This window comes from Lissotriton vulgaris, chromosome 2_1, assembly GCF_964263255.1.
Source record: "Lissotriton vulgaris chromosome 2_1, aLisVul1.2, whole genome shotgun sequence".
Taxonomy (NCBI): domain Eukaryota; kingdom Metazoa; phylum Chordata; class Amphibia; order Caudata; family Salamandridae; genus Lissotriton; species Lissotriton vulgaris.
The window spans coordinates 1,659,626,535-1,659,770,713 of NC_141687.1; the positions used below are offsets into that span (position 1 = coordinate 1,659,626,535).

The 144,179-nt window shown below is 47.1% G+C and overlaps 1 protein-coding gene across 3 annotated transcripts; it reads right to left on the minus strand.

Moving 5' to 3' along the window:
- Positions 1-25,513: 25,513 nt before the first annotated feature.
- RCC1 (regulator of chromosome condensation 1) lies at positions 25,514-114,828 on the minus strand. Of its 3 annotated transcripts, none has more exons than XM_086957575.1 (11): positions 114,662-114,828; positions 95,128-95,217; positions 94,942-95,034; positions 91,751-91,938; positions 79,091-79,270; positions 77,327-77,423; positions 76,943-77,065; positions 74,896-75,048; positions 74,367-74,486; positions 65,153-65,305; positions 25,514-26,932 (listed from the first exon to the last, which is right to left on the minus strand). In XM_086957575.1, the coding sequence occupies exons 2-11, from the start codon at positions 95,135-95,137 to the stop codon at positions 26,754-26,756; spliced, it is 1,296 nt and encodes a 431-aa protein (XP_086813701.1). In that variant the 5' UTR covers positions 95,138-95,217; positions 114,662-114,828; the 3' UTR covers positions 25,514-26,753. The 3 variants fall into 3 exon arrangements, with proteins under 3 accessions (XP_086813701.1, XP_086813700.1, XP_086813702.1); XM_086957574.1 differs by having other exon boundaries at positions 95,132-95,217; positions 114,662-114,771; XM_086957576.1 differs by lacking the exon at positions 95,128-95,217.
- Between the last annotated feature and the right edge of the window lie 29,351 nt (positions 114,829-144,179).

The window sequence follows — 144,179 nt, forward strand, 5'->3', positions numbered from 1 at the left end:
CTTAGAAACAGAGACGGAAAACTACACACAACATTACATTAAAAAAAAAAAGACAGCCACAAACGCTGTTTTACATGCACAAAGCTTCCATCAAACCTCATTATCCAGAATATCCCATATGGAGAATTTTTCGGTATAAAGAGAATATGCTCAGAACAAGAGGAGTGGATAAAACAGAGACCAAACAGTCAAGAGATTCAGAAACAGGGGATACAAAGAGGAAATAATCACAGGATGTTGCAAAAGAGCGGAATTGAAAACAAGGGATGAAATAATCAAATAAAAACAGAAATTGCAAGAAAAAAATGAAATTAGACTTATTACCACACTGTCAAGAAACAAAACAGTTAAAAACTATTTTGAAAAAACATTGGGAAATTCTAAAGTTGGATCCAACGGTAGCTTCTATCATTGGGGATCATCCAAGTGTGACATTCCGTAGAGCTCCGAATTTAAAAGACACTTTGGAAAAAGAAAAAGAAATCATCTCAATGGTTACAAACAAAGGGCTTCAATAAATGCCATAACTGTAAATTATGCCAGATTGCATGTAATACCAAAGTAGTAGTCTGGGCAAACAAGAAAGTTTGGAAAATACAGTATGTGGTATATGTACTAGAGTGCCCGTGTCATCTCAAATACGTTGGGAGTACAATTTGTGAGCTCAAAAAACGGATTTTGGAACATGTTAGAGCCACCATTGCCAAGGACAGAAGCAATGCTATGTCAAAGCATATGAAACAGGCACACGACAGTGATTGGAAGAAATTGAGATTTTATGGTATAGAATCAGTGGAGCCACATGTGAGGTGGTAACCGGGAGAAGTATTTGCAACAAAAAGAATCAAGGCAAATACTTGAACTTCGAACATACATGACACACGGTCTTAACCAGGAAGAGGGACTTTAGGTACATTTGTAAACAACATCTAAACAATAAGTTTTCGCTGACTGTATATTTGAGGCATCGCCCTTAATTTTAACCTATTTCATTTTCTCTCTTTATTTTTTTTATTTACTGGTCAAATACAAAACTGGAATGTATTTTTCATAAATATTACATACAGTCATAAGAATAATCACACCAGAGGGTTAAAAGGATAGAACAATACCATTCTGTAAGAATATAGGTTTTGTAAAAATGTAAAACAATAATTGTTTAAATCCCGCGCTAATAATCCCACTGAAGTGTTCTAATATATGCACAAACGTAGTCGTGTAACAACGCAGAGTTTTGAAATTTCATAAACATGAAAAAGTTCAATATTATCAGATGTGGTATAACCCCACTAGAGGGGAGAAGTATCGCTTAAAAGTATGGGGTAATTAGGACTGATGCGATTAGTGAAATACTAGTTATTTTTGTAACTTATGTTGTGCACTACATTTACCAGAATGCCAAGCACCTATTTTGAGATTGTCAGTTTTACTAAAAAAGTTTGTGTCTGGGACAGAAAATCATAAACGGCCCAGTAATGCGCTGCCAGTTACCGTGACCAAGGTCTCAAGGAGACCGAAACACATTGGTAGAGACTGGATTAAAGCAGTGTAAACTGATTTGGGCACAATAAACACCCTTAGAGAAACCTTTTGAGAGTGCGCTCCGTGTGTCCTTTCGACAAGGAAGGATTCTTTTTTGGATTAATAACGGCTGGGCTCTGCCGAGAAGATTGCACCGCAAAATTAGCGCAGCGAAAATCTAGCCTTTTCTTGGAGGATATATATATATATATATATATATATATACACACATACATACATACACACACACACACACACACACACACACACACACACACACACACACACACAGTTTCCCAGTAGCAGTCACCACTTTGCAGTTATGGTTCAGGTTCACTTTTCATTGGAAAGTAATTTTTTTGATTTGCCTCGACTTTCAGATTGTGGAGGCACTCAACACTAAATCACTGTTTTTCAAATTTCCGCTCCCAGTGGAAATTTTGCTTAGGCCTACAGCTCAAACCTCTGAATGCATTCATCCCAAACTTTCCAAGAAAGAAGTACTTTACTTAGGAAGCATCCTTTCAATGTTAAGATGAAGATTCATTAAGTGTTTTAGAAATCTGTAAACAAAACAAAAAATTGAGTGGGCTTGAAAGTTATTATGTATATATCTGCCATATCGTGAGTCATGACTGGAGCCCCTGGCCAATACTCTTTGGTGTTTTAGTTTAACAAATGCAATTGGCTAAAGAGGGGCTCATTTGTTTCCTGCCATATTGAAACTCACAAGTTTCATGTTAGAGAAATAAAAAAAATCCACAGCAATTAGGAGGGGCGGGTCACCATCATGACAGATGCCCGAGCCCAGGTGGGTGTTGATAGGAACCAGTATTGGCAAAGCCAATAGGTATTGCCTATGCAAGAGTTATTGGCTTTGGCAATGTGTTTTAGCAATTACGTACGCCAGTGTGGCTGTTGTGCAGCATGGCTAAAAGGGAGTGTAGTGTGAGGAGTAGATTGGAAAATTGGGGGACACGTGGTGGGGGGTGTAGCGTGGTGTGTGAGTGTATAGTGGAGTGTGGGGGTTAGAGTGGAACTGGGAATAGATTGGAGCAGGAGTAGACTGAAATGGAGGTGGACAAAGTTCTCAGTAAGAAATCTCTAAAGCTCCATAGTTCTTAGGGGTCCAACGTGCTTCAAGTTTCCAGTCTTCCATCTCGCAGCTGCAGCCTGCTCAAGAAGGATTCCCTCCACCTCAAAAACATCGACAGTCCATTTCTGCATTGGACCTCCTTCTAGGTAGGCACTTACTGTGCTTCAGGGATCTGGCTGGTTTAAACATACATAAAACCTAATAAAATTCAGACCAAAAAGATAATACCTACAAACTATAGTTACAGTGAGCTAACTGCAGGAAACTGGTTATGGCATGTTTTGTGTCCAACTTCATTCATAACTACCAATTTTCAGGGGTTCTGCAAGTTTGAGTCAATCAGGGATTTGTAAAGCGCTCTACTTACCCGTGAGGGTATCAAGGCGCTGGGGAGGGGGCTGGTTGGGGGGGGGGGGGGGGAGGGGGGGGGGGAGCTGCTACTGTTCGAAGAGCCAGGTCTGGAGGAGCCTTCTGAAGGTGAACAGGTCTTGGGTCTGCCACAGGTGGGTGGGGAGGATGTTGCAGGTCTTGGCATCGAGGTAGGAGAAGGATCTGCTGCCGGAGGTAGTTCGTTGGATGCGCGGGATGGCGGCGAGGCTGGCGGAGTGGAGCTGGCGGGGGTGTAGAAGTTGAGTCTGTTGTTCAGGTAGGCTGGTCCGGCGTTGTAGTGTGCTTTGTGTGCGTGGGTGAGGAGTTTGAAGGTGATACTTTTGTTGACGGGAAGCCAGTGCAGGTCTCTTAGGTGGGAGGAGATGTGGCTGCGGCGGGGGACATTGAGGATCAATCAGGCTGAGGCGTTCTGGATGCGTTTTAGGTGTCTGGCTGGTATTCCTGCGTAGAGTGCGTTGCCGTTGTCCAGCCTGCTGCTGACGAGGGCCTGGGTAACTGTTCTCCTTGTTTCGGTCAGGACCCACTTGTAGATCCTGCGGAGCATGCGGAGGGTGTTGTAGCAGGAGGAGGAGGAGGAGATGGCGTTGACCTGCTTTGACATGGAGAGGGAGGAGTAGAGGATGAATACCAGGTTGCGTGCGTGGTCCGTTGGTGTCTGAGCTGCTCCCAGTGCGGTTGGCCACCAGGAGTCGTCCCAGGCCGAGGGGGTGGGACCTAGGATGAGGGCCTCAGTTTTGTCAGAGTTCAGTTTCAGACAGCTGCTTCTCATCCATTCGGCGACAGCTTTCATTCCCTCGTGGAGGTTGGTTTTGGCGGTGTGCGGGTCCTTGGTGACGGAGAGGATGAGCAGGGTGGCTTCAGCGTAGGAGATAATGTTCAGGTTGTGCTGGCGGACCACTTGTGCGAGGGGGGCCATGTAGACATTGAACAAGGTCGCGCTGAGGGATGAGCCTTGGGGTACGCCGCAGATGATGCCGGTGGCTTCGGAGCGGTAGGGCGGGAGCCGGACTCTCTGGGTTCTGCTGTAGAGGAAGGACGTGGTCCAGTCGAGGGCCTTCTTCTGGATTCCGCCTTCTTGGAGGCGTGTTCTGAGTGTGCAGTGGCAGACCGTGTCGAAGGCGGCTGATAGGTCCAGGAGGATGAGGGCTGAGGTTTCGCAGTTGTCCAGCTGACGCCTGATGTCATCTGTGGCGGCGATAAGGGCAGTCTCGGTGAGATGGTTGCTTCTGAATCCGGACTGGGATGGGTCTAGGATGCGGTTGTCCTCAAGGTGCTGCGTCAGCTGCATGTTGGCGATTTTCTCAATGACCTTTGCAGGGATGGGGAGCAGGGAGATGGGCCAGAAGTTCTTGAGGTCTTTGGGGTCCGCTTTGGGTTTTTTGAGGAGTGTGTTGATTTCGGCGTGCTTCCAGCTTTCCGGGAATGTTGCGGTGTCGAATGAGATGATGATTTTTCGTAGTTGGGGTGTGATGGTTGCGTCAGCTTTGCTGACGATGTAGTGTGGGCAGGAGTCTGATGGCGATCGAGTGGATTGAGTTCATGATCCTGCGTGTCTTAGTCATTGACGGGAGTCCAGGAGGTCAGATTGTTGGTGCAGGCGGCGTTTGGGGGGTGGTAAGTTGCGGTCTGGGGTGAATAGGAGTTGAGGCTGTTGTGGATGTCGGCGATCTTGCGATGGAAAAAGGTGGCCCAAAAAAAAAAAAAAAAAAAAAAAAAAAAAAAAAAAATCGCACAGTTCCTGGGAGGGCGGGATGTTGACGCTGGGGTTGGAGTTCCTTCACTATGTTGAAAAGTTCTTTGCTGTCATGTGCGTTGTTCTCCAGTCGGGATTTGAAGGACGATCTCCTGGCTGTTCTGATGAGGTGGTGGTGTCTGCGGATGGCTTCCTTGTGGGCTGCGTGGCTGCCTGGTGTGCGGTCGTGCAGCCATTTCTTCTCCAGCTTCCGGGATGTCCGTTTGGAGGTCTGGAGTTCTTCGGTGAACCAGGCAGTTTTTCTTGAGCGAGGCAAAAGTGTTGGTGCAGTAGTTGATACACTGTCTGAAGTTACGAGCGGCGGCGTCTGGGTCGGTGCGGTCGTTGGGTTGGTTCTGGGCGAGGGTAGAGATCAGCTGGTCCTCAGTGACATTGCTCCAGCGGCGGCAGGCCAGCTGTTGGGTGCAGTGATGCATTGTGGTTTCATGAAGGTGAAGTGGATGCAGCGGTGGTCGGTCAAGTGGAGTTCGGTGGGGTTGCTGAAAGCGACTTGGGTGCTTGTGGAGAAGACTGCGTCGAGTGTGGCCAGCGGCGTGGGTGGGTTCGGTAACAAGCTTGAGGCCAAGGTTGGCAAGGTTGTCGATCAGGGTGGTGGAGTTGGCGTTGTTGTTGTTTGAGGTGGAAGTTCAGATCCCCAAGGATGTAGTCCGTGGAGGCGAGAGCGTGGGTGTGGCGAGGTCGGCGATTGAGTCACTGAATGGGGCCCGTGGTACAGGGGGTCTGTAGACAAGTATTCCTCTGAGGGTGGTGTTGGGAGTCAGAAACAGAATGCTCTCCGAAGTCACAAAGAACTCAAGTAAAGTGTCCCTTACGGGGAACTTCAGAGACTACGAAGGAACTGCAGCACAAATGAAGACTTTGTAAAAGAACAGGAATGCTTGTTATACAGGTTCAGTGAGAGGGGTCATCCAAAACTGGTACTGGAAAAAGCAGTATGCAGAAGGTAAGAACAAGAGATGGACAACTTACTTACTTTCGGTAACGATATATCTGTAAGAAACATTAGTAGTGATAGATTCCTTACCTTAGAATTATCCCCAGGCGTCAGACTGGATCCAGAAAGTTTGTCAGCAGTAGCCCAGTGCGTCGGTAGGTGTCGTCGTGCGGCTCCGCGTGCGTCGTTGTCACCGAAGTGATGACATTACTGGAGCTACTTAGGACACGCCCACGAGCGCTGACGTCAGTTCTGTACAGGACTTTCCGCACCAGGAACGCTGAGCCATGCAAGAAACTGACCACTGGTGCCTTGGACAGAGGGCCCTGAAAGGGATGACCTTAACCCTAGAAATCAGTTCGCAGAAAGGGGAGGATGGGTGGGTCGGTAAGGAATCTATCACTACTAATGATTTACAGATATATCTTAACCGAAGGTGAGTAACTTGTGCTCTGAAAGAAATGCGCAGTGATCGATTCCTTACCTTAGAATAGATACCCCAGCAATACCAACCCTGGTGGTGGGTCTGCGAACCAAGATCACACCAGAAAGTCCTGGAGAACAGAAGGGCCAAGGAAGCAGTCTCTCCGGACTTTGCTGTCCAGGTAGTAGTGCTTGGTAAACGTGGGCAGCGCGACCCACGTAGCTGCCTGACACAGAGGTCCTGCAAGGGAACTCCCCGTCCCAAAGCAGTAGTGACTGCCGTCGCCCTGGTAGAATGGGCATGCAGCCCCACCGGAGGCTCCTTTTTAGCCAAAGAATAACCAGCCTTAATTCACAGAACGACCCACAGAGAAAAGGTCCGCTTGTGCACGGCACAACCTTTCTTTGAGCCCGCGTAGCGAACAAAGAGCTGGTCATCCACCTGGAACTGTCGTGTGCAGTTCAGATAGAGTGAGAGCGCACATTTTGGGTCCAGACGGTGGAGCCTCTCTTCCTCTTTCGAAGGATACGGAAAGAAGGTGGGCAAAGGGAAGGTCTGGCCGATGTGAAAGGCAGAGAACCTTTGGCAGAAAAGATGGACGAGTCCATAGAAACACTTTGTACAGATTGACAGAGAAAAGGAGGTTTAGAAGAAAAAGCCTGGAGCTCACTCACTCGTCTGGCAGAGGTGATGGCCACCAGGAAAGCAGTCTTTAAAGTGAGAAGACGAAGAGGACAGTTGTGAAGTGGCTCAAAGGGAGCACACATCAGATATGTCAGAACCAGGTTCAAGTCACACTGACGCATTATGAAAGGAACAGGAGGGAAAAGATGACTAATGCCTTTTAAGAATCTATTTACAACAGAGGACTTGAAAAGGGAAGGCTAATCTCTAAGCCGTAAAAAGTCTGAAATGGCCGAGAGGTAGCCCTTGATAGTGCTCAGAGCAGAGCCCTGCTGTGCCAAAGAAAGGAATAGAAGGACCTCTGAAAGAGGGGCAGAAAGGGGGTGCTGTGCACCATGCCACAAACGTATTCCACCTGTAGGCATATACTGTCTTAGTGGAGGGACGCCTGGCTGCCAAGATTACATCACAAACTTCGGGAGGCAGGTCAAAAGACGTTAACTGCCGCCGCTCAATCTCCACGCAAGGAGGTGGAGGCTGGACAGATTCGGGGGGAGGACCGTCCTCTGGTGCTGCGACAGAAGATCCTCCCGAAGAGGCAGTCGGATCGGTGGGGGGGGCAGGGGGGGGGGGGGCAGGGGGGAAATCAATGGCCGTGCTGAGTAGCTCTGGATACCATACTCTTCAAAGCCCAGTCCGGAGCCACAAGAATTTCTTGGGCCCGGTCGCATTTGATCTTATTCAGCACGCTGGGTAGAAGTGGTAAAGGCGGAAAGGTGGAAAGGCGTATGGTAGATCACAACTCACCTTGCAATGAACAGCGTCGCCTAGTGAGCGCCGCCTTGGAAATTCCAACGGACAAAACTGGGGACATTGCAACTTTTCTTCGGTTGCAAATAGATATAACCAAGGCTCTCTCCACTGCTGAAAGAGTCCTTGCGCCATGTCAGAGTTCAGACGCCATTCGTGATCCAGCATGCATCGGTGGCTGAGTTTGTCTGCCCTGGTGTTTAGAGAACATGCCAGGTGTTGAACTACCAGGGAAATGCCCTGATGTTCCAGTCACGTCTAGAGGCGCAGAGCCTCCCGACATCCCGCCCTGTTTGTTGCAGTACCACATGGCGGTGGTGGTGTCCGTGAACACCTGCACTACTCTTCCCCGGACAGAGGGAAGAAATGCCTTCAGTGCAAGCCGGATCGCCCGAAGCTCCAAAAGGTTGATGTGGAGCACAGACTCCGCCAGAGACCAGAGTCTCTTAATCTCGCCCTCTCCCATGTGGCCACCAAATCCCAGAAGGGACGCGCAAGTCACAACTGTGTTCCGGTTGGGCGAGGGATCTGCCATCGACCCAATCGCGATTCGTGAGCCACCACTGCAATTGTCGTGCAGTGCCCTCCGAGATCTGGACGTGATTGGACAGGTTGCTCCGATGCGAGGCCCACTGGAACGTCAGGTCTCACTGCAGAGCCCACATATGCAGTCTGGCATGATCTACTAGCAGGATGCAGGAGGCCATCAGGCAAAGGAGCCGGAGAGTCATCCTGACCGAAACCTGCGATAGAGGCTAAAAGATCGAAATCATAGCATGAATATCCCGGACTCGCTGTTCGTGAAGATAAACCCGAAACTGTGCAGAGTCCACAACCGCTCCGATGAAGAGGAGCTTCTAAGAGGGAATCAGGTGCAACTTCGGCACATTGATGGAGAACCCCAGCAAACGCAGGAGGTCGGCCGAAGTCTGGAGGTGGGAGATGACTGCCTGGGACGAGCCTGCCTTCAACAACCACTCGTGGAGATCGGGGGAAGACTGGAACCCCCTAATCCGCGGAGATAAGCTGCGACCACCGCCATCACTTTCGTGAACACCCGAGGGGCACTGGTAAGACCGTAGTGGAGCACAGTGAACTGAAAGCGCTCGTGGCCTACATTGAACCGCAGGTAACGCCGGTAGGACTGGGATGTGAAAATATGCATCCTGCAAGTCCAACGCTACCATCCATTCTCCAGGGTCGAGGGCAGACAAGACCTGAGATAGCTTCATCATGAACTTCTCGTTTTGGAGGAAGTGGTTGACATTCCTAAGGTCCAAGATAGGAAGCAGGCCCTTATCCTTCTTGGGGGACCAGAAAGTTAGTGAGAATAGCAAAAACCACCCACTTCTGGCCCAGGAACGCGCTCGATGGCCCCCTTGGCTAAGAGGGCCGTGACTTCCTACTGAAGAAGCTCAAGATGGTCCCCAGACATGCAGTGGTACTGAGGTGGCATGGCTGGAGGGGTAGTCTCGAAGGGGAGGGAGTAGCCCCTTCTGACTGTTTGCAGCAGCCACCTGTCCGAGGGGATGTTGCGCCAGTGGGGGAGATTATGGCGGATTCTGCCGCCCACTGGCGTTTGATGGGTCTGAAAGTTCGGACTACGAAGGCTTTGAAGTGAATGCTGCAGGGTTGGAGGTGGACTGACCCGCACGCTGGCCTGCAGAACCTCCACGGAGGTTCCCACGACGGCAGCTGCGCATGCCTGTGGCTCTTGAATAAACATGGTGGGGCACCCCTTCTGTGGCCACGAAAGGAGAGAAAAGCAGAAGGCGGAGGAGGCAGAGTGGCAGACAGGCCCAAGGACTTGGTCATAGCCCGTGAGTCCTTAAAGCGCTCCAGGGCACTATCTGCTTTATTGCCAAAAAGGCAAAAACCATCAAAGGGCATGTCCATTAAAGTGTTGGACATCCTCCAAGAAGCCAGTTGTTCTAAGCCAGGCGTGGCGCCGAAGCACCACACTCATGGAAATCGCCCTGCCCAGCAAGTCGGCGGTATAGAGACCACAACAAATGATGAACTTAGCTGAGTCTCTCCCAGCTGCTATAGCATGGGAGAGTACTGTTTGGGCCTCCTCCGGACAGTTGGGCAGCACCTGCGCAACCGTGTCCCACACAGAGTGGGAACAACAGCCCAAGAGGCATGCAGTGTTCACCAACCGCAGCCCTAAGCTTGCAGATGAACAGCTTCTTGACAAACTGCTCCAGCTTCTTGAATTCCTTCTTGAATTCCCCACCCAGAGGGGAGGAAGAGAACGCGCTCTGGGAAGCAGAGGCTTGGACAACCAAGCTCTCAGGAGTGGGGTGTTGGGAGAGAAAAAGTGATTCGCCCAGAGCCAGGCGATGGCATCTGGCCACGTTCCTGTCCACAGACCCCGTGCTGGGCCTGGACCAAGTGCCCAAAAGAACGTCCGACAGTGCATCATTAAAAGGCAGCAAGGGCTCCGAAGAGGTTGCTGCCAGCTGAAGCACTTCTGTCAGGAAGTTAGTTCTGACAGCCACTGTAGGGAGTTCGAGGTGAAGGGCCTTGGCCACCCTACGCAACAACACTGCGTAACTCGCTCCCTCCTCCGTAGCGACAGATGGAGACAGCATGCCAAGGTCAGGCGAGGGGTTAAGACTATTAGCATCCCCCAAATCCTCTACCCAGTCAGGATCATAAGCACACTTGTGTGAGAGGGTCCTCAGACACCTCCCCAGTTCTCCCCTCCCTCCGAAGTCTGTGAAACAGGATGAAAGTAAGGAAGACGGACATTAGGATAAAATAACCCCATCAGTGTCTGGCAGTGTCTGGTTTAGGGCAGAAACTGGGACAGATTTCTGCAGTAGTATCAGATGACGTCGGAGGTGGTGCCAGAGGTGGGGTTGACACCAGTGGCGGTGTTATGAGGTCAACCGCCATCGTCCTGGATCCGAGCCGGGATCCAAGGGGATCCTGCGGCAGTGGGGCAGAAGCCGCCGGCTATAAAAGGGCAGGACCCCCAGTCTGGCCTCCTGCGCAGGTGTCGCAGACGGACCCGGGAAGGGCGGGTGGGCTGGCGGCGACGTTGCAAGCTCCGCCGGCACCACGGGGGTGGCACTACCCACACCCTCAGCTGCAAGGGGAAGTCGTGGAGCGACGACTCTTCAACTTCTTTTTAGAATGCTTCGACTTACCAGACCCATAGTGCGAAGACTTACATAGACATATGTTTTTGATGGTTCAGCGACTGGTCCCTCAACCTCCCAAGGGACCGGGAGCGGCGCAGAGCCAACTGCCGGACTTCCAGCAACTTTTGGGACCGCTCCCGAAAAGTCTTCGGCGCCATGGCCCGGCAGTCAGGGCACAGCTTGGAGTCGTAGTCACGCTCCAGGCAGTAGAGACACGCAGTGCCGGTGAGTCACAGACATCATGCAGTGACAGTCTTGAAGCTGGGCATCCCTATGACACCAGGAGTCGAGCGACTAACAGAATGGAGACAAAAGGCTTCGAAAAAAATCAGTCAAAAAGTGACTGGGGGTACTTGCTCTTCCCAGATCTGCGCTTGCTGGCATGGAAAAAGAAAAGAGTAGTTTCTTACCTGTAACTCCAGTTCTGTAGTAGGGGTATCTCTGTTCTAGTCACAATCTAGTGAATAGTCCAGCCCATGTGCGTGGACCCCGGAGCAATCAAAAATAATCTCTTAAACTGTCTTCAGTGCAGTCCTGCATAGACACTTGAGAGAAAATTAAAGACAATAATGCAGCCTATATTCACAAGGCTACACTGTCCAGTACTTCAACTAGAAATGCAAAGGATATTCCACCAATATCACATTGAACACAGTCTGCTAAGTTTCACCAATAGAGAAACTTCCCCTTCACAAAATCCTTGGAATGATAGAGAGGAAGGGATAGACAGACAAGCCCCATAGGCTGCCATGTGTCTGTAAAAAGGATACAGTGCCTTTAAGGAACTCTCCAGAGACCCTCGGTATCCCAGGATGCACAGCAATAGTCCTTTGACTTTCAGTTCTTTTTGAAGGTGTATAAAACAAGGCCTGTAGCATACATTACAGTACCATTTTCTCCACCGGGGAGGAGGGTGGGCGCTTATGACTATAACAGAGATACCCCTACTACAGAACTGGAGTTACAGGTAAGAAACTACTCCTTCTGTAGTAGGGGATCTCTGTGTATATATAACACACAACACACAATGTTTTGAGGAGGGCCCGAGGGCTAGTTTAACGACCACTGAGGTACATGCCCCACACAGTAATACCTAAACAACCAAAGGTACCCAGTAGTCAAGGGAGTCTGTCACCCAGAACCACACCGTAGATGCAGTGCAGATAACACCCAGAGGAACAAAACATACCAAATAATGAGTGCAGACAATGCCAAGCTAGGACTCAAGGGCAAATGGAAAAAATTCCCATCAGAGGCCACACTGTACCGCCCTCGTTGTAAATCATTTGGGATCTCCCAGCCCAGGAGACCTAACACGGCGGCTGGCAGACATTACCAGTGCCGAGGTTAAAATGTGGGAGGGTGGTAACACATGAAAATACGTGGCAACTGAAAAAGCAGTGTAGGGTGAAAAAGAGTGGAAAGTGAGTATTAAAATTAGGTGAGCTGGGTAGGTCAGAGTTTATTAGTTTCTCCCAGTCCCTAAGGCTAAAAAGAAATGTGCAAAAGGCGGTATTGGAATTTATGCATCTACGGTGTGGTTCTGGGTGACAGACTCCCTTGACTACTGGGTACCTTTGGTTGTTTAGATCTCTGTGTATAGTCATAATCTAGTTAATAGAATGGCAAGCCCATCCCCACAAACAACCTGGCAGTGAAGAAAAAAAAAAAACACTACTGTGCAAACAGATTCCTTAACGAAGCCTGCCCCACCTGAGCATATGCTCTGGCATCAGAGTCCAGACAGTAATGCTTAGCAGAGGTATGGACCGACTTCCAAGTGGCATCCCTGCAGATCTCTGCAATGGGAAAATTTCGAAGCAAATCCCTTGTAGCTGCTTTGCCCCTGGTAGAATGAGCCTCAGGCTTAACCCCCCCCCCCCCCCCCCAAGGTCTTGTTCGCTTTCTGATGACATAGCTGGATACATGACACAATCCACCTAGAGATGGACTGTTTAGAAGTAGCCAGACCAGTCCTGACCGACCCATAGTTAACACAATTGGTGGGACCTACGAATATCCTTGGTCTTATCCAGGTAGAATTTCAACACCCTTCTGACATTCAGGGAATGAAGAGAGCGTTCCGCTGGAGTGAAAGGGTTCTGAAAAAACGTTGGCAAAGTTATAGTCTGATTAACATGAAAATCAGAGATCACCTTAGGAAGAAACTTAGGGTGAGTACGCATGACAACCTTAGCAGCATGAAATACAGTATAAGGTTCCTGGCAACACAATGTCGGAATTTCACTCACCCTGCGGGCCGATGTAATGGCCACGAGGAACGCCGCCCTACACGACAGGTGCTGCAGTGAAGCCTTTTGAATAGGCTCGAAACATTCCTTCATCAAACTGGACAGCACCATATTCAGCTCCCACGAATAAAGCTGAACAGGAGGGAACACCTTCAATCCTTCCAAAAAAATCATTTATCACAGGAATCTGGCTGGAAGAAGGATGTTTGCGAAGGGCATTGCCTGTATGCAGTCAATGCAGAGAGGTGAACCTTAATAGAATGGAAATTAAGGCCAGACTGAGCTAGATGCAGAAGGTATGGAAGGATGACATCCTCCTTGCAGATCGTCGGATCATAGTTCTTAGACGTGCACCAGATGCAGAATCTCTTCCTCTTGTAAGTGTAAGAAATCCTAGTGGAAGGCCTCTTAGCCTCCTTCAATAGGTCCATGCAATCCTCAGGGAGATTCAAGAGGTCATATTGCACTATCTCAGGAGCCATGCCGCCAAACTCTACGATGAGAGGTTGGCGTGTACCATCTGCCCCCCGAACTTCGTGAGAAGGTCCGGCCGACACAGCAGCTGCCAGTGAGGTAGGAGCGACCGGTGAAGTAGGTCCGTGAACCACCACTGTCTGGGCCATTCCGGAGCAATGAGGATCATCTGCGCGCTGGACTGGGACAGCTGGATGAGCTCCGCCGGAATCAGGGGAATGGGTGGAAAAGCGTACAGAAAGCTGTTCCATAACGTGTTCCCCAGAGTCCCCGGTTGGTAATACCTTGAGGCGAAGTCGCTGCATTTTCTGTGCTCGGCGGTGGCGAACAGATCTACGTCTGGAGTGCCCCACATGGCGAAGATGTCGTCGAGCACCTAGTCGTTTATGACAGACTAGTGGTTTTCTTGGATCAACCTGCTGAGGGCGTCCGCCTGAACATTCTGCACACCTGGCAGATGAGTCACCGTTATAGTCAATCCTCTGGCTAGCAGCCAGTGCCAGATCGCCTGTGCTTCTTGTGACAGGGTGCGCAATCTTGAGCCCCCCTGCTTGTTGAGGTAATACATACAGTCATATTGTCCGTCTGCACAAGCAAGGAGTCGGTCTGGAAGGACGGATGAAAGCCCTTCAGCGCCAAGTGAACAGCTTGGAGTTCCAAGAAATTGATGTGATACATGGACTCCGCCGGAGACCACGTCCCCTGGATCTGTAGATGGTCTGAATGCGCTCCCCATCCCTGGAGAGACGCAGCCGTCACGATAGTCTGAGTGGGAATGTCCTTGTGGAAAGGAACCCCTCTCATGAGATTCTCCGCTGAGCACCACCATCTCAGGGACTGTCGGGCATGATGCGACAACCAAACCCTGTCGTCCCAGCACCCTCTCTTCTGGTACCACTGATCCTCCAAACATTCCTGCAGCGGCCTCATGTGTAGGCGTGCATGTGGAGTGAGGAAGACGCAAGAGGCCATCGGCCCCAGTAGAGAAGACACCGTCCTCACTGTTGTAGATTGAGCAGCTACGAGAGCCTGAGCCTGCCGAAGGATCGATAAGCGTCTCTACTCCGAAGGATACACGCTTGCTGACAGCGTATTGATGGAGGCTCCCAGGTACTGGAGGCACTGGACAGGAATAGGGACAGACTTGGACATATTTATGTGCAACCCCAGCTGGTTCAGCAGGACAGCCGTCCTGTTGCAGTGCAATTGTGCTTCCTGGAAAATGGAGGACTTGATCAACCAGTCGTCCAGGTAAGGGTAGACAAACACCTTGGTCTTGCACAGGTGAGCTGCCACCACAGCCATGCATTTAAAAAAAGTCCTGGGTGCAGACTTCAGTCCAAACTGTAGTACGGTGTACTGATAGCGATTGGTGCAGACGAGGAAGCGAAGGAACTTCAGGTGTTTCTGTGCAATGGGCACATGGAAGTACACATCTTGCAGATCTATCGCGCAAAGCCAGTCTCCCCCCTCACCCCCCCCCCGTAGCCGAGGATAGATCTGGTGCAAAGGAACAAGTTACTTACCTTCGGTAATGCTTTTTCTGGTAGATACAATATCTGCCTGTGGATTCCTCACCTTGTGAATACCCCCCTTGCGTCAGCAACATTCGGAAATTCTTTTGTAGCCTCGCGCCGACGTGGACTCGGACGTCATAGAGACACGACATCGCTCGCGACTCCGCTGACGTCACCGACGCCTACAATAGGCCCACGCCGGCGTGAGGACATCAGTTCCGCCCTTTTTTCCGTGCCATCGAGGCACACGGACGGACCAATGACAGTAGATATATACAAAGTATACACAGTACACAATAGTCAAGGCAAAACACACAGTGCAAAGCAAATTCAGGAAAGCAATTGAAACATTTCCTTGACATCAAAATAATTATACATTACAGCACAATAACTCTGGCATAGAAGAGTGGACAACGGAGAGACTGGTGGGTCTGGGAGGAATCCACAGGCAGATATTGTATCTACCAGAAAAAGCGTTACCGAAGGTAAGTAACTTGTTCTTCTGATAGATACATCTGCCGTGTGGATTCCTCACCTTGTGAATAGAGTCCCACAGCAGTCCCCACTGCCGGAGGAGGGAGTCCACTCTTCTAAACCAGAAAATCCTGAAGGACAGAGCGAGCAAAGTGACCGTCCCTCCTCACCTCGGAATCCAAGCAGTAATGCTTCGCGAAAGTGGGGAGGGAAGACCAAGTTGCCGCTCTACAAATATCCTCAACAGGTACACCTCTAGCCAACGCTGAGGTCGAAGACTTAGCTCTTGTAGAATGAGCCCTTATACCCTCTTACCGGCCAAAGAGTAGCAGATCTTAATGCAGAGAACGATCCATCTTGATAGGGTTCTTTTATGGACCGCCTTTCCCTTCTTGCAACCAGCAAACCCAACGAAGAGCTGGTCCTCCAAACGAAAATCCTTGGATCTGTCCAAGTAAAAGGAAACCGCCCTCTTAGGGTCCAGACGGTGCAGTCTCTCTTCCTCCTTAGAAGGGTGAGGGGGGAGGATAAAAGGAAGGTAGGGTAATGGACTGACCCAAATGGAAAGGAGTCACCACCTTAGGCAGAAAAGCAGCCCTGGTCCTGAGAACCATTCGATCAGCATGAATGGTCAGGAATGGGGGCTTAGAACTCAGAGCTTGAAGCTCACTTACCCTCCTTGCCGAGGTTATCGCAACGAGGAAGACTGTTTTAAAGGTAAGAAGCCTCATGGGACATTTGTGAAGAGGCTCAAATGGAGCACCCATCAAAAAGGACGAAACAAGATTTAAGTCCCACTGAGGCACAATAAAAGGTGAAGGAGGGAACTTATTCGTGAGGCCCTTCAAAAATCTCAAAACCACGGGAGATTTAAAAAGAGACGGCTGGTCAGGCAAGCAGAGAAATGCCGACAGCGCAGAAAGGTAGCCCTTCCCAGTAGCAACAGCAAGCCCCTGTTGCGCCAGAGAAAGGGCAAACTGGAGAACTTCAGACAAATGGGCTCTCACAGGGTCAATAGACTTCTCCCTACACCACTCGACAAATTTCGACCATCTATAAAAATAGATGGACTTAGTGGAGTCACGCCTGGCGCATAAGATGACATCCACAACGTCAGGCGGGAGGGAAAAGGAATTCAGGTTGCCCCGCTCAATCTCCAGGCATGAAGGTGTAATGTCTGGAGGTGGGGGTGTAGAACCTGCCCCTCCATCTGAGAGAGGAGGTCTGCCCTGAGAGGGAGACGGAGCAGCCGGTGAGAGGAGAGGTGGAGAAGATCCGAGTACCACACCCTTCTTGGCCAATCCGGGGCGACCAATATAACTTGGGCCCGGTCTTGGCGAATCTTCCTCAGAACCCGAGGAATCAAGGGTATGGGAGGAAACGCGTAAAGGAGTTGATTTCCCCAACTCAACTGAAACGCGTCCCCCAAGGCTGCTCGCATTGGATACTGGAGACTGCAGAATGACGGGCAGTGAGCATTCTCGCAAGTGGCAAACAGGTCCACACGAGGAGTCCCCCACATCTGAAAGATGTTGTGAACCACCTCCGGGTGAAGCCTCCACTCGTGATCGGCAGAGAACTGCTGACTGAGACCGTCTGCTCGAACATTCAGAACCCCGGCCAGATGATTTGCCATCAGACCAATCTGATGGTCCTGAACCCAGGACCAGAGACGCAGAGCCTCTCTGCAGAGACACTGCAATCCCACTCCTCCCTGTTTGTTGATGTACCACATCGCGGTCGTGTTGTCCGTCAGGACTTGAAACGACTGACCGCGAAGGGAAGGGAGGAAGGCCTTGAGCGCTAGACGAATCGCCCGCAATTCTAGAAGGTTGATGTGAAACAACCTTTCCTCTGGAGACCAAAGACCCTTGACCTCCAGATCCCCCAGATGAGCACCCCACCCTAGAGTGGACGCATCCGTAATCACCGTGGCCACCGGAGGCAGATGAAAAGGCTTCCCCTGAGACAGGTTGCCTTCCACGCCCCACCAAGACAGATCCGCTGCAGTTTCTCTGGAGATCTTCACTGACTCCCTGAGATCTCCGTTGTGCTGAAACCACTGCCTGCAGAGGCACCATTGGAGTGCCCTCATGTGCCAGCGTGCATGGTTGACCAGGAGAATGCAAGAAGCCATCAGACCGAGCAGGCGAAGGACCTTCAGGACCGGAACAACCGCTCCATTGCAAAATAAAGGGATCATTTCCTGTATGTCGCGAATCCTTTGAGGTGGAGGGAATGCACGACATACAGTTGTGTCCAGTACAGCACCAATGAACAGGTTGCGCTGGGAAGGGCACCAGGTGAGATTTGGGTACATTTATCGAAAAACCCAACCTGTACAACAACTGGGTTGTCTCCTGCAGATTATGAAGCACAATCTCCGACGACTCCGCTTTGATCAGCCAGTCGTCCAGATAGGGGAATACAGGAATCCCCGATCTTCTGAGATGCGCCGCCACCACTGCCATCACCTTGGTGAAGACTCGAGGCGCAGTAGTAAGTCCAAACGGAAGGACCGCAAACTGATAGTGCTGCGATCCCACCGTAAAACGGAGATACTTCCTGTGCGACTTCAGGATGGGGATGTGGAAATACGCATCCTGCAAGTCGAGCGACACCATCCAGTCTTCTTCCAGCAGAGCCTGAAGAACCTGAGCAAGGGTGAGCATCTTGAATTTCTCCTGCTTCAGATAAAAATTCAAGATCCTGAGATCCAGGATTGGACGAAGCCTGCCATCCTTCTTGGGAATCAGGAAATACCGGGAGTAGCATCCCTGACCCCTTTCCTGCTCTGGGACCACCTCTATCGCACCTTTCCTCAATAGAGACTTCCTCCTGAAGGAGAAACAGATGTTCCTCTAAGCAATACCCTTGGCAAGGAGGGTAATTGGGAGGGAATTCCCAAAAGGGAAGGGCATACCCATTTTCTACGAGATTGAGAACCCAAAGATCTGATTTAACCGATTCCCAATCTCGTAGAAAGTGGGTAAACCGCCCCCCCACTGGGCCTACATGATCCTGAATGGCGGATCTAGGGCTGCTTTTCTGTGGCTGGGGGGTTGGAGGAGGTGGAGGAGGAATTGGGCTGACGCCCTAGAGGACGTGCTCTCTGCTTTCCCCTGTATGATCTATACAAGTTATTCTGCTGCTGCTGCTGCTGTTGCTGCTGCTGACCTTGTCTATATGAACGAAAGGAAGAGCGGCCAAACCCTCTAAATTTCCTGGTCGTAGAACCTCTGATCTGAAGGCCAAGAGATCTAGCCGTTGCCCTGCTGTCCTTGAATCTCTCCAAGGCCGCATCTGCTTTCCTTCCAAAGAGCCCCTCACCATCGAAAGGCAAATCCAATAAAGCAGACTGCACATCAGCTGAAAAATCAGATTACTTCAACCAGGCTGAACGCCTCGTGGCAACCGCTGTGCCCATGATCCTTGCCACTGAATCCGAAGTATCAAGCCCGCTTTGGATGACTTGACGGGCAGCCGCTTGAGAGTCAGACAAGGCTTCCTCAAAGTCTTTTCTGCTATCCTCAGGAACCTTAGGGATTAATGAACGCATAGAGTCCATAAGAGCATGAATATATCTTCCCATAAGGCAAGTGGCATTAGAAGATTTCAGTGCCATACTAGCCGAAGAAAATGTCATTTTTTGAAATTTGGTCCTGTTTCTTGGCCTCTTTGTCGCCAGGCACCTGCGGAAAAGCCCCAACCGACTTTTTAGAACATGCGGCCTGAATCACCAAACTCTCAGGAGACGGGTGTGATGACAAGAATGCAGGGTCCTCAGGAGCCACCCTATATCTCCTAGCCACACTTTTGGAAACTGCAGGAGAAGAAAAAGGCTTTTTCCATACCTCCATAATGGGTTCCTTTAAGGCATCATTAAATGGCAGTAATGGCTCCACTGCCGAACTTGGAGAATGAAGTACCTCAGTCAGTAAATTAGACTTAAATTCGACAGTAGGCAAAGACAAACCCAAAAGTCCAGCTGCCTTCTTCATGACTACATGATAAGGTTGAACATCCCTGGAGGGTGCATCAGATCCCGAAGGCAAAGACCATTCCGGGGAAAATTCGAGACCACTTGCCTCTGCCAGGTCGTCAAAACTACCCCCATCCAGCTCACCTTCCTCCATGTCAGAAGAAGAGTCATCAATCCTCTGTTCATCAAGCAGTCGTTGAGCTTCTCTTCGAGACCTGAATTTAACTCTAAGTGCAGCCGAATCCAACGCCGAATCCGACAGCACCAGAGCCGACTTCGGAACCGAATCCGAGGGCTTGGAAGGAGGTTCCATAGACTTGCTTGGAGCCGGAGACGTCCGACTTCGGGCGGGCCGGCGTCGATCCTGGTGGAGCTTGGTACTGCCACAGCGGAGTCGGGGTTGGCATATACGGCATGAATGGTGCCGGAGCATATGAGTGAGGAACACCCAAATTAAAGGCCATAGGACTCATGGGACACGAAGGCGCACCAGAGGGGAACCATGATCGAGAAAACACCATACATCGCGTTTAAAAACGCAGAAGGGTCCTGACCTGGTGTCGGGAATGGTGGCTGCTCAGGATGACCTCGAGGTAGGTTTGAATCTGTTTCCTCAACAGGATTCAAATACTCTCCCTCAACAGGAACACCATCGGCGTCAACCGGAGCCGGAGATCGAGCCGGAGACTGAGCCGGAGTCGGATCTGGAACTGGAGTCGGAGAATGGACCACTGACTCCGAAGGCGAAGCCTCACCTTCTTGATCCGACACTTGCGGAGGAATCACTTTCAACTTCATCCTCCTGGGAGATTTCGATCTTGAACCAGACTTATCCCCTGAATGATGACGGGATTCATGCCTCCTTTTCTTATGCTTTTTTCGAGAACCGGAAGCGTGATCAGATGAAGACTTCGAGGCCAACGCCTCACGAGACCTCGACTTCGATCTCCTCGAGTGCTTCGAAGATTTTCTAACCTTACTCGCCTTAAGCTTGGCCACAAGAAGCTTTGATTCCCTCTCTCAAAGAGCCTTCGGATTCATCTTCTGGCACGATGAACACCCTTCAACGTCGTGATCCGAACTTAAACACCATATGCAGTCTTGGTGAGGGTCCGTAACGGACATCATCTTCCCACATTCTCTACAAGACTTAAACCCTGTCTTCTTTGTCGACATGACAACCGAGCAAAAAGGTCAGAGAATGGAGAATCGAGGAAACAAAGTATTAAAGATACTAGAAGCTACAGAGTAACCAGAACCGTTAGCGTCGACGACGCGGAAAAAAGGGAACTGATATCACGCCGGCGTGGGCCTATTGTAGGCGTCGGTGACGTCAGCGGAGTCGCGAGCGATGTGTCTCTATGACGTCCGAGTCCACGTCGGCGCGAGGCTACAAAAGAATTTCCGAATGTTGCTGACGCAAGGGGGATATTCACAAGGTGAGGAATCCACACAGCAGATGTATCGATCAGAAACAGCATGCAAAACTTTTCCCTGCGAATCTATTGGTTTGCTTGTTGCAAATCCAGAATGGGCCTGAACTGCACTAGGAAGAAACGTGAGTAAAGACACTTTCCCCTTTGAGACAGAGAAACGTTTATCGCCCTTTTTCTTAACAGGGTATCGACCTCCGCCTGGAGCTCGCGCAGTGAGTAATTTTTCTCCACTCTGCCAGGTAATGTTGGATGCTCCCCCCCCCACCGGAGCGGGTAACGGACAAGGAGGAAGTAGCACCTCAGGGCCTAGACCCAGCCGGGCCTTTGGGCGTCGAGGAAAACTCCTGGCCGCCTCTGCCCCTCTGTCGCTTCTGGAAAGGATCCCTTTGGTACTGCTGCTGGCCAGTTTGACGTCCCCATGCACTAAAAAAAGCCTCTGGAAGGGGCGGAAAGTCTTCTGCTCCTTCGGCTTCTCTAACCCGACAGCTGTCAGGGTTTCAGCCTTCGCCTTCAGGCGGGCCATCTCCTCATCAGCGTGTTTTCCAAACAATGTCGCCCCAGAGAATGGCAGGTTGGCTACCCTCTGCTGGGCCTCTGGTTTCAGAGACCTCAGGCGCAACCAGGCATGACCTCAAATTTATTCCATGGCAGTAGCCATGGGCAGCCAAGAGCGAGGAATCCGCCGCAGCACTAATCACTTAATTGAACACCAACATGTCCTCATTGATGATCTCCTGAAAATCCTCCCTCTTGTGTCTAGGGAGATGCTCCAGATACTGCTCTAGGTAATCCCACAACGACCGGTCGTATCGCCCTAGGAGAGCCATGGCACTAGCGGCTTTCATGGATGTAGCAGCAAAACTGCAGACCTTACGACCCACATAATCCATCTGCCTACTCTCTTTATCGGGGGGTACCGTGGATGATGGAATAGTAGCGTGTTGTTTCCTGGCTGCCGTGCCGATCACCGAATCTGGGACCGGGTCCGATCTGAGAAAAGCTGCGTCTGAGTCAGGGGGTCTGTATTTCTTCTGCAGCCGTGAGGGGGCGGATCTTGTTGATGCCGGCGTCCGAAACAATTCCATCGCCGGTTCTTCCAGCCCTGGCACCAAGGGCAACGGGGGGGGGGGGGTCGAGACAGCTGCCGCTTATGTAGGGTCTCGAAGATCACTGATGTAGAAGGCGTGTGCACCATAAGAGTAATACCCAGCTTCGCCGCTCCCCGCAATAACACTTCCGGAAACGACACAATGTTGTCCACTGGTGACACTCTCGTGTGTGTGTGTGTGTGTGTGTGTGTTTGGGGTGTGGGGGGGGGGGGGGGGGGGGGGGGTGGGGGAGGATGCTGGGTGGAAGTCAGACAGAGTGGGTGAATACTCCCGAGCACTGGACGAATCCGTATGACAGGATCTCAACCTGCCTCTTCTGTGACGACGCCGGGACCGTGTAGATGAACGGCAGCCACTCCTAGAGCGGTGTCTCCGCCCGGATCGTGATCTGGACCTCCGAGCCCTTGGACGCTCCACGGCCTGGTCGGGAGTGGCAGCTGCGGAGGCAGAGCCGGAGTCTTTGGCTGTGGCGTCCCCTTAGGTGGTGAAGGGAAGAGCGGCATAGAGACAGACCTCAGAGGAGGCCGTGGTGAAAGAGCCGGAGTGGCGGAGGAGTAGTCTTCGGAAGAGGATGACGAGGAGTCCTTGGAAGTGGAGGAAGAGTGGTCTTCTCCTGCGGCAACGGAGGCGTAGGCGACCATGGAAGAGGCGGTGAGCAAATTTGAGAGTACTCTGAGTCGGAAGATCTAACCACTCTTTTCTTCTATGCAGATCTTCGCGATGAAGTCCTAGAGGCAGACCTACTAGACGAGCGCCGGCGCGACCGGGGGCTCGTAGAAGCAGAGGACAGGCTGACCACCGGGGACACTGTCCTTGCCCTGGATCGCCACCTGGAGGTAGACTTTCTGGACGTAGACTTCTTCCTCGACGTCTAAGGCCTAGACGCAGACTCATCCCTAGACACCGACCTCCTTCTCCTAGATGTCGTGCTTGCTCCGACGTCGAACGCAGAGTCTACCTCAAGAGCGAACAGCGGTGTCGCCTCGACGGCGAGCGCCGGGACCCTTCACGATGTCGATGACTCAGACGTTGATTTAGTTCTCGACATCAGCACCCTCGACGCAGCTTCGACCCAGAGACTGGGTCGACTGGGAGCACACGGTGGTCAGTCCTCTCGACGCAGACGTCAAGCCATAGACGTCGATCTGTGCAGTTTTCTGGCCTTCTCCTGACTGGGGAGCCCCCCAGAAGCCACAGCACGGGCAGATGACTCCGATCCAGTCCTCCCATGCCCAAGACCCACTTTGATCCTGAAGTTTCCTCAGCTCCAGGCCTTGGAGCCGGATCCTCTCTGTCCCTCAGGGTCCTGTTGGAAAAGGACTGACAGATCTCGCACTCTTCAGGGACATGGGATGAAGGAAGACAGAGGATACACACTCTGTGCCAAGAAGAAGGCCAAATCGGACGTCCACATTCAGGGCACCTGTCGAACAATGCAGGCATTGGACAGAAAAATGGCACAAAACTGGCAAAAAAAAACGCCAGCATATGGAAAGAGTAGGCAGACGTCGAGTGAAACACTCTAAGCACTTGAAGTGTCAAAAAATTCGAATTAAACCCAAAAAGGGAGAGCTCAATGCTCCAGGGTCCTGCTAGCAGGAGCCGGAAAAAAGAACTGAAAGTAAAACTACTATTGCTGTGCATCCTGGGATACAGAGGGTCTCTGGAGAGTTCCTTAAAAGGCATGGTATACCTTTTCCAGACACATTGTCAACCTATGGGGCTTGTCTGTCCATCCCTTCCTCTCTATCATTCCAAGGATTTTGGGAAGGGGATGTTTCTCTATTGGTGAAACTTAGCAGGCTGCGTTTAATGTGATATTGGTGGATTGTCCTTTGCATTTCTGGTTGAAGTGCTGGACAGCGTAGCCTTGTGAATATAGGCTGCATTATTGTCTTTAATTTTCTCTTCAGTGTCTATGCAGGACTGCACTGAAGACAGCTTAAGAGATTATTTTTGATTGCTCCGGGGTCCATGCACATGGGCAGGACTATTCACTAGATTATGCCTATAACAGAGATACCCCTACTACAGAAGTGAACTTTAGGTGCATGCCGGGGCTCTTTGTAATTTTGGAACCATCAACCCCTTGCTAGAAGATGACTAAGCGATACCGACGGATCCCATGCTGTGGATTTTCTACAACTTGGCTGTCCATATTTTACTAGTCCTGAGGAAGACCCGCCGTGATGTGTAAAAGCGAACACATACACAAAGGGTCAAAACATCAATAATTTAACCGTTCCATGTCCCTGGTCAACCATCCTCTAAAATGAAAGTAAAATTGTGAAACAGTGGATGTTTAACTAGTCAATACACAAAGGAAAGACATTTTGTGTTATGTACATTTTTATACTGTTTCAATAAGCACTATGTCACTAAATCGCTTTAGTCAGGTTGTCGGCTTTAGGTTAGTGTTTACAGCCCTACACGAAAAAAACGGTATAATATTAGGCTATATGATTGTATGTTATAAGTTGGATACAGGATTGCTTTGTTGTGTGGTTTATTTCTTTCCATATTGATTTGCATTATGGAGTGTTAAACATTGGTTAAGTATAGGATCACACTACCTATTTTGTAGACCTGGTCTACTCAATGTTTCAGTCAATTGACTGGTCTGCATACATAGGTGTTATAGTTTTAATTACACAAAGCAATAGAAGTACCTAACAGAACTCATTATACACCCAGGTTCTTAGGGACACAGGGTAACACTTATTTTTGATGATAACATTGGAAATATGACAGGAGTACATTTGGATAATAGCTTAATAGAGGAGTCAGTTTTTTTCTTGCAAAGTGACCCCCCCATTCTAAGACTGCGACATTGTGTCCTGTTTCTATGTTTAATTCACTACACACACACATAGACATTACCTTTGTATGGCGCTATGAGGAACAGCAAGACCAGTTTCGGATCAAAATGCATTGGGAGCAGTTCAAAATAAACATTGAAGCATTGAGACCAGCCCGATATAGTGTGCCTTTGTTACTCCAGTAGGATGTACATATGCCAGTGTCCATATCTAGACAATAGAATTATCCCCACCCAGTACATTGCCACTGACAACATAGTAAACCCCCTCCCCTTGCATCTACTCAGAAATCAACACTAGAAAGTCTGGGACTTGCACGGAGAGTACTAGTACAGATGGGTAACGATTGTCTGAGAAGGTGGTCAAACAAAGTCAGTAGGAATTTTATAAGGCATTTAATCTGCATAAACACTTTCTGGAATTGCAACAGGAAGCGACAAAGCCATCCTCTCAGCTTAAAAGCAGACCATTCGGGCAAGGTTTCATAATAACCCCATGAATCCGAAATCCTTGAAGGTCAGGACCGCCTCGGGTTCAGAAATGCTCTTCCAAGCAGAGGGCAATTTCCTCTAAATATTTAAACTCAGCCATAGATTATTCACCCTCAGAAAGTACTAAATCCACATTGTTACCCTGTCAAATGAAAGCAAACCAACACTTGGTGAAAAAAAATAAACTGAGGTTATGGATAGGTAATCAAGAGGCATGTAACACAGAACACAATGTTTTACACAACATAAAAAACCTGGTGCTTAAAAAAAGCGTATTTATTAAAAAGCCAAGATTTCCCAGGTTCCCCCACCCCCTCCAAATCCCCGTTCAAAATAGTTTACTTGTTCGTTAAAAAAATAACTTTTGATTGTTTTGTACAGAATGTGTTAATACGTATTGCTGTTGGTAAACCCTAAGGAAATAGACAGGAAGGGAGGGTGCTCCTGTGGGACAGTGGGTATGGAGAACAAGGTGTATAACATGAAGGCAACACATACATCCCACTGTAAACGTGATCAGTCCAGAGGCTCAGTCCCTCACAACTATTAGTTAAATGCAGGAGGATCCTTCCTATTTGGGATTCGGGGAGACAGTGTGAAACTAAACTTTGCTTTTAGTTCTGATAAGAGGAAGGAGCCCCTGTGATGCAGCTTTAGAGACTTCAGCTAAACTAATGGGATGTGCAAAGTATCAGAGATGGTAAGGCTGATTTCAATGAATAGTGGTCACTTTCCTTAACTTGATTGGCATATTTGGCCTCTCGCTCTAGCTTTTCCAATGGTATGACTTTACCGGCAAGCAAAATGTACAATTAAACAGACATGGTGAGTCTAAGAAAGTGAGAAAGAGGATGGAGGCAAATATGTGAAAATGTCTCTGCAGAGCCTGGGAGAAACAGCAGGAAGGGCTATGGAGGCAGGAGATGAAGCAGGATTGACTAGCATAACCACTATGAAAGCCAGTTTTTAAAACCAGGTAGGTTTACACCAGTTTTGAAGGAAGAACAATTGTCACAGGCCCATTCCCACTTCGCATGAAAAATAAAATACACCTAACAATGAGGTAACACTGGTGTAGTGTTCAGTGTGTCCACAAGGAAGAACAAGCTTTTGAACAAAGCTTAGTGAACGGTACAGAAGCCCTCTGGCGAACTCTTAAAAAGTACTTTGACAGGGTGTCACCATGTAGCTATTGCCTGCCAACTAGCTAGTATAAATTTGCATTGCAATAAACACGAAAGGAGTCTTGTTGTGCGAGCGTAAAATCAGTAATACAGAGCCTCACAAGAGCAGAGACTAACGTATAGAGAGGAGTCTAGCCTTGATAAAGTTCCACCCAGGCATGCAGATATGTTAAGTTATTATTAGATTTTCTTTTTTTAGAAGGAGCGAGCACATTTGTGATTTGTAGTCCACTGATCCAAAAGGAAAGCTACATTTGTTCAAATCTGTTGATAACGGGATTTCGTTCCAGAGTCCTTTGAATAGCAGGCAATCATCAACTGTGTTCCTCCTGGTCTTGAACTAGCAAGACTGTATGCTGTCCACCACTGGATACTGACAGAACTGCACGGTTTTCAAGCTGCTTCCCCACCATCTCAAATGGACTCCAGGCATCATCCTCCTCCCCATTACCCAGCTGGTAGTTGGTGCCCATGCCCCAAGAGAAGACTCGCCCTAAAAGAGAAAACAAAAGGGTCGTAAACATAAAGGGAACACCATCTAGGAGGTCCTTTTTTAGAGAAAAGAGGATATAACTTTTGGACCAAGTGTCACTTTAGAGGTCTCGATTGAAGAGACTAGCTTAGTTTTCCTAACAAAATCATAAAAATCTACACATAGTATTCAGAGGCGCTTTTGGTCAGTCCACTTCCTTCATTTGTCTGTTCATGGGTCATTCATATTCTGTTTTTGCGCACAATGGTACAGCTGAACCACTCATATAGGTTTGCCAACTTCTTTTACATACTGCATGAGCAAATAAAGTTCATGCTTTCCAAGCCATACACTTTGGCATTGTCAATGTTTGTGGTTTTTAAAGTACTAAGATCATGAAAAAAAGACCAGAACTAAAAAGAAAGAACAAAAGTTACTTACCTGTAAACTGTGCTTCTCCAGTATTGGTGTCTTTCATAGATTCACATGCTTGAATAATTCCCCTTCGTCGAAGTGGAAGTCCCACGGTACATAAAATAGTATATATCCCCCCAGTAGCTGGGACCGTTGCTTCAAGCCGTACTTGCCCAGTTGTGGAGGGGTCTCGCTGTGTCCAGGGAAGCAGTCCCGGAGATATTTTCGGTACATAGTCGTCCAAACACAGCCGAGCAGAAGGATGAAGCGAGACCTAATTATTCAGTGTGAATTATTTTATTGCCCAACACCAGTCAGCCATGACGCGTTTCGGCTACCAATCAAGGCTTTTGGTAGCCGAAACGTGTCATGGCTGACTGGTGTTGGGCAATAAAATAATTCACACCGAATAATTGGGTCTCGCTTCATCCTTCATATATACACACACACACACAAAGAAGAAATGTAAAAGTACCCTAGAACATAGGCCCATAGAAGGCTAAAGGAAGAATTCACTTTAGTAACATATCCATGTCATTATAAAGGTCCACATTCCAGCCAATCAGGCTGCAGCACCCTCTATAACCTTCTCCTCAGAAGCTCAAGCCCTCAGATTTTCGGAGCACCAAAGTGACCAAGAGTGCATGAGGAGAAGAGAGCCTCTGAGGGGAGGAAGGGTGGGTCGCATGTGACTATGAAAGACACCAATACTGGAGAACCACAGTTTACAGGTAAGTAACTTTTGTACTTCTCCAGTATTAGGGTGTCTTTCATAGATTCACATGCTTGAATAAGTACGCCAACACATGAGTCATAAAAGGCAATAAGAACAAATGCAAGCAAATAAATGCACATCTGAACTAAATATATATATATATATATATATATATATATATATATATATATATATATATATATATATATATATATATATATATATATATATATATATATACACACACACATACACATTCAATCGCGCTTGCTCCTGCTGTAACTTCCTGCCGGATTCACAAAGAAGACAAGGCAGACCCAATTTGGGGCTTTGATTTTATTTTTCAGACACCACCAAAGCCCTCACGAGATATATATATATATATCTCTCTCAATGAAAAAACCTTTTATGACAGGAGGCGGGAAGCAACAGAGGCTCACCTTCATCTGAAGAGATTTCGTAGCACCGCTTGACCCACAGCAGTGTCTGCAGCGTCAGCTGTCTCCAGACAGTTGTGCCTCGTGAACGTGTGCCTGCTGGACCACGTTGCCGCCCTGCAGATCTGATGTAGAGGCACTCCAGCAAATAGGGCGGTAGAGGATGCAACTGCCCTCGTCGAGTGTGCTCGCACCGGAGCAGAAAGAGGCTTGCCAGAAGGAGATGGCAGAGAAAATCCATTGAGTATTGGATTGTTTAGTGACCAGATGTCCCTTGCGCATCCGTCCATATGCCACAAAGAGCTGGTCTGATTTATGAAAAGCAGCAGTGCGTTGAATATAGAATTTGAGGCAGCGCTTCAAGTCCAAAGAATGAAGAGAGTGCTCAGCGGGAGACTGAGGGTCTGGGAAAAAAAGTCTTGAGAATGACAGGTTCATTAAAGTGGAAGTCTGAAGGAACCTTAGGAATAAATGTAGGATTTGTACGAAGTGTAACAGCGTCCCTGGAGAATTGAAGAAAAGGAGGCTGGATGGTGAAAGCTTGGATGTCGCTCACTCGCCTGGAGGATGTAAGTGCGAGGAGGAGGGCAACTTTCAAAGTAAGGATTTTCAATTCAGCTGAATGAATAGGCGCGAAAGGAGGTCGGAGGAGCTGTGATAAGACCAGATTTAAAAGCCAAGCAGGTGGTGGACGCCGGATAGTTGTAAACATCCGGAACAGACCCTTAAAAAACTGACGAATGATACGATAGGAGTACAGTGACGTGGAAACAGTGGCGAAAGCGGGAAATCTCGGCCAGGATGACTTTAAGAGTGGAATGCGAGAGTCCCGACTTTGCCAAAAGGAGGGAAAAAAAGCAAGATTTGCTCAGGAGTGGCAAGCAGAGGATGAACCTTCTCCTTGTGGCACCAGACAAAACAGTTTCCATTTCAGTTTATAGGTATTGACTGTGGAAGGAGCGCATGCATGAGCAAGCACCTCTCTGCACTCAGGAGCAATATTCAGATGTGCAAACTCATTGTGCTCAGGTTCCAAGCGTGAAGCTGAAGAGGCTGGATCCGGATGGCAAATCTGGCCCTGGCGAGAAGATGTGACAGGGGACACAGAAGAATCTGATCGCACTGGGGGGAAAAAAATAAATAAATAAATAAAAAATGATCCGTGAACCACGGGCGACGAGGCCACCTGGGAGCAATCAACAGGATGTGACACGGCTGAAGTCTCGTCTTGTGCAATAGGCGTGGATTCAGAGGGATCGGCGGAAAAGCGTAAGCGAATTCTCTCGACCAGTTGATCGAAAACGCATTCCCGCTCGATCCGCTGTGGGGATGCAGACTTGCGAAGCGTAGGCATTTGCGGTTGAGTGGAGTCGGAAACAGATCCAGCTCCGGCTGGCCCCACAAGCGAAACACATACTCCAGAGTCGGTTGATGGAGTTCCCACTCGGGATTGTCCAGATCTGCTGAGAGAGTCGGCAAAAGCGTTGGAGGCACCCGGTACGTGAACTGCTGTTAGCTGGACTCGATTAATCGCCCATTGCCAGATATGTTGTGCCTGTCTAGATAGCAGAAGAGACCTCGTACCCCCTTGCTTGTTGTGGTAGTGCATACTGGTGGTGTTGTCTGTACGCACCAGCAGTGACTTCCCTTCCACCACCAGCCGGAAAGATTTTAGGGCGAGGAAGATAGCCAAGAGTTCCAGGCGATTTATGTGCCATGTGCATTGATCTGCCGTCCATTTGCCCTTGACTGACAACCCTTCGAGGTGAGCACCCCAACCCTCTAAGGAAGCGTCCGTCGTAAGGGTAAGCGTGGGGTCTGTGTCCTGGAACGGCCACCCGATGGCGATGTTTGGAAAGTGAGCCCACCATTCCAATGCGCCCTGAATGTGGGGTGGGGGGGGGGGGTCCTGAGACTTGCCGCCATTGTTTGTCCAACTCCTCTTGGAGGACTCGCATGTGTAGCCTGCAATTGGGGATCAGCTGTATGCAGGATGATGCCATGCCCAGAAAAGATTTTAACATCCGGATAGAAGCGGACCTTCGAGCGTAGAAGAGCCACCATCTTGACGATGCGATCTTGTCGCTCCTGCGAAACAAACACCTTCGCCAGACGAGAGTCGATTAATGCCCCTAGAAAGATTCTTTGTTGTGCTGGACGGACATGTGATTTGTCGTGGTTGATGGACAGACCCAAGGCGTGAAAGACGGATAGGAAAGTCTGGGTGAGTTGCCTTGCTGCATGAAAGGTTTGAGCCTTTATCAGGCAGTCGTCTAAATAAGGGTAGAACTGTATGCCCTGTAGGCGCAGAAAAGCCGCAACCGGAGCCATGATCTTTATGAAGACTCTCGGAACGGAATGAAGGCAGTAAGGTAAAACTTTGAATTGGAAGTGTTTCGATCCCACTGTGAAGCAAAGGTACTTCCTGTGTCAGATGGATTGGCACATGAAAGTATGCATCTTGGAGGTCGATTGTGGAGAGGAATTCTCCGGGATTCAGGAACTTTAACATTTCCAGCAAGGTCAGCATCCGAAATGTTTGGGATTTGATGAACTTGTTGAGGGCGCCACTACTGATTTTTTCCTGATAAGGAAAAAGCAGGAATAAAAGCCCTTGCCTTGTTGTAATCGAGGAACCACTTAGACAGCCCCTTTCTCTATCATAATTGCGACCTGTGCAAACAGTTCCTTCAAATGTAGGGGGCCAGAGGGTGGGTGGAAATTTTAGAAATTCGAGAGCGTGGCCCTTTAAGATGACATCCAATACCAACGATCTGAAGTTATTTTTGACCAATTGCAGAAGTGTTGGGAGATTCGACCTCCAATTTTCAGAGCAGGAGAACACTTGACCCATGGAAAGTCACTTTTTTAGAGGTAGCACCTCCTCTGTAGATACTTTTCCTTCGATAAGTCCTGGAATCGGATTGCCTATTCTGAGTTTGATAGGAGTAGCGCTGCTTGTTTTACCCCTAGGAGCAGTACTGGGAGGAGCCACGAAAATTGGAGAAAGTATCCCTGCCACGTGCTCCACGAAAGGGCCGCTTCTGGCACTGGAGAGATTCCAGGGCACGAGTAGTGTCAGTGTCTTTCTTGATGGACTCTAAAGCGTTGTCCACATGCTTGCCGAAGAGGGACTCCCCATCAAAAGGCAAGTCGAGCACTCTTGCCTGCACTTCAGGCCAAAAAGCCGTAGCCTTAAGCCAGCCCTGCCTCCTTAAGACTGCAGCACCTGCGAGCTGTCTGAAACCCGTAGAGGAAATATCAATTGCACAGTCTATAATTTCAGAGTAATTTTCTCTCCCTCTTGCACGATCTTATGGGCTTCTGCCCTGGAGGATTCCGGAAGTAGGTCAACCAAAGCCGCGATCTCTGACCACATCTGACGGTCATATAACCGAGAATGGCCAAGGAGTTTGCCGCCCTGACCGTTGTAGCAGCCATAGTGATTAATTTCTTTCCAATTGTATCCAGGCCGCGACCCTCCTGATCCGGTGCCGGGTTACGCAACCTCTTTTGGGCGGCTTGCGTTATGACAGTCAGCCTTCGGTTGTGACACAAGGCATGCAGGTGAAGCCGCAGGCACCTTGTACTTCTTGTCAAGGCGCGGAAGCACGGCCGGGATGGAGTTAGGCCGTTCCATAAGTTTAAGTCCCTCCTGCATATAAAGTCAATTATTGGGATGGTATGCACTTGCTTCAAAGGTTGATCCTTGAAGTTATAAAGGAAACTGTTTTGCGGTTTGACGTCCATGGGGAGATGAACGCTTCGCGGCTCTCCCCATTAAGTTGTGGAAACCCCTAATGTCCACTGGGAAAGAAGCCAGGGGAGAAGCAGGAGGAGACGGGGTCTGGGCCCAATAGTTGTCCCAATCTGTAAGGACAGCGTAGTCGTCCTGGTCCGTATCATTGCGGACGTCCTTATCAGCACCAGGAAGAACTGGCGATTTTGGCTGAACAACAGGAAGTGGATCTCGTGGTGGAGGAGGCGGAGTAGGCGGATTATGCGCAGAAGGTGGGAATCTACAATTATAATCATCTAACATGTGCTGAAGGTTCGATATCAAAGACACCGGTATTTGTGTCATAGGACCCTCGTGGTCAACATCCAGCTGGTCATCGTGAACTGGGAAGAGTGAACCACTGTCATCATTGATCTCATCCTCTTAGTCCGGATATTTTATATTGAGCTCCGAAGGACTTGCTGCAGGACAAAAGGTGTCATCAACATAAGACCCATCCGAAGATTACTCCTCTGCAGACGCAAAGAGTTGAGCAAGGGGGCCAGAACCACCTTGAAGAGGACTCAAAACCAGCGGAGCGGGACGTTTTACAATAGAAGCCGTCACCACAGTAAAGGTGGTTGCAGTTGCCAGAGAATAGTGTCCCATCGACGGGCTCGTGGTCGAAACATTCGTGGATGGATTCGCCAATGTAGAACAAGGCGTCGACGAAGAAGCGGAAGCCGCCGACGGAGCCTGGACTTTTCCAGTCAATGGTGCGGCTGTTGTCGACGAGGTCTTCGCCGTCGACTGAGCGGTTGACGAGGAGGTGGTCGAAGGTGGTACCGGCGACGAAGGTGGTACCGTCGACGAAGGTGGTACAGTCGACGAAGGTGGTACAGTCAACGAAGGTGGTACCGTCGACGAAGGTGGTACCGTCGACGAAGGTGGTACCGTCGACGAGCGACGCGTCTACGAAGCCATAGTCGACGAATGCTTCTTTGGCAAGGTAGTCGACGAGATCTTCACAATGGAGGTTATGGGCCTAACCTCTTGATTCGTCGTCGACGATGCGGACGTTGTCGTCTTCGTCGACACAGAGCATGTCAGTCATCGTAGGCACAATGTCGACTGATCTGGTAGTTGTCGACGGGCACATCAACGAGCTGGCACTTGCTTTGGATGACGAGGGCACAGCTTGGGACTGAGATGCCAGAGAACCAGGTCCCGTAGGCGTAGAGGCCGGCAGATCCCGTGGGGAGACAGACTTTGGAGCGTTCACAAACTTCTTCCTTTTTAGAAAAGGAGAAGGCATCTCAGTCTCCGACCCACGTTTAAGAGAAGACACACTCTCCACATCAGACAGAGGATTGTCTGTAGTCTTCAACCTCTGTAGCCACAGAAGGAGACGGCCTCTCTATCTTTTAGGGTCTTAGAAGAAAAAGTCCTGTAAAACTTGCAGTTCCTCACCTCATGGTCCGGGTACAGGCAATAGATGCACTTGTTACGAGGGTCCTCATGAAACAGGTGAAGTTTTACACAAGCAGAACAAGGCCTCATTAAATCCTCTAAAAAGGATCAGGGTTCGGCATTGAGCCTCACACTCTTTAATGTCTGTCTGGCCCCTCTGGTTGAGGAATGGGATGTTAAGGCTGTCTCCTACACTGAGGACACCCAGCTGGTGTTCTCCTTTAAGGAGCACACGGAGGCAGCCTTCTCCAACTTCAGGCAGAGTCTGCTCAATATTTCATCTTGGATGACAGACAACTGCCTGAAGTTAAAAACCAGATAAAACAGAGGTGCTATTTTCAACCAGATGCAGCCGCTTCAAATTCGACTCTGCACTCACAGGCAAAGCACTGGTCAATCATCTCTTCTTAATGTTTCTGGAAACTAAAAACTCTACGTAGGTTTCTTAATTTCCTCCCTATGGATAGCAGGAAGACTGTGGTTCATGCTCTGATCACCTCACAATTAGACTATGCCAACAGTCTGTATTTGGGCCTTCCTGCATATTTAATTAGGAAACTTCAGATCATTCAAAATTCAGCCGCAACGTGGATTAGGAACGTCCCACTCAGTCATCACATCTCCCCCCACCTGCGAAGCTTCCACTGGCTTCCAGTAAAGAAAATAGATTTTAAAGCACTAACCATAGCATATAGGGCTCTGAGGGAGAGAGGCCCTAACTATCCTAAAGCAAGAATACAGAAATATACCCAGACTAGGGCCCTTAGATCCAACCTCCAGGAACTATGAATAGCTCCTTGTTACAAAAAAGCGAGAATCGGTGGGTGCTCGTTCTCTGTAAAAAAAAAGCTGCACGCTGGAACACCATGCAGATACACATCAGGAAAGCAAAGACATATTGTTCAGGAAAACATTGAAAACTTGGCTGTTCAGCCTTCCCTAAATCCCTTAGCTACCGCTATCCTGCTTTTACTAGCGCCGGGACACCCCCGTTGGGGGTAACCGTGCGCTATCCTGCTGTTGCTAGCGCCGGGACACCCATGTTGGGGGTAGCCGTGCGCTTTATAAGTGGTGGTAATAATAATAATAATAATAATAATAATAAAGTGACTGGCTTTTTGGGTGAGTAACTGGTATGCGTATCTGTACTATCTCAGATTCAGGAAACGGTTAAAAATTCACCTGTTCCCTTGAGCCCTCCCCTCCTCCTTCCTGTCACTTCCCCCGTTACCCTCTTGTCTGTGAGGATCTTAGCGCTGGGATACTTACGGGTGACTACGCGCTCTACAAAACCCAATAATAATAATAAGTGAGTGGTTGTGTTGAGTATTTGTATGAGTCTGTGAGTGGGTGTATGAAAAGTTGTATAGGAGTGTGAATGGTTCTGTGGATGATGTCAGTGATGTCATTTCAGGTCATCAGTGACCACACTGATCACGTTTTGAGTGATGCAATGTGTGACTCATGTGCATTGCGGGGGCGTAAGTTATAGTTCGCTCAGGTAAATTCTGGCTGAATTTCTATGGTTTAGTATGCGTGAGATCTGAGTCCAACTAGAACGTCCCAGTTAACTTTGGTTTAGTTGGTGAATTTCTGCGGTCTTAAAAAAAAAAAAAAATTCCCTTGTTTTTTTAAAGTGAATATCAAAAGGTTTAAACAAAATGAATTTTATTTCCTATTTGTAGCCAGTAACCTTTGACAGTGAGCGAGTGAATGGGTCTGGTAGGGGCTGCATAAGTGTCTCGCTGGTGCGAACAGGTGCAAGAGTCTGAGTAGGCCTGTGAGTGCGCGAGTCCAGGATGTAAGTGGGTCTGTGTGTGACTCAGTGGCTGTGTGGTTAAGCGTAAATTTTTAGTGAGTCGCGGGTGTACAAGTCTGAGTGGAAGCGTGACTGTGGGTCTGCAAGTGGGTGCGAGACTCAGTGGGTACACGAGTGGATGTGTGAGTCAGAGTGGGTTTGTGTGGATCTGTGGGTGCATGACTGAGTGGGTCTGTGAGTGTGTGCTTGAGTCTAAGTGGGTGTGAGTGCGCAAGTCTGAGTGGGTGCATGACTTAGTGTGTGAGTGGATGCGTGGGTCTGAGTGGATGCGCGAGTCCCTGCGGGTGAGAGTTTAAGCGGGTCAGAATGAGTATGAATCTGAGTGGGTGCGAGTCTGCAAGCAGGTGAGCGGTTCTGAACTGAGCATCACAACAGGTCTGTGACTCCCCGCTTATGGGAAGGAAAAAACTGATTTACAGCATTTGTAGACTCATAAGGGGTCTCAAAAGACCCCTACAATGCACCCATGGGGTCAGGGTACCTCCAATCTGACCGCTTCTATTGTATTTGTGAGAAAATACAATGTGACATGGTTAGCCTCCCACTTTTTGCCTGGAAAATTATGTGGTTTCGATTATAGTGCACAGGGTCCCTGTCAACCAGGTCACCCGTGCAAATGCTTCTTCCAGAAAACTGTTCCTCAGTTAGCCTTAGTAAATGGTACCTAGGGCATTGGGACTAAAGAGGGTTCCCTAGGAACCACTCACCTAGGCCATGCAGACAGCCACTGAAGCATGCATGCCCTGGTGCAGACAAACGAGAAAGTCCACATGACACTGCCTGTGTGCCATGCCAACTAGCACTATCTAAGGTACAGGTATGTCACCCCTCTTGCAGGTCTTACAGCCAGAAGGCAGAGTGCACTATATAACGTGTGGGCAGATCTGCATGAGCAGATATGCGCATGAGCAGATATGCCCCTGCAATATTTAAGTCTATTCTTAAATATGGTAAGTGCCAGGCGACCATAGAGAGTTCATGGCTGGAAACGCGACAACTCAAGTTCAACAGCACCAGGATAGCTTCTCTGAACACAGAAGTGTTTCGCACCAAACTACTCCTCTCAAAACCACACTGAGGTCAGTGTGGTATTTGTTGACAGATGCTCCGAGAACACCTCAGAAGTGCCCCCTGAAAACCTACCAACCCAGTTGTGATCAGAGTAGCTTTAGGCAGCCTGACAACACCAAACATGTTTCAGGACCTCTGTGGTGAGAGCCTCCACTCTAGGACCAGAAACAAAGCAATCCTGGCAGAAGTGCCACACCTGCTATCATGGGATGGGCACAGTGTTCAAGAGGGAAGCTTCAAAAGGTCTGTCACTTTTGTAATGCAACACCACTCCTCCCCCCGCCAAAGCCTCTGCTGCTAGCAGCTCCCAGTTTAGACCGCCACTCTGGACAGAAAAAAAGAGGAAGAATAGAGTAGGTGTGTCCACCTCTGCCAACTCCACCCCGAAGGTGTAGGAGGAGAGGTGAAGCACATTGAATATGCTACTTACCAGTATGCATCTGTTCTTGGCATGTAGGGCTGCTAACATTCATATCTTTGCATTAGATCGCCACCTAGTGTTGGGTCCGGATGATCGCACATTGTTGTCCTGGAAGAGTCTTCGAAGTATCCTGAGATGGGTGGCTCCTCCCCTGGACTACAGTGCGCATGGGCATCGGCTCCATCCCCAGATTGTTTTTCGCCATTGTGGCAAAGGATGGAGTGAAAAGTGTAAAGGATGTCCATGCTAATGATTGAATACAATAGTATATCTGCAGCTGCGACAGGCACCGGGGAGGAGGGTGGGCGATATGAATGTTAGCAGCCCTACATGCCAAGAACAGATGCATACTGGTAAGTAGCATATTCAGTTCGAGGCATGTGGGCTGCTAAATTCATATCTTTGCATAGAATACATAGCAGTCCCTCCATCAGCGGCGGTTGCCCGTGCCAGCTGCAGAAACCTGAAAAAGTGTCTTGAGAACAGCCTGCCCTACAGCCGCTTGCTGTTTGGAATGTACATCAACACAGTAGTGTTTTGTAAAGGTATGTGGTGTAACCCACGTGGCTGCTCTGCAAATGTCCTCTAGAGGAATGTTTCCAAGGAAAGCCATGGATGCCCCCAACTTGCGTGTGGAGTGTGCCTTTGGGGGTATTGTTAAAGTACGCTTGGCTTTATGATAACAGATTTGAATGCACTTAACAATCCATCTGGCTATTCCTGCTTTGGAAATTGGGTTGCCTTTGTGTTGTGGTGAGAAGGCAACAAAGAGTTGTTTTGTCTTCCTAAAGTGTTGTGTCCTGTCTATGTAGTACATCGATGCCCTCCGCACGTCTAACGTATGGAGCATCCTTTCCGCCACCGTCTGTGGGTTCTGGAAGAATGCGGGCAAATCGATAGTTTGGTTGAGATGAAAATGTGACACCACCTTTGGAAGGAATTTGGGGTTGGTACGTAGTACTACCCTATTTGGATGAATCTGGATGAATGGCTCTTGTATCGTGAGTGCTTGCAACTCACTTACGCGTCTTAGTGACGTAATGGCAATTAGGAAAGCAACTTTCCACGTTAGGAATTGCAGTTCGCACGAGTGCATTGGCTCAAACGGTGGTCCCATCAGTCTGGTGAGGACCACATTGAGGTTCCACACGGGAGCTGGCGGTGTTCTTGGGGGAATGACTCGTTTCAGGCCTTCAAGAAACGCTTTAATGGCAGGCACCCTGAAGACTGAGAGATGCTGCCTATTTTGAAGGTAAGCTGCGATGGCGGATAGATGTATCCGAATAGAAGTGAACGCTAGTTTGCACTTATAAAGGTGCAACAGATAGCAAATGATGTTAGGGATAGATGCATCTAGCGGGTTTATGTCATTGTCTGCACAGTAAATGACAAAACGCTTCCATTTTGCGGCATAGCATGCTCTGGTTGACGGCTTCCTCGCCTCCTTGATGATGTTCATGCATTCAGGAGGTAGGTTTAGGTACCCAAACTCTAAGACTTCAGGAGCCAGATCGCCAGGTTGAGCTGTTGCGGATCTGGATGCTGAATTTCTCCATGGTTCTGCGTCAGAAGTCTGGGCGTGAGGCGCAGTCTTTGATGCGGGACCACTGAGAGTTCGAGGAACGTGGTGTACCATGCTTGGCGCGCCCACGTTGGAGCAACTAGGATGAGTGTCATGGAGTGTTGCCGTAGTTTCCTCGCCACCAGTGGTATCAGGGGTGTCGGGGGAAAAGCGTAAGCAAATTTGCCTGACCAGTTCATCCATATCGCATTGCCCTGCGATTGGGGGTGTGGGAACCTGGCGGCGAAGCTTTGGCATTTTGCGTTCTCCCTTGTGGCGAACAGGTCTATGTCCGGACGCCCCCACCTTTGGAAGTACGGCTGGAGTACCGATGGATGTATCTCCCACTCGTGCATTTGATGACTGTATCTGCTGAGCAGATCCGCCATCTGATTGTCCTTCCCCGGGAGGTGTTCTGCCATGAGGAAGATGTTCCTCTGAATGGCCCACTTCCACATGCTCTGAGCCAGGTGAGACAGCTGTGGTGAGTGGGTGCCCCCCTGTTTTTGGATGTAGTACATCGCGGTCATGTTGTCCGTCCGGACTAACACCACCTTGTTGCACAGATGTACAATGAAGGACTTGAGTGCCATGAAGATCGCCATCAGTTCTAGATAGTTGATGTGCATCTTCTGTTGCTGCGTCGTCCATAGTCCCTGCACTGTGTAAGTGAGCAGGTGTGCTCCCCATCCCTGGAGAGATGCGTCCGTTGTCAGGATAACCTGAGGCACTGGCTCCTGGAACAGTCGGCCCTTGCAAAGGTTGTGTGGAGTCCACCAATGCAGAGAGTTGTATGCCCGACTGGTAACCAACACTAGGTCTGTTAATTGTCCCTGAGCCTGTGTCCACTGATTTGCTAAGCACTCCTGGAGCGGGCGCATATGCAACCGTGCGTGAGGGACTATGAAGATGCAGGAGGCCATCATGCCTATCAACTGCATGAACACTCTTGCTGGAAGTGAGTGTCCCGGTCTGAACTTCTGGATTAAAGACTGTATGCAGTCTATCCTGACCTGGTTTGGTTGTGCCGAGGCCGTCAGGGTATTGATTGTCGCCCCCAGAAACTGCCGGACGTGTGCCGGCTGAAGGTGTGACTTCGGGTAATTCAACGAGAAACCCAGGTCGTGAAGGAGGTGAATGGTAGTCGACATGTCCGCGGCGCACTGCTGTTCCGACCTGGCTTGAACGAGCCAGTCGTCGAGGTAGGGGTAGACATGGATGTTCTGCCTCCTGAGGTGCGCTGCTACAGTCGCCAGACACTTGGTAAAGACCCATGGGGCAGTTGTGACTCCGAAGGGTAGGACTTTGAACTGATAATGCGTGCCCTGTATAGTGAACCTGAGGTACTTTCTGTGGGACGGATGTAGCGGAATGTGGAAATAAGCATCCTTGAGATCCAAGGTTGCTAAGAAGTCTCCTTTGTTTAACATAGGAAGAATCTGTTGCAGTGTAAGCATGTGGAAATGCTCTGACAGTATGTACAGATTGAGGGGACGGAGATCCAGAATCGGTCTGAGAGATCCGTCCTTCTTTGGAATGAGGAAGTACAGGGAATAAACCCCTGTGCCTTCCTCCCCCATTGGCACGAGCTCGATTGCCCCTTTTTGCAGCATCACCAACACTTCCTGCTGCAATAAGTGCAAGTGCTCTGCGGACATAGGTCTTTGCCTTGGTGGAATGTTGGGTGGAGTGGACTTTAACTCTAGACAATAACCGTACTGGATAAGCTGTCGCACCCACCTGTCTGTGGTGATGTTGATCCAGACGGGCAGGAACTGCTGTATTCTCCCCCCGACAGGTGTTAAATGGTCGGGGGGCAGTGACAGAGAGTCACTGGTTGCTCGGGGCAGAGGAGCGTGAATTGTTGCCTCCTTTGCCACGTCCTTTGTTGCTGTTTCCCCTGTAGCCCCTCTTGTTTTGTTTGGGGTACGAGGACTGTGCTCCACCTCTAGGGAACTGTGATTGTTGACCCATCTGTCCTCTGGTGACTCCACGGGCACCTGAGCGACGAAAATTATTGCCACGAAACTGCTGAGATTGTAGGGCCCCCATCGATTTAGCGGTTTCAGTGTCCTTTTTAATCTTTTCCAGGGTGGTGTCAACATCTGGACCAAACAGTCTATCCGGATTGACTGGTTGATTAAGTATGGTTGTTTGAATGTCAGGTTTGAACCCCGATATGCGGAGCCAAGCCTGTCTTCTGAGCATGACACTGGTGTTAATGGCCCTAGCGGCTGTGTCCGCGACATCAAGTGCGCACTTTATGGCCGCGTTGGAGATCAGTTGTCCTTCTTGTATAATCATCTTGGTGCCCTCTTGAAACTGCGGAGGCAGGTGTTCTACAATCTGCTCTAGTGTGTCGTAATGTGATCTATCATAACGTGCCAGTAGTGCCTGTGTATTTGCAATACGCCAGAAATGGGCAGCCTGCGCAGCCACTCTTTTGCCTCCTGCCTCTAGCACTTTGGACTCCTTATCCGGGGAGGAGCTTCACCCGTTGTTTGGGAGTTGGCCCTCTTGCGTGCGTTTGCTACCACCAAGGAGTCAAGCGGCAACTGTCCTCGAATGTATGCAGGGTCTGCAGGCGCTGGTCTGTACTTTTTTTCAATACGTGGGTTGACCACCCTCGCCCTGGTAGGCTCTTTAAAAATGTCCGCAGCATGCTTGAGGACCCCTTTGAGCATAGGCAGGGTCTTTACATTTCTTTCCGAAACTGAAAATGTGTCGAATAGAAAGTCCTCCTCAACTGGGTCAGCATGCATGTCCACATCATGATTAGCAGCTGCCCTCTCAATGAGTGCATGAAAACCTGCAGAATCCTCCGTAGGGGATGCACGTGTACTGAAAGTCTGTGGGTCTTGCCCCACATCTTGGGTGCCTTGGTCCCCAATGCCATAATAAGAATCTGGCTGTGCATCAGGTTCATTTACTGGGAACGTGTATTGTTCATCTACACCATAGCCCTCACTTTCAGAGTGGTCTGGAGACGGTGTTGGGCTCCTTCCCAGAGGAGGCTGGATAGGTTCCATGAGGCCTGAGGCGTCCTGTGGAAACTTCTTCTTCTTTAGGGGAATGACGTAGGATTCCACCGGCTGCGAAGTGATCTTCCTTTTATAAAGGGTTAACTTCCCCGTGTCCGCGTCTATGAAACACTCCGAATCCTCTTCAGGGTCGAGCACTTGACCCGAAGATGTCTCTGCCGTAGAAGATTCCGACTTCTTTGGCGTCGATTTCGAGGAAAAGGCCTTCGGCACCACTTTTGGCGGTAGCAGGAAGAGGAGCTTACTTGCCGGCTTGACCGGGACGTCTGCCGCCTTCTGCGTCGATGGCGTTAGCGTCGACGAAGAAAAAGCCTTGTCTTTAATTCTTTGTAGTGAAGCAGCCACGAGAGATGCGTCGGTGACCGATGTATTTGGCACCGACGAGGTGGCCTTGCCTTCGGATGCGACGTTCCGTTGGTCTTTTGGAGGGATGGACGGCGCCGACCCCGAGTCCCTGGAGCGATGCACAGATGTCCCCGTTGGAGCCGGGGCTGTGCCGGTTGCCTTGGCAGGCTTCGCCGGCGCCGGCGCGCTTGTCTTGTGCGTGCCCCCCTTTTTAGAGGATCTCTCCTCCGGCGCCGATTTCGACCCAGTGGAATCGGCGTGTTTCTTCGACTTCTGCGGACCGGAGGTCGACGGAGTCGATGAGGCCGCCTGTTTATTTGTTTTTGCTGTGGCGACCGCCATCTTAGGGACGATTGAGTCCTTAACTTTCGGTTTCGGTTTCGGGTCGGCCATTTTAGGTGCAGTCGAGACCGTTGCTTTCAGTTTCGGTTTCGAAACCCTCGGCGCAGCAAGTATGTCCGTGGCCGGGCCGGCAGGCGGGGCCGTGGCTTGCGCTACAGGGTCTTGGGTAAGGCCGACAGGCGATCCCGCGACCCTCTCCTGATGTTCGTCAACTTCGGGGCATAGCTCGTCCCCTGAGCTATCTTCCTCGGCCCCATAAACCATAACGTCGTCCCCTACCTCGTCGACGTATTCAAGGCCTTGACCCACGACTCCGTCGTCGTCATATTCCGGATCAGCCTCGACCTCCGTCTCAGGCGGGGAGATTTGAAGATGATGGCTCTGGTCCTCCTCTTCTTGGTCGCCGAAGATGTTATCTGGATCCGGGGCCGCCTGTTTGGCCACAAGGCGCACTGCGCGCCGAATCGTGAGAGTTTTCTTCGACCTGAACTTCGCACAGGCCCGGCAACTTCCTTCGTCATGGTCTGGCGAAAGGCACTTATTACAGACCGGGTGTACGTCTATATGTGGGTATTTGGACCCACAGAGCGGACAGAGTTTAAACGGACTCCGCTCCATGTTGGGAACTTAGCGTCGAGTCGCGATGAGAAGGCCTCGATGTCCGAAGAGTAGTAAAAAACTCCGGTGATTCCGGCTCCGAGAGACGGAAGAACTCGAGACCGTACGCAAACAATACCGACGTAAAGAAACCCAAAGCCTTTTGGCCGTAAAAAGTGATGTTTATTCGGTTCCGACGGAGAGACGTCGAGACCGCATCCGAACCCAATGGCGGAAAAAAACAATCTGGGGATGGAGCCGATGCCCATGCGCACTGTAGTCCAGGGGAGGAGCCACCCATCTCAGGATACTTCGAAGACTCTTCCAGGACAACAATGTGCGATCATCCGGACCCAACACTAGGTGGCGATCTAATGCAAAGATATGAATTTAGCAGCCCACATGCCTCGAACCTTTCAGTCCCCGCCATGGGAAGACTCATGTAATCAGGGCTGGGATTATTCCCCTCCACACAGGAAATTGGCATAATGGAGTGTGTATACACCCCAGGTCAAGTGCCCATTGGCCCCGTCACTCCCTTAAACGTCCCTAAATCTAGTATTTAAGTGGCTCCCCAGACCATATAACTAGTTCCTGCCGACTAGGGAGAACAAAGAAACCATGCAAAGAAGACTGTCGATGCCCACTGACTTGACTTCAGCCTTTCCGGTAAATCTGAAGCCCTCAAAAGCCCTACGAAGAAATTACACGTGTCCTGCAGTCAGGACCTCTCTAACTCCTGTGATGACTGCTTGCCTTTGAAGAAGACCGGAACACAGAGTACAGCAGCTCAGGCCACAAGACAGCAAATGAAAGCACTCTGCTGCCCTCCAGATGTGCGATCTCCGACCACTCTGAAGCAGATGCCTCCAGGCTGTGTGTCCAGGTCGCCCACCGATCCAGAAAAGGTTCCCAAGTGATCTTGGGTCTAAGTTGAGCATTGACTGATTCCTCCTGAACTCCACGACAACGCCTGCAGTGTGAATCCGAAGGCACCCGCGGCCGGGACCAGCTCTAGCAAAAGAAACCAGACACCCCTGCACCCGAAGCCCTTGGGCCTTGAAGAGCTCGATTTAGTGTCCCTACGACCTACAGCACCCCAACTTACCTCTGCTGTAGCTGGTTCCCTTCGTGCAGCCTCCAGTTAGTCACCCGCAGCCTGTTTCCCCCAACAGTTTCTCAACTGAATTGCATTGGACACCGACACGGTGTTTGTACCCTGGGCCGCTGGTGGTGTATGTTTGGTGTTGCCTTGAGGCCCCCTGTGCTTGTTTTAACATCCCAAAAATGCGCCCTGCAACTAATCTACTTACCTGCAAGCAGTTTATCTTCAAGCACCCCTAGTCACCATTGGGTAATCTTGAGCCTGATCTTCAACTTTGACCTCTGCGGCACTGGTTGTAGAGTGTTTGTGATTACTTGAACCTTGCCCTCTGCTGATAATTGAACTCAGTGTCCACTTTCGAAACTGAATAGAATTTCTATTCAAAAGTGTACTTACCGGTTAGCAAATAAATCTTGAACAAAGCTTTAAAAAAATGTTTTTTTAATTGGTGCGGATCTTTTTTGAGTTGTGTCTCAATCATTGGTCATTTTGTGCCCAACAAATATCTTACCCTCCTCTGTGGTAGTGTGGGCGAGCAGCCTTCAGCCGAACACAAACTGAGAACTTTGGGTTTACATTGAGACCTGTACACTTCCGATGGAATCGCTGGACTCTGAATATGGTATACCACTAGGTGATTATACCATGCACAAAGCCAGCTTCCTACAATATTACATTTAAAAGATCTCCACGGACAGCTTCAAATAATGGCCCCTGCTACTTTCCACACAGCTTGTGGCAGCCAATCACAGCACTGGTCCTGGCTCGAGGTGGTCGCAAATCTGTGTAGCCGTTATGAAGAATCCACGCCCCTCTGAATGCAATTTTTCTCTTTTCTAATTTCTCAAAAACTACTGAACGGATTTACACAAATTCAGAAAAAGGTTGCCTTCTGAACCAACAGCAACATTTTCTGCCACATTTGGTGTAATTCTGTTCAGCAGTTCGGGCTGTAATCTGGTCTAAAATCCCTATGGGTATTTGCATGGGCAAAACACATTTTGGGACAACCTCCCTCCTTTTTCTTGGCTCTCGCTTAACGGATCACCCAAAAACTTTCAAGACGGCAGCTGAAGTGAGCATCACAAATTTAAGATTTTGTGCAGATTTGTCAAACAGCACCAAAGCTATTGGCAAAACAAAACACACTTTCCCTATGGAAACAATGAGCTAACTAGAACTACTTACTGGCGATAGTTAGTAGGCTGGTTAGTCATGCCATGCTGCCACTTTTACATACATTGCCCAAGAGTTGTGGTATTCAATGTATTAATTACCTGGATTAAAAATCAGCAGAGGCACTTTAAACCAAAACATTCAGGCGTTAGGCACAAAGCTCAGATTTGAAATGAAATGAAAAAGCAACTTCTAATGCGCAACTATAACACGAAGGCATCAATGCGCCTAACAGACCAGAGTCCTCAAAAAAGGCAGAGACAAAAACTACGGGTAGGCTTTGGCAAAAAGACGAGTCTTCAATGCCTTTCTAAAGGCGTGAAGAGTAGGCAGAGACTTAATTTCATTCGGTAGGGTGTTCCACCATTTCGGTGCTAGAGTCGAGAAAGCTCTGCCCCCCCACTTAGCTCTCCTAATGCGGGGCGGATTTGCTACACAATCAAAAAAATCTCAGTCTATTTCTTAGTGTAACTCAATATTGTGTCAGATTATGTATGAACCATGGGACTACACCTCATTTACTCTATTTCAAGAAAGGCTTGGTACTATTCTAGTGGCCATATTTAGAACTCTAGCACAAAAATGATCTTCTAAATCTAGAAATCCAAGTGCTCTTGCACTCAAATTATCATATGGTCCTCTCATCTTACTGAATGTCTATTAAACGCTCTCCAATACCCATTTAATCATTGCAGCCACTAAACCATAACAACCCTTATCACCATGAACACAGTCATTTCAAACCAGATAAATAGCAAAAAACATAACAAAAAAATCTGCAGAATTTTAAACCCTTTACCACAGCGTAGAATCCGCCGCATTGCAGAGGTTTCCGTGCGCGGGCAGGGCTGCGTCGGCCAGCGAATGTGCGCAGCACTCCGAAGGTAGTGCTCTCGACAGCCGTTGGCCGACGCCAGCACGCAACGGGTTAAAGGACACTTTTTGGTTGGGTAATCAGGTTTTATTGCGCTTAGTAAATGAGCAGTAATTCCTATCTATATCTGGTCATTTAGACTATGGTACAGAAGCTTTTCCTACAAATCTGTCTTCTCACAACTTTGGGGACATGTAAGGCAGCGTGTCATTCTTGAACCATTCTCTACATACTATTCCTGGGGTCAGTCACGTGTAACAAGTCATGCAATAGCTTCAATGGTGATATGTCTCCTCAAAATCACATACATTTATCTTAGTCATTCATCGTGTAGATCTCCTTCTAAAAATCTGCATTTTGATATATTTCATAGCCAAGTTTCTATCTTGGGGATTTGTTAAGCATCCAGAGGCAAAGTATGCAGATTTTAGCTGCTGCAGTTGGCAACCACCTGCTTTTTCGCTCTAATTTCTGGGCATTATGTACATCATGTAAGAAAGAATATGGCCTTCGTATTCAGCGGGGTTGATAACCCTATGTTTGCGTGGTTTGGACCAGACTTCTGCTCAGTAGTCCTGTAGGAGCATCACTGTTTTTTGGCTCAAGCATTTCAAACACCAGAAATCTCTAGCGAGGCCTGCCTTTTAAAGCCTAGTGGGGGTTTACTGCCATCTATCTAGTACCTTACAGTACCTAAACTTTAGGCAGGCCGTTGACACGAAGTGCTACCTAACCATGACACAAACATCACTCATCTGTAAACTCTAGGATGAGTCTTCCCTCCCACCATGCTTTCAAGTCTCTGGCGACAGATTTTTGCTCCATGTGGTTAGCTTATATATTCCAGACGAACTGTTTTTTTTATACATGCCCCACACCTGAAAATATCATAGGGGAAACACGCCAAAAGATGCCTAATCTAACAATGGTGATCCCTGATCCTGTCTTGCCTTTCTGATCTCCTGGTGTGGACAGTTTTTGCTGGTTTAGGGTCTCTGACACTAAACAGCAGTGAGAAAGTGCGCAAAGTGCAAGTGCTCCTGTTGTACATTGTTATTATGGATTGGCGTTTCCACAATTGGCATATTTGATTTACTAGTCAGTCCCTAGTAAAGTGCATGGAGTGTGCCAGGGCATGTTAAGCAAATGCTACTAGTGGGCCTGCAGCACTGATTGTGCCACCCAAATGAGTAGCCCTGAAAAGGTAACTTGGGCTTAACACTACACTATCTGTGCGGTTTAGTACTACCATGTCGACTTGGCAAGTGCACCCACTTGCCAGGAGCTACCCTTCCTTTCTTACAGATTAGTCACCCCTTAAGGTAGGCCGAAGGTACCCCTGTGGGTAGGGTGCAGTGTATGTGAAAGGTAGGACATGTCCTGGTGTGTAGCATGTCCTAGTGAACTACTGCCAATTTCGTCTTTCACTATTGCAAGGCTACCTGTTCCCATAGGACCGAATGGGCAGATCACTTATTAAATTTTATAAACATAACGACCACTGGGAACAAGGTAGGAAAAAAAAAAGTTTAGTATGCCTGAACTCCGAATGTTAAAAATGCTTCTTTTAGGTAGGGTGATTTTTACACTCAGTTTGAAACCACCACTTAAATTAGGCATTTTCTTGCCAAGCCATCCAGTGTGCCATGCTAGGTTGGTGTATTGCATGTCTGACTTTTGGATGAAATGGGCTGGGGAGCAGCAGTGGCTCCAGAGAGCATGACAAGTCAGGGCTGGGCTGAACAGACATGGGCTGCATTTAGAGGAGGGGGAGGAGATTTCCTTTCTCCTGAATGGGCCTGGTCTGCCCCCAACAATGCAGCCTCCCATCTCCTGCCAGGGAGTACAGAACGTGTTCTGGCTGGGCAAAAAACTCCGCCTCCAGAGAACAAAGGATTTTGTGGTATAAATATTGGGGCCAGACCCCAGAACTTTAGAAATCTATTGGACCAAGAAGACTGCCAAAAAGAAGAGCTGAAGAAGCTATCACTTTGCTGTGTTGGCCTGCAGAGGCTGCTTCTGTCTTGGGCAGTAAAAGGACTGGACTGCACTTTCTGCAACTTCTTTATGCAGTATCTCCAAGGGCCTGAATTAGAGCTTGCCTCCTGTCCTGAAGTCTAAGGGACTGCAAAGACTTCACCAACCTCTGGGTACAGCTTCTGGAAACACTTTCAGCTGCCACAGACTAGGGAAATGCAACAGACTCAGTCACTATCACTGGCTCTGACCTGACGGCACCGCAACCCTGGTGTCAAACATGACTACTACAGTTGCAGAGCTGCTTCTTGGCCGTGACCTGTGGGCTTTACATCTCCATCCTGGTATGACCAACGCCGTCACCGACTTCGACACTCTTGACCGCATCGTGGTAGGGGGCACTGCTCATAAGTTTCAAGATACACCGCATTGCCCCGAACAGCAGTCTGGGCCGACCGACACTAGTTCCCACTAACCATCTGTCGCTTGCACCACAACCTGCCAGCACGGCATCGAGCATAGTCTCACCTTGCACCGTAAGCCCTGGTCTCAGCAACGCCGTCTGGACGATCGTCACTGAGCTGCTGCCTGCACCGCATCGAGAGGACAACACACCCTGCACCGCTTCCATTTCGCAACACAACCTCGGTTGCCACAAACGGCACGCACCAACATATCAGCCGCAACAAGAAAGGTACTGTTACAAACTGTTTACGCTATTGCTGGCCCATATCGATGCAGTCGGCTGGAACTTTAAGACTCGGATTGCAGCATCGCAGTAGCCCAGGACGGAACAACCAACCGTACGAACTGTGTTTTTCAAGTATTCATGAAAAGTATACCTTATGGGGGATTTTTATTGTTTTGGTCTTTTAGAAAAATATCGGCTATTTTATATACTTTAAAAAACTGGTGTGGTGTCTCTTTGTAGTGTTTTCACTATTACTGTTAGTTATGTGCAAGTGCTTTACACACCGCCTCTAGGATAAGCCGGATTGCTCGTGCCAAGTTACCAAGGGGGTGAGCAGGGGTCATTTTAGGAATGCAATTCCCTTATCCGGACTAGAAGGAAGGGTCCCTACTTAGACAAAGGTGCAAACCCTTGCCAACTAGAGACAGTAGAGAAAGGTAAAAGAGTAGGCTTCAATGACCCAGTTGTTCATAGTCTCAGAACAGTTTGGGGAGTTTAGTATTGTGTTGAGCTTATATTCAGACATTTGGCTTTAGTGTAAACTAGTCCCAAGCCATTTATGGGACTCATAACTACATTCTTTATTTTTACAGTAAAATGCGTTTAAGGTAGCGTGCATATGAAATCAAGAGTTGGGACAGATGAAAGGGAAGCCAATACGACTCAGCATGTGGCAGTTGAAGTTTCCCACATTCTGTTAACATGTGCAAGTTGGCTAATTTGAGTCTAGCCTTCTTGTTCTGCCCCAGCTATGCTTTCCATAGTGCAGAAAGTGTGTTGCAAATTCACCTAGATCATCAGCAGTAGCATGACATACACACAGTTAAGGCAGGCCATTATGTTCATACGGATGGTTTGAACACATCCCCCAAGGGATGCTGGGTTAATCGGCCAAGGTGTCTCTGGATAGACTCAATGAGAGGGTTAAGATTGCCTTGGACCATATAATGGAGTTCTTTGCTGACTTGGATTTCCAGGTAGTTGAGACTGTGTGTAGTCCATCCAAATGGTTAGGCTACTAATGTCACTTAGTGTGAGGCTCTCCAGTTGATTGAGATGACCTAACTCCAGTTAATTTCATACCCTGAAAGGGGCGAAAAAGGCCGTTATTAGGTCCAACAGAGGATCAATTGCCAAGGATTAGAAAGCATGGCGAAAATATCTACCTATAAGAGTGTCCTTTGTTTGCCCTCTCCTGGAGTCTGTATCCCTGTGATCCTAAAGTCTGCTCTTATTGCTATGGCTTGTGGGGATCATAAAGTCTGCTCTTATTGCTATGGCTTGTGGTTTAAGTGCCAAGGCGAAGAGGAAGGGCAATAAGGAGCATCCCTTCTAGTTCCTCTTCATAAGTCAATCTCTCTCTCAAATAAAGTTATTTCGATTCCACAAAGAAATCATAAAAGTATACATCATTATAAAAACACAAGCTACAATAAAACCACGGTACATATTTACATAATGCTGATTTTCATAAACATTCACTATCGGTTTCTAATAGCAAGAGCTGATCCAATAGGGGTAGGATAATTGATGGTACCCCTACCTAACAAATGATTGTGTTGGGCTGTTGGTCTTGGTGCGGGAATAGCAGGGGTACTCGGATAAAAATCATGTAGATCCCAAACGGAGATGAAACCATCATTATCGTGGGGCTGGGAGGATCGTAAGTAGGGGACTGTGTGCCTGTCCCTAAATTTGACTCTAACTAGGTCCCCGGGAATTTCTTTAGGTGATGACCCTAACCAACCCACCCTTCTAACACTCAGGATGCCACCGTCTTTGTTGGATGGGGGGGGTCTATTTTTTGATAACCAAAACAGGACCTTGTACAATAGGTCCTGATGCCTTTCAGGTCTCCCGTGGATGGGTGCAGGTACTCCTGCAAGAACAAGCACAAAGGGGGCGGCTTCTGGAGGCAAATCTATACAAGCTACTCTGTTAGGTTCTGCTCTAATAGCAGAGTATTTAGGTAACGCAGGTTTACGGGCATTTTTGGTGGCAGTTGAAGGTAATCTCTTGGGAGGTTGTCTATCGGTTAGGACATTTTTTGTGGTATTGATCGCAGATGTATGGGCGATTTTGGTAGCGGTGTGAGGTAGGCAGTTGGGGGATTGACTAACAGTTGGGACAGTATTAGTAGTGTGAGGCACTTTGGGAGCAATAGGGAGAGTGGAACAATTAGATCTAACAATCATTGCGGGAGAGAAAGAATTGGCTTTAATAATAGTCTCTAGGCTTGTCAACCTGTCCCCTAAGATGTTGATTTGGTCAAGCAGGGATTCTATTACAGATCTTAACATCAATTCAAACTGGGGCAATAGTTGTAGATGGGAGGATGCTACTTTGTCAGCCAGAGTTTCAGTGTGCATCTTGGATAAGGTAGGATTTATGGCAGGCGATGAGGAGTCAGTACAGAGTCTTTGTATTTTGGCTTCTGATTCGTGGTCATTAACCCCGTCATGCTTCCTTTTCGCATTTTGGCCTTGTGACAGTCCACTAGCTTGGCTGTTATCCTCCTTAGGTGATAGGGGTGGGTGGCAAGGTCTATCTACGCGGGGGTCGGTAGTAGAACCTTTTACGGGGGAAGGGGCTGTAACAGGAAGAAAGTTAGTCCCGTACAAAGCATTTAATTCCTCCCAATAAGTCAATTTTTTCGGACTGACAGAGGTTTGTAGGAGGGTCGGAGTTGGGTTAGTCCTGCAAAAAGTATTACATTCCTCCCAATAAGATTTTTTTCCGAACTGACAGGGGTTTGTGGAAGGGTTTGAGTTGGATCTAGGGGTTGACGGCAATCAACGGTATCCGTTTCGCTGATAGTGGTAAGGGTCCTATGGCTCTGAATGTGAGTGTCCATTTCCTGGCCCGGGCATCGTTTTTGAATGAAAATTGGATAGGCCCCCTTGGATGTCATGATTTGTGTATTATGACTATGTTGGTGAATCAGAAGTCCATAGGTCGTAATAGGCACAATACCTTCTCTTATGGGGAAGCCAAGGGGAGTGGCCCGTCCCCGTCCTCCTCGTGCCGCTGAGGGCCGTAGAGGGCCCGCCCTTTGCCCGGGCTTAGCCCCGGGCGCTGACCCGCGACGCGGGATGGGTGAACGAGTGAAATAGGCTGAGGGTGGGGGCGCGGCTTACTCCCAGTCCAGGTGTGAGCAGAAAGGATCCTGGGACTTGGAGTCCACCTTGATGTTCCGGCGTGACTGCGACAAGCCCAGGTACACAAAATAATGCCCCAAAACAACCCTCCTAAGTCCGCTGGTCTCCGTATGTCAGGGTAGGGCTTGGTTCCGGCAGACAGCTTCTGATTTTTCCCCCCGGACCTCCACGCTGCGGCACCATAAGTCAATCATATGGGAAACCTTTCCCAATTCCTATTTCTCAGGCAGTGGCGTAACGAAGTTTGAAGAAGGAGGCCCCCCCCCCCCATACTCCAGACCCAGTGAGAACCAGTCAGGTGCACTGTGCATAGTGCCGAGGAGGTCCCTGGAGCTCGGGGGACCCCATGCACTGCAAGGGCTATTGTTATGCACTATTCTCACTCGGAACAGTCCCTTTCAACTCTGTAAAAAGTTCTCCGCATCCAACAATACAGCCACCTTCCTCTCGATCATTTTATACTTGCCATAAGAGATAGCAGAGCAACCATAGGAGTGATGCAGAAGATTGCATAGGATGTAGTATTGGAACTGGCAAGAGGTTAAGTAAGTCAGTGACTAATATTTTGGCACAACGGTTCTAGTTGACTTTTATTAGCGAGATTGATCTGCAATTTCTGCACTGGTTCTTTACCCGGCTTTAGGATAGGGTAGACAATGCCTCTACTGTACTCTGGTAAGGGTTGTGTACATGAGGTTATTTCTGCAAACAATTTCTGCAGTAATGGGATTATTTTTTATTTGTCATCTTAGAATATTCAGGTAGGTACCCATCACGATCAGGGGCTTTGATCATAAATAGGAATCTATTGGAACTGGTTTCTTTGGTAGTAATGTCCACCTATATGGTCTGAGCTAACCCAGGGGACAATGTCTGTAGTTGAATATTCAAGAAGAAAGTATCTTCCTCTTGTACAATACTGCATTACTCTTACACTGTAAAGTAAAAGTCATCTCAGATCATTAAAACCTTTATTGGATGTCTTTAGTATGCCCGGCACTGAGTGCATTGCCGTTATTAGATGCTGCTTCTCCTGGTCGTAGCTGAAGGGCCAATAGCTGCCCGCTTTTCCCCCTCCTTCATAAAAACTGCCGGCAACGGTGAATTAACTCCTTTCCCGCTGCAAGGCGTTTAGCTTATAGAAGGATTGCAATGTCGCTAGGTTGTAGCATTTTTTGTATGAATGTGCAAGGCCTTTATTGTTTGAATGTGTAAGGCCTTTGGCTTTACTTCCTATAAGTGTTGCTGAATAAACTATAATTTATGCCTAGCATCTCATCGAATCCCTTTAAAAGTCGCCCTCCCCGCAATACTAGTCTTCCTAGCTACCCATGTTTGTACAGTCAATCACGTTTCATTTAAGATCAGACAGGATGTTAAAGTAGGACTGTAAACGTCTTTTTAGTCTCTGGTAGCCCTAAGGAAGATTTTATAAACCTAAGTCCAAAGAGAGCAACAATGCATTGTGGTCTGATCTGCTACATGGTGCTGTGTTTGTAGTATGAACATGTGGGAGAAAAGTGCTTGGGGTTAGGAGTTAATCTATTCCGGATCACGTGCTGTGTGCACATGAGGTAAAATGTGTATCCCAGGTCAGTAGGGTGTTGCAGTGGTCACGGGTCAACCAGTGCAAACTCACCCTATACCCTGCAGTATATGGATGTGGGAAAATGGGGGACATTATACGATGTGGCTGTGCAACCTCAATGAGTACTAGACTTACTACCCCCTTTAGTAACAGAAGGTTTAGTCTGTCAAACAGTCAGGTCAACACTGGCTAGCTGTGGATTGAGCAGCAAGGCGTACACAAAGGAACAAGTGTAAGCCCTTCGCTGCGATGCAGGCGGGGCTAGGGGCAGCTGTGGTGCTGCGGTGCTCATGGCGGCACCCGGCCGTCATAAATCACAGTCGGCGTGTGCTCATGACGGCCAGGAGCCACCAGAACTGCTCCCACTGATTACTTCTCACAGGCGGGGAATTAGTAGTGAGTGGACGGAACGGCAACGTTCTGAAGGCTCCCGGCCATCATGAGCATACTGTGACTCATGACGACCGGGAACAGTCATGAGCATCAAAGTGGTTAAAGCATTCGAACAGCACCAAAACAATTGGAGGGCGGGGTTGAGTAGGACAACACAAGGCTAATGAAAATGGACAAAGTTATAAAGACTGTTTTTACATATTACTAGACACCACAACAAAAGAGGGTTTCCGAGATCTAACATTAACAAGGCAACAAATCAGTGATGTTCGCTCAACCATGTACATGCACTAGCAAATTAAAAAATTTGACACAAAAAGAGACGGGCTGGTTGTATTACAGTTACTGAGAGTCACTTCAGGCGAACAACTCCAGTAGGGAGCCAGTCGGGGGACTGGCAAGGTCCTTAGATTAAATTACCTTTAAAGCTGAAGCAGTCTAATAGTTCCATATGCATTCATTGCAAATGGGATAAAGTACCTGGAAGGGGCCATGTGCTGTGAACGCAACAGTGTCCCACACAGAATGGGAATAATGACGCAAGAGGCATGCAGTGTTCACAGACCCGCAGCCCTGAACTGGCGGAAGTAAACTTTTTCATCCCAAACTGTTCCAGTTTCTTGGATTTCCTGTCCGGTGGTGCGGAAGGGAATTCGCTTGAAGACGCATAGGCCTGGACAACCAAGCTCTCAGGGGTAGGGTGTTGGGAGAGGAAAATGGGGTAGCCTGGGGCTGGGCGATGGCACTGTGCCACGTTCTTATCCACAGGAGCCCCTACGTTTGACCTGGACCAGGTGCCCAAAAGTACGTCAGAAAATGCGTCATTAAAGGGCAGTATCGGCTCTGAAGAGGAAGACGCAGGCCGAAGCACTCCTGTCAGAAGGTTAGTCCCGACGGCCACCATAGGGAGCTCAAGGTGGAGCACCTCGCCTGCTCTACGCAACACCACAGAATATGTACCACCTTACTCCATAGCCAAGGTAGAAGGAGACCGTGTGCCAGGTTCGGGAGTAAAATCCAAGTCACCTGCATCCTCCAAATCCTCTTCCCATTCCAGCTCTAACTCGCACTGGGCTGCGAGAGGGTCCTCAGACCTTTCCCAGTCCTCCCCAACCTGCCGTGCAGGCAGAAAGAGGGATGCGTATGGAGAAAGGAATAAAAATTCCTTATTGGCGTCTATCGACAATGGTGTTGCGCTGTCTCCACGTCGGGCTGGAAGCCGGGGACGGCATCGACCAGGGACGCCAGTTGCGGAGCCGTAGAAGTCTAGTTCGGTGGAGGTCTTATGAGGCCACCCAACATCGGCTGGGATCCATGCTTAGATCCGTGCATGGCGACGATGGAGCAAGGATCCCCAGTCGGACCTGTGGGGCCCGAAGGCGTGCAGCTAGATTAAAAAGGCCAAAAAGGCGGGTCATGGCTGCCAAAGTCCTGTAGCTGGGCCCGAGTCGCCAACGGGCCCTGTAAGGGCGGGTAGGCCGTCAGCAACAGCGGAGGCTCCACCAGTGTACTGGGGGTGGCACCAACCGCACCTTCTGCCGTGTCGCACGACGACCCTTCATCAACTGCTTCATCTTACCTGACTTAGAGTAGAGTGCGAAGACTTTGTCCAACAATGGTGGTGGCTCCGCGACCGGTCCCTCTACCTCCCACTGGACCGGGACCTTTAACGGCGCAGAGCCGACTTCCGGGCCTCTAGCAACTTTTGGGAACGTTCCCGCAAAGTTTTCGGAGCCTTGGCCCGTCATTCGGGGCACGACTGAGTCATGGTCTTGCCCCAGTCAGTCGAGATACTCACAGTGCGGGTCCGTTACCGACATCGTTCAGGTACAAGCCGCGCAAGACTGACTCCTGGTGTATAGGGATGCCAGGTTTTAAGACTCAAAAAAAAAAAAGACAAAAGTCCCAAGAATAACTCAGTCAAAAATTGACAGGGGGTATCGCTCTCTTCAGATCTGCGCTTGCTGGCGCAGAAAATAAATTAAGTCAGCCCGCATGGGTGTGTCTAATTCGCACCAGCTACATCATCTCGGCGACTAAGACGCGAACGACACAAGCGAAGCCGCACGACGACACCTGACACGCAGGGGTACTGCTGGCGTAAACTTTCTAGATCCAGTCTGACGCCTGGGGGTAATTCGAAGGCAAGGAATCTATAACTAACGTGTTTCTTTCAGATGGAAAGCTCATCAGGTGGGGACAAAGGCATCTAGGATTCAAACTAACCTTTGTAAGGAACATCAATTGCTCAGGAAGAAACTCCTTGATATGTGGAAGGGTTTACAAGGTGTAACTTTAGTAGCACGAGTTCCTGAGGCCGGTTAAACAAGCCGGCCAGAGTCTCCTATAAAGTGACAGAAGCGTGGATAACTTGCGTGATCAAGTAGGCAAACCACATATCAATACAGTGTAGCGCTAATTACCATGGTCTTTATGGAGGCAGCGGGGTGGGCATGTTCAGGTATAAGGCACGGACAGCAATGTAAGGGTCATCTGATTTTAGTCCTCCAGCACAAGGAAGAAACCTATACATTTTAGTGCATGTCATTGCAGAGAGGCGTCCTGTGCAACAACATAACTAATAAAAAAGTTTTTTAATGAAGTCTTCTCATTAAGGCTCCCAAAGACAGTAGGTTACGACCGACCTACTCCCCGTCAACAGAGGTGTCCCCCAAGAATCAGTACTTTCCTCAACTGTTCAACATATACATGGAACCCCTCACCAACTTATACATGGAACCCCTCACCACCAACCCGCTCACCACCAATCTGAAAAAAGCCAACATCCCCTTCCACCTATATGCAGACAACACCCAGATCTACTTGGAAACCTCCTCCATTAATGACATTCTAAGACTCAACAATTCTCTGAGAAGTTAAACAATGGCTATCAACTAACCACCTTAAACTCAATCAGGAAAAAAACGAAATCCTCCTCATCTCCAACAAAGAAGAAAACCTGCAAATCGTAGAGTGGCTGAAAGCAATCGATGCGCTCAACGGTAATCTCACCCTGGCAAAATCACTAGGAAATCACCCTTGACCAAAAACTAACCAGGATCAACCACATCAAGAACGCCGCGAAGAGTGCCTTCCTCAATCTGAACCTTCTCAATAAAATCAAACCCTACATCCCACCCATAGATCTCAAACAAGCCACCCAATCACTGGTGTGGTCTAGACTGGACTATGGGAACGCAGTTCTATCCGGTACAGCTCTCTCCCACTTCGCGCCACTTGCCAGAATTGTCATCGGAGTCAAAAATATGACCACATATCTCCAGCACTCAGAGAACTAAATGGCTCCCAGTGCAAATGCGGGCTAGCTTCGAACTCCCTGCCTCACACACAAAGCCCTGCACACAGGGAAACGGAATACCTGCCCTCTAAACTTAAGAAAGCCAGCCAGTCTAAAAACCTCAGGAGCTCCAACTCCCTCTTACTCACCCCCTTGAAAACACGCAGACAAAAAACTGCAGCGTGTTCCTTCGCAGGAAACGCGCCCAAAATCTGGAACTCCATCCCTGTTGATATCGGTACTACCTCCTCCTTTGCAAAATTAAAAAGACTCCTAAAAGACCTCTACATCTAAGTGCCTTCCCGAACTGATATCCGTAACTCACTAGCCTCCACTCCCCAGTGACCTGGCAATGCTCCTCCACTCCCTACCTCACCCCCTCTCCCTAATCCCCTCCTTGTTTACCGACGCTCGGAGGAAGACTTCGCCTAAGACTTTGTCCATGCATCGAGACTACCTCTGGACCGCTCTACCTCAATGGCGCTCCTTGGACGCACAGCACAATGGAACTTTTGAACACTTCCGTTTATTTTTATCTCCTTTATAGAATTTCTCTCCTTTCTGCTGTAAAGCGCTCTGATACCTTCAGGTCTGGCCAGCGCTATATAAAACCTCTTAAATAAATAAAATAAATTTAAAAAAGGTGCTTTTCTAGTTCTCCCTCTTGCCTCTGATAACCATAGGAACCACTTCGGTCTTCATCTAGTCATTATGGACGGCAGCTGAGGCAACAGTCCAATGAGTCACAGATCACAAGACTCACAATATCTCACCTCTGAAGGTTCTTATGTGCTGCTGCAGTCTTAAGGTGTTCTGGGGCAAGGATGGGCTTGATATTCACAGAGCATGGAAAAAGGTGTTCGAAGATAGTCAAATGCCTTTGTTGAAATAGTTAGTGATTGCCGACAGGTGCTTATTATGCTGGGTGATATATAATGGAGAGTCTGACTGTGCCCCCAGTTGATTTGCATGCCTTTGCGCACGCATGGTTTCCACTTGACATAAATGATGGTCTCTTTACTTATTGTTAGTAGCAGAAAATGTAAGTAGGTGCTTGGCTTCCATGCATACTGAGCAGTGATTTCAGGGTAATGGTGAGCCTCTCAGACTCTGTAGCAGCAATAGGGTACTTTTGTTTGGATGTAAAACTATGCTAGCTAATGCATGCAGATGTACGTTAGCCAGCTGATGACCCACTTAGAAAAATCTTTCCTTCAAAATGGCCGTCTCCTGCTCCCGTCTACTTTCTATGCACAACGTCTGTGCAATGGTGGGCACTCAAGATCTCCGATGACCTGCATACCAAAACGACAGCAGTCTAGAGCCCCCCTGTTCCACCAATGTCCCCATCCCTAGCCGGTAAGTCTGCTGGCTCGCTTTACTTTCTATGTTGATATTAAAATCACACTGTTCTGCTGGGTGCTGCTGCCTGGGTCCACATAGGGAAGCTCTAGATTCATGTGAACTGCTGTCTAAATCCACAGAGGCAAGCCTCCATATTGTGACTTTCTGTGGTAGCCAGCTAATATTAGGCAGGTTCCGACAACAATTTAGATCAGAGACGCTGGCTCGATGTTGAGCTCACTACAGCTCTGCTCTTTAACTGGCACTAGGCACACAATTTTTATTTTACCGTTTAAAATAAAACCTAAGACTACTTTGATATCAAATAAAAATTATTCAAAATAAACCAAAGTTTAAAATAACTTGCAACACCGTTCTGACAATTTATTTAAATAATACCCACTCACTTCACAGTCTCAGGCTATGCAGACGTCCAATAAAAGTTCTGTCACCCATGCCTGAGCCTCAAAATGCCAAGTTTGCTAAAAATAAGGAATTCCAAACCCAACAAGTTCATGCACAGCATACAAATCTAAATAAGATTATTGCAAAACCAACCTTGGGCAAATGAGCCTAGCCACCCTGAAAAGGAGCAGACTGGGTAATCTGAAGAATTTCTCACCCATTAATAAAATAATGGAACAAAAGACTTTTATAATTGGGCTGCGTGGCTACAACAAGCATATGTGTACTGGAACACCAGACAATTAACAATGGAATTTGTAAGAAGCTGGCCCTATATATGATATAGCCAATAGCTGGTAAAGTGCCCAGAGTGTTCCCAAAAGTGTACAGGGATCAATGTAAAACCCAAAGTGCTCAATTAGAGTTAGTGTGGGCGAGCAGCATTGGGCCTAAAACAGAAGAGTAGGAGTTGTTTCACAACAGTGATCAATAATGGACACACAACTCAAGGTTATCCATGCGGGAGGGCACAAAGCAGTACCAAACATACACCAGCGGCACAGGGGCAGCTGGGTGCAATTTTGGCATCTGGCACCCAATGCTGTAAAAGGGGATTCCACGTTCTACAAAGTGGCTGCAGGCATGGCACTGGAGGAAGACAAACAGCAGTGGTAGAGATGTCAAAGTCGTAGGGGCACCATCATTTCAGCTCACCAAAAGGAGTCGGGTGCAGCAGTGTCTTTTGACGTAGTCTTTTTACCGGAGCGGGTCGCGTCTGGGAGAGCTTCTGGATTCGCACTGCAGGCGCAGTTATGGAGGTCAGGAGCCTTCAGCCAACGCTAGACAAGAGGTCAGGCTCACTGGGGAGACTTCACTGCACAAGTGAACCACTCTGAATCGGGCCGTTGGTGTTGGGCAGCAGAGTGGGCAGGAAATGCGGATCTGGAGTCCTTGGAGTAAGTTTCTTCTGGACAGGTCAGCTGTCCAGGGGAGATTGGAGTCTTTTTCAAAGGCAGCAGTCCTCCCAGGGCTCCAGAGATCGCAGGAGCTAGAGACAGGGTGGTAGGGCTGGAGCCAAGGCAGTCCTCATCTCCAGACTTCTCTGCAGGGTAATTTTTAGGTTTTGGCTTGAGTTGGAGCGCTCATGCACTCCTCGCCTGCAAGAGCTATAGTAAACAAGTCAGTTTCGAGAAGGGGACTCGAGCCCCGCCCCTCATTTCTATTGGGTAGCGTCAGTGTTTACGGTAAACGCTGGCTTCTCATTGGAAAGGAGGGTTTTTCGTTGCCTCCCTTTGGCTTTTTGCCGAAGTGGCTCGCCTGATACACGGCTGTTGTGAAGACTTTTCTTATCAGCTTGTTTAACAAGCAGATCAGAAAAGTCTTCACAACAGCCGTGAAGCGGGCTCACCTCCTGCTCCCCCTCTCTCTCACGCAGCGTCTGTCTGCTTCATCAGCACGCAGCGTCCGGCGACACTACCTTTCCGAACTCTTAACCTAACATGCGCATTTCTTGCAACGATTACCCGTTACACCCGCTTGTACCAGATACCCCGCTTTTGTTTCAGCACGCAACTTCCGGCAATATCCATGTTTCTTTCCCAAATCTTTAAACCTATCGGCCGCATTTTTGCAATGATTACCAGCTACACCCGCATGTACCCGCTTCTCGTCCCATGATATCCAAGTTCCCATTCCATACCCCCTACTATCGATCTTATCTTTACAGTGAATACCCGCTACCCCCGCATGTAGCATTCCTTGTGCCCATTCTTGGCATACCGGCGAGTTTGCAGTATAAATCTGACACAACTAACCTCACCCGCGTGTCAGCCACGGCGTAGACACCATTCTTAAGCAGCCGAGAATCAACTTTCTTTCCCCCCCACATCCTTCAATACCCGAGTAAGACTGATTGTTTCCCTCAGTTCACACCACCTATACTTATCATAAATATACGCCGACTTCAGCATACACACTAGGCTCTTCCTGGTTTCTTTAGCACACCCACAAAACTGGAGCGCAAAAAATTTGAAATCACCTCAAGTACAATTAATCCCTGCGTTGGTTTGTACCTCGCTCTTTGCGCACATCGCTAGATGGACACACAAGACTAGTGCAGCGCCTCGTCTGGGTTAGTAAGCGCTATATAAATGCAAACAAACGACATTGTGCTCGTGGAGGGTCCTGTTTGTTGGTTGTCCCAACTCACTTGTTTATTACCAGTGCTTGTTACCACAAACTCACAACGCTGCCACTGAGTGTCTTTTTTAACACAAACTTGGTAAGCATATGGACAGTATTTGGTGGTGTAAGGCTGTGGCAGCTCACCTGGAGTTAGAACATCAAAACGTTTAAGGGGGGCTTCTGTTCTTCCGGGTCAGCTGAGCCTGGGTTTTACAAAACAGATCGGTGCATGCAGGTATTTCAATTTACGCAGTTATAAGTAACCTTGGAGAAGAAAGCTGGCGTCCTGCCAATCCTGAGGCCTGCAGACCCTGCTTAGGGCCATCTTAGACGCAGATCTCCGCAGCAGGTGCACGAATCCAGAGCTGCTGCGCACCGTTGCTCCTGGTGATGTGAGCTGGGTGCAGGGCAGGCGAAAGTTCGGCACGGAGTTCTTACACACAACAGGGAGTTTGATTTAAAAGGGGGTGGCAGGCAACACGTTTGGGCAAGCCGATAGGGGCAGGCTGGCACACACGCCACCTCCGGCCGTTGGAAGTGAGAAGCGTTGCACACAGCTCTAAAGGGCACGGCAGGGGGCGTGGGCAGCCTCGCCCCTCCCCTACCCTACCCTACTGCTGCAGCCTCCCTTCAAAGACACTGCTGGTTAGTGACTCCCAATTCAGGGGGGAGTGGAGAGCCCATGACTTCCACCAGGAGGTGTGTCCCTCAGCCAGACAGACCCTCCTGGCTCCGCCCTCCACACATTCAGAAGTGCCGGTGCACACACGGCCAGGAGAAAACAGGAACTCGACAACTCCCTGAACCCAGGACCACAAATCGCGGAACATTGGTGGTGCACGTCCCTGGGGGTACGTTTCCTTGTTAATGGAAAATCCAGAAATGGGCACATGGAAATGTTTATGTTTGACTGGGCATCTGCTGGCCCTGCAGAGGAGCAGGGCTAACAGGTGGGGGAGGGTTGGTGTTGAAAGGAGGAGCATTTCAGGCATTGTATTTCAGTTCTGCTAAGGGAACACTCCTCCAAATCTTAGCGGGTCTTGGGGTTCGGGAAGGTAACTCCCACAATGACTTCAAATGCCCCCCCCCTCCCCCAAGTGTTCTCCACCATATGAGCAGGTAATATACCTCAGTGGGTTTAGGCACTTGCTTCAGCATTGTGTGCATCCTGAAGATCAGTGCCCGTGACGGCCACCTCATTTCATCCTTATGAAGTCCGTGAAAGGAGGAACATATCTGGCCTCTATCAGTGAGACCAGTACATCCAGTCCCGATGTCTTTTGCCAGGGCTGATATTTGCGGTACTAGTACTAACACACAAATACTACATAGTGGGGTGGTCGCTGGGACAGCTCCGGACCGCTGTTAGGAGCCATTATTGGTCCCACATTTTAACATTTTATAGCAAGTCCACACATGTCCCACTGTACCTGGAGTGGGTACCATTGACTTCTTAGACCCTAGTCTATTGTAAGCGCTTGACTAGTAATGATTTGAAGAAAGATCCTTCCTCAGAATAAATAAACCCTCACATTAAAATTATATGTTGTTTGATGCCTTTGTTAAAGTTGTTAAAGTATCATTGCCTACTTTTAATATAGCGCTTACTGTGGCAGCCTATGGCTTCAAAGCAGTGGCCATAATAGCCGATATACACCACCCAGACACTATCAGTTTGATTTACTCTTCAAAGCGCTGCACGGATTTTTCACTATTGGAATCTGACACTACTAGTCTCTAAGAGTTCCTATAGCAGTGCATTCACCCAATGAGCTAACAGAGTTTGCAGAAGGCACGATTTGTGTCTCCTGTGCCCTCGGGACATTCACTGGGCTGGTGAATACTCTATTGATATTACATGCGTGTCAGGCGGGTCACATGATGTATCTGATGACAAGCAGCACACCGCTCTTTTCACAGAGTTAAAAAACCGAAGAGTGCGTTTGGTGCACGATCAGTTTAAAATAAACTTTAAAGACAAGAACCTACATCCTGGTGAATTGGTGCAGTTTTAGGTTTTTAATGGTGTGTCTTCACGTCCTTGTTAAGCACTGATGTCAGGGCCAGTATCACGCAGAGTGTATTCGAAATCTGGTTATTCACTGCTATGACATGCCAACAGTGAGAACAAAGTGACCGGATTGCTCCAGAATGCAGAGCTTAGGGAGAGTAGGAGGGAGGGCACAAACGGGGGGGCGGGGGGGTAATAGAGGATAGCAAGAGGCCGGATTGTTTTTTTATGTTTAGATCAAGGCGGAGAGGCCATGTTATGTATGGCTCGCCCTAGTATTCATCTGTCCTGGAGGATCAGTTAAAAACAAGGGCCGATGACTTTGAGGGGTCATACATAACATAAAAAGCATTGAAAATGCAATAGGTCTCGCCTTTGATGAAGTTAAAGCCATTTGCTTTGCTAAAGGTATTGTATAGCAAAGCAAATGGCTTTAACTTAATAAAAGGCGAGACCTATTGCATTTTTAATGCTGGTTCTTCTTAGGTAGTCACTGATCTAGTTTCTAGGTCTGGGGAGCCTGTTAAATACTAAATTTAGAGGGTATTTTATAGCAGTAGTAAGTAGGACCACTGGGCACCTTATCTGTGTGACTTCACCCACTATTTTGCCACCCTCCTGTAGGAGGAAGCATAGACATATGCGTGATTGGAGGGGTCCCCTCATCTTCAAGATCAAGTGGACTGAGAAGTGTGCTCAACTTCGCCTCCTACACCAGAGGGGTGGAGTTGGCAAAGGTGGGCATACCTACAAGCCTTTCAAGGTTTTCCAGCTCAAAGTGTGAGTGTAAACTGGGGGCTGCCATCTGCTGCTAGCAGCAGAGGCTGGGTGAGATGCAATACAAAAAGGTAGCAGGCCTTTGAAGCTTCCCCTTCGAGCACTGCCCATCCTGGGGAGGTTTGCAAGATCTGCCCAGGACGTGCATGGTTTCTGGTTCCAGAGAGCAGAGGCTCTCCACCCAGGGGTCCAGAAACAGGTCTGTGTGGCAGGCTTCCTACAGCCAATCAGTGCCCACACAACAGTCGGCAGGTTCGGGGGACACCACCGAGGTACCCTCTGAGTAAGTTTTAATAAATCTCACTAGCATCAATGTGGATTTATTACAAGAAGCGGGTTGGTACCAAACACTCCAGAGTTCAGTTAAGCTATCATGGTGCTGTGGAACTAGACTGGTCGCCATGTACTCTGAATGGCTTACCTAGCACTTGCAATATTAGAGAATAGACACGAATACTGTAGGGGCATATCTGCTCAGGCAGATATGTCCACACCAGAGATACAGTGCACCCTGCCTTAGGGCTGGTACGGTCTGAAAGATTGGCGACTCAGCTATATCTTAGGCAAAGCTAGCTGTCATGGCATGGCACACAGGGAGTGTGCCATGTCGACTTGGTACTTTTTTCACCTCACAGGGGCATACCAGCTGTAGGAGGCAGTGGCATGGTCCTAGTGAGGGGGTACCACTTACCAGGGACTTACAGTGGGCAGAAGTACACATTGTGGACATGTTTTTAGAGAAAGAACAAGGGTACTGGGAATCTATAGACAGGAGGTATTCAGTACTCTACAGTTAAAGTTGCATCAAAAGCCAGGCAAAAAGTGGGGGTACTGCAACAGAACCCTATTTTCTCATAGAAATGAAACAGCCAGATCAATAATTGTTGTTTTGGAGACCAATGCATGCAAGCAAGTTTGGGGGAGGGAAGGTTAAAAAAAAAAAAAAAATCAGGACATGTACAGAACAGTGCAGGTGTGCATTTAAAAGGGGGGTGGCTGGAAATCATTGGACAAGTGCAGTCATTTTCATAGTTGAACTTGTGAAGTGCACCGGATTCTGTGTTCCACTGCTGATCAATCGTGCAGTAAATACAGCTCTGAAAATAAAGGCAGCTAGTATTGATCAAAACGACATTAACAAACGGGACATACACACAGATAGTTACCGAAGACCACCAGAACTACAGCCAAAAAGAAGAGCTGGCATGTTACCCCCGTTAAAAATCGGTGGAAAACATTCATTACACTACGACAGGGAACCAGGTCACAATATTTAGGAGCAAGAAACAGAGAAAAAGCACCCCATTACCATCCTTGGTCACTGCGTAGCTGACAGATGCACCACAAGCCACAGACGACACGCTTGGCAACCCAGGGATCAGTGTGGGTTCGTTCTTCTCTTCAGCACTCTCTCCAAGGCCCAGGCGCCCATACTCTGCCCTGCCCAAGCTGTATGCTCTGCCTGTCAAAAAAAAAAAAAAGAGGCATCATTTGGTTAGTGTGTGTAGAGTTTGGTGCTGTAAAACCGCAATTCACTCCTCCGTTTTTCCAGAAAAAGTAGTACATTCCACCCATGAACAGATTTTATTCAAGCTACCATTTTCTAGAAAAGCACAGCAATAGCATATTTCAGCAATTCCGACTGCCCACCAATTCAGAAATGAGAGCTTAGGCCCACTACGATTATCTGCAAATCAGAACAGCAGTAGCACAGTCGGTTTGCAGAGGACATATAGGCAGTATTCTCACAATGTTGTCTTCTGAAGAGTACACATGCCACCCTCTTACTGTATTCACTATTTAAGTCTCACCTGCAGACAGTTTAGTGGATTCTGCACAAGGGCTCACGGACAGTGCCAAAAACTTTGGTCTTGGAGCCTGCCCACTACTTGCCATTTGTTGCCTGTCAGTCATTAGCTTGCTTCTTATTCAATGGCTTTCCTCCCTCTTCTTGTGCTTGTACCAAGCCTTAAGTACTTCCTCTGCCATCCTTCTCACTAAATGACTTGTATCCTTCCACTGCTAATCGTTCAGGGAACTATCTTTCCTTTCAGCACTCCATTCATGTGTTTTCTTCTCGCAAGTACTACTTGCCCCCCTCAAATATCTTCACCTCACACTGTTGCTCCCCAAAATTTCCTCCCTTGTATGCCACTCATCTAAGTAATACCTGCCCTTCACCCAAAAGTACCCTGTTGCTTCCTGCACCCCAGGTCTATTAATTTCCGTAACTCCAGCCTTTGCTCGTTTCATTTATTCCACCTCATCTTAAAGCTAGTCCTTTGCTTCACCTATTGACTCAACACCCACTCACAGGTGAGCCCCTACCATCCCAGTTTTTAAAATGTTTAATTATTAAAACATTTGTGAGCCTGGCGGCTGCTCCTTGCTGCCAGATCACTCCACACCCAAATAAAAAGAATATATATTTTACGTAGTTAAAAATTGTATTTTCAACAAAAAATAAAAATATCCAATTTGTTTTACATACTGCTCCCAGTGGAGTATGTTTTTTTTAAATTTACCAATCCAAGATTAAAGTAATACAAATTGTAACACATCATACAATAAGTACCCACATTCATGCTGAATAGAAGGAGTTCGCCCACAAGAGGCACTTATTCAATTAGTCTGTGACAAGAAAGCAGGGGAAAGAGCAAGGGGTTACATTTACAGAATAGATGTATTTTCATGGCCTTCCGTAATGCGACAGGAGCGGACTGATTTTATCCCAAGTGTAATTTCAATTCAAAACAGTGGTCTCAAGAGTGACAAAGCTCCATCTCCAACTCTGGTCTTTTTGACACAAAGAACAACAAATAGTTAATATCTTGCGTGGCGATCTCTGTGGCTGATGAGACTAAAACCTCTAGGCTAATATGGGATTATTAAACCTGTGAAATACCTTAAACAGAAGACGGTTTTGTAGGCTATCCATGAAACAATATCAAAATGTTATTGAGCCACATACCAGTATGACAAAAAAATGTATTCTCTGTAAAGCGGTCCAGGAGGATTGCGGATGACAAATTACAGTAAACCACTTTCGACAGAACACTTGCACACAACTTGAGAATGCAGATTATCCAGTAAGAAAGGGCGAATTTTCCGTAAAGAATAAATAAAAAAAGGTGGTGTGGCGCAGCAGCCAGAAAAGCTGACCATGCGCCGGGCCCACAGTACGATCCCCAGTGCCAGCTCTGCATCATGCCTCCCAGACAGCCCCCAGCACCTTGAAACCCTTGAGGGGTAATATGTTATTGCTTTGCAAATATGGATTATAGCTGAAGTAAGCAAGCAGAAACATGTAGTTTTCTGCAAGTCGTCATGGAATGTTGCCTATGTTATGTGTGGGAATCTTGTTGTTCAAAGCAGGACAGTTGTGATGAGAAATAGGAGCTGGGTGTCTCCGCGTAACCTTAGTGCTAGTTGATTTCTATTCCAAGTGGCCAGGTCTGGATTATGTCTGAACCAAATTCAAAAACTGCAATAGTTTATTATTTTATTTTTTTAATTAGCTTTTATGGAGGTCATGCACATAGCATGGTTTTACAGTTAACATTCCAATTTGGTTAGTACAGTTGTCCATTATGGCTAATCAGTAATAAACAGAACAGCACAGTCTCACAGGTGCACATCCTAGATTGGATGATAGGTACCATTGCCCACTGGATCTTTTCAGTTTTATTAATGTAACACAGGAGGAGCTACGTCAACAAGCAAGATAGCTGCTTAGGCTCCCGGCTCAGTCGACCTTTGTGACCCGCCGCAATATCCTGCATGTTATCCTGACTTAACGCCTAGTCTCTGTGTGCGTGAACTGTCCCGCACTCCGTTGGTGAAATCCGGAATCTTTTATCGGCTTGTTTGACGGTGTTACATCGAGTTTAAGTTTGCGGCCTGCTCCAGCGGTGAAGCCGGGGCCTGGAGTACTTTCACAGCCGGGCTGTAGTGCAACAACATCGGCCAGGAGACTCAGGCTGGGCCCGGTCGACCGAAGTGGAGGCTTTGTTTCAGTCCGGATTTGGTGTTGATCGTTTTCATTGCTGTGTCGACGGAGTGAGTCTGCGTGCTGCTGACTGCGGGTGGGGCCCCCGTCCCACGGACCTGGTTTGCGCAGGCCGGGGTTCGGTGTCACTGGCCTGCGGCCTTAACTGGGTTGACCGTGGCTGTGAACAAAGACTGGTCACCCTACACATTTGCACGTTCGAGATCCTGTCTGTGCCCCTCCCCCCCCGAGGGTGCCGGAATCACCGGGGGAGGTGATAGTGATTGATATCGAGCACGAGAATATGGATCGAACGTGCATGAGCCATCGCTGAGGTTAATACTGGCAGAATTTTGGGCATTCCGCTCACACGTGGATACTTTGTTGGCCAAATTGGACACGCGCCTATCTGAAATGCTCCTGGTGGAACCGGGCCCGGCCTTATTGTTGAAACGGGATTCTGCAGCCATTCAAAACGCGGCCATTTTGACTCCGTGCGGGAACCCAGAGAGGAAATGAGTACTGGAAGCATCGGATGGTGCCCTGGTGGACGGTGTTCCCGAGGATGGCATGGTATTGCTGAACTTTCCACCACTACCGGCTTTGGGGATATCGTCAGGCGTTCCCCTCCCGGAGACTTTTGTCTGTGACTTTCCATCCACTTTGTGGTCATCTTCTTTCCTGGCGACGCTACGACTCCTGTTCAAGACACATTGGGACTGTTAATTTGGGAGGGAGAGTTCGTCTGCATCTACAGTTCCCGAGGACTCACTGCCTGCTGGTAGCCATGGGCTGATCTCTGCTGACTCTTCTTCTTTATTACTTCTTTGTGTGCTTTTGGGTCTCGCTGGAAGGGGTTCGTGTTTTCGTTTAGAAGGGCCAAGGTTAAGATCGGCTTGATCGGGATGGGTTGGCATGGCTTTTACAAGTGTTGGACCTGCATCTGTTTGCTCTAAGAGGCTGGGCGGTGTCTCACGGTACTCTCTAATTTCTCTACATTGCGGTAATAAGTTTGTCTTTTAGTGATAGGAGGTGGCTGTTTCAGGCGGGGGATCTAAAGGGGCTACGAGCACACGTGGATATGCCCTCCTCCGTTCTTTTTCCTACCTTTTTAGGGTTTTAGTTATTAGGGGCGACAGGCACGCTGCTAGTGGGGTTAGGCTGTAGCCATTTGCAGGGGTGCAGAGTGGGGTGCTGGAGGTTTTTTTTTTCTTTTGCCTTTTTTATTTTCTATGGCCTTTATTTCTTTCTCTCTTTCTTGTAGGGTCAGTATAGCTACGAATCATTCAGATTCTTATCGTATGCTTGTACTTCGTGCTTTTGCTTTTATGATATCCTGATTTATGGACGGGCAGGCCTAGAGTATTGGCGCAACATGGAAATGTGTATTGTGTGCTCTTTTGTATCGACCTATATGCTCTGGCGCCAAATCTCCATTATAGTGGTCATTACATGAATATCCTGTTTCTTACCCTGCCCCTCGCATTCTCCTGTTTGATTGTATGGCACCTGATCCTCTCTTATATAATATAAAATGAAACCTCGGTCTTATCCTCATATCCAGCTTCGCATTCCAATACAAGTTTTACTCTGAATCGCTGATGAGCTGTGTCGTATTGTGATATCAACGAATTTTCATTTGTCTAGCGGCCGGCCCCCACGGTTGTAGGCCCATGCTTTTATTTCTACTGAATGCTAAAATAAAGGTTTTCAAAAACAAAAACAAAAAAAACAAAAAAAATGTAACACAATCATGGTGTTCAGCATATCAAGTCCTACGTTCTGTTGTTTCTAGCGGCATATTTCTATCATATCACATACTCTGATTATAGATATTGAATAAATGGGTCCCAGAACTCCAGTGGGCGAGAGGGCTGCGGTAGTTCCTCTGCATATATTTCGAGCTGTTCTTTACATTACGTCATGTCTGCTACCCATTGTTTTATGTGTGGTGTGTGTCTACTACCCCATTTCATAGGCGTTTGGTCAGTAATAAAGCTACGGCCAGTAATCTGCGCATGGGTGGCTTTTATTTTATATAAGCTTTTTACTGGGGGGGCACGCCCTGGCTACATGCATGGAGTCTGCATGTGTAGCATTGCAACACGACATCCATTGTTTTCTCAGAGGCCCTATCAATGCAGCTGTACTGGTGTGTAATAGGTTTGTTGCAGGAATTTAAAATGAATGATCCAGAGGTTGCAATTTGGTGCTAGTACCTGCATGAGTGCACAACAATATTCCCACTCCTCTTTGGATAGCAGAGTGTAACAGTGCCTGTGCAGTTTGCCTATTCTGCTCTTGCTGGACTTAGTTATAGAGCTTGGTTATCAAACGCTAGCATGTGTATGCTATGAGTAATACCTGTAGAGTATTAACCATAGGTGGTTCTTGAGGTAATGCGAGTTATGTCTTTCATGTAAGCTCGCAGTCTAAGATCTGCAAAGATTATTAACGGTGTGTGGTTGGCATCTGGCAGCAGGTCTGATCTGGTTACAAATTGGCCATTGTTAAAAACATCATTCATTGCGCGCAGCCCCATTTCACCTAGTAGTTTGTGTTTTTAGTTCTTGCATCACTGACATCTGTGAATGGTACCCTAGGGGTATGACAGCGCCTTATATTGGGAGCTTATCAGCACACTATGCCAATGAGTGCCATGCTGTTATGGTGCTGTGCACTGGATTTATCTCAGAGCGAGGTGTTTTGCTTCGGTTGTGATGCAAATGCAGCTAGGGAGATAGGATGGGCATTGTCGGCCTCCACAGCCACATGTTGAATATAGTTCTGTGGGTGTATCCAGTAGTGGGCATAGTGTGTCTGGGTACAGTGGTAATAGAAATACAGATCTGGGGCTCCAAATCCATCCTGTACATAAGATCGCGTAAACTCTCTCCAGCCCACCCTGGGTTGCCTGTCCGCCCATGCTCATACAGGAACGCAATTTCGTGAATAAGTGTTGTGCGAGTATAATCGGTACTTTCACAAATGGGTAAAGAAAACGTGGAAGCACTAGCATCTTCTGGATCACGATTCTGCTAGCTAATGATAATGGCAACCTGATCCATTGGGCCACATGGCTTTCCAATTTTGTGAGGGCCCTGCCAAAGTTTTCCTTTTTTACCTGTTCGGGGCCTCGGTGTATCCAAACACCTAGATATTTAACCGGCTCTGGTTGCCATTTTAGTGGGAAGTCTAGCTGGAATTATTTTGTGCCAGATGTCAGAGGAATTACCACCGATTTGGACCAGTTTATACACAGTCTAGAGTAGCGCTCAAACCGCATGTATTCTCGTATTAATGGATTTATATTGGCTTCTGGTTGGTGGGTATATAAGAACATATCGTCTGCATATAATGATATGCTAATGGGGCGTAAACCGAACTGTAGTGCTGAATTTAAATGCTCTTATCAAATTTTACATGCCAATGGGTCAAGCGCTAAAGTGAATAGTGGTGATAGAGGGCACCTTTGACATGTTGGTCTACGGAATGGGGTGGAAGGGGGTTGGTGTTGTGTCTATTGATTCGGAGCCTGACATACAGTTCAGTGTACAATAGTTTGATCCAGGGCAAGAATGGTTGTAAGAATCCTATTCTTCGGAGGACAGAAAACAAACGTCCACTCCACTGAACCAAATGTTTTGGCCGCGTCTAATAGGGTGGCTGCAGCATGCACTTTCGGATGCAACTGGTGGAACAGCGTAAATGTAACTCGCAAATTAATTGCAGTTGATCATGTTGAAATGAAGCCAGATTGATCCGGCAAAATTAAATGCTGCATTAGAGGTTGCAATCTCAGGGTTATTTTGGCTAGGATGTTAGCGTCTGTATTGATAAGTGACAATGGCTGGTAGGAGTCAGTGAGCTGGGTTTTTCTCTGGCAGGAGTATCTAGATTATTAAAGCTTCCTATAGGGAGGATCCCATGTTTGTATGCTTCAGAGTACATAGCTAGTAGGTGAGGAGTCAACAGGTCACTAAATTAGTTTATGAAATTCACTCGGAAGGCCGTCCGTTCCCTGAGCTTTGTTATTTGGAAGGGTTCAAATAGCCTCCTTCACCTCTTCTTAGGTAATGGAATGATGTAACCAACCCATGGGGTAGTAAGGCTATCCCCTACACACAATCGGACGCAAAAGATCAACGGTTTCACCTTTGCTAAGTCGCCTAAACTTTAAAAACCTGTGTCAAAGAAAAGGAACGGTCGGCGTGCTTCTTGGAAGCTTAAACAAGGATTTTATGAAGCAATTTTCCTTGACAATCAGCCCATTGAAATTCTCCACATCCCATACTTATGCACCGTATAAGGCTGCAGACTACACCACAGCCCTGTAGATTTCAATGACTGGGGACACAGATTTTGGTGTGGTAGCTTTAAAACGTTTCCAGACTGAAGTTGCACCGTGAAGCAGGGAAAGTCCAGGTTTTAAGATTGTGGCCCTCCAGGGGGGGGGGGCACCCCGTAATTCAGTGGTTTATGGGAATTAAGCGTAATGAATGATCTTAGTTTTGGAGGAGATAGCCTCTAGTGTCACAATATTGAACAAAGCTATTCTGCAGGTTCTGCAATCCACCACCCCCCCCCCCCCTTCATGGGCGCGAAGAGTAGCACGGTATAATCCGCAAGTAGCAAAGCGGGAATTACCAATAGTATTTATCTGTATTTGTGCCCAAATAAAAGGCAGTGAATAGGAATTTTGATAAATGCCCTCTGAATCAAATGGTAGTATGGGTAATCAGAAGTACAAATAACCACTGCTCATTAACTCTATATCTGGGGTCTATTCCAGCAATACATAGGTTTCTTGGATACCCATTTTCACTCTATATTTTACCATATGCATTGCTCTATACCCAGTACACAATGACAAAAAATTCTAGGACGCAGGTCAGTTGTTTGCTCTGGGTACCTCAAGTTCTTTGGGAACGTACAAGCCCTATATATCCCTGCAACCAGAGGGATCAAGCGGACATAACAGTGCATTGCTTATGTAAAATTGGCCATCGTGACAAGTTACAAATAAAAACGTCAAATGGTGCTTTCTTCCTACTCAGTTTCAAATTTTAAATTTCAACAGTTTCTCTTGGTAAACTGCATGGGAATCTACACAATGACCCCTTGCTGAATTTCGATTGGGTGTACTTTTCAGAAATCTTTCTCAGACCACTCACAGGTTTCACCCTTGTTTCCATCACAAACTGGAAGTAGGCTGAAAGCCCAAAATTTAAGACCTGAATCTGGAAGTGGCAAGACAGCCAGACGCAGTGGTACTCCTGCTGCATTAAGACGGAAAGTCACTGCAGTGGAGGGCCACCGGCTGTGCCAGGAAACAGTTGTTCATTGGCAGTTGCTGAGCCACCATGTAACCTGCTGAGCGGGACTGGCGCAGTCCCGCTCAGTATATTACGAGTTTCATCACCCATTTCATGACAGGAGTCCTTCCATGAAAAGGTTGACGTGGAGGAACAAAGGGGCCCCACAGGGCCCCCCTCGCTCCTGGGATACATTTCTGTATTCCTCCATATTTCCAGCAATGCATTGATGTTACCACCCATACCGTGCTGGAACTTTGCCATTCCCATTGTGCTGCTGTTTTCCACGCACCGCCATGGGAAAGGCGGAGGACGGTCCACCTTAAATGAGTTCAACTAGTAATAAGGCGGGCAGTCCTTGCGTGGTTTTGGTGCTGCTGTGTCAGCGGAGAGCCAGCGCAACTGCACCAAAGTCCTAATCTGGCCCCTGGAAATACCTCTTTGAAAAATACCAAAACTGTAGTAAAGAAATGTTTTTATTCAGCTAGTCATGTTCCTGGAAGCAGAGTAAATTGTGAGTTTAATACAGCAAACTTGTTGATGCCATTTTTAAGAGTGGTGGACACAACCAGAAGCTTTTTTGCGGAGCACTTTTTTCCTATTCATAAAAAACCCCTACACATTTTGCTACCCAGAATGCAGGGGGGAGAGAAAGGATACAAATTTAGCATGGATACCTTATGTGGAAAAACGTATGAATGCCTAAGCGCCAACTACCCTCAAATTGCCAAAGGAGGTCTTCGCATTCTATGGGGACAGGCCAAGCAGCGAAGGGTTGAGCCATCAAAAGGCAAGTGTTTCCACACAACCAAGAGTTAAATAGGCTCAAGATGAGACTAGGGTAAAAAAAAAACAACAAAGCCCACACGTAAAAAACTCAAAGAAAGCACATCCATGTCTACAATGTAAAAATTTAGAGCAAGCTTCTGGCATGCGGGCTGGTATACAACACATGCAATTGTGGCGCAAAGAAGGTTTACGCCACTAAAGGGTAGCTGGAACCCCCCCCCACCCCTCTCCTATGGCAAGTATTACCTTATGTAAAGCTTTAGATACACAACTGGCTGTATAATCAGTACAATCATCCTTGGAGAACTACTGAACTCAAATGTACCCTCCAAGCAGTCTAAAGGTTTCCCAGTAAAAAAGAATTAAAATGCAGTCAATAGTGGTAAGTGCCTAAAGCATAGACTGAGGAATAAAGAACAGAATTAACTCACCTTCTGAGTCCAAACACACTGTATGGTGTTGGCCTCCAGAGAACCCAACCCAGGACCTGGTGGAGTTTTTGAATGAAGACAGGTTTCGAGGGGCAAAGCAGGAGCTTGTGCTCTTAGTCCCTGTAAAAACACAAAGAACCAGTGTTACTGCCTACATTTGGAGAAATCGGCAAAAATATATATAGCCATGGGATAAAACTCACCGGATGAGCTACTTCTGTAACACCAAAACAAAGCCAAGTCAGTCCTGCTCTCTGATCCAATCAATACTTCATGTCCTCACCACATTCAATAAAAACAAACCAATTCTCAACATGAAAACACTCCAACACAAAAATGTCCAAGGCTCTGTATTTTGTATTAAGAACCGTTGTCTGGCAGTAGCCCACTTACATTTCATCACAGCACATGTAGAGAAACATGCAAATGCCTAACCAACAATCAGCAACAGCCACTGCTTTATCGCAGCCAGACCAGAAAAGGACCCTCAACAAAACCACAAAATAACTGGAGTATTGAATTTGCTCACCGAGCTGGTGGTAATTAGTGAGCCCAAAGCCATATACGTGTCCTTCTTTGGAAATGGCAAAGGTGAAGTAAGCACCACAGAAGGCATCCTGGAAGAGAACACGTCCACTGCCCTTCGCTTTCATGTGGATGCATTGAGGGATCAGCAGGCGATCTACCGAAGTAAAGAAAGGGGTATAAGTCAAGAGGCGAACACAGGATTTCAGGAGAAAAGGAGTGAATGTGCATGATAGACATATCAAGCCAAGGCCAGTTTGGACACCAAAGAACATTGTTGAGGTACATAGGTCATGCAAACAATACCCTTTTGAGATATTCAAAGACAGTGGGATCTTTCACCATCCCACTACACCTCTGAAGCAATGCCAAAAGGGGCCATGCGGGTGTCTGCTTGGAAAACAGAGTGAAAAGCAAAATCTCAGAGTTGTGCTGCTCGGAGGCACTAAAAAATAATTTACAGATCTTTCAAAGAAATAAAAAAGCCCTGACCAAATGTGGAATTAATTCAGGATTATCATCCAAACTGTTCTGTGGCTGAAAGGAGCACCTTCATTACAAGAGCTCTGTAAACACATTTAAATTTACTGAATGCAAAATTAAGGGAGCAACGCAAACTTTTTTTCTTGATACCACAATTTGTGCTTCTGCACAAATAGTAAACCAGTTCCCTACTTTTTTTTTTAAGTTTACCCATATATGCAATCTTGACAACTGTCCTCTCCAACGTTCAATAAATTATCAGGCGTATCTGTTTTATTAGATTAGGTATGGCAACTTACTAATCAATTAAGTTTGAAGCTAGGACTATGAGTAAATCACAGCATCTTTTAATTCATAACTACAGAAGTGCTTACTGGTAGAGCCCCCTATTTACCAACAGATTTGTAAGAAACATTTTTCTATTTATAAAAAAAATGTTATGTGCTATTGGAAGGGATGATTGACTTCTGCATATAATTATTACCAATTATAAGAGTGGACTAAACGGAGCCAGCGAAAAGCAAATACTGCTACATTTAATGCAATTAAATGACCTGTTGCTGCACGAACTACAGCATTAGCCTTTAGCCAATCCAAAACACAACTACAAACTGCATCGCAAAGTTGTCAAAATACAAAAAAAAAAAAAAAAGACCACAAGTTCAATCAAGCTTATTCAAACGATCATTATCCACAATATTTGATTGGTTTGCATACAGACGCCTTTAGCTCACAGGCTGACCGCACACCTTTGTCAGCTCCGACAGTTTGTGAAACGGTGTGGAGTACAGCAGCAACAAGCAATCACTTTGTGTAAGAAAACGGTGCTTCATTCATGCAGCCATCCTAATTAAGTAATAGCTCCAAGTTTCTGGTGTATCAGGTGTTCAAATATTGGGCTTCAGAAAGCACCTCTTTATTAAGAAACATCCCTGAAGAACGATATACAGCATTTCACATTAGGTAAGCACGTTCACAAGGAAAATCTTTAGGAGATCAACAGAGTTCCCTCTTGAAATTCCTCGAAGCAAAATGAGCTTATGTGCATGGCTAAGCAAACTATGATAAAGGAACTGTTTCCATTACAACAAGTCTAGATCTCTAGTAACTTGTAAGCAACTGAGATTCCCAAATAATCAACGGCTCAAAGGATAAGGCTGTATTACACGCAGTGTGCAGCATTTAGTAATGTTTGAGCAGTTACAGCTAGAATATATTTTTGCTACAAACTACATATTATGGAGGAAGCATACTGTGCAGCAAGCTGAAAAGAAAAGACAAATGGAATGTAGACAGCGAAGTCACGTTACCAATGGTACTGACAATCTGAGGAGTTTTACTGTGGACGACTAACTTTTCAATGGAGCACGAGGTGTATGAATTTGGAGCAACTATACAAAAAAAAAATCTTTTAATCAACAGGACGAAATCTCACCTCATCCCACTCCCCAACGCACCCCCACCCAACACCAACCAACGGACCATGAAAAGTCATTATTTGGAAATCGTAACCACATTTTAGCAAATATATTTGCCTGCCAATGAACAGTCATCCAGCAGGTACTCACACAATCCTTTCCGTCCTCCTCGGTTTGTAAAACACTCTGCCACTCGCCCAAGTTGGCCTTGTTCCCCACAGCCTGATGTGTACAGATCACCTTCTGAAGTAAGCATCACCAGATGATCATTACCTAAAATGGATAAACAAAAGCAAATCATGAGATACAAATGTACACAGCCTGTCAGAAGCAGAAGCACACAAATGTGCCCCTTAACAGCTTTGAGTGTGCTTAGGTAAAAACATAACAAAATTAGGCTGAACTCCGCCACATTTGTACAGTTCACAGCTCTTTTTGTTACACTTAAATCGTTCAGGAGGAAGGAGGTATAGCAATATACAGCTCAGAATAGTTAACAAAATGAAGCTCTGTCTGTAAATATTAAGTCCTCACCCGAGGCAATCTTCACAATCGGTATGCCGATTTGAACTTGGACTGGGACCACACTTTGCTTCATGGGTTCCAGCAGTCCGATAACACCATTGTTGTCCTGCAGAAAAAAAAAGCAGGAAAAAAAATCTTTAAGTGCCTTTACTGCTTATAAAGGGACAGACACCATGACTATTCAGGAGTTCAGATATCGCTAAAGACAGTGGAGCACTGAAGCCTGGGAAACAGCGAGAATTTATGCTGCCAAGGATCTCAATAAAACTAAGTATCCAGGAGGTTCCGGTTTATAACACCACAGTTCTGGACAATTACTTAAGATGTAGTTTTCTTGTTGTGCGATTTCTTTATTTTTAAGCAAGGCTCCAAGTTTTCCGTTTTTACAAATAAATACAGGCACAGCACAATGTATTTAATTTTAAAAGCAGAAAAATACACAAAATTGTGCTTCTTGTGAGTGGTTTTCAACGGTGTCCTTCATGAATTCCAAGCTAGCATCTGAGCAGGTAGAGAATGGAGAGTTAAAAAACAGGATGACATTTCCTTATATGTAGTCATGTATTAACATATTTGTATATATAGCCAATATGTACATCTGGGTGTATTGTTCCGCTATACTGGCTGCTTAATTTGCAAAAAAACGCAACAGGCAAAGTATGAGTGCATATTTATTAGTTAAATAAACATGGAAATTCATGTTACCACTATTTATTTTGTGTTTGAAGAATTAACATGGATAAATACAAATAAGATAAGAAAATAAATATGGATAAATACAGATGGAAATGTAGAAAAAAATACCATAAAACCGGAAGCCCTATTTATTAGAAGAATAATTAAAATGTATACAGTATTTACTCACCAAAATCTATAAATAAATAAAACATTAAAAAAAACTATTTTTAGTTTCCTAACTGCAAAAAGGAGACCGGATGTTAAAACAATAAAATTAATACATAGTCGGAGCCATCCATACATCTCTTTAAACAAAAGAATACTTCTATTGTATTTTGTTTCCTTAGTAAAAATCGACGACACTAGTATCCCTTTTGCCATTTAGAAACCAAGCGGAACTAGAAATATGAGAATCTGTTTATCCATCTAAATAATTGATCCTCTAAAGCTGCTTAATGCCTGAAAAAATGAGCGCTAAAGACACCCTCCTACCAAAAAGCCATATAGCAACCACTACTAGCAGGATGCTCAATGTGGATCCAAGTGGTAACCCTCAACAAGGAGTATAGGGCTAAAGTAAAATTATCTGGGAACACCTGCAAAAACTCTACACAGAGGAACAGTATGATCTAGTAAGTCCTTATGGCATCACTTTAAGCTGTACAAACAATCAAACGGTTGTAGCCACCGATGCCAAGCCTAACTTGGGATCTACATGATAAAGGGTGGACATCTGAAAAAATGTGGAAGCCATTGTGGCAATATTTGAAAGATGCTCTCCAATTTTACTTTGTCCAAGATCTTTACAATCATAGAGAATCACAAATGATTAAAATAGAAGCGGAAAAAATATAACACAATGAAGAAGCACAAGTGTTTGATAATTGGTCAGAACGTTACTATAGATTATGCTTGTGTACTATAAATCCTAGTGAGCGGGAAATGTAGGTACATAGCCACCCAGAACTCAAATATACTAACATGCCTTTATTGGAAGTCTTATTAAACACTAAAAAGGGCCAAAGTATAGCAAAATCCCAAAGCCCCAGCTGTCCAGTCTTCCCACCACACTGTGCTCTAAAGCCACTCACTTACTCTGAAAGATCCAATGAGGAAGACCCGCCCATCCTCAGTCAGTGCTGCGGTATGACTGTCCCCCGCCGAAATCTGCACAATCTTCTCCTGAAGGTCAACCTTTCCTGGAATCGCTTCAGAGCCCTCTTTGGAAGTGTCCCTCCCGAGTGCCCCTTCATCATTACAACCAAATGTATAGATCTAAGAGACAAGGCAAACGAGATTTACAACATGTCCACACAAAACAAAGCACATATTAGGGAGGAGCTCAACTGCAGTGCAAATCAAACAAGACAAGTTATTAGAATTCTGTATTTATATGAACTTTCTATAACAGGCAAGAAGTCTTTCAGAAAGCCATGTGATGATTCACTGGGGCTTCAGCATCATACAGAGAGCTATAGTTGAACTGAGGGGGGCTGCTTTAGACGAAGGGAGGCTTAAGGAGGGATACACAAGCGCCAAAAGTCATGTTACTGCCACTTCCTGCTTGGGTCCACACACGCCTCACTACTGAACGCCGAAAACTAAAGTGAAGGATTCAAATGTAGAAGAATTTAAAAAACACGTGTGTATTAATTAGCATAACCGACCTGTTCAGCAATAGTTTACAGCTCAGACTAACAAACCCACAGGAAGAGCCGGTCTCCAAACGATGATGCGCTTTAAGTCTGGTCGTCCAAAATGTGATTGAATAGATTGCTCGATCAAAACAGTTTACGGTTCCGATACCAACAAATGAAGATCTGCTAGTATTCGGTGTGTGAAATCTGTATCGAATGACCAAGATTAAAACTTATGCTGAGCAGCATTTAAATTTGGTTTTGCATTCATCGCTTGCCTTTGCTACAGATTATAGGTGGACCCCATGTCAATTAGTTCTTGGTGAATCCAAGTCAGCTAAGCCTGGTAATACCCAAATCATTTTTTTTTAATTAAGGGGGGAAAAAAGCACACCGACATGAGGCTTTCATGCAGCCTCATCACCAATTGGTCTATTTTTCGGTCATTCAGGTTTTGCTTCCGCCTACCACTCAATACAACATGGGGCAATTGGTCAGCCCCTTCAATCACTGGCTCTGCTCATTTGTGTGACAGTATGTTGCCTGCGTATGTGGACATTTGCCATAAAAATGCTGCAATGAAGTGCTAGGGCTAGTAGCTCATGTCCTTTAATGTATTAAAAAACATTTTCTTTAAAACTATTTTTTCATTCTGCAAGGTTCAGGCATCTCCGGACACTGTTTCCAAACTGTTCGCTGCCGATAATGATTTCATGGCTCAAGAGCAGTATATAAGACGACTGGCACCCCTTTGGACTCGCAATTAAAACACATTTCCATTATGCGCTCCAAAGCAGCACTTGCCGTCTTGTACGTTGCTCTTCTCAAGGAATAAAGTTAAGATATCCGTAGGAGTCAGCTAGACAAACATTCCGCTCAGAAATAGCTAATCTGCACGTTATTGGATATTATTTGAGCACTTCCTGTATGTGTGCAAACTACTCCTCTGACTGACACCTCTCCAACCCCCCTTCAGAAACGCCCCTTCTCTTACCTCTGCGTCCATCAGCATGCCACAAAGCAAGTAATCACCCCAAGCAGATCTCTTTAGGTTATGCACTTAGATTCGAGGAGTGTGATGGCCTTTCTTAATGCTCTTATAACACACTCTTTTCCATTTATGTGCCAGCGTGCTAGTTCCATGGCTGAACCATCGCTTAGGCTGGATTACTATGTGTAGGACATTTCTTTATCACAAACTCAGCATCTGAGGCGAAGTGGAAAAAAATAACACTGGCACTGAAAAAGCTCCTATTTATACAGATTTTGGGCTAAATAAATCAGAACCCAGTAAAAAATATTTGGGGACGGCTGATGGATGTGACTAGCAGAACACACCTATCTGGGCCATAAAAGTCTCTTTACTGGTGCTTCTGGTTGACAAATTACCTAGCTCAGAGAAACAGCATCTCAATGAACTAGATCCTGCATACAATTTTGCTGGCAAGAATACTGCCTCACTGAAGACCTCACAACTACAAATACCTTACTCAAAAGATATAGGTCACAATGGCAATAATGGCAGTGAAGTGGATACTGGGCAATGTTTTCTCTCAATTAGTAAGCAGTCTGACAATGGCCTTAACGACTAGAGGAACAAGTTGACCAATTCAAAACTGCACTCAAGAAGTTAGTTAAAAAGCAAGAGGAAAAGATGGGTACTGTTTGAGGGGAAATTTCAGAAGTCAGCACATTCAGTTACAGATTATTCTTTTAACTTTCAACTGCTTCACTACAAAATACTTTTAAATAGGTTCTCATTTCACCAGTACAGGAGCAGGGTGAGGTATTAGAAACCACAAGGACTCGAATAGGGAGCGCCAGGCTGTACAATTTGCTTATTGTATATATTGATACAGATAATTCTGTGAAAATCTGTTAAGCTTCTACCCGTATAGCTTTGGAGGAAGTCTAGGCAAGGGAGGCTGTTCTGAATTTACCTACCAGAGCAGATTGGAGGGAATGCAAATCTACAAAAGACAAAGCCTTGCCTAAAGCGATCAAAGATGGCATAAAAAGTTTTGATTTCTTTTTGAGGGACAATGTTTATGGAAACACTCTGGAAAAGGACTTCTAGCTCTTAAAAGAAAGTAATATTCACTTTGTTCCACAAGAACTAAACATTCTTGTATGCCCTTAGAACTTTGTGTTTCTGCATTCAGCTCGGTACTTATTTGCTAAATCGACAAGATAAACGGATAGGAAGGTATACTTGTGTTTACATAACTCATTTAAAATCGACCAGATAAGCCTAGCCTGCTTTGCAACTGGTTCTTGGAAGATGCATACAGAAACAAGAATTTGCAATGCAATAGGTCTCGCATTTAGGAGAGTTTGAGCTATTTGCATTGTAAAGTGGAGTGGTGTGGCTCACTGGTTAGAGGCGGCAGACCCGAGAGCAGAGGACGGCCTGGGACCAGGGTTCAATTCCCGACGCGGCAGGGTCGCGGACCAAGGTCACCGGACTCGATAATTCTCACCTCTGTGCCTACTCTAACCAGGGATCACACTCGGCAACTCTGGGCATTAGCTTGCCTCATCTCCACAATGGCCCCCCACATACGCCAGGGAGGCCTGGTTTCACCTTGGAGAAACCCAGTAGGGACCATTTCACAGGGAAAGCCAGGACGGGTTCCCCAGCGGTCTACTGCGCAGAGATACTCCTTCGGGAGTAGATTCTAGCGCACCACAAACCCACAATTAATTTATTAATTAATTAAATAATTAATTAAAGGACTATGCCAAAAGCTTAACTTTGCACAAATAGGAGACATATTGCATTGTGAATGCAGGGGGATGTAAGAGGGGTTGGGGTTAAATAGGATGCAAGGCAATGAGGAGCGTGAAGTGGGTGAGACGGAAGGGGGGCAAGTGGGGCTTGAGGCACAGAAGGAGAGGACAGGCGGGGCAGACTAGCGAAGAATGCAGTAGAGTGACAAGGGAGGCAGTGCAGCGGGAGTAGAGAAGGGAAGCTGGGGAGTAAAGGAGCAGTGGAGGGGAAGGGGCAGTGGGTGAGAAGCTTTAGGGGTGGGGTGAAGGGTGGCAGGAGAAAGGAGACTGCGGGGAATGTAGAAGGGGCTGGCAGAGAAAGATAGGTGGGGCGAAGACCTATCTAGCTCGAAGCTAGCTCTTGGGATGCCCTTTGCCCGCTGGTTCCACAGTGCCACCTACTGAGCTGCGGGGCGCTGTGCGGCAGCCCATGAGCCTCGAGCCAGGGCCGGGCACCGTGGTCTAGGTCCGCGCATGCATGGGATGTTCGCTTTGTGGTGGTGCGGATATGTTTTCTATAAGCCGCTCTGGGCCGTGCAGAGCAGTGCACACTGCGAAAATGGCAGCAGCTCCTTTTTTGTCCTCAGCATCAGTGTGCCCAACAGTCCCGTCCTGCGCTGGAGAGCAGGCAGGGGAAGCCTGAGAGATCAGCAGAGCAGCGACCTGCAGCGCCTACGACTAGTGGGAGGGGAAGCCAGCGTGTACATGTGGGTTGTTGGAAACACGGTCTGTGGGAAATAGTTTTGAGTGTTCGTGCTTGTGGCTGCCTAGCTGTAGTGCGCATGCACAGCGATCCTGTGTGCGTCAGCATTATGAAACATGTTCAGTGGCCATGTTGGGGACACCTACTAAAGAGAGGAAAGTGCAACAAGGCTAACAGCGTACCATAGAGCTGTGTGTCCTGTATGGCCTGCCTTAGGAGGGGCGCGGCCATGTTAAGACTATAGCGAGAATGAGCTGCAAAGTAAAACCACGTACAGCGAAACATGGCTGCTGTGTAAAAGTAGAGTGGGCTGAAGGGGTACTAGGACAGAATACATTTAGCAGGCACTGACGGGGAGGCAATGTACATGACATGGGAATGAGGGAAGTACCGAAGAGTTATGACGAGGAGCGCCGTGAAGGGAAGAAGCAACTGCCGGATTAGGGGGGGGAAGCACATTGCACCAGGAGCGTTTAGTGCAAGCAAGTTCGGAAGACGGGACAGTACAATGCAGAGAAAAGGGTTGGCGCTGCAAGGTCGGGGTGAAGAAAACAAATGAAAGCATCAAAGAAAGAAAGCTACTTTGGAGGGTGTGACGGTTGAGCTGAACCAAGCGCAGCTGTCAGCGACTTGGCGTGAGGCCTTCAGTTTAATGAAGAAAGTGCGTACCCACAGTAATAAAACTCATCTGTATACCGCCGCAAGTACATATATCGATGACTATAGCTCTCGCAGAGCGTGCAGCGCCCAAGCGAGACAAAGCCGGCCGTGGGCAGTGAATAATTAGGGGAGGAGAAATGCCTGAGGAAGAGCGCACGCTGGGGGATGCCTGTGGGAGGGAGGCAGATGGCTTTGATGTGCACGTGCTTTTCACGGGCACTGCATGGAATCGCCCGATGGTTAAGCTCTGATCAAGCCCCAATATATCTCGCCAGCAATGCACAAGCGCATTAGCAGACGAGACCTAAAAACAAGAATACCGTAAGCATTTAGAATAGTTGTTTGGGAATCTTTTAAGAAGCCATTCCTCCACCCCCCATCATTTTTAGCGAGTTAGTGAAAACCCAATTGAAATGTCAGCTCAGTTCCTAATAATACGTTTCTAACTTAGCATCTTTTTAAGCAGATATGGTTATTATAGAATAGCAGTGTCCAATTTTTTCTTGTAGTTCTTGCATTTGTAAAATCAAAAACAATTGTGATTACTAGCCTGGCAAGGAAAAAATGCCTTTAATTATTGGTTTTCCTTGCCAGAATGGCAGGTTTCTTTTATTATTCCACACCAATACAAAACATGGCTAATGACAGGAGCCGATAGCTTTTATTTCATGCACGTAGTTAATTATGAAAGAGCGGAATTATGAACACCGTGCACCTCCACGAACACCTTTGCGAATAGACAAGGCTCAGGAAATCCGTTTCCAAGTGTTCATGCAGTAACTGCCAGTTTCACTAAACCTCTCATGATGTAGAGAATGGCAGTATAATTTTGCTGCACTGTGCTACAAAGGCACAGTAAAATTTGAAATTAAAACTGTGGGATTCCGTGTGAGAAAGTGCAATCTTTCTTGCGTGGTATGCCCCCCCCCCCCCTTCTTGCTGAATTGCTGATGTGCTTTGACGGAGTGCCTGGACTCCTGCCAATCAGGTGCCCAGGGCCTGTGTTCCTTCCCTAAAACTGTTGAAACTAAAACCCAATTGGCATCTCTGGCTACATGTCAGTCCATGGTAAATGGTACCCTAGGTATCCAGGGAACTGTGACCAGAGAAGACCCCCCAAGGGCAGCAGCACCTATTGTGCCACCCTTTGGGGACAAACACACACACACTTCGTTTAGTTCTGTCAGCCTGCAAAGTCGACATGGCACACATCCCTGTGAGCCATGCCCACAAACACTGCCCTGGCATCTATCAGTCAGCCCTCTAGATGGGGGCACTATGCCAGTGGTGTGGGCACAGGTGCATGAGCCCAGTGCCCCCTCAGTACTCAGGGCCAATCCTGGGCACTAAGTGCAGTGCTGCCATTAGGAGTATATGGTGCTGGGAGGTTGTCATTACGAACTCCACAGCACCATGATGGCTTCACTGAAGACTGAGAAGTTTGATATCAATCTCCTCAGCACATTAAACCCACACCGATGCCAGTGTGTGATTTAATGCCAAATGCACGACAGTGGGCAACTTAGAGTTGCCCCCTGAACCTAACCTATAATCCACATCTTGTACGAGAGGCTGCCACACAGCAGACATGTTGCTGGACCCCTAGATAGAGAGCCATCCACTCTCCTGGGCCTGCAACAATGCACGTCCAGGGTGAGGTGCTAGTCTTCTCCCCCAGGATGGGCAGGGGAAGCTTCAAAAGGCATGCCGCCATTGTGAGCTTCTCCAGACCACTTGCAGTACCCAGCAACTGGCCCCCACCGGTTCTGACCCCCTCTCTGGCGGGAAGACTAGCGGGAAATCCTACATGAGGAGGGGGGGTGGGGCATGCTGTACCACCTCCACCCCTCAGGTGGGAGTTGTGAGGTGAAGCACAACATCCGGGCTCCGGCCATCTGGAAGATGGGGAGCCCTGCCCAATCAGAGATAGGCTCCTGCCCCCCTCCCACAGGAGAGGAGCAGGCTAGCGGGTGTATTCACCCCAGGGCAGGGACCAATTGGTACGTCAAGTCAGGGACATTTGTATAGCCCACATATAATTCCAGGAGTCTCATGGCGCTTGCTGACGGCTCTGAACAAACTGCAGGCTTAGTTATCAAATAGCCATGGTTTTAACTTCTTTCGGAAGCAACTATGGTCCCGGATGGTGCATAAATATGAAGAGGCATTTTGTTACAGGATGCTGGTGCAAGAAAGGAGAAATATCTACCCCCTTTTCTAGCAGTTTGGATTCTGAGGGGAGTAAGCAATGCATCATTACTAGATCCGAGTACCCTACGTAGCTGGTACCAACGTAGTTTTTTTTTTAACCAGTATCTTGGACCATTTCCGTACATGTGCGTCAAACAAAGGGTTTTAAAAAGAATGAGTTCTCACAGGAAGCCAGTGAAGGGTTTTTAAAACAAGGAGCAGAGGAAGATCTGTGCGCAAGATCTAGGACAAGCCTAGCAGCGGTGTTCTGCGGGATCTGGAGCCTGTTAAGAAGGTTTTCATTTATTGAAATCAATTGGGCGTTGCCGTAATCCGGGATTAATTATAAATAGAATGGAACTAATTGTTTCCACTCTTCAATAGGGATCCATTTGAAAACCCTCCACAAACTGCACATTACACCTAAACAGGTGCCAATGACATGATCTATTTAGCTTTTCATGGACAATTGGTTGTCCATGTATAAACCAAGGTTGCGGATAGTTTCCTTGGAGGTTGGGCAGGGGCCTAGATTGGCTGGCCACCAGTCATGTTCCCAATGTTCCATGGCCTTGCCAAAGAGCATAATCTACGACTTACCACTATGTAGCTATGTAGTTGAAGGTGGTTAGATCTCATCCACCGATCCACGTGGGACAGAGTTTTTGAAACACTGCTTGGTTGCCATAGGGTCGGGCCTAAGGCGACCGGGATCTTTGTGTCATCTGCATATGATATGACTTAAAATCCGTAGGCTCTGATCACCCTAGCCAGGAAGAGGGAGGGGGGTGGGGATGTTGGTCATGTACAGGTTAAAAAACGTCTGGCTCAAAATGGAGCCCTGTGGCACTCCCATCTTGACAGGTCTCTCACATGAAATGCAGTTTCCTATCTGGACAGTTGTTACACGGTCAGATAGGTAGCTTTTGAACCATTTCAGGGCATTTCCTCTGACACCAATTTCCCAAAGCTGATGCTGTGGGAGATGGTGTCAAAGGCGGCAGACAGGTAGAGTAGGACGAGGATGACTGATGTTTGTCAAAGGCCAGCCTGATGTTATCAGTAACCTCAACCAATGCGGTCTCAGTACTGTGCCCCGCCCTAAAACCAGACTGTGAAGAGTCTAAAAGTCCATTATTCTCAAGATGGTTAACAAGCTGTTGGTTAATAAGGGATTCCAACATCTTCCCAAAGTAGGGAAGTAGAGAGATGGATGATAGTTTAGGAGAAGTTTTGGGTCGCCCATAGTTTTTTTTTTTAAAAATAGGTCTCACCCTGGCTACTTTCCATATTTTAGGGAGATCTGCATCTGAGAGTGGCTTATTAAGTAGACGGATTACATTTTCCAACAATACCAGAGCGATGGTGGAGAACAAATTTGAAGGTACAGGGTCAGTGGGAAAGTCAGATTTCATCTTCTGCAGGACAGATGTAACTGACTGAATGTCACATTTAATTAATGCCTTCAAAATATGAGTGGGTCAGGAGACATACAGGGCATACCTTCAGAAAAGAAACGGTTTTGTTGAGATGAGTGATGAATGGCAATTTTTCCCTCAAAAAATTTAGAAAGGGAGTCAGTCCAATCTTGAGACAGGGGTTGACAGCTGATTACTAGGGGTTGTAAGTTTCTTCAAAATTTGATAAAGTTCTTAAAAGTAATTTTCAGCCTTATTTATCCGGTCTATGAAAAATTATTTTTGCCAGTTTTATTTCATTCATGTAGCCATGTAGTTTTTTTATATTTTTTCGCAGTCGGATGGTTTTTGCTTTTAGATCATTTTCGTTCAGCAGTTCTACACGAGAACTAGGTCATTCTTAATTGGTCGGTAAACCAAGGGGCGGTTCTAGTCATCATCTTCACATGACTGAGAGGGGCAATTATATCAAGTGCAGTTGAAATGGCTATATGAAGAATATATGCAGCTTGGTTTACACTAACTTCTGAGCTTGTCTGATCAAGGCAGAAGTGTTTTGAAAAAAGAGGCAGAGTAACTTTGCGCCATGGCCTTCGCAATATAAGGTTGCTTTCATGGTCGTTTTTGATCGTAGATGAGGGGATGGCGAATTTCAGTAAATAGTGGTCTGTCCATAGTAATGGGAGTGGTGGTTCCACTATAATTCCGGACATGTTAGTTTAAAGAAGGTCCCAGCACTATGTGTGGATCCTACGACCAACTGGGCGAGACCAAGGGTGTTCATATTCGAGATCAGCTTGTCGGTGTCGGAATTAGATAGCATTTCTGTGATGATTAAAATCTCCAATTAGAAGGAAATGATCTGAGACTAGTGCAGGCGGTGCAATGGTCTAGTAATTAATCGGAAAAGTTGCCTTTTGGTCCTGGGGGGCGGTAGATTACGGCCCCTCTTCAGGAGCTGTTGGAGAGGCAGTTTATCTTAAAGATATTCATTTCTGTGTGGCTATGAATCAGACTTTCTAAGACAGTGGTGTTCAAGTCGTGGGTGGAAGCAATTAGTAGGCCACCCCCTCTTGTCTCTTTCCTATCTGCTCGGATTACTTTATATTGAGGGGGAAGGCAATATGCACATCAGGAGAGGCATGTTCATGTAGCCAGATCGCCGTGACAAAACAGATATCAGGAGCCGTAGAATCAAAGAGGCTCCATAGCTCTACTGAGTGTTTAGGAATAGAGCGGGCGTTGAAATAGATGGCACTCAGTTGATTACGAGCACTAGGCTCATTGAGACAGTGAGGTGTAGTGACTTTCTTGGAATCATAAGATGCCACTGTGCAAGATATATCTGGGATACTAAGTATTTCCGTTTCCTGTGCTTCAGTGAATTCTATATAAGAGGTGTTTAGGTCTTTTAATTCTTTGTTTGAATATTTTAAAAATGCCATATTGCCGCAGGACCGTAAAATGTCCTTCGAAGTGTGGAGTTTTGGAACTTTAAAATATTCCTCTAAAATCAGCTGAACAACGAATTCAGATTTACTCACCTGTTATCAGGAGAGAACCCAGTGCTGCATCTTTTAGCCCAACACGGACACTGAAAAGTAATTTTAACTGTACTTCCCAGTAACTTGAATTTCCTTCCATAGGAATCCATTGTCTGGTTTTCACCAGAAAAGTTTCTAAATGTCCATTTTCAAAAACTACAAACATTCCTTAAAAATCACCTGTTTGACTTGAACGCATTCTTTCAATTGTTTACAGGAGATGCACCAGTGCTGGATCCAGGATCCAACACGGAGTAAGAAAAAGTAACAATAACACTACTTACCTGCTAAGTGAATTTCCTCCCGTAGGAGGACATTGGTGTTTCTATGTGAAAAAGTTTCTAAGTGTCAACTTTTAAAATACAATGTTACTCCACTGTTTACAGATGTCCCAGGACTCAATCTAGGATCCAGTCCTGTGGTTAGAAAAGTAATCTATAAAGTAACTAATTGCATTGAACTAGAAATTCCCATTGATCTCAGTGTTGCATTGTGTTTGAAATGGTGTTGCCAATTGAAACTATAACTACTGTACTTAAAAGTCTATTGCCTATTTGAAAAGTATTTAAATTGAAGTAACTCATTCGGAGAAAGTATATTTTTATACCTTGTTGGTTCTAAAATAAAACTAGATATTTTAATACAAAACAATTGGCCTAGAGTTCAGTTCTTGCGTGTGTGAGACTATTTGCCAAATGAGTGTGTACAACAAATGCTTTACACTGTCCTCCGATACGGACTTACTGCTCGACCAAGCTACCACTGTAGAGAGTAAGGTTATATCCAACTTTAGCCTCTGGCAAACCTCTGGGCACTGTGGACTCTGTACACACTGTACTTTACTTGGTCCAGTATATACAGAGCCACTTTCTTACATTCGGCATACTCTTTCTTGAAGGCTAGCTAGTGATAAGCAAGCGTGACAAGCTTAGCCTTTAAAGTAAATTCCAAGAACACCAGCTGTGGTGCAGGACTCCTATGACTGCCTCCAGTGGGCATATTTTGATCGTAAGGTAGAAAAGTAGCAGGGCTGGCATAATCTGCTTTGAGAAGATGTTTTAGAACAATTCCACATAGAATTACAAACTGTAGGAACTTTAAACAGGTCCTGCTGTGGAGCTGGCTGGCCGGGTGGCCTTGTACCCAAGAATAAAAAAAAATTTTTTTTTAAAAAGACATCATCCGAACATCATGGTCTTACCTAAACCGGGCCAACCTTTGAATCAGTGCGCTTATCGCCCGAGTTCACTTATCAATTCTGAAGTGAGACTATTTGCTAAAAAACTGGCTACTCTTGTTTGTGGTCCTACCGCACCTGGTGAACCCAGAACAGAGTTCAGGCCCCATTGAAGCACTAACAACGCCTTTGCATGGTGCAAGTGGCTCTGGGGTGCCTTTTCTTGCTGGGGGACCCAAAGGCTCACCTACTAGACTTTGAGAAGGCATTTGTTTTGGTTTATAAATCCCTCACAATTCACTCCCCCAAATCATTTCTGCCCCTTGGAGCCTGGTGGGAATAATAGGTAGCACCCCTGGATGACACCAGCATAGCCCATAGGGTACAGGTCATTTCCTCGTGGCTCATCCAACTAAACTACTTACATATGACCTTTAAGACGCTGGTGCAGGTTTGGCGAGCTGGTGTGCTAAACACGAAAGCATGCTGAAGCGGTCTGCTCACTTCTACATGGTGTGGGAATGCCTGGACACTGGCGTATGCTAACCGATGTTCTCAGGGGCGATTGGGAAGCCTATAGATGTCTTTCTAATCATTAATGGCACTATCATTGGGAGAGCTAAGTCAGTTGGCATGTGCCAGATAAGCAGTAATCTAGTTTTAATTACAGATGGAGCAACATTAGTCTATCAAATGAAAACACATGAGGTTTTTTGCACAGTGCATATCCTAAACTCCTGTATTTTAAGATGATCTCATGTGATAAGGAAGAAAAAGAGGCCCTGTAATAAAATATTCACCTACGATCACTCATCAAGCAGGGAAGCCACCATGAATCCTAGGTTTTCTATTTCACTTTGTGTAATTCAGACACTAGACGGCTAGCCCTCTCCATCCATTGGTCTGTTATTTTTTATGATGAGTTTTATATAGTGCTGGCTAAACCCGGAGGTATCAGAGCGCTTTACATAAGGAAACAGGGAGTTGCAGGTTACAAAATTTCACAATAAATTACTAAATGATTACAAACTAAAAAACAGGATTGCTAGTGAATGGCACAAATGGTCACATAAGAATGGCCCAAGAAAACAGTAGCAAGCATTGCTAGTGTGTGATGTAAGAGAGAGAAGGGAAAAGAAGGTAAGGGAGGAACAATAAAGAAGGGGATGAGGGGAGCAGATCAAGCACAGGTCAACAAGATGGGTGATCCAGGTCGAGGACATAGTGTGAACCAACCCGAAATGGCAGGAACATTCTGTAGCTGTGTCATTCAAATTCCATCTATTATAGAATACACTATCGAGCAGTGAGTCAGCCCACTTCAGCAACTGGCTAAATTCACTCTGAATGACAGCATTCTGCCTTTTTACAAGGATCACATCCATAAACCATGTAGTTTCCATATGTATTAGGGATTACTACGGTAATGTGTGGAGTTTTTTTTTTTAAACATTTGTTTTGGCTAATATATTTTTTGATCAGGGCCGTATTGACGAGCTTCTTCCCAGTTTTTAATTCTCCAAAAATCATGACAAAGCCAACAGTCTGGTGGCCAACACCAGACGAACTGGCTTAGTTAGTTTTTTTTCTTTTGTCATTCAACCTTTTCTAACTTTATAGGTATGCAAGAGATTGATATGCGGCAGTGGGAACTTACATTGCCTGTCTCGCTCAGGCACACTGTGTGCATGCCACCTGCCACCACTTGCACAATCTTCTCCGGTAGTACTACAAGGGCTGGCTTTTTCCGCTCCATGACATCTTCGCCCAGGCCAAGCTGTCCAACATCGCCTTGACCCAACGTAAGCACCAATCCTCCAACAGTGCCATGGGATGGATGAGTCACTGAAAGAAACAGAAGTTGGTTAAGAAATGCAGAAAATGTGCACCACGCTAAAACCTACTGTGTCCTGTATGCATGGATATTATGATGAATGGGAGGTGAATGTTTGGCACTTCTGACATGCAATTTTGCTAGTTTAGGACTAATCTTTTTTAATGGTTCAATCAAGTAGATCTACATCAGAAGCCTCATGTCACCTGCAGACAGGGAAAAACAAAATTACACCATTTGTAAAGTAGTATTTTAATTACTTCTAATTCCTTTACTAATTTAGTCAATCACTAATCAGAGAAAAAAGTTATAGGAAATGCAAAACCTGTACACCTCTGGGTGGGTACCATGAAAAGGCTGAAATTCCAAGAACCCTCCTGAGTTATCACGTTTATGGTTTATTATAACTTATGTTTTTCTGTTCTGGACATATTTTTGCTAGAGTTACATATGCTAGTCAATGAGAACCATGACTATGTAGGAATTATGACTATGTAGGAATTATGACACGTTTAGCTTATATCTTCTGCAAAGTGATAATCAAGCTTATATAAATATGTGCAATACTTACTCTAAAATGCCGACTTTCATTTTACATTAGCTTGTTCTGCAATGTGATAATCAAGTTTCCATGAATACAAATGTAATATTTAATCTACAATGCGGACTCATTTTGCATTAGCTTGTTCTGGATTTCCAAGAGTTTGTAGAAGGCCGACATCCACTTGCCTCGTTTGATACTCAAAAAGTGCAATGTTGTGAAACCAAAAAAAATGACATCAGGCCACTTAAGTTAACCGTTTTATCTAAAGGTTTTTTGCAATGAGTTGCTATAAAAATCAAGCATAGAAGGTGAAAGGCAGAAAGGAGTCACCATGCCTGGCGGCACTGAAGTAGGTTGTCCAGATTCATATCTCCCTTTCCCTTTAGAAGGCTAATGGGACGGGAGACCAGAGGCACTTAGACTTGTAAGAGAATAGCAGACATTGCTATTCTATAGTATATAGAACTTCAGTTTTCAAACAGGTAAGCAGGTGTGTAGGGTCTCAAACTTAAAATAGGTTTTGTTTTCTGCTTTGCTAAAACTAGATCAGAATTTAAGCCGGACTTTAAACTTACGCACCAGCGTCTCCCCATACCTTACCTTCCCACTCCCACTTCACCCAACCCTCCCCCCCCCTCCGCTCCTACTCTTTCCAGCTTCTGTCCTCTGCCCTCGCATGCCCCTGCCCTTTGTCCCCAGCCTGTTTTTCTGTAAGCCTCTTCCCTCGCCTCCTGAGACTGAACTATTTTGCATGATGCCCGATGGAGCTACCTGGTTTTAGCTATAGGGGTGATGGACCGTGGATTCCCTCCTTAGTCGTCACCTACCCAGTCGGTTTTTAGGCAGACTTCCTTTCGTCTCTACGGTTGTCTCTTCCCTTATCCTCACTCTCTTGCCTCCCCTATCCCCCACTACTTTATCTCACCTTTCTCTCCTCCCCTAATGTATTGCTGACTGTTCTATTTAATGTTTACTTGTTGATCTTTTCTGGTATATTGTTGACCCACATTGTTACACTTTCTTTCATCTCATCTGTCGTCTCCTACCGCATCCTCCCTCTATGTCTCTCCTTCCCTCCTCTCTCAATGTATTGAGACTGAACTATTTTGTCTGACGCCCGATGGAGCTACTTGGTTTAGCTATAGGGAAGATGGGCCGTGGATTCCCTCCTTGGTCGTCACCTACCCAGTCGGTCTTTAGGCAGACTTCTTTTCGTCTCTCCTTATTGTCTCTTCCCTAGCTCCTATCCTCTCTCCCCTGAATCTCTCCCCTTGTCTGCCCTGGGATCACAGCTTACTGGAATTTGGACGTTGCCTTGACTCGTCTACCGGTTTGTGTCCCCATCACCCTTCCCCTCCTCTTCCCATGCTGCGTCTCACTACTCCCTCCCCTTTCCCTCCCTCATTATCTGTCTACTTCCCATGCTCCAACCACCCCTCCCCTGAATCTCTCACCTTTGCCTGCTTTTCTCCTTTCGTATTTGTGCTTATTGTTTATCTTGACCTTACATGTAACTATGTTGCCATGCTCTAAGAACTGTGTAACCTTTGTAATGATGTAAACTGTAACTATGATCTGATGCTCATGTAAAGCGCTCTGATACCTCCGGGTCTAGCCAGCGCTATATAAAACTTTAGATAAAATTAAAATAAATCAGAAGCAATCATGGAGTAGTATCTATTATTCACACTTTTGGTAACTGTTTATGCTGCCATACTTGCCTTGTGGTTAAAAATCATATTGTGTACAGTAGACTTAGATGGAATTTAAATATATATAAAAAAAATTATAATTTGTGTACTACTTAGTGGGTTGTGGAATGGTTGCCATAACATTGTTTTCAGATTGGCACACTAAGTCCTTTGTGCCAGGTTGGTGGTCTAGAAAACAGACCAGTCTCTAGAAAGATATAGAATACTTATTCGGTATAACCTTGGGTTCCAGAGTGGTGTGCTGCTCGCAGTAAAGCACTCCAAAGCCTTGTCACAGGTAGTAAGCGCTACATAAATACAACTATTTCTACTCATTACTCCCCCCCCCACCCCCAACCACACTCACTCACTCTGCCTTCCACAGTGCTTAGTAGTGGCAGGAGGATGTTGTGAATACAATTTCTCTCATGGCACCAGCTAGAAGCAGGCAGGGCTTGCATTTTTAGCCTCTCCTGGAGTTTCTGCCTCTATAGCAGGATTCACCTTGTTAGTAACGACTGGGTCGAGTAAGACTAAGTAACAAAGTACAAGTAATTTGGAAATTTTCTTTAAGCAATGCAAGTGTATTTCAGTGGAGTCTACCCATAATAAACTCCACAATTATTGTAAATAAATTGTATCTTCTACAGTAATATTGCAGCTGTGATTGTCAGATTCTAGTAAAACAAAGTCAAACACTTAATGCCGAACGTTAGTGCCCCCTTCTGAACTACGGATGAAACTAGTTAAGTAGGGTGGGAAGGAAACAAGTCAAATACCTTTTGTTTTCTTGACTTCAGAAGATGCATTTCTCTCTTCCACTGAGAGGGTTCTTTTAACCGTTTTCTTGGCCACCATTGTGTTGTCTGACCCTAAAAAGGAAACATTCGTTGGTTACAAGAGTACTGGCAGTAATAATGTCAAAGAACCCACAAGCCTTTCAAACTGGAAGATCAGATAATTACCCACGTGCATTAGTCCCAACTGTTCTGCCCATGAGAAGTGAAGCGACTGGACAAGTGCAGCATGGCTGTGAGGCAACGACTCCCAGGTATCTACAGAGCACACAAAGATCTCTTATAAGTTTGGGAGCAGCACTGACATAAATGCCTAAAGAAAGTGCCATGCTACTTCACGAATAAACGCAGGTCTTTAAAAAACAAGCATTTGCAATGCAATAAGTCTCGCATTTACGAGAGTTTACGATATTGGCATTGTAAATGGCAATGCCTTTTATCTACTTTGATAATTAACACAAATAAATGGCATTGTCATTTACAATGCCAATAGCTCAAACTTTTGTAAATGTGAGACCTAGTGCATTTATGCTTTCTGAACGCATTCATTATACACACTAACAAAACGATGGCAATACATCGATAAACTTATAACACCATATCTTTCCCCCCCAAAAAATGGTAGAAGCCAAAAGAAATATGGGTCGTTACTTTTTAAGAATTCACCGACACTGCCCAATCACAGAGCCCCCCCCCCCTCCCCCTCCCCTCATTTCACTGGTTTTCCCTCCCTGCCCGGTGGGCATGTCTGACAGAAACCCATTGGGGGCGAGAGCGGTTGTCGGTATCCCCCTGAATGGGATTGGGCCCCCTTGCCCTCCCACATACACCCCATTCCCAGAGAGACTTATATCCACAATAGGCATGTCAGGGCATTAGCATATTTACACCTTCACCTGTGTCGCTTGCCTGGGCACCAAAGGCTGCGTGTGCCTTCTGGGGTGCCACGGAGGAGGGGCACGTCCCCTCACAGAGCAGAATCGACTGAATGTAGACCCTGCTTTTATGCAGGCACTGTAGACAATGAGCAGACTGTAACGCCTTGTTTGAGTTCACTATCGAGGACATGCATAACATAGCTCCAAGTGACTGGCAGGAGTGGTTTCACCAATGGGATGGCGACATCACACACCCCCTGAGTGCGCAGCTGGGACATTAATGAGTTATCAGTCTTAGGGTACACTCCCCGCCCCTCTTGGTGACAGGTGTGCCGTCCCAGGAATGCGGCCAGGAAGGAGCTGCCAGGGTGCTAACCGGGGGCGGGTCGAGATTCTCAACAAGGTGCCAGGCCCGATGCCCCGTAGGTTCCAGGCCGCCGAGTCCAACCTTTGAGAGATCCAAAGATTGTCGGATACGGACTGTCCGCTTCAGTGGGTTAATGCGCCTGCTGTGGAGCTCATTGTACACCCCGCATGACCAAGGTTCTTGGGGCTGGCTCAGCATTTCATCCCTAGGAGGTTAAAGAAATGGACAGCCTCAGGCTCAGATCCAACCCTGCAAGCATCACAAAGACACCAGGGGGTCGTGGTTGTAGGCCACTCCACTCCTGCAGCAGGGTCCTTTAGGGGTTCACAAAATGTCCACATGAGTACAGGCTTCACCCCCTCTTCATTAGGGGCCCAGGACTTCGGGGGGCTAGTGAGGGCAAGGGCTAGTCTCCTCCTCCTTTTCTTAAACCAGCATTGCAATAGGTCTCGCATTAGAAAAGTGTGAGCTATTCGAATTGTTAATTGAATTTTTTTTTATTTATGTGTTGTTTTAGAAAATAGATAAATTAATAGCCTAGGCATTTATAATGCCAATAGATTAAACTTTTGCAAATGTGACAGGTATGTGAAGTGTACGTATGTTTTATAGTGTACAGTAAATGTGATGTGTAATTATGTGGTACAGAGTGGCTTTATGTGGAGTGCATGTATTTTGCATTGAGTAGAGTGTAAATATGTGGACTGTAATTTTGTGGTACCGAGTGGTATTATTGTGGTAGTATTTATGTTGTATTGAGTAGAGTGTAATAATGTGGCTTTGCAAGTGTGTCGCACTGAGTGGTATTAGGGGTGCATTTAAGTTTTATTGAGTAGAGTGTAATTATGTAGCATATAATTATGTAGCACCGAGTGGTATTGTGTGGAGTGTGTGTTGGATTCAGTAGAATGTAATTATGTGGGATGTAATGTGACATTGAGTGGTATTATTTGGAGTGTATGTTGCATTGAGTAGTGTAATTATGTAGCATAAATATGTTAAGTGGAGTGTGTTGTATTTAGTAGTATATAATAATGTGGCATGTAATTATGTGGCACAGTGTTATTTGGTATGCCTTGCGCATTGAGTGCAGTGGTATGATGTGTAGCATATAATTATGTGGAACTGTGTGGTATGATGTGGAGTGTATTTATGTTGCATTGAGTTGTGTGTAAACATAAGGTGTAATTATGTGGCACTGAGTGGTATTATTTGTAGTGTTAGATTGAGGCTGTGTAATTATGTATTATATCAGTAGGTTGCATTAAATGGTATTGTGGAGTGTATGTTGCATTCAGGCAGGGGTGTGGAAATTAATAAAATATCTACTTGTCCATGGGGCAGGTTGCTTCATAAATCTACTTGCCCTGTAGCAAAATCCACTTGTCCCTTTGGTGCAATGTAGTGCGGTGACAAATTATGGCAACAATTTCCTTATACAAGAGCTCTGATCTAGCCTCTCTGATTATGCCAGGGCTCATACCACAGTAGTATTTAAATACGTGCAATCCCCTTATGTTGCCATGTTTCCGCAGAACTACATACTGAGCTTAAGGTAGTGGTAAGCAATGGTTCCAAGGTTAGAATGCCCTTTTGAGTCTGCAAACCTACTAACTTGCATGTTTTAATGGTTTTCAAGAACTCTTTATTATTTTCCTATACTGAGAAATGTTGGAAATTTAGTCCGGGCAGTGGCAGACACAAACCTTCTTCCAGAGTTGGGAAAAAGTGGTTGGAGGGAAAATGAACTTGCAAACACTCAGATTTCCGCATGAGCAAATCTACACTTGCATATTTGCTCGTGCTAAAATGCAGTTCACAAATATTTTCTAGGAGTACCGTTTCTTGTCCTACTTCTGTAAATTCTTGGGAATTCACGAAAGCCATATAGCTGCACTTAATGCAAAGACATAGACCATGGGTGCATTAACATGGGCAAAAATATTACATTAACTGCAAACTGGCAGCCAAAGGGTTTGCGCTGCAGGGGGTTGGGCCTACTTGTGCAAAGGACAAAATACACATGAAAACTTGTTGCCCTTGACCCCAAACCCTATGTCCTGGGCGTCGGGCTATAGGAATTCCACATGCCCGAGTATAGTAAATATGTGGTATGTAATTATGTGGTACTGAGTGGTATTTGGAGTGCATGTTGCATTGAGATCACTAATTATGTAGCTTATAATTATGGGGAACTGTGTGTGATTATATGTAGTGTATTTATGTTGCATTGAGTAGAGTGTAAGTATGAGGTGTGTAATTGTATGGCACCGAGTGTTATGTGTTTTCAAACTGTTATGCACATAAGATGCATATGTATGCATGCAAGTATATTTGTATTTATAGTGTTATGCAGATGTACATATATGTATGTACACCGCAGTGTGTGACTGCTGTGGGTGTGAGGCAGCGCAGTGTGCGTGCGCGAGGCAGCGCAGTGTGCGTGCGCGAGGCAGCGCAGTGTGCGTGCGCGAGGCAGCGCAGTGTGCGTGTGATGCAGCGCAGTGTGTGTGTGATGCAGCGCAGTGTGTGTGTGATGCAGCGCAGTGTGTGTGTGATGCAGCGCAGTGTGTGCGTGATGCAGCGCAGTGTGTGCGTGATGCAGCGCAGTGTGTGCGTGATGCAGCGCAGTGTGTGCGTGATGCAGCGCAGTGTGCGTGATGCAGCGCAGTGTGTGCGTGATGCAGCGCAGTGTGTGCGTGATGCAGCGCAGTGTGTGTGTGATGCACCGCAGTGTGTGACTGCGGTGGGTGTGAGGCAGCGCAGTGTGTGTGCAGGTGTGAGGCAGCGCAGTGTGCGTGCGTGAGGCAGCGCAGTGTGCGTGCGTGAGGCAGCGCAGTGTGTGTGTGTGTGTGTGATGCAGTGCAGTGTGTGTGAAAGTGCAGTTTGTAACGAATAGTTTCTTACCGGTCGGTGTAGTTTTGCAGCTTGAAGATCTTTCTGGATTCACTATGCTGTGCATATTCCGCAATCTGGTGGTTGGTTCCGGAACTGTAGTCTTTCTCTTTTTTTGTAGCCCAGGTGGACGTCTACGTCCCACCTTCTGGTGTACCTTCGGCATGCTTCCGGCGGAAGCTACCACCCTTGGGCGCCATCTTCGGATTCTTTTTTCTGTCTCTTTTTCTCTTTTGTGCTTGTAGTGAATCCATGGCTATGAATGTTAATCCTCTTTTTTTTTGCGTAATTCTTTCCACGTATCTTGAAAGCTTCAACTTTTTCCTTTTCTATGCGTTACCACCTTCTTTTACAGCCTCATCTTTCTGGCGGAGGTGTGTGGGTTCGCTAGTGAATCCAGAAAGATCTTCAAGCTGCAAAACTACACCGACCGGTAAGAAACTATTCGTTTTGCAGCGTGAATCTTTCTGGATTCACTATGCTGTGCATAGATTTTGTAGTGGTTTTTGTTACTTTTGTGACGGTTGGGTGGAAGATGAGCGTTGGTTGTTGAAAATATGTTGAAGCGCCTTTTTTCCTACTTGTGCTTCCTTGTTCATTTGAACATCCACGCAATAGTGCTTAGTGAACGTGTGCACTGAAGCCCATGTTGCCACCAGGCATATGTCCTGAATTGGTGTGTTGGCCAGAAAGGCAATTGTTGCTCCGTTCTTCCTGGTCGAGTGGGCCTGTGCCCCTCCAGTTAGCTCCTGGCCCGCTTGCTTGTGGCAGAATTGTATAGTCTGTGCGATCCATCGAGCTATGGTGTTGTGTCACTGGTTTACCCATGTAACTGTTTGCGAAGGATACGAAGAACTGTTTTGTCTTCCTGTGTCCTTTCGTCCTTTCAATGTAGTGCATCACTGCCCTTCTTGCGTCTAGAGTGTGGAGTGCTCTCTCAGCGCTTGTAGTGGGGTTTTGGAAGAAGCTAGGGATCTGAATACTTTGATTCATGTGGAACCTTGACCCCACCTTCGGCATGAAGTCCGGGTCCGTTCTCATTACGACCCGGTCACTGTATCTGGATGTAGGCTTCCTGTAGTGTTAGAGCCTGCAATTCGCTCACTCTCCGTAGCGATGTGATTGCTGTTTTCATAGTCAGCATTTGCAGTGATGCTTTGTGGATAGGTTCGAAAGGTGCTTTCATGAGCTCTGTCAGTACTACATTCAGGTTCCTGGCGGCATTCTTTTTGGTGGCGCTATTCTTTTAGCCCCTTCCAAGAATCTTTTTACGACTTGAGATGTGAAGAAGCTTCTCCCCGTTTCTCCTCTTGTGTATGCCACAATCGCTGCCAGGTGTACCCTTAGCGAGGATGAGCTTGGTTTAGCCTTTATTAGGTGCGTGAGGTACCTTAGCACCGTAGATTCCCTGGTCAGTTTTCTGTGTAGTTTTTTCTTGCAACACCACTGAGTGAATCTTTTTCATTTTCCCCATAGCATTTGCGTGTGCTGGGCCTTCTTGCCTCTCGCAGCACCCGCAGGGTGCTCTCTGGTAGTTTTAGATGTGCGAACTTCAAGTCCTCAGGAGCCAGGCAGAGAGGTTGAGGCTCTCCGGCTCTGGTTGTAAAACTTCTCCGTTTTCCATGGAGAGTAGGTCTCTTCTTTTTGAGAACTTGTGGGGGGGGCCCATGCGCCATCTCCATTATCTGAGAGTACCAGGTCTGCCTGGCCCATTGTGGTGCAACCAGGATCAGAGTCATGTTGCTTGGCATGCATTTGTTGAGAACCCTGGGGATCAGTGGTATCGGGGGAAAAGCGTAGGCAAATGTTTTTGACCAGCTTATCCATAGGGCATTCCCCTGTGATCGTGCCTCTGGTTGCCTGGATGCAAAGTATTGGCATTTTGCATTCCGGCTGGTTGCAAATAGGTCTATTGTCGGAGTGCCCCACCTCCTGAATAGTTTCTCTGTCTCCTGTATATGGAGTTTCCACTCGTGTGATGCTGAAGTCTGCCTGCTGAGCCAATCCGCTTCTACATTGTCCTTCCCTGGCAGGTGTATGGCTAGCAGGTCTATTTTGAGTGGTATTGCCCATCTCCAGATTTCTTGTGCCAACCTTGACAGGGGGAATGATAGAGTTCCCCCTGGTTTGTTTATGTAAAACATAGTTGTGGTGTTGTCTGTTTGTATCAGCACCTTCTGGCTGTAAAGGTGTTTCTGGAAGGCCTTGAGTGCTAGCAACACTGTTTTCAGCTCCAGGTAATTGATGTGTCTGACCGCATCTGTAGGGCTCCACAGGCCCCTCACTCTGAGCTTGGTCATGTGTGCGCCCCATCCCTTCTGGGATGAGTCTGTGGTAATGGTCACTGTTGGGTCCGGTGGTGTTAGAGGTTTCCCTACTGTTATCCTTTCCTTGGTCCACCACCTTATTTCTTCCTGCACCCTGTGCGTTACAACCACTGAATCATCCCAACTTCCTGTAGCTTGTGACCATTGCAGTTGTAGCCACTCTTGGAGCGGTCTCATCTGTAGGCGTACATTGGGGACCAGGTGTATGCATTACGCCCTCATCCCCAAGATCTTGCTCACTGTCCTCACTGTCAGAGCTCGCCCCTTCTGGTAGTGACGGTTCTCCCTCAGTAGGCTGAGTGTTCTCTTTTCGCTGGGTGACACCCTGCATTGGACGGTGTCGATTTGAGCACCCAAGAATATCTTTACCTGCTCCGGTTCCATTGAGCATTTTCCCCAGTGTATGGAGAATCCCAGGCCTGTTCGCGATCTCGTGACCTGCTGTGCGTGACCTTTGCGTGTCCTGTAAGAGCTTGCCTTTACGATCCAGTCGTCGAGGTAGGGGTACACGTGTATCCCCTCCCTTCGCAGATGCGCGGCCACTGCCGCGAGGCATTTGATGAACACCCTTGGTGCGGATTTTAGACCAAAAGCCAGGGTTGTGAATTGGTAGTGATCGTTGTTCACTGTGAACCTTAGCATGTGCTTGTGCTGCCTGTTCATGGGGATGTGCAGGTACGCATCCTTGAGGTCTATGGTGGACAAGAAGTCCCCGGCCTTTATCTGTGGGATGACTACTTGTAGGGAAGTCATCTTGAATTTTTGGGTCTTTACATATTTGTTTAGGTACCGTAGGTCCAGGATGTGTCTCAGGCTTTCGTCCACTTTTGGTACCAGGAAGTAGTTTGAGTACACTCCTCTGTTCCGTTCTTTGAATGGGATCGTTTCGATGGCCTCTGAGGAGTAGTTCTTGAGCTTCCTTTTGGAGCAATCGCAGCTCTGTTCCCGAGTGCTCTCTTCGGTTTTCTGTTTGATGGATTCTTTAGCAGCTCTATGCAGTATCCGAACTGCATGATGTTCAGTATCCACTTGTCTGTGGTGATTTTTCTCCACTCCTGGAGAAAAACATCTTAGCCTGCCTCCTACTGGAGTTACATGTTCTTTTGTGTCTTGTCCGTGTAGCCCTCTCCTCTTTGTTTTTCCGTGCTCTTACCCCGGAGGGTTCGAGTGGGTGAGCACCTTTTCTCGTGTGCAGTCACTTAGAGGGGGGTTGTTCACCGCCTCTCCTCTGCCCTCGCCCGTTTCCTCTTGATCTAAAGGACTGGCCCCTGTTCTGGTAGTTCCAGTTTTGCCTCTGCTGGCCCTGGTGACCTTGGTTGTCACTCTGTTGTCCCTGGTGAAACGCCTGGTGTGATTCTCCTTGCTGGTTTCCACCTCTGCCGTTTGGCCTCTGCGTAGGAGTGCCCCTTCTCATCCCCCTGAATTGCAGGGTCCCCATGGACCTTGCAGTCTCGTTGTCCTTCAGTTGTGGAGCTTCTCCTCAACTGGGGCTCCAAACAGTGTGTCACCATTGAAGGGTGTGTTCAGGATGTTGTTCTGAACCTCAGCTTTGAAGCCTGAGATCCTGAGCCAGGCTTGCCTTCTCTCTGTGATGCCTATAGCCATCAGTCTGCTGGATGTTTCAGCCCCATTCAAGGTTGTCTTCAGGCACGAGTTAGCAATGCTTTTCCCTTCTTCCACAAGGTGTGATGCCCTCTCACGGTATTGTTCCAGGAGGTGCTCGAGCAATTGCTCCATCTCATCCCAATGTTGGTATTGATGTCTGTTTAGGAGGGCGTTTGAGTTCGCCATCCGCCAGTGCGTTGCGGCGTTTCTCTCTATTTTCCTGCCCGTTAGGTCCATCCTCCTGCTTTCCTTGTCAGGTGGAGGCCCAGATGTTGGCCCTTCTTCTGGCCGTCGCAGCCATTATTGAATCAGCTGTGACGGACCCCTTGATGTAAGCCGGGTCCTGGGAGGAGAATTTGTATTTCTTTTCCGTCCTGGGCGTTACTGATCTGCATGTAGCCGGGTCCTTGAAGGCTTCCTTCCCCTGGTCTGTGATACTTTTCAGCATGGGAAGGAATTGGCTTCTTGTCTGTGTGGGGAGCAATGTTTCCAGCAGGAAATCTGCTTTTGGCTTCTCCTCTAGCTTAACCCCATAAGCTGCTGCTGCTGCCTTCCGGACGACCTCGTTGTATGCCCCGATGTCATCCGGTGGCGAAGGCCTCAAAGGATGTGTCTCCACAGCCTCCTCTGGGTTTTCGGTCTCGATGTCCTGCCAATCCTGGTCTTGGGCCGTCAAGGAACCTGAGCCGTAGCTTGACTGCGGATCCCCGTAATCACCTTCTGTATAATAGAGGTCCTCGTGCTCCGGAGTTTGGCGGCTCTTCGACGTCGAACTCCTCCTGCTCAGTCACCTCAGCGATGGGCGTTGCCGGCCTTGAGGGGGGATCTTGTAACTTCTCATTCTTTCGTCGAAGTCTTTCTTTCTCTGGAGGATGTTCCGCATTGCAGCCTCGAGCCTTCTTTTCTTTCCCAGCATCTCCACGGCCTGGTTGTCGTCGAGCGTTTCGACTGCTCTCTTGGGCGGCGTTGAAGCTTTCTTCAGCTCCTTTTCCTTCGAAGTCGAAGACCCTTTTTCGGGGGCTTGCTTCGACGACCTTTGCTTTTCGCCGGTCTTCAGCCTCCGGGAGTCCTTCTCGAAGGATCCGCTGGGCTCTTTTTCGGAGGATGCAGCTTCGGCCGTAGAACTTTTCGGCGCCGGTGCTCCTTTCGAGGCTTTGGACTCTGCCTTTCGAGAGTCTGCCTCTGGCTTTCGAGGCCCTGTGGGAGTTTTTGGGGTCGTAGACTCATCTACCTTGTCAGGCGTTTCCTTATCGGTCTCTGCGACCTTGAAGTCAGCTGGACCTTCGGCGATGTTGTCCTAGTCGTCGGTGGAGAGGCCCAGTTCGTAAAGCGTCAGGGCCTGGCCCTAGCCCTGCATCGTGTGATGAGCTATCCTCTGCTTCTCACGAACTCCGAGTGTCTTCGGCTTGAAGACAGAGCAGGCGTTGCAGTCTCTGCTCTCGTGGTCGATAGGCAGGCAGAGGTTGCAGACCGGGTGCTGGTCCTTCTGCGCGAACTTGTGGTGGCAGTTTTTGCAGAATTTAAATGGAGTCTTGTACATCCCTGCGCTCAGGGGGCCCCCTGTGTGCGCATTCCTCCAAGGACGTCGAAGATCTTGATGCTCTTCTCTTTCTTAGTCGTCTCCTCTCTGATGGTCTTCTCCCAATCTTTTCCGGTCTTTACCGTCGAATAGTAGTTGTATTTCCTCCTTTTTTCCTCCAAAACTTCTGGAGCTTCACGCGACGATCCAGACCCAACGGCGGAAAAAAGAATCTGAAGATGGCGCCTAAGGGTGGTAGCTTCCGCCGGAAGCATGCTGACGTCACCAAAGGTACACCAGAAGGTGGGACGCCGAGGCCCACCTGGGCTACAAAACAAAAAAAAAAAATGGAAAAAAGACTGATTCCGGACCCAACCACCAGATTGCGGAATATGCACAGCATAGTGAATTCAGAAAGATTCACGCTGCAAAACAGCGCAGTGTGTGCGCGTGTGATGCAGCGCAGTGAGTGCGCGTGTGATGCAGCGCAGTGTGTGTGTGCGCGTGTGATGCAGCGCAGTGTGTGTGTGCGCGTGTGATGCAGCGCAGCGCGAGATGAGGCGCAGCGCGAGATGAGGCGCAGCGCGAGATGAGGCGCAGCGCGAGATGAGGCGCAGCGCGAGATGAGGCGCAGCGCGAGATGAGGCGCAGCGCAGCGTCTGTGCGAGATGCAGCGCCTGTGCGAGATGCAGCGCAGCGTCTGTGCGAGATGCAGCGCAGCGTCTGTGCGAGATGCAGCGCAGCGTCTGTGCGAGATGCAGCGCAGCGTCTGTGCGAGATGCAGCGCAGCGTCTGTGCGAGATGCAGCGCAGCGTCTGTGCGAGATGCAGCGCAGCGTCTGTGCGAGATGCAGCGCAGCGTCTGTCTCAGTGCAGTTTGTAATAGCGCAGTGTGTGTGTGTGAGGCAGGGCAGTGTGTGTGTGTGAGATGCAGCACAGTGTGTGCGTGAGGCAGTGCACAGTGTTTTTTCCTAGTGCAGTTTGTGTGACACAGCGCAGTAGGAAACCTTTGAAATTGCATATGAAAGGCTCCGTGTGAATGTAAAAGGTTTTTTAACGTAATGCGCGTGAGCCAGGAAATCTGTGGCTGAGATGCAACCACTTTGTGAGGCTCAGAAGGAGCAGGTGGGAGGAGGGGAGTGATCTAGATCAAATCACTTTCCTGCTGTCAGTGGCCGCAGGCTGCCAAACGGAGAGCGCGCCCGTCGCACATGAACTGTGTGATCCGCTTTTTTCCTTTCACTTTGCTATGCTTCATGCTATATATAAAGAGTACTTGGTTATGCTTCTTTGTCCACGGTCCTTTTGGGCCCCTACTGACTTTTTTGTCCAATTTATAGCACTTTTTAGCCCACATCAAAGTGGGGACTTTGCAAAACACCACATTTTTTAATTAAATGCGCCTTGATAAAGTTTTCCAGGTTAGAGTTTATACGGAAACCACTTTAAGTGCTTAATTTGTAAAAGAGGAGGCCAAGAGTGGCGCTTTAAGTCTGATGAAGAAATATAAGTACCGGTCCCCAAAGTGAGTGCTGATGGCCCCACATGGAATCACCGCCTCAAATTAAGCACTGGCTATCTCTTACTTTACAGCGGGCGAAAATACTATGCTCAACCTTTCAGTCCCTGTTTGTGCCTCTATTTGCTCTAAAACAATGCGCTCAGTGATAAAAAAAACGAACTGCTCAGTGACTTTCAGTGACTTTCACTGTGGTTTTTTAAAAATATTTTTATGTGCTGCTGATTTTGATTAGGTTTGCCTAGCCCTAGCTGTATAATAATTTGGAAAGCACTCTTCGAGTACGCCTAAAAAGAGCACTGCTGGATTTATGTTGACATTTTTATTACTAGTTTTGGCCACTTGGTGGCAGGTTCTCCCAATTGCAGCCTTTCAACTTCACAGATTGTTGCCATCAGTGGATCTGCTTTTGTTCAACTGAATATAAATTTGTACTCGTTGCGGGTGACCTGCTATTAGTTTTGTACAATTAGAACTATAATTTAATGCAGAATTTGATGTTTGTGTGTAAAACTGCAGGCCTGTGAATAAATACATTGGACATAGAGTAGACATTGGACATAGAGTAGACCAGGGCAGAAGTCCTAAAGAAAGAAGTGGGGGGGGGGCTAACATAGTTAGGCAATAATCAAGTGACATAACGGCGCATGACATTACCTGTGGCATCACAGGAATTGACAGCTTAGGAAATGGCATCAAAAGCCACGACTGATATGTACGTGTGATGTGCTTGCTTTGGGAGGAGTAGCGCTACACAAGAAAGAAGCCCTCGGCATTGCGCGCTGGAGAAAATTCACGCTTAAATGCCTGAAGTCGGAAGGGTGGGAGGGAACCTTTGATGTGTGAAGCTCTCAGCATTGCTGTGGCGGGTCTAAAGCGCGTGCACGGGCACATGAACTGCATGTAATCTGAATCCGCGCTTGGTTTCAAAGAGTTTGTTTCAGCTACAATAGATCGACATCTGCAATGCGCTAACACATTGGCAAAAGTCGACCTAAAAAAATAGGTCTAGGACGATTAGTTGAAAAGCAGTTTGTATAGGACTGAGGGCACATGAAAGCAGCTGTGGACTACCTGTGTGTGGGAGATGTCTACGGGTGGATGAGGGGTTATTGATTTCATGTGTATTGATCGTGAGCACTTGGTGGTTACTTTTTTTTTGCAATTATGGCATTTCTAGGGATTTACTGTTATCGCGGGCCTGTCACATCAAAGTAGTCTTTAGTCACACTTACCACACTGTCTGTGCTGCTTTATGAGTTGTGTCGCTCAAAGCTGGTATGTTGATGAGCACGGACCGCATTTACACAAAGAACAAGCTGTCCCCACGCAAAAGAATCTGAAGTGAAAGCACGCCAAGCGGATGTGCCTGCTTTTAGCCCTTCCTCCTTTTGGGACAGCCCATCCAGACTGGATTGTTTGCTTCACGGCTTATTTAGATAACATGCCACCTTTAGATAAGAAATTGATTCACAACAGCCGCGAAGCAAACAATCCAGTCCCGATGGGCCATCCCAAAAAGCAGAAGGGCGGAAACAAAGAAGCCTCATTTTCAATGGGAGGCCACAGTTTACCATAAACTATGACCCCATTCCAAGGAAAATGAGGGGCGGGGCTTCAAGCCCCCTTCTGAAATGTCCTCTCACAATATGCCTCGCCGAGAAAGCAGGGCATGCAGGCTGCAATGCTAGGCAATACCCAATGATTGTAGGAATACAGAAGGAAAATGCATCCGTAGGCAAAGGAAGTTGGAAATCGTGTTGTGCCCTAGGGAAAAAAACCTGCCAGAGTATGGGAAATGAAGGAGTCTGGTGACCAGCATGAGAACTAGGAGTCATACTAAGATGGTTATAAAAGAATCCTAACGGGTGCACACATATATTATCTTCTATAGCCGGTAAGGAAGCGGCCCTTAACAATACAGTGGCGACGTGCTGAGGATGCTTAAAGTTTACAATAACGCAGTCGCCTCTGCATGCTTTTCTTGAAGTACCAATCCAGTCAACTCTGCGCACTGACAATATGTCTTTACAGAAAGCAGTGGGGAAGCCGCAATGTTTATTTAGCCATGCTAATACTTTGTTGCTTGAAGAATTTGACACTTCCTCCCGTGCTTCAAATGAGTTTGGGTCGACTATTGGGACATTAGTCAGAACCACTGTGTATGGTGCACAATCAGGGGGTAAATTAATTATTAGGTTTTTTTTTTCCAAAAAACCGCCCGAGTTATTTTCAACTGCCCTGCTGGCTAAGCTATTATTCCTCAAGGTCGAAGCAGTAGTATCAGGCTTCGACAGACTGAGCTGATCTTACAGATGACACCAATTGTGTCACTTCCTCCCCCCTACTATTAGCGCTTGGAGCCATTATAGATGTAGATGTTCCAGCGCCAACGTTCTCGGGTAGTTTAGCCCGGGACAGGTGTGAGGATAGAAGACCCCCTAGTCTCGATACCTCCTTAGAGACCAGGCCTAGTTTATCCCCGACCCCCTTGCTATTAACAGCAGCAACTTTATGTATTGCATCACTCGTGTTGACATTAGTGCTCTTCTTTCCAATTACAGCAGCTGATGGGGATAGGAGGGTACTTAACCTAGCTACCTCTTTGGATACTAAGTCAACTTTTACCATTAAGGGTTTAATCAAAAGTTCCATTTTGGTGGTCAACATGTTAACAAGGAGCTGGATGTGGTCGCCATTTAAGATGTTCATATCTGCCTCATTTATAATAGCATTAGTATGCTCTTTAGTAAGCTCAGGTTGTTTAGGTGGAGGAGTAACTTTTAGTTCTTCTATGCCCTCCCCGCTTGTTGATCAGCCTTCTGCATGCCCTCACTGGTCTATGAGCTGGTGATGGCACCGCTGTAGGAGTCAAGGGGGTGTGAGATGTTGATGGCAGCGGACTGTCCAATAACGCCGTATTGTCTGGGAGGTTAGCAGAAATAGAAACAATATCTGAATCCTTCTCCATCTCCAGTGAGGGAGAGGCAACCTGAATAGCCCCAATGGTGTCATCAAGGTTATCTGAGGTAGAAGGTACGTTGGTAGGTGAGGCAGGGTGGCTGATCCTACTAAGCGAGTGGCGTCGGTCAGAGTTCATCTTACTGACCACCTTAATCATATAGTTTTCCATGGTGCGGGATATTGTTTTTACAGAGTGTGATTTTGTCATTTATGCTGTATAAACATGCAATTTAAACACAGTTTGTTAAACACTCGCAGTAAGGAGCAAAGTCCTGGATCCCAGCAAGAAGGATAAGGGTCCGTGGCCCAGCCCAGCCTCTTCCTGCCCCTGACGGCCACAGACGACCCGCCCTTGGCCCGGGCTTCACCCGGCTCGTCCCGCAGTGACGGTGCTGCTTTTATGCACCTTGTCACCTGGTCCGATAGTTGGTGGAGGGAGGGAGGCGCTATGCCCGTTGCCTTCTGGGTGCTGTAGTCGCACCAAGCCCACAGGTGCGAGCGTTTCCCACGAAGCGGGAAACGCGAGAGGTGGGTCTCTGCAAGGCACTGAGAGGTGCGTGGTTCGCCTCCGACACGTAGTCCCCACTGGTACTGCTGATGCTGGTTTAAAAAGTGCTCCGCAAGTGTTCCCGAATAAGCACCCGTTATACAGAGTGTATTGTTCTTTGCGATACTTCGTCTACATAACAAGGCTTGATGAGACTGTGGAGGGCGATTGCTTGTTCCCTGTCTTTTCTATCGCGTTTCAGCAAGACAGTATCCCTCATAATGTGTATTATAAAGAGGTTGGGTAAGTGTCTCCCCAACATAACAATAAAAAAAGTTTTCAAAAAACACTGTAAACCAATGAAAAGTTAGCACTGGTGTACTCACATACAAATGAAGTCCCCAAGCTTGACAAGAGATTTCTACTACAATGTTCCACCCTTCCTAGTTACACAATATAAATAAACCAACTCGTATAACTGGAATTTTTAAGCAAATAGATACTGGCAAACCCCCCCCCCCCCTCTCCCCCCCCCCCTACATTAAAGGGCTGCTTGCCACCTTCGGTTAATTCAAAGATACACTAAACCTTACATGTCAAGAAACTGTGTTACTACTGCACGGTGCTATCTCCTATGGCAGCTTCAAGAGTAACAGTTAAAACTACAAATAAATCTTTACAGCGTCCACTTCCTGATATTCCCATAAGCACAGAGGGGACAAGTTTCAAGAGATGCCCACAACGCTACATACTTTATAGTGCAGTTGCACCACGAGTTGAAATATAATACAGCTGAATTCTGTGTCACAAGCAGCCCACAGACCAGACAAAATTAAAAAAAATCCCAAACTATGCAGGGTACAAATAAAATGGCAGGAGTTAAAAGCAACTGGTTTAATTGTAAACAAGGCACACATCTGTTGCTGCCCCTCATACAAAGCAACTTGTGCACAAGGGCCGGACTGTTAGGGAATTTCAGACAGCATGGACAGATGTATGCAGGCGTAAATATTCAAACCATATGGTGGTAACAGAAGGATGTATAGTTGAAAAAGAACTGATTGCACCCCTTACATGCCAAGGCGTTTCCCGCCCAAGAGTGGAGCCAGTTTCTGGTGTTTCGTGCACTTTGCGCTTCAGCCTTCATTTATTACTTTGTATTCACAAATGATATCGAGCCCAGATTTGCAACCCCCCCAGTCTTGTGGATTCTACCAGGTACCAAGAACTGAGCAGCAACTTTTACATTGTGTACCGAGTATGCAGTAATTCATATAGTAAAATCTAATAAATTAAGATTGGGCATGAAGGAAACCTATGCATTTTTTTTAAATAAGCAGCGTTAAAGAAGAGTAGTTATTTGTTAATCTCTGAATTTCTGGTATACCATCAAACCTCTTGACGGTATATCATCAAGAGGTTCAGAGGACATTTTACAAGATGTGTTCTAGCTGGCACACTAGCTTACATTCGGCAGCCAAAAAGGAAGACAAATTGAATGGATAACATTAATTATTCTGTGTTCCAACACTATTCCAATAAAAATGGTACCCCACTAGCGTGCATGGGCCTATCGCCCATTAGCATTAAGTCCACAAAATGTGATTGACACCAAATGTTTAGCATGAATGTATCTATTTTTTTGCTCATGTGGTGAGCTGAATAATTTGGAGCCATGCTTAGCCACCACCCAGGAAAAATTATCAAACCAAGACTTTAATAACTAGACACCAGCCAGGGAGATTTGAATTGCATGGATCACCGAGTGGCAGAAATGTTGCCTATCCAAGCAAATTCTAGAAACTTCCCCTAGCACATTCAAGGAAAACGTGTGAATTGAGGTTTGCAGGACATTCTTGGTAAGAAAATGTAGAGAGACCTACACAGGCCAAAGCACTCTGGGCTTGGATGGGTCCCAAAGTTTTTAACATATCTGAAGGTTGCAGGGTTCCTTGGTTGCAAGCTGTTCTAGAGCCCAAACATAGCATCACCATGGCAAATGCATTTATCTTCTTGTAATCAGAAATGAGGGAGAGAGAATCTGCGATTCATTCGGCTTCCAGCCAATAGAGTTGTAATCAGAGGGGAATGAATCACTTGTCCTGTATGTTACCAAGGTCGGGGGTTCTTGTCATCTTAGAAACCCTATTCCATGAAATAACCATGGATGGGGTATATCTTGTTTCTTCAAGTTTTAAGTTACGTGAAAAGCATCATCATAGGGTCTCGGTTATGCTTTCCTCCACCTGGAGGAAGACAGACTAGTATTTACAATAATGATTAGAGAAAGTGAGGGTGAGTACAGTGGCATTCAAATTACCTCCATCTGTCGATCTTGTGTCGAGGATGGAGTAAATAGAAAAAAAAGGTGGTGGTGCTGCGATAGAAGAGCTACTGTTCTATTGCAGCTACTGTTCTATTGCACCTATTCGAAAACGTGGCTGGTCAACATGTTTCAGCCCAGTTGTGCCCAGTATGGTCTGCTGGCTTTCTTCGGGACCAATGTAAAGCACTCTGTCAAGTGGTAACGTGCCTAGGTAAGTAGTGCACTTACCCTTCTTTAATGCGCCTGTTGGCACACTTGCAAGTTATAGATGAAATTGTGTTTATAACTTATTGGGCGGTAGTTGGGTTCCTTCGGGGGACGGGTGGTCGGACTCCATCTATATGGGTCCTCTAAGCAAAGTGTGCTGACGCCGTCTTCCATGCACCAGAAGACTGCGCCAGCCCGCAGACCCTACTGGGCAAACCTGGGATGAACCATGTCGACCAGCAAAGTTTTCGAAATTTACCTTTACCCCATCCTCGACACAGTAAAAGCCAGATCGACAGATGGAGGTAATATTAATGCCATTGCACTCGCACCCTCACTTTCTCTAATCACTACTGTAAATACCAGGCGGTCTTCCTCCAGGTGGAGGAAAGCATAACCAAGACCCTATGATTATTCTTTTCACGTAGCCCAACATGCGGCGAAACAAGATATACAGCACCCACATTTATTTTGTGAATGAGAGTTTAAGGAGAAAAGAACCCCGACAATGGTAACATACAGGACAAGTGAAATGCATGTACCTCTTCCGCTGACCCATATGTCACAACTAGGCCCAAAAGAGCACTTGTCCATGCCTAGCTGTAGGGTGCGCACTTAATGCCCCCTAACCAACACGTTGATGGTGATTATTATTAACAACATTTTATATAGCGCTCAGGTACTTCAACCAAATTGTCCCAGCGCTGAAAGTAGTCTATCTAGTGGGCAATCCGGACGGAAGGATTCACTAGGAACAGACAGTACCGAAAATTTGATATTTTTCCCTTTCCTGCACTGCCCCCTCACAAAAAATGGGGCTCAAACAACAGAGTTATGATTTACAAACCAAACTCAGTGACTAGGTCCGTTTACACTTTGTTTGATATGAAACCAATGAGAGAAGCATTTCCTTTGTATTAGGACTTTTTTTAACCAGCGTTAAAGGCTTGGGACCACCCGTTAACATCCGCTGCACTGCTAAGGTCATGCAAATTGAAAGCAATGGGTCGTTCACTGCATTAAAGTGGTTAACACAGCCATCCAAGATAGCACCAACTCAGTAAACTGGACATATTTATTTTAGGGATCGGAAAGCACTATGCTCTTTTTATACTAGGGCTGTAAATAATACAACCGATATTTGAAAAGCAATTACAGAGAAACTCCACAAACCTTGAAGTAGGTCTACAATTCTGCGTGGACCAAAGGGCACAGATTGGCTTGACAGTGCTTACCAACACAGAAAACAAACAATGAGGCGCTAAGGGGAATCAAATCTAACTTTTACACAAAGCATCAGAGTGAACTACATCGTTTTCTGCTAGTGACCAACGTAATTCTGCACTGGAAGGTGTGAGAGCTTGCTCTCCTCTGGTCATACGATCCCCCTCTAAAAACTGGAAGATACTAAAATTGCTGGGACACATTATGAAAAATCTAAAGCCCCAGCAAATCCAGAGCACATGGCCAACGTGATAAATGGATGCCGGGTACAGAAAGTGGGTTTGCGCTTGGCTATTCCTTAAATGCGATCAATAGCCGGATAACAACATACTGACAAATATTAGCAAGACTGTTAAATGTCGGGAACCGACTTGTATATGGTGGCTGTAAAGGTGACGTACGCAAGCGGAGTATGCACACGTCAATTCCGTAACATCTGGGGCCGTTAAATACATTATACCTTGACTTGGGGGAAGGGATGATAGTACGTTGGACCCCGCAAGCCAACCCTGATGCAGTATATCTTAGGTACCACTGTGAGTTGCAAACTGGCTACCTTCGGATTGTACATGCATATGCTTTTGTCTGATACACTAATTAGTGATAAATGACGACGCAGATCTGATGTTAAAGACCTCAGCACGGTTTAAGTTACAATGTTTTGTTGCACGTAGATGCGCCTTTGATAACGGCATAACTCATTCTTTAAGTTAGGCCAATAAGCCACTCTTAGTTGATTTGGTGCTCCTGATAAGCGCAGATAAAAGACTATACAACACCACGCCATCATAGCGGCCCAGACACTACCGCTCAACGATCGTCCAAAAAGCCTCAAACCCAGTCTCAACTACGTCACCAATCTGAACGAGCCCCATCTAATGGGCTCAAACGCCAAGTCCTTCCTTCCACTTCATCAGGACCCACGTTGAACCCTGGCCCTTTACCACCGACCAGTTTGCCCAGAGCGCGTTTTGGTGGTTACAAACGATCGTTCGAATACTCCAATCGCTCCTGCTTGACCTCGCCTCGTTTTCTTCTACGAACCCCTAGATGTCCCTCCCGCCCTTTAACGACCCTCCCTTGGATGACCTACGGGTCGCGTTGGACTTACAGACCACGTAATATGCTATCAATTATTTTATTTGACCCCCGCGTGACGCTCACTACGTCGTTCAAAAAAAGCCTGCCTGGGGAAGTCGTACAGGAAGGGAAAAACACGTGCCAGTGCTCCCCACTCACCGGAATCGAGGACATCCCGAGCTGAGCGCGGGCGTTCATCAGAACAGGACGCCCGCCCCCATACCAACCAACCAACCAGCCAGCCACCATAACCGTGGTCAGCCGCCCTTCACATCTGCCCGGCACGCGCGCACACAATCACTCACCTGCCGTTCTCACACAACTGCTTCCAGCTGTATCTGGGTGAAATTTCTCGCAAGCCGGTCACTGCCAGGATAAGAGCATGTAACTTGGAGTTATCACGGCGTGCGTACTGATCGACGTTGCGCTGAGAGACGTCACGTACGTAAATTCTACAGAAAACTGCGCGGGCGCATTGAGAAAGTGAAACTGCTTAAAACGGCTGGCGCGCGTGCGCAGTGCAGGGAAGAAAGTCTTACTCGGCAGGCACTTCTTTTGGCACATAGCGGTTTCAATTGGTTGTCGGTTCATTTAGTTCTCGACCAGTGGTCTTCAAACTTTGTAATCCAGTGTCCCTCCCCCAGTGAAAAAACAGACACCCCCTCTTCCTTTGCACACCTTACCTTGATTGGAACTAACATTGAAATGACAAAACGACACTAGTATATGAATACGGCACAACATGCCAAATGATGTGTGTGTAAACAAAGAATAAGAGATACATTTGAATTATGTGTATTCACTGATCAGCAGGAAATTTGATATGACGAGCTTATTTCAATTTGGAAATTTGAACAAAAGATAATATTCATAAAGTTAGAAATTGGGTTACTGGTTGACTGGCATGTGAGCCCTGCTCAACCAGTTACCACAGCCATAGTCAAGGCAAGGCATGCATAAGCCAAATAAATAAATACCAGTATTCGTAAAGCGCACAGCTACCCATATTAAACTGTGCTCACCCTCTGGTAGCTTGACACAGAGCAGTCAGGCTTCACGTAGAGGCAATGCGTGAAGTATTTGTGCAACACTCCAAAAAGTAAAACTGTGAAAACGCCCTCACAAAAGAACCTCACACTAGGTTAGGACAATAGAGCTTAATTTAATAAATAAAACAAGACCAAAATGACAAAAATCCAATCAGTAGAACCTCAGTTAGGATTTTTTAAAGAATAAACTGCAATATTCCACCTAAAAGCATAAAGTACCAACTGCAGCTATCTTGTCACGCTGGACTGGGTCAAAGTAAAAAGGTCAGGTTGACCGCGATGGAGCGCAGGTTGGATACAGTTCCAGATCAGTCCTCCTGAAGGTTTACCTTTTCAAGGTTTGGGCCAAGAGTCCTGTCTGCATTGGAGAGGGTTGCCAGGAGCAAGGAGAGCATCACAGACGGTGGTCGACATGGTGCGAAGAGCAGGCCAGGCATCAAAGACGGATGGGCGGGAGCTTTGCGTTGGCAGTCTCCCAGTCAGTGCTGCTGTGCGAAAAAAGGGTCTCAAGCTGATTTTCGGAGTGAGAGGTGTGGTTCCGGTGCCAAAGGGCCGTTCACGGTCACAAAGAGCCCAACAGCTTGATTTAAAATACTCAAGAGCAACATCAAGTGTCCAGGAACTGAGAGGCACTACTTAGGAGTTAAAAACTTGATGAAGACAAGTCCAGGAGCTGTTAGGGGTATGACTTGGTGTCATACGCTGACGATACTCAGCTAGCGGTTACGCTCAGTGGGGACTCTGATGTGGAAGCCCCTAGATTCCAGAATGGACTTCGGGCGGTTGCCATCTGGTTGACTTCCAACTGTCTCCAGCTGAACGCTACAAAGACGGAAATAATGATCTTCGGCAAGCAAACGGAACTCTGGGGCGATATGTGGTGGCCTCCGGAATTGGGTCCCACGCCGATACCGGTATTGGAGCTAAAAAATCTCGGAGTGTGGCTAGACCCTACCCTCAGCTTTGTCTGCCACACAAAGCGCATTGCGGCCTGCTGTTTTGGCATTCTGCGCAGGCTAAAACCTGTGCTAAAATTTTTTGATGCATCAACCAGGCAACTTGTAGTGCAGGCTACAGCGATCTCTCAGCTCGATTATGCCAGTTCCCTTTTGGTGGGGCTAAATCAGGCCGAAATCACCCGCCTGCAACGCGTGCAGAATGCGGCCGCCAGAGCAGTCGTGGGTCTTCCCAGGTTCTGCTCTGCTATGAACACCTTGCGCTCTCTCCATTGGCTGCCGATTAAGCAGAGGATCCAATTTAAAGTGCTCTGTGTGTCTCACAAGATCCTCAAGGGCTCTCCTGCGCCTATTCTTTTGAATCTTCTGTCTCCCTATACGCCGGTTCGCTCTTTAAGATCTTCTGACCTCGAACTTGCAGTAATCCCCCGCTTTAAGCGTAGTCGTGCTGGCGGCCGCTCTTTTCGTGCACGCGCTGCCGCCTTGTGGAACTCCCTTCCCTCAGAGATACGTGCCCTCGGGGATCTGCTCTCTTTTCGTAGGGCTGTCAAGACTTTTCTGTTTCCTTAAGTCTGCTTCTTTTCCCTATCTTTTTTAAAGTTGTGTTGTGTTGGTACCTTGTCGGGCGCCAGGACGCTCCTTCGCTGGAGCATCTGTGCGCATAATAAATAACCATAACATAACATAACATAACATAACATAACTGAGGCTCAGATCAGGAGGTCAGCAGACTTGCCCTTTGAGTAACTCTGGAGTACTGTGTTCAAGATGGAGTAAGGCATTCGCCAATGAAAATGAATCAGATGTTTGCGTCAATTCCTGAATTGCCTAACATATCTCTCACATTGTCAATCAAAAGGACAACACATTTTTAATAGCAAACAAGATTTTCCAATGATTCATAAAGCATTTTCTGAGTATTCTATAACGAGGAAGAAAATATGTGTATGTGTGCACCTATATGAATGATTCAGCAGCAACATGTGATCTCACCATCTTTTATGATTGAGCAATTTTAAGGATTTTTGCAACACTAGTGAGACATATTTTGCCCCCCATTCAGAACAACCTTGAATCAATTAACCAATGTTATCAAATACAATATCTCATGGTACAAAACAATAACGAATTATACACCCAACTTTCAGAATCAGTACAATAATGAATAACACTACTACATCCCCATCTTATTTTAGGTGTTCAGGGGCAATCCCTGTTTTTTGTCCTCTCATATGCTTAGTTACAAGGCGGGCCTTTGAGTCTATTTTTATGCATCTACGGCCTGGAATGGTTTGGGCAGGGAATTTATTGATGCCCCTTCACCCATTTAAGAAAAAAGCTCAATATGCACTTATTCCACTGAAGGCTCTTTTCATTTTGGTCCTGCATCTCTATCTTTTTGTAGCCCTCTTGCATCTTACTTCAGTATGCTTTTAATGGGTATTGCGCACCAAAGAGTCCTGTTTAGGCAACAACAGGACCTATCCTATGGCAAGCTGAGTAAAGACTGATTTGCATATGGCTGGGTCCAAACTGGAATGGTGTGGTGAGCGAAAAAACTATCATTATCTGAGAGGAGATCAATGTTTGACATGGTTCAGCCTTCCGTCCATCAATTATTCTTTTTGCATCCAGAAATGGACGAACGGCATTGGCATGTACATGACAGCCGAACAGACTACTTAATGAAGCAGAGGATGCCCCAAGACATTCCACAAAATTTGGGACCCCTGGAGAAGATACTTTGGGTTTGATATAGGGGTAGACTTTTACCTTGCAAGGTTCCCCATCACAAAGGCCCGATGATGCGTTGCCCTCATGAACACTGGCAAGGCCTGGACATTGCCTGTTTCAGACCCCATGTGTATATGTGGGATCATGCCATTGAACCCGACAGACTCTGACGAGGAGACACGCGTAGTGGCTGCACGCGCTGGTTTCTGACTAATTCAGCAGAAAACCATTGATGGGATACATCCTGTTCCTACCCCCAATCCATTGGAGGTCGTACTCGGAAATTTCTCCCTAAGAAGCGCTGTCAATTAGGCATTGGTATCCACATTGCCTCATCTCGTACTGCAAGCTACTACCACTCCCGTGAGCACCAGGCTGGGTCCAGTGTGAGTATATGTTATATGTTATAAAACATTTTATTACGCGCTCTGCTACTACAGAGTATCCTGGCGAGATGTGAGTACCCTTTCTATTTTTCACTTGACCAGTGTTCTTCACTTCATGCACGTGGCTGCGCATAACTATTGATACCCTTTCAGATGTCCCTCTACCATTAGGTCAAAAAGAGACCCTATACCCCACAAAGGGTCGAAACGCCGTCGACATCACTGAGAAACGAATGATTACAGCAGCACTGTTCGTTGCAAACAGTGTTTTGTAACATATTGCTATAGTCAGAAATGGTTGTTTTTTGTTCAATGGAAACCAATTTTATAAATGTCACAACTGTCACTAGCCTGTTTTTTTCATTTGATTCCAAAACCCACTGAGGACACGAAGCACTTACTGTTGTATATACTTGCAATTGTGTTGGAATAATTTATAAAAAGTGTAAATATTCAATCACACTGTATTCGGCCTCCTCTTTGTCTGATATCCATATGACCCAACATTCTTTGTCATTGCACATTATTATTACCATTATACTCCATTATCTTTGCCACAAGAACCGTTGTTTTTTGATACACCGGCAAGGCCTGGACAGTGCCTGTTTCAGACCCCATGTGTTTATGTGGGGTCATGGTGTAGTGATATGTGTTGAGAACATCGGTCCACGGGAACCCAGGGGAGGGAGGGAGGAAGACAGGATCTGGCGTTGGTACGAACATATATGCATTGATCTGTGACTATGCTTCTGTGAAGACCCTGTCCACACCTGCACTGCACTGTTTTGTTTTAAACAATATATATATATATATATATATATATATATATATATATATATATAAATAAAAAAAAAATTCTCTTTTTGCATTTGTCGCTCTAAGTGGGGCAGGTATGCCCAAATTTGGGTCCCATGCTCGCAATGCCACTGGTGTCTAGCTATCCTAGCTAATGAGGGTTAAGACCCCAAAACCGGTCCTTCAATGCTTGTTCCAAGTTTGGGGAGGACCTGGCCTGGCCGGTCGGACAGGACTGTTCCCATGGTGAGCAGGGTGCACTATGGTCATCCCCAGTCTTGTCCCACATCTAACACTAACAGCCAGAAGGAGCCAGGCCCTGTACTCAGAATAATCTAGGAGAGAGAACTCTGGTAGGACAAAGGCAGGGTCCTCCAGCACCCAGATAGAGGTACACAGGAATTATCCTGGCATCCTGTCCTCTCATTTTGAAGTGTGCTAAAGAGTTACATTGTAAAAGGGTAGGCAGATTTCAACCGATAACCTTTAAGTATTGCCCGGCGTTAGTCGCCTCTCATACCACTCGAAATTATCTAACAAAGAGGCAGGCGCTGGAGACTGGAAGGCAGGAAACAGAAGTTTATTCCGACGGAGCAGAACACATCAAATCAGACAACAGGGTATCTTCTCGAGGTGCTCTAACCGCATCTCTGAGGCCTGGCCGCTTATACACAGGTTTATGGATTTATTGCATGAAACACATCTTTGTCAATACTTTGATGTACGGAAAGACTTTCTCGGAATCCCCGCTTCAAGCCCGTTCCCACACACATTTACAGTAGAAGTCCCCACCCCGATCTCAGTAGGTGATGACTGTCGCGCAGCTGGACATTCCACCAGGTTCCCGGAATGTGTGCGGCTGATCGGATCTCATGGGGTGGGGGCTTTGATCAGTCGTAGATCCTTTGAAGAGGGGCAGCTTCCTACTGTAGGGGGCAATAAACTGCATCCACAGGGCCAGGTGATGGCCTGGGATCGGGCCGGACAATCGGGCACAGAGGAAGGGGTTCATCAAAGGATGTGTGATCATGAAAGGGATGGAGGGAGGTGTTAGCCGGGTATGGGATGTGGCTCCGAGGCAGGGCCGCGCTGAAGGAGTGGTTTATGGCCCAAGCATGTGAGAGCGGGGGCTGTCAGTGCGCGGGGGATGCTTGCGAGGTCAGAGGGAGAGAGAGAGACGCGCTGGCTATCGGCAGTGGGCAGAGAGGCCATGGCATTCAAAAATGGCTGCTACTTACGCGCACATATGAGCCTAAAAAGGGACAAGATGGCGCTGATAATGTTTACGTCGCAATCTAGATTTTAACAGTCCTCCCTTTTCAACATATCTAGCCAGCTTGTCAATCTATGTCTATCCCCATCATATTACGGATTTCTACTTCATACAAAGTTTTCATGCGTTCAGCTTCGAAGTCCAGAGTCTTAGGGCAGATACAGTTAGCAAAAAGTGAGCACAGGGGTGGCAAGCATTGACCACCCAGGCAGAATCCACATATTATGACAATCGGTATCAATACGATCATAAACAACCTACACCCCCAGTCCTTTACAGCACTCCAGAACCAACTCCCAAGCGACCATTCTTCTTGTTCCTGATGAACTTCTGAGGAAAGTCTGTGGAGGTGTTCAATGGCTTTGTAGACTGAGGGCGAATTGTCCGGTATGTAGGTGCAGCAGCTGGACCCAATGATACGACATGCTCCTCCACGATCCGCTAGAACCACATCTAGAACAAGGCGGTTCTGAAGGGCCACCAGGCGGACCGCCTGAAGCACGGCTGTATTGTTTGTGAGGATGCCAGCTGTAATGTTCATCGTCGTTTCAACTGCCTGGGTCAAATGTCGGATGGCACGGCTGTTCGCCATCGGACCCCAGAGTGGAACAAGTCCCTTCATTGCGCCCAGGAACCGTGCTCTGGTGGAGTCGGCTTGCTCAATGTCTCTTGCTCGCTTTTGTCCGTGATGGTTTGCTGGGGCCACATAGGTTGGAGGAAGGATGAAGGCAATGTAGCAGGTACCTCCCCAGCCCTTTGGGAGCCAAGTGTAGGCTTTTGTACCACAGACAAAGTACATGTTCGGAGAGGTGACAAAAGAGGGTGGATCAGTTGAGTCCAAAGTTCTGGTGATTCGGCAAGCGCTGTGGCCCACCAACTGTGTCCCAAGGCCTTCGATGCATACAAGGCCCGAGACGTTGACGACAGACAGGGTCACAGTCAGGGTGGCAGCTGTTCGTTTCCGGAGGTAGGAGAAGGTGGGTCTGGCTGGGTTGTTGAACACCTGCATTTCAACCCGTTCTTTGGCAGGGATGTCCATGTGAATAGAGGCATTGGATGTCAGAGGGCAAAAAGGAGCAGCAGTTCTTCCTGTTTTGTTCAGCCAGACCCCATGATAAAAGTGTGACACCGTTTTGCTGGAAGTGGCATTATCCCTGTAGCTCTCTTGCAAGAGGATCAGCCAAGCAAGGCAGGAGCCATGAACGGAGAAAGGTGAAGGGATGAAGGGGATGGAATGTCCAGTGGCATGTGGTAACAACCCACAGATCCAGCAATTTGTGGCATTGGCGGCAAGGTTGTGTTGGCGCAGCAACTGCACGAAGAAGTTGTTCCAGAACTCCTTACATCTTTCTCGGAGTTGAGGTGAAAGAGAGACCAGGTAGTGTTCTTTCATGGTGGTAGGCTGTGCAGTAGTTAGAAATGTCTTATGAGCTGGTGCGCTCTCCTCCACGATCCAGAGGGTGGTCATGGGGAGGAGGCAAAAGAGAAGGGCGATAAAGAGGGCAATTGTCTTTGAGCTGTGTATTTTGCCAGTCTTTGGGTTTCTGTAGTGGGTCTTCGGATGTCCGGTTGCTTTCATCATCTTCGTGTCGGGTGCTTCCATCATCTTGAAGGGGCTCGGTAGGGGTCAGAACCACAAACTTCGTTTGGCTTCTCTCCTGGCAGCCTTAGTAGTGTTAGGCCACCGCTCTGAGAATTGTAACTTAGTCAGTGGTCTGCTTAGCCGAAGCTCCCTCCTCTCGTCGCAGGTTATACCCTTCTCTGGATGGCACAGTGGGATCGGGGAATTCTGCCAGTTCAAGTGTCTCTGTATGAGGGTAACAGCTCAGGGATGGTCGGTCTTTGTTCAGGAGCTCTTCTTGGGTGGCCACGTCTTCGGTCGTTGTCAGGGTTGAGGAGATTTTCTACCAATGGTGTGCATGAAGCCAATTTCGCTTCCCTTCCACTCGAAGAGCTGTTCAGGTGGTGATCAAGACTTGCCAAGGGCCCGTCCACCAGGGTTCCAGACTCTTTGCAAGCTGGAAGTTTCGGATCAATACGTAATCTCTGGGTTGGATGTCGTGTCCGGGACCCCTGGAAGCATCAGGGATGGCCTGCAGCACCTGTTGATGGATAACAGACAGTGTTTTAGTCAGATTGTACAAATAGTCAGACATTAGGACGTCCGGGACGTCGTGAATGGATGTTGGTTTGGTGCAGACCAAATGCTCATAGGTCAGCCGAAAACGACCTCGTAAGGGGTCGAATGGTGTTTGGTGGGGGTGGAACGCATTGATAGCAATGCCAGTGGGAGAGCGTCTGGCCATTTCAGTCCTGTGGTAGTCGCTATCTTAGCTAGTTTGAGCTTCAGCGTGGCATTATGTCGCTCAACCAGTCCAGCAGATTGGGGGTGGAAGACTGCGTGAAATTTCTGTTTTACACGCAACCCCTTCAAGATGAGTTGGATAACCTCGGCTACGAAGTGGGGGCCATTGTCGCTCCACAAAATTCGACAAAGGCCGTAGCGAGGGAAGAAACCCGTCAGTAATACCTTTGCAGTGGCAATGGCAGTGTTGTCGCGAGTCGGATAGGCTTCCACCCACTTGCTAAATGCGCACACGACAACAAGTACATACTTTAGACCTTGGCATCTTTCTAGCTGGATGTAGTCCATCTGTAGGACTTCAAATGGATGATTGGGGACCCCAACTCCTCCCCGGGGTACGACAGTCCCTTTCCCAGGGTTGTGTTGCAGGCATATCATACATTGTTGGACCAGACGTTTAGCTGAGTCTGTGATCTTGTCATTGTGCTAAACTTTGGAGACAAGTTCGGCCTTAGGGGCAGAGCCTATGTGTGCAGGGGAGTGTGCCATGGTCAGTATGGGGATCAGGTACGAGTTGGGTAGCAACCATTTGTTCGTGTCTTTTGTCCGCCAGCAGCCTTCATCGTCTTTCAATCCCACCCGTGCCCATTCAGTCAATTCGTGTGGTGAGCTGGCCATCTGGATGTCCCTAATAGTTTCCCTAGCGTCCTTCCATTTTTCTGTTTGTGACCTGGTCACATACATGCGTGTCGTTGTCCTATTCTCGGCTGTGGTCCGGGCAGTGATGTCGGCCAGTGCATTCCCCTGCCCAATGATGTCCGTCACCTTTTTGTGTGCCTGGCATTTGATTACTGCAAAAAAACAGTTGATGGACAGAATGTAGAACAATGTCATACATTCACCCCAGTACAAGATTCTGGGACTAAATCCATCGTTTTTTTGCACTCCACACCACCCTGGGTTAGACACTGGCTATATGCAAATCAGCTCTGACCCTGTGCCCCATGGGAACAGTCCAGTCCGAACTACCAAGCCATGTCTTTCCAAGACCAGAATCAAGCAACCAAGGACCGGTTTCTGGCTATCAGCCTTCATTCAGCCTGGATAGCTTGACTCCAGTGGTGTGGAGAGCCTGGGACTCACGTTTGAGTATACCCAGCACACTCGGGTGAAAATTGCAAAAAACACAGTTGATGGACAGAATGTAGAACAATGTCATACATTCACCCCAGTACAAGGATCTGGGCCTAAATCCATCGTTTTTTTGCACTCCACACCACCCTGGGCTAGACACTGGCTATATGCAAATCAGCTCTGACCCTGTGCCCCATGGGAACAGTCCAGTCCGAACTACCAAGCCATGTCTTTCCCGGACCGGAATCAAGCATCCAAGGACCGGTTTCTGGCTATCAGCCTTCATTCAGCCTGGATAGCTTGACTCCAGTGGTGTGGAGAGCCTGGGACTCACGTCTGAGTATACCCAGCACACTCGGGTGAAAATTGCAAAAAACACAGTTGATGGACAGAATGTAGAACAATGTCATACATTCACCCCAGTACAAGGATCTTGGCCTAAATCCATCGTTTTTTGCACTCCACACCACCCTGGGTTAGACACTGGCTATATGCAAATCAGCTCTGACCCTGTGCCCCATGGGAACAGTCCAGTCCGAACTACCAAGCCATGTCTTTCCCAGACCGGAATCAAGCATCCAAGGACCGGTTTCTGGCTATCAGCCTTCATTCAGCCTGGATAGCTTGACTCCAGTGGTGTGGAGAGCCTGGGACTCACGTCTGAGTATACCCAGCACACTCAGGTGAAAATTGCAAAAAACACAGTTGATGGACAGAATGTAGAACAATGTCATACATTCACCCCAGTACAAGGATCTGGGCCTAAATCCATCGTTTATTTGCACTCTACACCACCCTGGGTTAGACACTGGCTATATGCAAATCAGCTCTGACCCTGTGCCCCATGGGAACAGTCCAGTCCGAACTACCAAGCCATGTCTTTCCCAGACCGGAATCAAGCATCCAAGGACAGGTTTCTGGCTTTCAGCCTTCATTCAGCCTGGATAGCTTGACTCCAGTGGTGTGGAGAGCCTGGGACTCACGTCTGAGTATACCCAGCACACTCGGGTGAAAATTGCAAAAAACACAGTTGATGGACAGAATGTAGAACAATGTCATACATTCACCCCAGTACAAGGATCTGGGCTTGGTAGTTCGGACTGGACTGTTGCCATGAGGCACAGGGTCAGAGCTGATTTGCCTATAGCCAGCGTCTAACCCAGGGTGGTGTGGAGTGCAAAAAAAGATGGATTTAGGTCCAGATCCTTGTACTGGGGTGAATGTATGACATTGTTCTACATTCTGTCCATCAACTGTGTTTTTTGCAATTTTCACCCTGAGTGTGCTGGGTATACTCAGACGTGAGTCCCAGGCTCTCCACACCACTGGAGTCAAGCTATCCAGGCTGAAGAAGGCTGATAGCCAGAAACCGGTCCTTGGATGCTTGATTCCGATCTGGGAAAGACATGGCCTGGTAGTTCGGACGGGACTGTTCCCATGAGGCACAGGGTCAGAGCTGATTTGCATATAGCCAGTGTCTAACCCAGGGTGGTGTGGAGTGCAAAAAAAGATGGATTTAGGCCCAGATCCTTGTACTGGGGTGAATGTATGACATTGTTCTACATTCTGTCCATCAACTGTGTTTTTTGGCATTTGATTACAGCAAGTTGTTTGGGAAGGAGGACCACTTCAGTCAGAGCGGAGACTAGGTCTCCGTGCAGGATGGGTGTGCCGTGTGAGGTCAGGAATCCCCTCTCCTTCCACAAGAGCCCGAAATGATGAACGACCCGAAGGCATACTGGCTGTCTGTGTAAATATTTGCTGTCGTCCCTGCTGCTAGGATACACGCTCCTGTGAGGGCAATCAGTTCCGCTGCCTGTGCAGATCGTTGTGTGATGCGGGCGGTCTCAACTACAGCATAGGCAGCGGAGGTGGTGTCATCGGGGAGTTTGATACAAGAGCCATCCACCCATAGCTCTCCGTCAGGATCTGGAAAAGCAGTGTCTCGGAGGTCAACCCTACTCCTAGTCTGTTCGTCCGTGAGGGTCACACAGTCATGTATAGGGGACACATTGGGGTCGTTCTCAGGTAGGGGCAACAAAGTGGCTGGATTCAGCGTGGTGCATCTTTTCAGTGTGATGAGGGGTGCAAGCAGAGTCAGTTCATACCCAGTCAGTCGTGCACTAGTCAGATGCTCCGTCTTAGTCTGGTTTAGGAGGGTGTCAACCGCATGGGGCACTAACACCGTGAGGGAGTTCGAGAGCACGATCCCCTCACTTTGTCGGATAGAGACAGCAGCGGCAGCTACAGCTCGAAGGCAGGCAGGCAAAGCTCTGGCTACGGGGTCAAGAGTGGCAGAGAAGTAGGCACATGGGCGTTGCTTGGGGCCAATGGACTGAGTCAGGACAGACAAAGCGCACCCCTCCCTTTCGTGAGTGTAGAGGGAGAAGGGCTTTGTGTAATCGGGGGTTCCTAGGACTGGTGCTGAACAAAGGGCGTCTCGTAGTTCTTTGAAGGAGGATTGGCATTCAGGGGTCCAAGGGAGCGGGAAGGGGACATCTTTAGCCAGCAGAGAAAGTAGTGGTTTTACAATGAGGCTGAAATTTGGCAACCACTGTCGACAGAAGGAGGTGAGGCCTACCAGGGAGCGGACTTGTTTCTGGGTCTTAGGGACAGGGGTTTCTAGAATGGTCTGAATTCGATCGGGTGTAAGTTTTCTCCCGTCTTTGGACAAGAGGTGGCCTAGGTAAGTGACCCGGGGGTGGCAGAATTGCAACTTCTTCTTGGAGACCTTGTGGCTATTTTCCGCGAGGAAGTGCAGGAGTTGGATGGTGGCTGTGACTGCAAGTGGAGTGGTGTCGGCCGCCAAAAGGATATCATCGACGTACTGTATCAACACCACTCCATCCGGTAACTGGACTGCGTCCAGCTGTCTCTTCAGGGCCTGGCTATAGAACCTGGGACCTTCAGTGTAGCCTTGGGGTGCTCTACAGAATCTATATGAGCAGGCTTTTAAGGTGAAGCCGAAGAGGTAGCGGCTGTCTGGGTGAATGGGGATGGAGAAGAATGCGTTCTTGAGGTCGATTACAGTGAAGGTGGTGGCAGTGGAAGGAATCAGAGTCAGAATGGTGGTGATGTCTGAAACTACGGGGTACTGAGGTACAACTACTTTGTTGACCTCTCGTAGGTCGATGAGGAAGCGGTACGCTTTCTCATCTCCCTCACCCTGCTTCTTTACAATGGGTAGGATAGGGCTGTTGCAAACATTGCTAACTACTTCCTCTACCACTCCTGCATCTATCAAGGACTGGATAATCTTTACCAATGCCTTCTCGCCCTCGGGCGATATCCGATATTGTGGAAGTTTTGGGAGCACTGCGTCCTGTCGAACAGTTATGTGCACAGGGTCAATCATCATGCGTCCTTCGTCCGAGTCAGTTTTGGCCCACAGGTACAGAGGTAGGGTGTCGAGTAGGGACAGGTCAGCATAAGTGATGGAAAACATGCGTCGTGTGGGACAAAGTCTGAGCAGAGTCGGGTTGTCGTATAGAATGACTCGAACTCCGTCTTGTGAACACCTAATAGTAGCTCGGAAATGTTTTAATAAGTCAAGTCCCATAATGGCGTCGGGGGTGTTGGATGAGAGCAAAAACGTTGTGTCAGTGGTGTTATTTTCCAAGTCAAAGGAGATCGGTGTGGACAAGGGATTAGTGGAGGGCGTTCCAGCAAAACCTATTGATGTTACATGTGAGCCAGACAAGGGTGCCCTTGGAATCAGTCGTTTAGATAACGCACTACGTGTTGCGCCAGTGTCTACCAAAAATTGAGACTTCGTACCCAGGACCTTAGCGGTGACATAAGGACCTTGCTGGTCAACATAGAGCTCGACTGGATCCCTCCCTTGCCCTTGGCAGTCCTATGCGAAGTCGTGGGTGTCATCGCAGTCAGACTGTTGGTACAGGTTCTGTTTGGACGGTCAAACGTGTTCGGTCGGCCTGGCCTGTTGTTGTTGGTGTCGTTCGTGTACCCTCGTCCCTGTCCTCTATTTTTTGGCCCACCCGCTACGTCTCTTGTGTCCCTATTTTTGTTTGTTTCTTGCAGAACCGGGCACTGGGATTTCCAATGACCAAATCCTTTGCAAAACGCACACTGGTTCTCATCAATGTCTTTACGTCCAGCGTAGGGTGCGGATGTACGGTCTCTAGGGGGTGGATTTCTAGGAGCACTCGATTGGTAACTTCCTTTGTACTGCTCCCTTCCTATCGTCACCCCTTGCAACTGTGCGATCATCACCCTTTCTTTTAGGTCCTTTTTCTTCTTCTCAGTCGCCCTATCGTTCTCATTCTTTTGATGCTCATAGTACTGGGCCATCTGAAGGATGGCCGCAGGTTTGGAGGCCGCCCAACTACTCTCGCTAGTCTGTAGTTTCTGCGAGACTTCCTGCGATAGACCTTTGACATAATTCTGGACAAACAGATGATGTCCGGATGCAGTGGTCATGTCCTGGCCACTGTAATCGGAGAACACCGTCTCAAACCGGGAGAAGTATTCTGATACGTCTTCCTGGGGTTTCTGGCGGCAGGCCGTTACTATTGACCAGTCCACCTTCTTTTCTGGGATCAGGGTTTTCAATTTCTGGACGATCTTGTCTGGGGGGTCTAAAATGGATTTTAAAGGTTTCTGTCCAGGCTCTCGTTGTCTATCTATGCCATCGAATTGTGACCAGGTATGTCCGAACAGCTCAAGGTGGTCGACTTTCCGGATTTGCTTCCACACATCAGCTGGCAGGCATAGCCCGAAAAACAAATCGATGTCCGCTAGGGTCATAATCGTCGAACCCAAGGCTGTGCCTAATTCAGTATAAAAGGCAGTGGGGTTCTTTCGTAAATCGGGTAAGGATTTTTGGAAAGTCAGGATGTCTTGCCGATCCCATGGTTGGTAGACCCAGTTATAAACTACCCTTCCTCTCGCATCTTGGTGATTAATGTCATCATGTGTTCCCTGTCCTCGTGGGGGAACCCAGTAGGGAGTGGCCTCCTTTATAGGCATCATTGTGTCAGTTTTTTCTGTTCGGGGTTCGTTCGCTACAGGAGTCGTAGCGTTAGTTTCTAGCCTCTGTTCAGTGAGGTGGCGGAAAACTTCAAGCATACGCGTGAAGAGGTCCGTCACATCACACTCGCCTTCATCCCCAATGTCAACTTTCCTATACAGAGTCGTTAGGCTCTCAGGACCTTTGTCTGGGTATCGGTCCTCATAGTCATTGAGGGTGTGATAACAAAATCGCACAACAAAGTGTAGTCTGTGGCTATTGGCATATGAATTGTACATATCCGTTACGTATTCCTCACTCTCTTTTCGTTCCACCAGTGTCTTCACTATCTTATCGATCCCTGCTCGTTCATTTTTGCTTAATCGGTTCATTCTAGTGGAATCTTTCTTTCTAACTTCAGGGTCATCTAGTGTTACTGCTTGCGCTGCGTTAAGTACAAGGGGCTCGGCCGGCGCGGAGGCTGTGAGGACCGAGGTCCTGGTACTATTCTCACCTGTACTTGGGGGCTGTGGGTGCTGTACTAAGGGTTGGGAAGGGGTGTATGGAGGGGGCATGTAGATGATTGGGGGACCTAGTAATAAATCATCGTTCGCTCGTTGTTTCGAGGGTAACTCAGGGTAGAGCGTAGAGGGTGTTCTAACGGGACACTGGCCCGATGTTTCGGACTCTTGCTTCTGTTTGGCTTCCTCTCTCTCCTTTATCTCTTCCTCTAACTTTTTAGCAGCTAGGTGAGCTGCTTTTCGTAGCTCTTTCTCTAATCTTACTTCGTTTCTCTTTTTCCGTTGCTCTGCTTCTTTGCGCCACATGCAGAGACTATCAAGCATAGTGGGCGTTGTCTTATTGTTACGACGGGCTGTTTCCAGCACGTTTATTTTATCGTCATCAAAGGATCCTATCAGTGGCCACTGACTTTCCTGATCGTTTCATGTATATTTATGCCATAGCTTATTATAAGCTACGGCGACTAATCTATATTTAGTGAACATGTCCTTATTAGGGGTGCCTTCCAGTGGAGCTGGATGGTTCATCTCTAATAAGCGGTCCGGGCTGAACCAACTACCAATCAGTGGGGAGAAGATAGGCATGACAGATTACAAAGGGGGACAAAGGTCTGCACTACCTATCCTTCACTACTTGCAAAGACTAGACAGAATATTTCTATTCTACGTTATTTGCAAACAGAGAATATCTCAAAAGAACCAACTTCGAACAATCAATGTTCAGACAATCAATCAATCGTTGGGGAGAAAAATAGGCACAACAGATTACAAAGGGGGACAAAAGTCTGTGTTACCTACCCTTCACTATCTGCAAAGGAAGAGAGAATATTTCTATTCTTCCCCGTTTGCAGGCAGAGAATATCTCAAAAACAATCAATGAGCAATACTAGTATTTTCAAACAATCAAACAATCGTTTCGCAATTTGTCGTGTTACACAACCTTATGGACAGTTTCTCGTCTTCCGCTTCCAGCGCCCGATCGTCCTCTATCATCCGTCGCCACTGCTGCCACGTTCCGAAAGGTGCACAAATACAGCCATTGAGCCCTTCTTTATTAGAGCCACTGCGCTCTTTCCTTATCTGAACGGACAACTGTCCATCCTGCTGATTTAACTGCGTTCTGATACAATAATCATCCATCGAGACGCCACACGTAATCTAGTGCCCATGAAGAAACCATTCACTACTGTGACTAAAGGCATAGTGTAACTAATGGTTAAGACAACAATTGTCATTCCTTGTCCTGATGATGATGCCCTAGATTTGAATACGGCATCGAAACGTCGTCGACATTTGAACCCCCAAATGCAATATATGACTACAAATATTAATAATTGCAGTGGTGTGATGTAATGTAAATCAAAATCTGTAACAACTGACTAAAAGTATACAGATGCAATCTTTGGTTTGCCTTTTTGGCCACCAGTTCTTTGTTGTCTTGTCTTGTACTGTAAGGGTCACGGCTGTGCCCGCTTGACACTAAATGTTTCTCCCATTATTTCAGAGTATTCTTCTAATCAATTGAAAATAAATTTCTTGTCCGGCTGGACAAAAGTCATTTCACCTATTAAGTGTATGATCATTGTTTTTACAGACCATTGTTTCCAATAATAGGGACCACTGTCTTATAGAAGGAGTGGTTTATGGCCCAAGCATGTGAGAGCGGGGGCTGTCAGTGCGCGGGGGATGCTTGCGAGGTTAGAGGGAGAGAGAGAGAGACGCGCTGGCTATCGGCAGTGGGCAGAGAGGCCATGGCATTCAAAAATGGCTGCTACTTACGCGCACATATGAGCCTAAAAAGGGACAAGATGGCGCCGATAATGTTTAAGTTGCAATCTAGATTTTAACAACATGTGACTCAAATAGACTTGTCAGGCAGGTTTTGACGCTGTCTTGTCAAAGGGATGCCCATACCACCCATCCTTCATATTCTGCTGAGCTCAAATGATTCATCTCTGCCCATTAAGGTCACCCTGTTGTCCAGCTCCTGGGAGGAATTTGACACCTAATTCATACCAAGATGTAGGCTAGGAAGTTGTTGGACAGCTAATGCAAATTATCCCCCAGCAGCTTTAAGTAGGGTAAAGGTATCTTTCTAATTACATTTCCCAGATTAGACTTTATCTTTAGATTGGATTTTTATTAGATATAAACACATCTTTGAATAGAGCCTGTAGCTAGTATAGGTCAAACGTTATAGAATAAAGTGTATAATCTATACCTAGACTTTTCCTATGTGCCAACTACAGCCAGAACAGTGACAATGTCATTTCGTGCCTAGTCACTAGGAAAATATGCCATTCTAATGTCCACTTTTAAAATGTATGACTCTACCTAGTGGGCAAAAAAGTGTGCTTAGGGGGTGACTTATTCAATAAAATCATTTAATAGTTAAAATCAGGTCCTCTTACATGTCCAAATCGTGATTTTATCTGCAGCAGTGCCCAATCTGCTGCTGTCAGACTATTCAAGAAATGCCCGAAGCCATGTTTTATCTGCCACTGTAGTGGGTGGCATAACAGCTGCTGCAGCTCACAAGTGGCATTTCCCATGTAATAGGTGTACTTCTGCACCATCCACCATAGTCTTAAATGTGTCAATCAGATTTAAAGCCACTTTCCACATGTTTTAGGGGTCAGAGCACAGAATAGCAGTGTACCAGTGTTAACGTGTGAGTTTACCGGCAGGTGAGTCCAAAAAATTGAAAAACTAGGGGTGACCACCTAAAAAGGGCTCACTTTGCTGCAGCAACTTCCTGTATTTCTTCACTGCCTCATTGGCAGTGTGTTCTCTTTTTCAGTGCCTACACTGAACAGTGTGCCTTAGGAGTACTTGAACCTCCCCCTCTTCTAGTGCAGTGGGAATCCCCTGCTCATATCAGGAGTCGTTAACAAGGGAAGGTAGGAGGAATACTTGCTTTGTTGTTGGTCTGGGTAGTCCTCTTTCTAGGTTCTTGTCTGCAGGTGTTTGTGTGTGCATGCGCACAGAGCCCGAGGCACAAAGAGAGCAGCATGCTGGGACAGTTAGATGGCCATGTGTGAATAAAAAGAGACGGGGCTGCAACAATTTATAAGTGACCTGCTTTGTCAGGCTTTAAGTACTGGGGCTAATACTAATAATAATATATTAACAACTGATTTTGGAAAGGACTCTCCCTCAAGTGATGCTCTACGCATACTAATGATAGAGTTGCAATAATCACATTACAGGCTTGACCTGAGGAACTGCGCCCATGCCACACCCCTTTGACTTAACTCTTGTTAAGGATAGCTCCTCCCAAATTAACTGAAAGCAAATTTTCATGCTAATATTGGATACAATTGAACTCGCTCATAACACTTGGAGTACAGATTAATCAGATGCTAGGGTAAACACCTCTGACCTATTGGATTCCAAGATCTCTTGGCAACCATCAGCCGAAGCAGGCAAGCACAAGAGAATGTCTCACTCTGAAAGTCGTGAACAGCTCACACAGTCCCTCAATAACAGAATCAGTCTGCAGTTATTCAACCCAGAGGACATTGTACACCCAAGGTTAACGGATGGGTTCACTCCACCGCAGTTGTTGCATATGTACAAAACTATGTTAGAAAAGGGCACTGGCAAAGATGTAAGGAATGGACTCAAGGCTGAATGTTCTAAACCAGTATTATAGGTGTTTACCAGTGTTATAAGTGTTTAGATGACAGTGATGCACTTTTCAAATGCTCCCTAAAAGGTGATCTGCAGGTCATGAAGGGCTCAAATATGGATTCAGAGATTCTTGCTGATTGGGCCCAGAGAGACATGTACGTCCTCGGCACTGCTAACTTCACCCTTTTGGCTGAAAAACTCCAGCCCCTGCTTCTAACACTTTATTTCAAGCTGGCAAATTAGTGTCTGCTGAAGTGGGGTAGGCTCTTAGTCAAGGACAAAGAAAACATTCTCAACACCATTACAGAACTCAAGTGTCTTTGAGGAAAATCTTTAACCTGCCCTTTTTGCAGGGTCAGGGTAAGAAAGTGGGCGCTTGTCAAGCTCAGACTTCCTTCAAGGTTATTAGAGTGGGCCTTTGGTAAGACAAGGCCAGATGGTTTGACTATTCCAGAGGAGGAACCTTCTTTCCATCAAAAGCCAGAGGTGGTTCTACCAGATTTGCGGTGGACGTGGTAGAGGATCAGCAAACATGCAACCCAGCTTCAGGATTTGCAGGTAATAATCAATCCCTTTCATGTACAATTCTGGGAGGCAGAGTTTGGTGGCTCATACACAACTGATGAAGGCTGACACAAGATGCATGGGTCCTGGAAATGATTCAAGGTTACCAACTGCACCAGCATCTGCACCTGGACTTTGCTGCCTGTCCCTGGCCTGACCGCACGGAGCACTTTATCCCAGGCCCTTGGAAGTGGTCTCACGCTACAAACTCTGAACACGGTCCCGCAGCGCAGGAGACTCACTGCACCGGCATCTGCACTTGGACTTTGATGTCTTTCCCTGGCCTGAACGCACGGAGCACGTAACCCTCGGGGGCTACTACCTCTGATGATACGGTCCGCTGCCCTTCCCAAGTGGGATATATTCCCACTAAAACTATGACAAATGGGAGAGTGCAGGATGTGTCTGATTACATAAATATATCTGACCTGGAAGGCAAGATTCAACCTCCACCAAAGCGTCTAAGAAACCCAGATCTAACAATAATGGCCCAGGACCTAGACAAATCTCCAACTATCCCCAAGATTGCAGGCAAAACAAGGAAGAAAAGTAACAGCAGATCAAAACCTGCTAAGGGAGGTCCAGGGACCCCAGCCCGACTTCTCGTAGAAATAATCCTAAGGAGGACTATGGAAACATTCACCTCAGACTGGAAACCTTTCTATAAATAGTCACAGAAACCCTGGAGAAATTGCTGATAAGGGTATCAGCTATTGAGGTTTTATTAAGAAACAACCATGGTACATATTCCAACAACCCCTCAACAAACATTGTACATCCCCCAGCTGGAGCGGTAAAGATTGTCCCACCCACACTTCTCAATAACACCCATGGTCCACCTAAAACATCGGTCAGTAATAAAAGTGATACTATCAGAATCCATACAGGTGAACCATCTTGCACTGAAACGAGACCTATTCAGGACACGACACCCCTTAGAGCTGTGCGAATAGACAAGGAAGGGCCTAGACTGAACCTGCCCCCGGAAGCTACCCTTATACTATCATCTTAACAAATGTTCCACAATCATCTTCTCAGGGAGTAGAAACTTGGGAAGCATTGCATAATAAGGCCCTCTGTTGGCTAGGTACGAAAACCGGCCAAGCAGAGGCCCTGTTCAGAGAATTCAAGATGGCCAGACGAGTAGGTTGGGTGGGAAAAAGAGACAAAACACTTCCCGGCGATTGTATAGTCCTTAATTTTAGAACTCCTAAATTGATTTGTGAGATTCTCTCTAGACTTGGCAACGATTACGTGACCAATAGAGAAATAAATGCTCTGCCCCTCGGCTACTTTTATCCTCCCGTAAACCAAATACAACATCATTCATCGTGGAGAGTCCCCATTCACACTTCACCACACTATTTTAGCATACCGACCCAGAACAGATTTGATATACTCCCATCCTTAGAGAATGTCGATTGACTCATTCCCAGGCATACCCTAGCAGATCCAAATTTAATGAACATAAAACACCATTCTGCATATAAATTGATACTTACCGATCTTGTTGATACGCATCTTACCAAGTCCAATATCATTAATGTCAATCAAACGCTCTCAGTCAGTCTTAATCAAATGTCTGAATCAGTAGACCAGCCCCACTCTATTGTTGCCAGTGTCACTACAGAGTCTGGCAATATTGAGAAGAATAACAAGCATAATGACAAGACAATCTTATTTACTTCTTATCTAAACTTACCAAATTCTCTTAAACTAATTGATTTTGAATCATAATTAACTGATACTAATACCCAGGGTAAGAGTAGGGCATGTCCCAGTAAAATACTATTCTGGAACGTGGCGGGCCTAATCACTAAACTTAACAATCCTACCTGGCTAGAATTCGTAGAAACCTATGACATACTGTGTGTCCAAGAGAACTGGGTGGATACCGCACAACACATCAATAGGTATAAACATTTTTTTACTCCAGCCGCACCCACTAGCCAGGGGAGGAAAAAGGGCAGATTATCCACCCACATTTCCTACAGGGTGAAGGACCAAAATTAGTTTTTACAGTGTCAAATATCTATTTTCAAGTAGTAACACTGCGCACTGATAAGACCCACTGCACTGCAATAGTCAGTTTTTATAATAACTGCACAGTAGTGCAAACAGAGGCAGTTTTCAGGCATTTAGAGAAGGATTTAAGTAAAATGTGAGAGGAATCAAATAAGGATATTTATGTAATCTGGGGAGGGGACTTTAATATTGGCCTGTGCCATCATGCAGATGTGTCGGGATTGGCAGTAGCGCAAGAAAGAAGAAAGCCACTAACCTTGTTCTTGTGCCAAGCGGAGACGATGTCTGAAGCTAAGCCCCCCAATTCCTCCCGACACGACCCCCAACAGAGAAGACTATACTCTCTGCGTGAATTCGTGCCCCGGGGGAAAAAGGGGAAGGGGATAAAAGAATAAAGAAGCTGTATTATCGGTATTCCTCTCAAGGGCGTTATAAACACTCTGCGCTGGGTCAGCAATACCTTCAAGGCTGCAAATAGGGAAATAAGCAAATGATTACTTTTCTGTTCAAAGGGACTCTTTCGTAAAGTAATGTTTGTTCCCTCCTCCAACTCACCAAGGTCTCACAGCCCGCGGCAATAACAGATGTACTTGACTAAATTGCCAATCCTATGACTTAGTCTATCTTCTGCCCATCATCCGAGAGGTAATGTCAGCAAACAAATACTTCCCCAAAAGGTGCAATGTCTTTGAAGGAGATAATGCACCTAAGCACATAATAGTCACAAGAATAAAGGGGTATGTACTCTTCCCTTGTTAAACGAGGAGTTGTTCAGTCACAACCTTTGCTCCTTAAAACATCCTAAGTGATATCACTTTGTGTCCGTAAATGAAACAGTAGACTGGCGCTTTCAGTACACGTTCCAAAGAAACAGAATCAAGCTGGGTCCAAACAAACACAACTGCATTCTTCAGCAAGAAGCCCGCGCTAAATCTGAAGGCAAGTACACTGGACGCGTCTTTCACTCAGACGCGGTACACAGTTTAAAAGCCTTTCTTTTACTCACGTGCTATTAAACTCGTCTCCGCGCGTTTAACATGCATCGCGGCTTCTCTTCTCAATAAGGAGTTTTCAGTTCTCCAGAAAACGGGTCAGGGGAAAGGAGGCGAGCCTGCTCTCCTTCCGCTACTCTACGTGGATTATCAGGAACACCCTCCGATACTACAGAGGTCTGGATTTTCACCACGTCCGAAAATAGAAGGCAAGACAACTCCCACAAGGCTTGAATCTTCACGCTGGAATCCGGCGGGGATCACCATCCGCCATTCCGATCTCTAAACAGGATAATTGACAAGCACCTTCCCCTGGCATAGGAGGGGCTTAAGAACGAGGAGAATGCCCCAAGGCAGTCTGGTAACTGTAGTTTTATGGGCGTTTCCCGTTTTTGGTGCATAATAGGAACTCAGTCCCCTAGTCCTCGTGATCGCTACAGAAGCCCCTCTCAAGGACAGCCGACCCGGCGGTCGTCCAGGCTTACCAGGATTCTGTTCATGGAACAGAGCAACCAACTCAGGACAATTCAGGTTGTTCACAGGTTCCCAGGTTCTCTCCTCAGGACCATAACCCTTCCACTCCACCAAGTACTGAATCCGACCCCTAACCATTCGAGAGTCAAGAATCAACTGTACCTCATATTCCTCCTGCCCATCTACATCAATTGGAAGAGGCCTATCCAAAAGCCTAGTACTGGGAGGACACGACTGGAGGAGGGAAACATGAAATACAGGATGTATCTTCCAAGATTAAGGGAGGGACAGTTTCATAGCCACGGGGTTGATGACCTCAACTATACTATTTGGCCCCACATATTTAGGCTTCAGCCTATTCTCCCCTTTTAATTGTAGATTTCTAGTAGAAAGCCATACCCTGTCCCCTACCTTGTAATCTGGTTCGAGTGTCCTTCTCCTGTCTGCAAAGCGTTTCTGGGAAGACTGAGCGTTGGCCAGCCTACGTCTAGCAGCAACCAGCACCGCCTTGAGATGGGCATGATGTTCATGTATGCTAGGTACGGGTGAGTGCACAGGTCCTTCAAATGGAAGTGCATTAGGGTGATAGCCAAAAAGACAAAAAAAGGGGAACAACCCAGGGTGGAGTGTATAGCATTATTATAGGCAAACTCCGCCATCCAAATCGACTTAGTCCAGTCCATGTTATTTTGCAAGGCAAAGCAGCGAAGATACTGCTCCAACGTCTGATTTAGGCGTTCAGTTTTACCATCAGTCTGGGGGTGGTAGGAAGAAGAGAGTCGGGCATTGACATCTAAAGTCTTACAGAGAGCCTTCCAGAATCGGGAAGTGAACTGGGTTCCTCTATCAGTTATAAGCACACAAGGAATGCCATGAGCTCGAACGATATGTTGAAGAAACACCATTGCCAGTTCCGCTGAAGAAGGCAGGCCAGCCAGGGGTACGAAATGTCCCATCTTAGTCAGATGGTCTACAACCACCAAGATCACAGTCTTTTCATCGCAGGGTGGCATTTCAACTATAAAATCCATTGACAGAGTATGCCAGGGTTTTGGAGGAATAGGTAGAGGTCTCAAAAGTCCGATGGGTTTGACATGAATGGACTTCCCTTGAATGCAAACAGCACAGTTCTTTATATAATACCGCACCAGAAAGAACGTTCCACACTAGCAATGGTCTTATAGATCCCCAAATGTCCACCCAAGGGGGAATCATGTATCCATTTTAACACTTGTCGTTGCAAGGTCTCTGTAGGGACATAGATAGCTGATCCGTGATAGGCAAGGTCGTCTTTTTCCACACGATGTTCAGGATCTTTCTGTACCCATTCCTGTAAGTTGGTGTCAGCAAGGGCTACTCGCACATCTTCCAGGAATTCCTGTGAGGACAACAAAGCTATTGATGAGGACTGATCACCCATTTCATTCAAGATCAAAGGGGGTCATCTTCACTCAATTCTTGCTGTTCCTCTGTTTCGCCAATGCGAGAAAAAGCATCCGCCTTGCCAGTTTGTGGCCCCGGTTTAAATTTGATGACAAAATCAAAATCAGAGAAGAACAATGTCCATCTCAGTTGTCGAGGAGTAAGCGCCTTTGCAGTCTTCAGGAACAACAAGTTCCTGTGATCAGTGTAGATTTCGACAGTATGAACAGCCCCCAATAGGTAATGGCGCCATTCCTCGCAAGCCCTTTTTATTGCAAGAAGTTCCTTATCCGAGATGGTGTAATTAATCTCACAAGGAGTGAGCTTTTTCGAGAAATAAGCGACAGGATGCAATTGGCCGGTTACAGGATGGCGTTGAGATAGTATCCCTCCTACTGCATATTGAGATGCGCCCGTTTCAAGCACAAAAGGTATCTGTAGATCGGGATGGCGAAGGATTGGAGCCCGCGTGAACTGATCTTTTAAAAACTGAAATGAACTAGCTGCCTCCTTGCTCCATACAAACGGGGTATTCTTTCTCAACAAGCTGGAAATAGGATGGATGATTTTGCAGAAGTCTTTAATGAACCGTCTGTAATAATTGGCGAAGCCAAGGAAACTCTGTACAGATTAGACGTTCTGAGGGGTACTCCAACCTATGATAGCATCTACCTTACTGGAATCCATCTGAAATCCTTGGGCGTTGATGACATAACCAAAAAATGATACTTCTGTGACATGAAACAGGCATTTCTCGAGCTTGGCATAAAGTGAATTTTGCTGTAATTTACTGAGTACGGTTTTCACATGTTCCACATGCTCAGGAAGAGTAGACGAATAGATCAAAATGTCGTCTATGTACACGACGCAAAATGTCTCCAGACAACCTCTCAACACCTCGTCCATAAAAAACTGGAACGCGGCAGGGGCGTTACAGAGCCCAAATGGCATCACTCGGTATTCGAACAGCCCGAATTGTGTTCGAAACGCGGTTTTCCACTCATCCCCTCTCTGAACTCTGACCAAATGATAAGCCCCTCTAAGATCGAGTTTAGTGAAGAAACGGGCTCCTTTCAGTTGGTCCAAGAGCACTGGTATTAAAGGGAGAGGGTAGCGATTCTTGACTGTCATTCTATTGATGGCCCTATAATCAATACAAGGCCTCAATTCGTCGTAATCCTTCTTCGGAATAAAAAACATCGGGATGAGGCTGGAGATGTCGAATGCTGAATAAACCCAGTTGCCAGATTCTCATCAATGTAGTTCTTCAGGTACTGCGTCTCTTTTTCGGTTAAGGCATATACCCGACTGCATGGAATGTCTGCTCCTGGAAGTAATTCGATGCAGCAATCGTATACCCGATGTGGAGGCAGGTCGGTGGCCTTTTGTTTATCAAACAAGGAACAATATTCCTTGTATTCCTCAGGAAGGATGGTGGCACAGCAATACTGTCCTCTGGAACATTCTGTCGCTAGATACACCGAAGGTGTTGTGCTGATAACGTTGGAGTTAGGCATTTCCTGTCTACAATTCTCCTTACAATAATCCGACGACAGGGTAATTGTGCGAGCCGCCCAACTGAGTTTAGGATCGTGGAGGGTCAACCATGGCATACCCAAAATAAGACGGAATTGGGGTGCATCTATCAGGTCAAATTGGATATGTTCTTGGTGATTCTGGCTCGTCTGCATCAATAACGAACGCGTATGGTAAGACACAGGACCAGACGACAGGACGGTTCCATCAACTGCTTTCACCAGCTCAGGTCTGTCTTTCTTCTCGCAGACTATCCCAATTTTCATAGCGTATTCCTGATCTATGTAATTTCCGGTGGCACCAGAATCAAGCAAAGCGTCTATATCCAGGGCGTCTTGGGAGTTGACCCACAAGGTGACCTTCAGATTCACCGCTGGATGTAGAGTGTTAGCAAGCGTAGGTGAGATCGTTTGTGGTTGATAACCCAAGGCAGAGACCTCTTCCTGATTTGGGCTTTCTAGTTTTCCACCGGCCTTCCTGATTGTACGATTGCCTGGCTGAGTGGCACCAAAGGTCGTCCGGGCAGAGCATTCCTTGCTCTGCAATCCTTAATGAAATGCCCTCCTTTGCCACAGTACAGGCATTGCTATAATCGTCGTCTCTTCTCCTTTTCTTCCCTTGAGAGGGGGCCCGTATGCCTCCTATCTGCATAAGCTCTAACCCTTCGGGCATCTTAGGATGGTCTTCAGTGGTGCTTTTGATACGAGGATAGAAGTAACGGCCTTCTCCTCTATTCCTATCGCCTCTCCTTTCCAGGAGTCTATGATCTAACTGGACTGTCAGATCTATAAGGTCTTCACAGGTGGTAGGTAGTTGCACTACTTGTGCCAAAACGTCTTTGAGCTCCCCTCGTAGTCCTTGATAGAATATAGATATTCTTTTTGCAGTAGGCCATTCTGTTTCGACCACTAGTCGATTAAAAGACGTGATATACAACAGCAAGTCTTGGGACCCTTGTCGCAATGTTAACAGTTCCCTGTCTAGGGACAACATGTGTGATTTTCTATCAAACAATCTTCGCAGTTCCATACAAAAGTCAGCAAAACTGTGCAACACAGGATCATTCCTTTCTAGTAGTGGAATAGTCCAACTTGCGGCATTGCCTCCCATATACGACATCATAAACGCCGTTTTCGCAGTTGTCATGAAACACCCCAGGTTTGCATAAAAAGTGTAACCTACACTGGTTCAAAAAGGTCTCAAACTTCCAGGGGTCCCCATAGAACCTTTCTGGGGGCGCCAAAGGGATACCAGTGTTTTGTATGACATGAACGGTAGGGACATTTTCGGAAGGGGAGGATGTTGTTGGAGGAGTCAAACCCCCCCTCAGCTCCCTGCGAAGGATCAGGTGCAGTAGATACAGGAGGTGGCAGAGTAGCTGGCTTAATATAGGAAACCCCTACAGGGCCCCTACGTGCTAACCCTGACACTTCTTTCCGCAGGATACCCACTTCCTTATACAGAACCTGATTCTCCATTCTGGACGTGTTGACCTCCTGCTGCAAAGCCGCAAGGCTTTCCACCACGGAATTCAACACGCTCTCAATATCCATCGTCTAGGCCGGGCTTGTATACTTGGGCTTGTCAATCTGTCGGGATTGGCAGTAGCGAATGAAAGAAGAAAGCCACTAACCTTGTCCTTGTGCCAAGCGGAGACGATGTCTGAAGCTAAGCCCCCCAATTCCTCCCGACACGACCCCCAACAGAGAAGACTATACTCTCTGCATGAATTGGTGCCCCGGGGGAAAAAGGGGAAGGGGGTAAAAGAATAAAGAAGCTGTATTATCGGTATTCCTCTCAAGGACGTTATAAACACTCTGCGTCGGGTCAGCAATACCTTCAAGGCTGCAAATTGGGAAATAAGCAAATGATTACTTTCCTGTTCAAAGGGACTTTTTCCTAAAGTAATGCTTGTTCCCTCCTCCAACTCACCAAGGTCTCACAGCCTGCGGCAATAACAGATGTACTTGACTAAATTGCCAATCCTATGACTTAGTCTATCTTCTGCCCATCATCCGAGAGGTAATGTCAGCAAACAAATACTTCCCCAAAAGGTGCAATGTCTTTGAAGGATATAATGCAACTAAGCACATAATAGTCACAAGAATAAAGGGGTATGTACTCTTCCCTTGTTAAACGAGGAGTTGTTCAGTCACAACCTTTGCTCCTTAAAACATCCTAAGTGATATCACTTTGTGTCCGTAAATGAAACAGTAGACTGGCGCTTTCAGTACACGTTCCAAAGAAACAGAATCAAGCTGGGTCCAAACAAACACAACTGCATTCTTCAGCAAGAAGCCCGCGCTAAATCTGAAGGCAAGTACACTGGACGCGTCTTTCACTCAGACGCGGTACACAGTTTAAAAGCCTTTCTTTTACTCATGTGCTATTAAACTCGTCTCCGCGCGTTTAACATGCATCGCGGCTTCTCTTCTCAATAAGGAGTTTTCAGTTCTCCAGAAAACGGGTCAGGGGAAAGGAGGCGAGCCTGCTCTCCTTCCGCTACTCTACGTGGATTATCAGGAACACCCTCCGATACTACAGAGGTCTGGATTTTCACCACGTCCGAAAATAGAAGGCAGGACAACTCCCACAAGGCTTGAATCTTCACGCTGGAATCCGGCGGGGATCACCATCCGCCATTCCGATCTCTAAACAGGATAATTGACAAGCACCTTTCCCTGGCATAGGAGGGGCTTAAGACCGAGGAGAATGCCCCAAGGCAGTCTGGTAACTGTAGTTTTATGGGCGTTTCCCGTTTTTGCTGCATAATAGGAACTCAGTCCCCTCGTCCTCGTGATCGCTACAAGATGGAGGCGTTTATGGATTAACATCCGATGACGATAATGATACCAGCCACTTTTCGCATACTCCACTCGGGGATACATTAAATCATACAAAATACGCAGAGGACATGGGTTTTGCTAATAAACTGTGTTTACCATCTATACCTTATAGTAGCACTTTCAACGGTCGTGGGACATGTTCTAACATAGACTACATACTGGTTTCTAAAAGATATGCCAGTAGAATATCTAATTTTGTAACTCACACCGTTGCCTACTGTGATCATTACCCTAACAGTGTTACCTTCGACATGCCAATTTAAGTGCTAACCAAAAGTCACCAGGATATTTCCTCTGTGCAGGACATTGCAATTAATGGACCTAATGGCTATACCATTAAATGGAAAGGTGTGGACCCCGTAAAGTTAACCAAGTCGCTATTAAGCAACTAAATGAATGAAGTTGCAGTTTGTCTGGACCAGTCTGCCGCAGACCATGACATTTTAAATTATTTTCAAAACATATCCCAGGTTATAAAGAAGGAACTATTAATAGAATATAAAAAAAACAAAAGTAAAAAAACAGGTTGGTTTGACACCAAATGTAGTTAAGCCCATACAGCCTTAAAAATTGCCCTACATAAACCTGTAAGAGATCTGGATGAAATAAAAAAAAGGCTAGAGCTGTGAATAATACCTGACCCAGAGTCCACAAGGAAGCAATAAAAGCAGAGTTGTGGGAGGCCCTCCATAAAGCTTCAGAACTAAAAGATGCAAAAGGTTTTTGGAGGGCAGTAAATGCCCCTTTCCTGGCTCCTAAAAATAACCCCAGTATTGTGATCAATATTGGAGAACACCAACGGGTGTCCCATTTTTCCAAGCTCTATAGTGATAACCCCAACAAAGATCAACGCCCGGACTTTAGAGCAAGTCCCGTAAGCTATTTCCCTATCAACATTGACTTCACCGTGGACGAGGTAATACTGGCCATCTACTTGAGCACTGGAGGTAAAGCCCCTGGCCCAGATTGTATACCCGTAGATCTATACAAATACAACCCGCTTTTGTGGGGTCCTTTACTAGCCTCTGTTTTGAAAGCATGCTGTAAACAGGGTTTCTTGCCCACCTGGGGTGACTCCATACTCGTCCCCATCTTCAAAAAAGAAGATTGTAAGGACCCGGCCTGCTGCAGACCAATTTCACTCTTGGATTCCTTTGTGAAAGTGGCAGGGCGAGTCATCATTTTAAACAGACTGCAGACGTGGGCAGA

Excerpts from the sequence above, each read along its gene's own strand:
- RCC1 (XM_086957574.1), bottom strand. The coding sequence starts at position 95,159 with ATGGGCAGAACAGTTGGGACTAATGCAC. Across the intron at positions 77,424-79,090 it reads TCCTCATTGGATCTTTCAGA|GACAACAATGGTGTTATCGG; the intron begins GTAAGTGAGTGG and ends TTTTTTCTGCAG. Across the intron at positions 74,487-74,895 it reads CACTAATTACCACCAGCTCG|GGACTAAGAGCACAAGCTCC; the intron begins GTGAGCAAATTC and ends GTGTTTTTACAG.